The sequence below is a fragment of the Nicotiana tabacum genome, chromosome 3 (genome assembly GCF_000715075.1).
Source record: "Nicotiana tabacum cultivar K326 chromosome 3, ASM71507v2, whole genome shotgun sequence".
NCBI classification, from domain to species: Eukaryota; Viridiplantae; Streptophyta; class Magnoliopsida; order Solanales; family Solanaceae; genus Nicotiana; species Nicotiana tabacum.
In genome coordinates, this window is record NC_134082.1 from 7390806 (window position 1) to 7534984 (window position 144179).

The 144179-nt window shown below is 36.1% G+C and overlaps 10 protein-coding genes across 21 annotated transcripts in view; 4 read left to right on the forward strand and 6 right to left on the reverse strand.

The window, feature by feature from the left end:
• The first annotated feature begins 9469 nt into the window (after positions 1-9469).
• On the forward strand, positions 9470-14728 carry LOC107827757 (uncharacterized). 4 transcript variants are annotated; one of them, XM_075249182.1, is made up of 6 exons: positions 9470-9636; positions 10760-11024; positions 11146-11203; positions 12176-12303; positions 12900-13131; positions 14452-14728. In XM_075249182.1, exons 2-5 carry the CDS (start codon positions 10773-10775, stop codon positions 13122-13124), a joined length of 663 nt encoding a protein of 220 aa, XP_075105283.1. In that variant the 5' UTR covers positions 9470-9636; positions 10760-10772; the 3' UTR covers positions 13125-13131; positions 14452-14728. The 4 variants fall into 4 exon arrangements, with proteins under 4 accessions (XP_075105283.1, XP_075105282.1, XP_075105285.1 ...); XM_075249181.1 differs by having other exon boundaries at positions 9498-9636; positions 10713-11024; XM_075249184.1 differs by having other exon boundaries at positions 9498-9636; positions 10713-11024; positions 12185-12303.
• Positions 14729-19426: 4698 nt separating this feature from the next.
• Positions 19427-23827, forward strand: LOC142175508 (uncharacterized). Its single transcript, XM_075242407.1, has 3 exons — positions 19427-19562; positions 22710-23170; positions 23255-23827. Exons 1-3 carry the CDS (start codon positions 19427-19429, stop codon positions 23825-23827), a joined length of 1170 nt encoding a protein of 389 aa, XP_075098508.1.
• Positions 23828-24157: 330 nt separating this feature from the next.
• LOC107827764 (uncharacterized) lies at positions 24158-28308 on the reverse strand. Of its 2 annotated transcripts, XR_012707383.1 has the most exons (5): positions 28085-28308; positions 27586-27699; positions 25796-25900; positions 24421-24722; positions 24158-24336 (listed from the first exon to the last, which is right to left on the reverse strand). XR_012707383.1 is itself a non-coding variant. In XM_016654965.2 (4 exons), the coding sequence occupies exons 1-4, from the start codon at positions 28179-28181 to the stop codon at positions 24472-24474; spliced, it is 567 nt and encodes a 188-aa protein (XP_016510451.2). In that variant the 5' UTR covers positions 28182-28308; the 3' UTR covers positions 24158-24471. The 2 variants fall into 2 exon arrangements, 1 of the variants encoding a protein (XP_016510451.2); XM_016654965.2 differs by having other exon boundaries at positions 24158-24722.
• A 7811-nt stretch (positions 28309-36119) lies between these two features.
• LOC107762936 (nuclear transport factor 2-like) lies at positions 36120-41349 on the reverse strand. The gene is made up of 10 exons (XM_075249185.1): positions 41196-41349; positions 41004-41058; positions 40724-40861; positions 39304-39592; positions 38990-39213; positions 38632-38803; positions 38163-38284; positions 37975-38040; positions 37019-37085; positions 36120-36761 (listed from the first exon to the last, which is right to left on the reverse strand). The coding sequence occupies exons 2-10, from the start codon at positions 41052-41054 to the stop codon at positions 36469-36471; spliced, it is 1422 nt and encodes a 473-aa protein (XP_075105286.1). The 5' UTR covers positions 41055-41058; positions 41196-41349; the 3' UTR covers positions 36120-36468.
• Positions 41350-43168: 1819 nt separating this feature from the next.
• Positions 43169-47239, reverse strand: LOC107764858 (uncharacterized). Its single transcript, XM_075249186.1, has 6 exons — positions 46961-47239; positions 45716-45915; positions 44365-44502; positions 44106-44186; positions 43631-43758; positions 43169-43435 (listed from the first exon to the last, which is right to left on the reverse strand). The coding sequence occupies exons 1-6, from the start codon at positions 47187-47189 to the stop codon at positions 43396-43398; spliced, it is 816 nt and encodes a 271-aa protein (XP_075105287.1). The 5' UTR covers positions 47190-47239; the 3' UTR covers positions 43169-43395.
• A 5608-nt stretch (positions 47240-52847) lies between these two features.
• Positions 52848-59591, forward strand: LOC107762004 (cytochrome P450 714C2-like). The gene is made up of 6 exons (XM_075242414.1): positions 52848-53142; positions 54218-54444; positions 55362-55492; positions 55940-55944; positions 56514-56953; positions 58924-59591. Exons 1-6 carry the CDS (start codon positions 52848-52850, stop codon positions 59359-59361), a joined length of 1536 nt encoding a protein of 511 aa, XP_075098515.1. The 3' UTR covers positions 59362-59591.
• A 2043-nt stretch (positions 59592-61634) lies between these two features.
• On the reverse strand, positions 61635-65110 carry LOC107818370 (protein YCF54, chloroplastic-like). The gene is made up of 3 exons (XM_016644377.2): positions 64828-65110; positions 62714-62952; positions 61635-62093 (listed from the first exon to the last, which is right to left on the reverse strand). The coding sequence occupies exons 1-3, from the start codon at positions 65038-65040 to the stop codon at positions 61901-61903; spliced, it is 645 nt and encodes a 214-aa protein (XP_016499863.2). The 5' UTR covers positions 65041-65110; the 3' UTR covers positions 61635-61900.
• Positions 65111-72073: 6963 nt separating this feature from the next.
• On the reverse strand, positions 72074-79231 carry LOC107811862 (uncharacterized). Of its 6 annotated transcripts, none has more exons than XM_075249191.1 (4): positions 77282-79231; positions 76269-76338; positions 76062-76121; positions 72074-72383 (listed from the first exon to the last, which is right to left on the reverse strand). In XM_075249191.1, the coding sequence occupies exon 1, from the start codon at positions 79136-79138 to the stop codon at positions 77351-77353; it is 1788 nt and encodes a 595-aa protein (XP_075105292.1). In that variant the 5' UTR covers positions 79139-79231; the 3' UTR covers positions 72074-72383; positions 76062-76121; positions 76269-76338; positions 77282-77350. The 6 variants fall into 6 exon arrangements, with proteins under 6 accessions (XP_075105292.1, XP_075105293.1, XP_075105290.1 ...); XM_075249192.1 differs by having other exon boundaries at positions 76269-76341; XM_075249189.1 differs by having other exon boundaries at positions 76269-76491.
• A 36824-nt stretch (positions 79232-116055) lies between these two features.
• On the forward strand, positions 116056-122650 carry LOC107764460 (protein PSK SIMULATOR 1). 2 transcript variants are annotated; one of them, XM_075249193.1, is made up of 13 exons: positions 116056-116231; positions 117018-117377; positions 118132-118457; positions 118586-118678; positions 118760-118850; positions 119549-119642; positions 120034-120131; positions 120318-120387; positions 121249-121352; positions 121450-121566; positions 121763-121839; positions 121934-121978; positions 122084-122650. In XM_075249193.1, the coding sequence occupies exons 2-13, from the start codon at positions 117063-117065 to the stop codon at positions 122313-122315; spliced, it is 1662 nt and encodes a 553-aa protein (XP_075105294.1). In that variant the 5' UTR covers positions 116056-116231; positions 117018-117062; the 3' UTR covers positions 122316-122650. The 2 variants fall into 2 exon arrangements, with proteins under 2 accessions (XP_075105294.1, XP_075105295.1); XM_075249194.1 differs by lacking the exon at positions 116056-116231 and having other exon boundaries at positions 117034-117377; positions 118115-118457.
• A 17714-nt stretch (positions 122651-140364) lies between these two features.
• LOC107771512 (mitochondrial import receptor subunit TOM40-1-like) overlaps positions 140365-144179 on the reverse strand; it is a 9402-nt gene continuing 5587 nt past the window's right edge. Inside the window, exons 7-12 of one of the 2 annotated variants that reach the window (XM_075249195.1) lie at positions 143208-143309; positions 142494-142562; positions 142337-142420; positions 141228-141323; positions 140621-140686; positions 140510-140582 (exon numbers count right to left, since the gene is read on the reverse strand). In XM_075249195.1, the coding sequence (XP_075105296.1) occupies positions 140630-140686; positions 141228-141323; positions 142337-142420; positions 142494-142562; positions 143208-143309 (408 nt within the window). In that variant the 3' untranslated portion in view covers positions 140510-140582; positions 140621-140629. Of the gene's footprint in view, positions 140687-141227; positions 141324-142336; positions 142421-142493; positions 142563-143207; positions 143310-144179 lie in introns of both variants that reach the window. The other variant, XM_016590890.2, reaches the window with a different exon arrangement.

Sequence of the window (144179 nt, forward strand, 5' to 3'; positions counted from 1 at the left end):
TCTACGTAATCAACTTCTCAAACATTTTGAATCATAATTGAGGATCTTTTACTAACTATGACTGACTGCAATTAAGTAAAGAAAGACTAACTATGATTAAGTTGTAAACAATTAAGAGAAGGATCTAAGGTTGTGATTTCCCTTATTGATGGAATCCCTTCCGGTTATGTTTCACATAGATTTTCCTAATCGCCTCTATCGATCATGAGCACTCTTATTACCGTAAATCTATCCTGAGTAATCATGACAATTTACTAGACGCACTCTCCCGAGTTATGCTAGCTGGCTTTTGATACAACTCATTTTAGATCGCACCCAAGGCTTCGTTATCCCTAATCCCGCCTTTAAACCCTCGGTTATTGATCCCTCATATACTCTTGGAGTGGTGTTATTCAACAATTACCTAAATATACACTCTCTCTCTCTCGAGTAATACATACTAAATAGGCACAGGTAATTGAGGATCCTATCAATTAACTATAACAAGAACGTAGTTGAACAAATAGAGATTAAACCGGGCAAACAATATTAACATAACAAGAAGTTCATCCTTCAATAGGTTCCATCAAAACCTTAGACTAAATATTTAGCTACTCATATCAAAGCAGATAAAATCACAAAAGTATTCATAGTGTGCAAATAAAAATAACAAAGAGAAGATTGAAAAACTCTAATGGTTGATTGCTCTTCTCACACTTGTTCTTGCCTCCAATTCAATCTAAAAACCTTGATAATGTCCCTTTGGGCGAGCTGGACCTCTTATAGGTTAAGTGGAATTACCCCCGAACTTCCAAGTTTACCCCTGAATTATATTTTTCCGAACTGGACTAGCGCGATCGCGCTAGTGGGCGCGCTACTGACCGCGCATATGACATAGTATTCTGCCTCGAACTCCTGGGCTAGCGCGGTCGCGCTAGTGGGCGCACTAGTCTGGGTCATCATTTCAGCCCTTCTTTCTCTCTTCTTTCAACGTACTCAGCTCCGAGGGGCTTCCCTTGCTTCAATTTAGCTCCAAATACATTTCTAAGTCCTCATACGCGTAACTCGCTCCTGCAACACATGAAATTCACAATTAGAGCCAATTTGTAATCATTTAACTATCCTATAACAATGAAACATAGTCAAGCTGGGGCATAAACAGTCGCCAAATTACATGAATCTAGCCTATTATCAACACCCCATACTTAAATAATTGCTAGTCCTCGAGAAATCCACCACACTCTGTAAAGGTTCCTTCACTAAGCTTTTTCCCTAACGTATCACACCAAGAACAAATCACCAAAATTATGTCTAGTAGTGAACAATCTTTGCCTCAAAAGTCGACTCTCACGTGCCGTGAAATATTTGTACTTACTCAAATTACTCTATACAGAAGTCAAAATTTACTTTTCCTTCGTGAATCACATGCCCTCACATCACACAAGAGAGTAGTTCCACAAATAATAATATGAAGAACAATTAGGAACTTAGATAGACAAAATTCGCTCACTCTCAAAAAGAACATTCACATGCCACAAAGATGCACCATAGGCTTGCCCATAGTGTACTACTCTACTAATCGAGCTCATTTAGTCTAAGATCAATTAGGACTTCATTTGGTTGTAATGTAAGCTAAGGGACGGGTATGATATATTTGGATATAGTGACTAACCTCCCTAAGAACTTTTAGTGCAATCACATTAACCTTCAAAACCATACTTATGTCAATCAGACATTCCACCGCATTTTTATTTATGACATCCCACTCCGTTAGGTGCAATTGTATCAAGTCACCACTTATCAACTACTACATTTACTCATTCTCTTTTTTTTCTTTCTTCTTCTCTCCCTTTTTTTTCTTTTTAAGTGGTGCTTATTCTTTTACTTTTTTAAAAACTACACCTTTCCTCTATTTCATCGGTTCCACTCAAAAACCAAACCACTACCCCACACTTTAGCTTTTGCATATTTTAAGACCATTCAAGTGCTCATGGGAGGTAAAGGGGTTTAAACAGCTGGGCCATTCAAATAATTGGGTAACGTAATATGGTTGCCAAAGAAACAGGCTTATAGGCTCAACGGGGTTGACTACAATGTATTACATTTAGGTGGGTCTACTTCATATATCTGGCTTAACAAAGAAATGCCTATATCATTTCTAAGACTGAATAAAGCTACTATTTCGCTTTTCACACACACGGGGCAAGTTCTAGGCATCAAATGTAGAGCATAGAATACAATACAACTCACAAACACATGGCACATTACTCACTCCAGATTGGCTTATCAAGACACTCTCGTTTGAGTATTCAAGTCAGTTACAAACATACAATCTAAGGCACTTTAGCAAGACTCAATCACTAAGACTAAGCGTTACACTCTAGTGTCTACTGTGTTCATGTGTATCAACACCAAGGGTTTCTCTTTCTATTTCAGCTCGTAGCCCATCAATACTAACTAAAAACAAAATAAACAAAAGCTAACTACACCTGGTTCAAGCAAAATCCTTGGAAAAGAACCGTGGCCCAAAGAAAAACCAAGGGGGAGTTACTACATTACCTAAAACAAAAACCATCAAAATCTTTTTGGTATTTTCTTTAGACTTACTTCCCTCAAGAAAACTATCTAAAAGATCCGTCATAAGGAAGAGTCCCCATATTCCTGTTTTTTTTTCTTTAGATTTTTACGTCAACTTAGACCCTCAAGAACCCCGTCGAAAGAGATCCATCGTCGGAACAAGTCAACTTACCTACTTTAAACTTACCTAATTGGACTATTACTCAAAACACCATAAACAATCACGAAAAAAAATGAAGATACATCAAACAGTCAAATTGTTACATATACATACATACATTAAAGTATCCCCCACCCCACACTTAAAAGGAAGACATGTCCTCATGGCATAAAAAATAAAGAACAGTGAGGTAAAGGAACTTCCCTAAAAGATCACTCTTGATCGGAGACCGTGTCTGGGTTCAAGTTGCAAGCACGACCCAGAGCTCTTAGCCAACCCAATATCTCCTTCTCTGATTTCACCTGCTAGGCAGCCACTGCATTAACACGTGTCCCCAAGTCAGTGACCAAAGTACGCAATCCAGCCACCTCCTGCTCCAAAGCTATGAACCGGGTAACCCAAGCTGCTCCAGATGGTGCTGCAGTCCCAGATGGCGCTGCAGCTGCTGCAATTTGCTTATGGGCCAGTGGCTCAGCCCTCACATCCTCCTGCTCAGCCTCCTCTTCCTCAAAGTCATCAGATTCACCACTATCATCACCCCTTGCTGCCACCGGCTCCTTACCCATAGTGACCTTATCTGCTCGGAACTTGTGGTCTTTTGGCACTCTCCCATCAACATCCAGATTTTCCGGCACCCGAGCTGCCCGGCAAAGTAGAGTAACCAAGGAAGGGAAGAAGAACCCATACCTTTTCATCGGACAATGCGTGAACATCTCCTCATGAATCACTTTGACCACGTCAAAGTTGTGACCATTAATAAAGCACAAAATCAGAGCCGCTTGAGGACCATTCACCTCCGTAGTGTTGGAATACAGAATCAGGCAGTTGTTGATAACATACAACCAGCACTTCCCTTCAAAGGTTAGCGCCGAGGAGTGAAACTTCTGACCATACTTCATCCAAACAATTTCCTTTCCGGGTACACAAACTGTTTCAAAGAACCTCTCCCACTGCGTGTGTGATCTGCCATACCCCTCATAATAGTCGTCATATGGATCCACATGAGGGGGTAGCTGGTTCATCCCCCATATAGCCTCAACCGAGGCATTCAACGCCTTTCTGCGCACAGTTACTACGCCATTCACATGTTCTTTTACGTTAGCATAGAACTCACGGACAACCATCACATTCCCCTCGGTCGGCTCATCAATGAAGATTTGTAACCCCCGCCTTACCAGCTCAGTATACAAGTGAGGGCAGCCCGGCTGGACCGACCCTATATCTATGCCTCTTTCCGGTATCGGTTTATTAGTGGCCTTATCCGCAAAGCGGTCCTGAGCCTTGGCAGAGACGAACCTACTACTATTAAAGGTACGAGCAGGAGCTGACCCGCGCGCCCTGGACGATTCAGCTTGACTGCTGGAAGAAACACTTGTGGTGTGTCGTTTCCCTAGATGGAGCCATAGTACCTCGAAAAAGGAAAAACATTAGCACAGTCCAAAAATAATTATGACTCAATGCGATTACTCAGACTTCACGCGCACAATTGGTCACAATTACTCAATTATATTCACTAAGGCATTTAAACAAACACCTTGTGGGCATTATATACTCACACCCCATTTCAAACATGTTACAACCCCAATACCACCACAATGTCCCCAAAATCACATACTAATTCAAGCTACAACTCCACCAACCTTACCACCCATAATCACTACAACATATGCTACAAATTTCGACTAAGAAAAGAAAAGAAAAGGCTACTGCATAAATAAAACAAAGAAAAATGAAAATCTTGAAAAAAAAGAAATATGGCACAAAGAAATCATACATGTAGTGAGAGAATGTAGGGAGAAGTGAAGAAGAGTAGGGGAGAGAATGTAGCTAAAATTTGATCACGCCCAACTATGCCTTATAAAAAGGAGTAAGCGGACGTTGCAAATATAATCTGAGTATTTAGCCTAGAGTCGAACCCACAAGGAATTAACATATCAATTACTTTTGTTAGACTCACTAAATTCTATGTAATCAACTTTCCAAACGTTTTGAATCATAATTGAGGATACTTTTACTAACTATGACTGACTGCAATTAAGTAAAGAAAGACTAACTATGATTAAGTTGTAAACAATTAAGAGAAGGATCTAAGGTTGTGATTTCCCCTATTAATGGAATCCCTTCCGATTATGTTTCACATAGATTTGCCTAATCGTCTCTATCGATCATGAGCACTCTTATTACCGTAAATCTCTCCCGAGTAATCACGACAATTTATTAGACGCACTCTCCCGAGTTACGCTAGCTGCCTTTTAATACAGCTCACTTTAGATCGCACTCAAGGCTTCGTTATCCCTAATACCGCCTTTAAACCCTCGGTTATTGATCCCTCATATACTCTGGGAGTGATGTTGTTCAACAATACCTAAATATGCACTCTCTCCCGAGTAATACATACTAAATAGACACAGCTAATTGAGGATCCTATCAATTAACTACAACAAGAACGTAGTTGAACAAATAGAGATTAAACCGGGCAAACTATATTAACATAACAAGAAGTTCATCCTTCAATAGGTTCCATCAAAACCTTAGACTAAATATTTAGCTACTCATATCAAAGCAATATAAAATCACAAAAGTATTCATAATGTGCAAATAAAAATGACAAAGAGAAGATTGAAAAACTCTAATGGTTGATTGCTCTTCTCACACTTGTTCTTGCCTCCAATTAAATCTAAAAACCTTGATAATGTCTCTTTGGGCGAGCTGGACCTCTTATAGGTTAAGTGGAATTACCCTCGAACTTCCAAGTTTACCCCTGAATTATATTTTTTCGAACTGGACTAGCGCGATCGTGCTAGTGGGCGCGCTACTGCCCGCACATATGGAATAGTATTCTGCCTTGAACTCCTGGGCTAGCGCGGTCGCGCTAGTGGGCGCGCTAGTCTGGGTCATCATTTCAGCCCTTCTTTCTCTCTTCTTTCAACGTACTCAACTCCGAGGGGCTTCCCTTGCTTCAATTTAGCTCCAAATACCGTTCTAAGTCCTCATACGCGCAACTCGCTCCTGCAACACATGAAATTCACAATTAGAGCCAATTTATCATCATTTAACTATCCTATAACAATGAAACATAGTCAAGCTGCGGCATAAACAGTCGCCAAATTACATGAATCTAACCTATTATCAGCTTGTATGCAAGATTTAGGTCAGAATTGTTCGATGATGAAATGATATAAAATGACTAACTAAGAAAGACTTCATAACACCATGCATATGGGAAGAAAGGATCAATTGCATGAGAAGGTGATGCCTTTGATGAATTACCTACGAGGGTAGAATTTTCTGAAGATTATGTTGTAAGTTGTTTTGTGAGGGAGCTTAAACTAGAAATTGGACTAATTGTAAAGATGTTAGGCCCTATATCTTTAGCTAAGGCTGTAAGTATAGCTAGGATCCAAGAACAAACTCTAATAGTTCGAAATCAAATTTTTTCGTATTCTTCCCCTCATAACTCCAGAAATAATAACAGATTCACTCCCACTTTCTCTTATGGATCCATCCAACCTGCTAAACCTACTCAAGATTACCCAAGACCACAAAATACCACCCCTAATAACTCCACTACTAGACCAAATAACAATCCAAATGTTAAACCCAACCTAAAGTATGCTAAGCTACCAACACCTGTTGAGATGGATGAAAGAAGGAACAAAGGGTTATATTTCCATTGTGATGAAAAATATACTTATGGTCATGTCTGTGAGAATAGAAGGCAGTTGTATTATATGAAAGTAGAGGAAGGATGTGAAAAGTTCAAAGAATTAGGGGATGAGGATGTAGTACTATAGACGCTGGTGAGTTTTTAACAATGATTGGACAAGGAGTTAAGACTGATGATGAGGGCTCCAGCTTGCCTCATCTATCAACTCATGCTATGAATGGTTTGGATGACTTTAGGTGCATGAGAGTTACTGTATCTGTAAAAGGAAATGCAATTCATGCGCGCTGATTGATACTGAAAGCACTCACAATTTACTGGACCTCAACACTGCTAAAAGGCTAGGGTATGTTCTGAATGCTATAGCGCCCTTTGATGTATCTGCAACCGATGGAAAAAAATGCAGAGTAACTATGTGCGTAAGAAGCTGAACTGGAAAATGTAAAGGGTTACATTTGATTCTGACATGGTGGTACTGCTTATTGGAGGCTGCAATATAGTTTTAGGGACCAATTGTTGCTCACTTTGGGTGATATCATGTGGACTTTAGAAAACTTAAAATGTAGTTTAGTGTCTTGGGTCATAAGGTGTCCTTAAGGGGAATGCAGCCAGCTGCTGTCAAGATGATCGAACAACATAGCATGAAAAACTACTAGCCAAACCAGCTGAGCTCTGCATAATATTTGTTGGTATTTTTAAAGAAGAACATCAAGGGGGAGTTGGTGCTAGTTTACTGTCCATTCAGTTGATTTCCTATTTTAGTTGCAAATTTTGTATGTAGTTGAGGAATTAATCATTGTAATTAGTTAGTAGTTAATTGGTGGTTAATAGGCCTGTGCAGCACGTGACTGTTACTTGAACTAGGGGTGGACGTCGGTTAGTTCGGGCGGTTATTATGAAAGTACGGTTCGGTTTATCGGTTTTTGATTTTGTAATATTAACAGCCAAATCAAACCAAAGTATTTACAGTTTAGTACGATTTTTTCAAAGTTTCGTTCGGTTATTAACAGTTCATGATTTTTATATCTTGGATTTACATTCAGTGGTCATAAACTTCCAGTCCAGTAAGAGTCTTGACTGCAAACATGAAGCAAGGATCTGCCCATATTTCATCAGAAGGTAAACCCACAGTGGAAGGAGCATTAACCAAAGGCATATTCGGTTTGTCGGTTTAACCGAAAACTGAAACACCAAAACCGTAAACCGCATCGAAAAATCAAAATTTACTAATTTAAAAATCGTGCACCGACCGAATAATCGATTAAATGATAAATCAAAATTCAGGGTTCCGCCTGTTTTTTCGGTTCGACCGGTATTATGCATATCCCTAAGTTGAACCGTCAGAAATTTAGTTATAACTAACTTCTGGACTCTCCCCTCCCTCTCAACTACTCTACATGCATAGCAGAAATCCATAGATCCAGCTGTAAAATGCATTCGAGAATTAAGTCAATAAGCATCTCTTCTCTCTAAGCTCTTCTTCTGTTCTTATTCTTCTTCCTCTTCATCGAGCTCAAATGTTCAAAAACAATTCTGTCCATTTGTTCCTTTTGTTAGGCATGACATCTTTCTAATTCTGTGTAGTATGTATCACAATTAGCAGTATATATAACAACAACAATAGCATATCCCATATAATCTGTACAATATTAAGTGTAAGTTTAATTCTTACTATTATTACACTTCTTTGTTTCTAGTGTAATAGGAAAAAAGTTTGAAATAAATAAATACAAGGAGAGTAGAAAAACTTAACCCAAAGGGCAAATCAGATGATAATATAACACCTTGAAGTTAATCAAATAAATCAATCTATTGACAGTAACAAATATTTGGTGTTCTTTACAATTCACACACAATATACACATACATTCAGTCTGATGAATCATTTATCATGTAGGTCTTATATTGGTGGTTGTAAGCGTTTGAACAATATCTAGTTGAATTTAAAGGCAAAATACATAGTTTACCATTGACCGCAGAGAAATTCCTATTTCGTTCATGGAAAATTTTTTACACACTCAACCTTACAAAAAATGTGTCTAAGACACACCATTTTTGTTCTTGATAAATTTTTCAGATAACGCGAAAGTCATGCCCTAATAAGGCCGTGACATGTGTCATGACTTTAAAAAGGGAAAAATATATTAGAAATTACAATTAAAACCCATGTTCTTCACCTTTCCATTTTCTATCTTAAGCACCATTGTTGCTGCCACCATGGTTGTTTGTGAGAAAGTTTCCAGCAATACCAAAATTCAACCATACTATCTAACAACTAGCCGAAAATAATAGAGCAACAAATTGAGTTCAACAACTCAATAATCAACAAGATTCAATTGAATTTTCAAGCTTTTTTGGATACCCCAACAATGGTGGATTTTAAATTTTTTCACCAAACTTTCAATACTACTGTTAAAGCTTTTAAATCTATCACAAATAAATGATTTTCACAATATTTGAATAATAAAACAACAAAAACAGCTCAATTTTAGATCTAAAATTTTATGTTCTTTCAAAAATTCTATTTGGAAAAGAAGACGATGGGAGGGTCGTCTGAGGAAGAAGATCAAAAGAGAGGGGGAGGGGTTCCTGTTGGGAGGGGAGACAAAAAAATGAGATTTTTTACGAGCTTCAGTCCCTTTTTTTGTGTAAACACACAAGTACTATCTGGTCAAAAGTAGTGTGTCTTAGACACACTTTTAAAAAGTTGAGTGTGTTAAAAAGTTTCCCGTGAAGGAAAGGTGTGTAATATGGATTTCACTGCAAGGTTGATAATTAAAATATGTATTTTGCCAAATTTAAAAGAAAAAAGTATAAGTTGAAGCTGAAAAATAGTTTAAAATTTTAAAATATTTATTTTAGATTTTTCAAAATATTGCACTCAAGGGTGTGACTTAGTGGTCAATAAAGTCAGTGAGAACTATGAGGTCTCAGGTTCAAATCCGAGCGGAAACAAAACACACACTAGGGTGGGAGGTGGCAGGTATCCTGTGCAATAGTTGAGGTGCGCACAAGCTGATCCGGACATCACGGTTATCAAAAAAAATTCCAAAGTATTATTATCTAAATAGATACTATGTGTTTCAAGTATTTGAAATAGAATTTTACGAACCGTTGCTGTGTTTCGTGATCTCATCACAGAGCCCAAAACCCAAACGTCTTCATTCCTCTCTGTCTGTCTCAGTCTCTCTCTCTCTCTCTCTCAAGCCCTAGACACTAAAGACCACTGAATTATCTGATTTTAGCCAAATTCAAGGTTCGATTTTCACTCCGATTTTTTAAATTTTTTTCGTTTTGAAATTATCGCCTTACTTGTCTTGTGTTCTAAGTTTTTCGATTTTAGCCAACAATAGCATATCTCTTGTGATCTGTAAATTTATACTGTCAGTAGAAAATATAAAGGACTTGTAGAACTTCTATTTTTATTCCTTATAGTATAGGCCTGAGATATAGTTTAAATGGAGTAACATGGTCGGTGAAGATTCATATAGCTGATCCCAACTTGATTGGGATTGAGGCATAGTAGTAGTAGTTGTTGTTGTTGTTGTTATGTTTACTGAAACTTTTTTTTTATTAAGTATGAGTTGAAAGCGGACTACTTGTGGCTGTAGTTGTTAGGTGTGTTTTGAGCTTTGTAAATATAGCATGTTTAAGGGTTGCTGTAGGTTTTCAGTATAAAAATAGTCAACTGTGTTGAAACCTCTGAATAGGGACGAATAGAGTGGAACAGATACACTGGATTTATATAGCCAACACACTAGTTTGGGATTGAGGGAGTTGATATTAAGTTGTGGTTTCTGCTAAAATGTTGCCAAATTGCTGAGTTTTTGTTTAAACATTTCGATTTTAAGTGATGATTCTTTGTGTAAGACTCATATAACTTTTTAAACTCAAAGTTCTAAACAAAAAGCTATTTGATTCAGTTGTACTGTGCTCAATATTAAGCTTGAGTGCTTGATTATGGTTGGCAGAAGGAGTTTGAACTGTGAAGGGTTCTAGTGACACTCTCACAATGCGATCAACTTCGATATTTGTGCTTCACTTTCCATCAATTGCAGCTCAAGAATGTAACTTTCAATTTGCTAAAATACTTGAAAGCATACAAACTTGCAAGTCTGCCCATTGCGTGCCTCGGTTTATGTTAAAGGTCCACCTTAAGAGTTTATGCAGAAGTTCATTTAGTAAACTTGAGATACTTGAATTACTACTAGTTCTTGTTGTCCCTTGGGTTTTGTGATAACAGATTATGATGAAAATAAACCCTAGCATAACTTTCAAATTTATCTGTCTTTCCCAGTTCTAGTTATATAATTTCACTTGACATCTTCTTAGGAATCTATACTGTCGAAGCTAACCCCTAGCTAACCCCTGGAGAGCAGAACTGAAAATAGCATGAGCACACGAGATAGAGGGTCACAGCTAATTAGGCGTACGAGGTCCCGATCTCAAAGGAGTACTGTAGTAAATGTTGATCTAAATGTTGCACCCCCATCTGAGAACAGAGATCAGGAAGGAACTTCTGTGCCTGTTGTGTTCGGGGATGCGACGCATGGACAAAGAGGTGCCTCTTTGACACCTGCAGCAATTGATGTTGAGGCTCTTGATGATGATGTGATTATATCATCCCCTAGGGCGTTTGCAGAAGTATGTACTCTCCCTTGCTATTCTAATTGCTTTTCCTTCGTTAAGTTTGTTTAGTGGTGAATTATGGCTGATGTTTCACATCAAGTCTTAATTATGTGAGAGATCTTCTCATTTTTATTAGGCTAAGAACAACTCCAGAAGGAATCGAGGACGGGTTATTGTGGTTGATGTGGATTCTGGTAATTTATTCTTCTCTTAAGCCTCTTACAGCTAGGTAGTGTATTGATTTTTAGCTATGGAACCTTTTTATTTGCTGGAGATAGGAATTATCTAACCAGAATAGCTTAGAGGAACCTCTCTCTTTCTTCTTTTAATGGTTAAGTGGATATGAGGCTGTATATATAGTATTCTCTTTATGGGTGGAGCAAGTTGATCTTTCATCATCTTTTTTTTTCTTTTCAAATTCAGATATTCTGGACTCTGCAAAAATCTCCTATTTCCTTGAGGATACCAGTTCAATGTACCATTTTTTGTTCATTCTAGGAGTATCTGTTCAAATTGATTGGAGAAGTTATTTAATGCTTCTTTCTATCCAAGATAAACGCAAAGCAGGATAATGGTACAAGAAGAATTAGAATTATAATGAACCTTGAAGTGACATAACTTTGCCAGTATCAACAGAATTTTCTTTAGAATGTTTTCTAATCCTTTTGTGGTTGGTGAAAGGAGGAGTTATTTAATTTTCCAATCTGTTCAAATTGATTGGAGAAGTTATTTAATGCTTCTTTCTATCCAAGATAAACGCAAAGCAGGATAATGGTACAAGAAGAATTAGAATTATAATGAACCTTGAAGTGACATAACTTTGCCAGTATCAACAGAATTTTCTTTAGAATGTTTTCTAATCCTTTTGTGGTTGGTGAAAGGAGGAGTTATTTAATTTTCCAATCTGTTCAAACTTAGTTGCATCCTGTGTTTACACCGAACCAAGCAATTTAACATTAGCAGTTAAAAGTTATAGTGAGTAATACATATCACTTAACCATGGTTATATAATAACCTTGTTTATGAGAGGTCTACATAGAGAACTTAAGCTGTGGTTTTTAATTCGCTTTGTACCTGTTGTATGTTTGGGCAGTTCTTTTCAATGGAAAACTTGGTTTACTTATCTCTTCCATGCCCCTTTGTGATTTGATTTGGTTGGTTCATAGCTATTGCAGAGGGCCTTTCATCTAGGGCCTCAAGTAACAGTCGCAACAGGCGTAGAAGAGTCTCTACAGATCAAGCAACAAACAGTGGTGGCATTCGCATAGACCTAGAAGGACATAGCTGTCCAAAGGTAATTACATGCCATGTACTACAGCTGAAATTCTTGTTTCTAATGTGATCTGTAATTTCCTTTGCAAAAGATATATTTCAATGGATCCACCGCCTCGTGTTTTGAAACGTTAGTCTGATTAATTTCGTTATGCAGTGGAAGTTTGGTTGTGACGTTCTGTCTCATATCGTTTGACTTGTATGATCTGCAATTGCGTTGATATATTAAAGTTCCAATTTTAGGTAAGGGACTTGTTGCTTTTGTGACTGCAGCCTTACTACCTCTAAGCGTTCTTTATACAGTATATAAAAGACTTTTTATAAGTCATTGTATCTTTGAGTTCTTTGCTGGCCTTTTGACTAGTTTCTGGCTTTTTGCTGATATTTCAAGTGTACAATACTTGGCTTGCTTAACTTGTGTTATAATGCAGAAGTCTAAATAGCTTATAGTTATGAAGTGGGTTCAAGCTTGGATTTCTCTCTGTCTTTTTCATCTAATTGTCAAAGTCAACTTTCAGAGAATTCAGTTTTATCAGTACACATATGACCTGGTTCAGACTGTTACTTAATCTTTATGCAAAGTAAATATTTTCTTTTTGGTTTTGTTTCCCATGCCAGATTGTCGATGTAAAAAGTGCAATACCACCAAAACCGAAAGAGCCCGCATTCAGCTGTCCAGTGTGCATGGGTCCATTAGTTGAGGAGATGTCGACTAAATGTGGTCACATTTTCTGCAAGGCATGCATAAAAGCGTCGATAGCTGCTCAACATAAATGTCCTACATGTAGGAGAAAAATCACTATGAGAGACACCATAAGAGTGTATCTTCCAACCACAAGTTAAGTCAAAGGTTTGTCTACTGCTCCATCGAAACTTTTTCCTTTTTTTTTTTTGGGTGGGGTGGGGGGTGGGGTGGGGGGTGGGGGGGTTTGCTCTATGACCTTTCTATGCGTTCCAAACATTTTGGCCTGTTTCACAATATTTGCCTAAGCTGGGAGTTAATGTCTGAAATTTGGAAAAGAAGTATCTCAGAATTAATTCCGATCGCCATTAGATAAAAAGTAAATTGGACAATAAAAATAATTGAAGAAGGTTATTGAATTGGTCTGGAACATGTAGTATCTGTGTGCAAAACCCGTGGGATCTTCTACATTGCGTGCACAGAAGAAACATTTTGAAGTGGCTATGTGTGTCACTCCGACTTTTTTTCAGTTTAATTGTTGGTTTTACCTTTTCTTCCTTCTTGCTTGAAGAGATAATAAAGAAGTTCTTGTTCACTCTAAAAAGATGGTTTTATTAGTTGATCTTTTGCACGATATTTGTTTGTGAACCTCCATTCTTTAGTCTAGCAGTAAAGATGATATTCATTGTTTATAAGGAGTTTAGAATTGGGTGATTTCTGTTGCACCAATCTTGATAATAGTTAAGTATAACTGATTATCTAATGGTTTTTAATGGATTTTGTCTCAACAAATTAACTATACGTGACTAGGATGTTTGCTGTGTTTATTGGGTTATTCCATATGAACTTGCTTCTGATCTTTTCCGTTCCTTCAATTTTCAATTATTTACTCTTTGGTTGTTTTTTGTTGGTGTGTGTGTGTGTGGGGGGGGGGGGGGTGAATAAATGGAGTAGGATCGTTTTTGTGTGCTTGTGTTGTAATCTTCTCCTTACACAAGGAAAGTGCTAAGTGGTGATTTGGTTCACGTGCGAGTTATGCTGTAGGGATGGTTTATGCAGTGAACAATAATAAAGGGGTTGTTAGACGGTAAAACATAATGGAGGATTGTTATGCAGTGAATGATGACATCTTGGTCTTTAAGTATTTTTAATCCCTATATTAGTACACGTATTCTTATTCCATATTTTATCTCGCATAACATATTATATAGATTTCTGCATAACTTATGCATGTACCATTTAATATCGCTAGCCAAACGCTGTAGTATTAGTTATGCGGAAATATTTTACTTATACGGTCAACCACAGACTCCATTAGTTATGCATGAACTTATTTTTCTAATTCCACCAACCAAACATTGTATTATTTTTATGCTGGGACTATTTTCCTTGATCCCTCCAGCGAAACCACCTCTTTAAGTTTTGCAACCTTTGCAGATAAGAGCATTTCATGGCTATTATAATATGGCTAACTGCCTTCTTTGACAGGATTAAGCCATCGTTTATATGACCTGTGGAGGAAGTGTATTTGGAGAGTGGAAGGGAAGTATGATTGAAGATACTTTTATTCAGTTAAGTTTGATTGTCACAATCAACGACATACTCTTTCCTGTCTGTGCCTTTAAAAGATGGTTTCATTAGTTATGTTATTTAACTCATGCACTGACATTGTAAAATTCTTTTTACTCTATCAGTGTAATTTACCTCGAAAGAAAGTGTCTGAATTTCTGTTTGTGGCATATAGATCTTATCAATAGTGAGGGTATACTCTACTACTTCAAGTTACTGTCAATGGACCAACTAAAACCAACTCTTCCCTAAACTCTGGTACATTTTTTCTTTTATAGGGCAAAAAAGACAAACTAACACTACTATAACATTGTGCTAATTTGCCTTTTTGTGTGATTTTGAAGTTCTTTCCTTCATTCTACTAATGTAAACTCCTGGGCAGCCTTCACAAACTCATAGGCGGATCTAGGACGAATTTTGTGGGTTCAAATAGACGAGTTCCTTTTGGCTCGAACTATGTATATATATATATATGCGGAAAGAAACTTAAAATGCATACATATAATAAGATCATATTCATGCTCATGCTCATTTTAAACCTACTGACTCTGGATCATAAATTTGACTATCTTTGTCTTGAGTTAGAATCTTGGCAACCAAATTCATTATAGCCACAAAAGGATGCTAACAAATGAGACATTGGCAGCTGCTTCTTCCTTGATTCATACTCAACTGTGCTTTTGGTAATACATGTTTCTTCATATTTATCTGTAACTTCAAGCTTGACCTGATAAAGAGTGAATCCAAGCAGTGGTTAGACTACCAATTTATATGATCATATATTATATTTTGAACACCCGTAAAACAGGTGATTCAAAGTGAGGAGGATTTCATGTGTTTAAAACTTCAAATCCATGTGCTAATATTTTTATCTAATTTTTTTCAGAATGAATATTTTCCAAATTTCCTCAGTTACTTTGTAGTCCTCAATTAAATACATAAATTAAAAGAAGTACCGATTACCAACACCACTAGAGCCAAATAAGTAAAATGAAAACGCAACCTATTATCTGTTGGCACTTGGTTAAGTTGTTCATTTTCAATGAAATGAGTAATTAAATATAGTACTTAATATTTTTATCAATTTCCATCCATCATGCTATGGCATGTAACTTACAATTGCAATGAAGATATCCGAATATTTTGCATTACAATTATGTCTCAATTCCAAACAAGTTAGAATCACATGAATCCTCAATATTCATCTCACTTCCTTAAATGGACTTAGATCAAGTTCATCAAATTCCTCCTCCTAAACCCCCAGATATCATTATCAATCAATCTCTTGATAAATCCAAATTGCCCATTGTCAGTTTCAAAGATAAGTTGGTACAAGGTGAACAAGAAGCTTCAGTCAACATGATTATCGATACAAATACCCATTATCCATCTGAATCACAGGATTATTAATACAAATATCCATTATCCATCTGAATCACATGAGATTGGGAAAGAAGACCTCATGTGCCCCTCAAACATCCAGCAAGTTCAGTTAACTCAAGAGGATATCCATCGAATATATCAACCATGGAAGTTCTCGACTATAGTTAAGCTTCAAGGGAGAAGAATCCTACACCACTTGCTCAAAAGGAAATTACATGAACTGTGGAAAACAAAGGAAAACTTCTCTTTGATTGATTTAGGGTGTGATTACTACATCACTGAATTCAGTAATGAGGAAACTATGCAAAAAGCCCTACATATGGGTCCTTGGTTCATCTTTGGTCATTTTCTATCGGTCCAAAAATGGGAACCAAATTTTCTTGCATCGGAAGCAAGAATATCAAAAACTACAGTGTGGATTCGCCTTCCCCAATTACCTACGAAATTTTATGATGAACTAATCTTAAAAAAGATTGGTAACAAAATTAGCAAACTCTTAAAAATTGATGCATGCACTTCCTCAACTCGTAGAGTAAGATATGCTAGACTATGTGTTGAGTTGCCTTTGGATGTCTCAGTAACATCTTTTATTTTCATTGGATCACACAAACAAGTTATACACTATGAAGATGGGAATATTTTATGTATTAAATGTGGAAGACTTGGCATGTCCAATCCAAATGTCAGTATAAAATAATTGTTAATGCCTCTTCTCCAACAGACTTGGACTCTACTGCTAACCAATCCAAGGACCATAAAGCAACAACACAAGGTGTTAATGAAGATTCACTTCAATCCACTAAGGAAGAAGTGTGGCAAACGGTGAAATTCCCAACAAAAAAGAAGGTCAATCACAAGAACACCCCAGGTAAATCTAATGAGCAAATCAAGCTTTTGTCAGGTACTCTCTCTTCTACCTCATTAAGTGTTAAATCCACTGATAAACTAATGCTTCTTAATTTTCCCAATAGGATTTCTTCTAAGAATTACATTGCAAAAAATCCTAGCCCATCTTTTTCCCCCATGACTGGAAACAAGTTTCAAGCATTGATTAATCCGCCTAAGTTAGATTGCATGGTATTGGACGTGGCCCCATCCCCCACCTCAAATTGCCATGTTGTAAACTCTGCTAAGGACCAACCAAATACTTTACATGACACTAATTATCTGCCTACTCCCCTAACTAATCAAATTAACAATTCTCTCACGCTACAAACACCTCCCAATGATGCCCTAATCCCTAATGGTCTCATTAACCACACTGGTCTCATTAACCACACTCCAGCCTAGCTAATCCTTGCATGAGCAATAAAATACATCTTCAACACCTATCCCAAGACTCTCCCGTTGGCTAACAAATGGTTGAAGAAACCTTACACGTTACAGAGACAAAATCTAAACAAAATCCTACTAATACCATCGGCTCAAGCAGCCCCCCAAAGCATGCAAATAGAGGTAATAAGTATTGACCCCCCTAGAACACTAGAATCCATAGTTACCCCTTCAGAAGACTCTTCTACTTCCCTTAATATAAACCATCCTTGAAGTAGTAAACATGCCCAGAATCCCAGTATCCCAAAGAAGGCGTTATTGTCTAGTCCAAATCCTAAGGCATCAACGAGCCCACACAATGGCCAACCCTCTGATCCCTCAGGCAGCACAAACAAACAACCAAATCTTCTTTGTTCAACCACCCCTCCATCAAGATCATCAACCCCTCTCGTGGATAGAGCAAGCATTAATGGGGCATGCAATATCATTCAACATGATATTGGATGGGCAGGAAACTGTGATAGTCCTCCAAAACTCACACTTCCTAGTCCAACTAATATCGGGAGGGATGCATATGGCAATGAGAAACTACTTCAACCATGTTTGGTTGAACAACATACTTCACCCCTTAGCTTCATCGATGAACTCCAACCTAGCCCAAACCATGAGAAACTAATGGAGTCTACCACCCCACTTCAACCCAATCCAAACTCAGAACATGCAAATGGATCTCCCATTCTTTCCACCGGGGTAGATCTCGAACATGAACCCAATATTCATGTCATGGTCCATGCCAAACACCAATGCAACGAATCAGATGGCCAACTAAATGCAAATTCCTCCACATGAAAACAATCCCCAACCAAATTGTCCTCTAGATCAAAACAATGTTCCACAACAACAAGCTCCTCCCAATCAACCAGAACCAGAAGATCAACCAATAGAGGATGCAAAGGAGTTGAACCTGCTGGGGTCAGACCAAATCCTAGAGTTTTCAAGTCTAAACGATGTAAAGGTATATCTATTCAGGGAAATGCGCAAGAAGAGATACGTTCTCAGTTGTCCCCCATCACTTTACAAATTCTCGATGGATGTCAGGCCTCCACAGGATCCAACTGTGGGAAGCCATGCAATGATCCTGATACCTTCGATCAGGAGGAACCCAACTCCCCCTCCACAAAGAATGAGGGACAATGGTAGCATGCATAACCCTAATCTCCCTAATATGATGCCTAATCCGATTAACTTTATCATTTGGAATATAAGTGGTGGTAATAATGATGCTTTTAGAGTAAACTTTAGAGAAATGATCGATACCCATAAACCCAGTGTTGTCACCTTACTGGAGATTCATATGGAAAACCATGTCTCTCTCCTTAATGACTTTCCCTTCACTCAAATGATCGAAGTCCCAGCTGAGGGACAATCTGGAGGAATGTTCATTCTATAGAAATCAGATGTGGTCACAGTGAAAGACTTTGTGAGAAGGAACCAAGAGATACATGCTAATATTGAGGTACGTCCATTAAATATTTCTTGGCTTTTTTCATCCATTTATGCTAGTACTAAAGTAGCAAGTAGGAACAATCTTTGGAGTAATATTGAAGGAATTTATGAGCATTATAAAGGACCATGGCTTTTGGGAGGTGATTTTAATGATACTTTTTGCATGGATAATAAATTTGGGGGTAGGAAAATTAACAGTAGACGTAGTTCTCGTTTGTAGTCTAGTGTCAATCATTGTAACCTTTTTTATCTTGGTTTTAAAGGTTGTAAATATACATTGTCTAACCACAGTAGAAAGTCTAACAAATTAATCATGGAATGTTTAGATAAAATATTTGTAAACGATAATTGGATGAGTCTGTTCCCAAAAGTTATGGTTGTTTACCTCCCAAAAACCCACTATGATCATAACCCCTTATTACTCCAATTATTTCCTAACAATAGATTTCATAATGGCAAACCATTTAGACTTAAATCTATATGGTGTAGGCATCCTAACTTTGTTAATATAGTTAGGACTAGTTGGCAAACAAATGATCTCCCTAAGGTTCAACAGATTTTCAAAGAAAAAATCATTCCATGGAAAAATGATACCTTTGGTGATATCTTTAAAAAGAAAAAAATACTGTTGGCACGCCTAGATAGGATTCAAAAGTCGCCAAAGTATCAAACTAGTCCTTTTCTAATGAACTTGGAAACTACTCTCCAACAAGAGTATAATGCCTTTTTAAAAATGGAAGAAGACTTTTGGAAGCTTTGTTCAAGAATTAGTTGGTGTAATGAAGGTGATGATACTACTCGTTTCTTCCACAGTATGACTACCAATAGGAAACGTGTCAACTCTATCTTGTACTTTAAAGATGAAAATGGTAAATGGATTACTGATGCTAAATCCATTTTAGAACACACTTTCAACTATTTTGATAATTCCTACAAGACCTCTAAAATAATAGTAAGATGGCTTATTTTAAAAATCAAAATGACTTTTTCAGAACCAATGATTTAATCACCCTTGATAATCCTATTACAAAGGAAGAAATTAGAAAAGCTATTTTTTCGTTCAAGCCTTTTAAAGCCCCGAGTTTGGATGGTATTCACCCTTTCTTTTATCAAGGATACTCGAATATAGTTGGAGATTCAGTCATAAAATTTTGCCAAGATGCTTTTGAATCACAATCTCTCCCTAAGGGTATTAATGATACGTACTTGTGCCTCATTCCGAAAATTGACAATGCCACTGATCTAAAAATTTTTAGACTTATTGGACTTTGTAATACGGTGTACAAAATTATTACAAAAATTATTGTTAATAGACTAAGCACTTTCTTTCCGTCATTATTAGCCCTACTCAATATAGCTTTTTTAAAAATAGGAGGCCTAGCGATAATGCCATTGTTATTCAAGAAATTATCAATAATATGTGCTCTTCAAACAGTTCTAAATATGATATGTTATTAAAAATTGACCTCGAAAAGACTTTTGATAAGTTAGAATGAGATTTTATTCATAAAACTCCGGTTTTCTTTCACTTTCCTCCCAAAATTTCTAAACTCATTATGCACTGTATTTGCACTAGTAAAATTGGTATTCTTGTTAATGGAACCAAGACTAATTACTTTAGCCCAAGTAGAGGAATCTGTCAAGGTGATCCCATGTCACCATACATATTTATTCTATGTATGGAACTTATGTCTAGGTTAATTGATAATCAAATGGATACTTTGAAGTGAGATCCGATAAAAATTACCCCAAGGGGTCCTTATTTTTCACACCTATTTTTTGTTGACGATTTGACCTTAATGGGTAAAGCCAACCATAAGACGGGTAATTGTATTAATCAGTGCCTCAATTTGTTTATGGAAGAAACCGGGCTATCTATTAATTATTCTAAATCTAGGATTGTGTTCTCCAAAAAATGTCCACGGGACATTTCTAACCATTTTGTTAGCTTATTGAACATAACGCCTAGTGTTGAGTTTGAAAAATATCTTGGATTCCTAATTCTAAATCTCAAGCCAAAGCCTAAAGATTTTCAGTTTGTCATTGATAAAATGCGAGCTAAACTCTCTCTTTGAAAAACTAATCTTCTTAATATTGCGGGAAGAACCACTCTGGCATCCTCAACTCTTAATGCTATGACTTCTCATGTTATGCAATACACTATGCTTCCTAAAAAAGCATTAAATCAAATTGATAAGATTCAAAGGGATTTCATATGGAGTACCACTACAACAACAACAACAACAACATCCCAGTATAATCCCACAAGTGGGGTCTGTGGAGGGTAATATGTACGCAGACCTTACCCCTATCCCGAGGGGCAGAGAGGCTATTTCCAGGAGACCTTCGGCTAAAGAGAGCAACAAGAGATGATATATTAGTACTATCAATAGACTCATAATAAAATACATAACATAAAATAACAAAATAACAGCAATATAAGAAATACGAAAAGGATGGAAGGTATACTGATATCCAACAGATAAAGCCCTGCATCAGTAGTTGATCAGTAGCATCCTAAGACTAACTCCTAACTGGCTAGTCTCTCTCTAGTGCGCTGTAGAAATATTCATAATTTCCCTAACCTACAACCTTAATGCTCGACCTCCACAATTCCCTGTCAAGGGTCATGTCCTCAGTAATCCTAAGTCGTGTCATGTCCTGCCTGATCACCTCTCCCCAATACTTCTTAGGTATCCCTCTACCTCTCCTCGTGCCCACCACAGCCAGTCCTCACACCTCCTCACTGGTGCATCAGTGCTCCTCCTCTGAATGTGCCCGAACCATCTCAGCCTTGCTTCACGCATCTTGTCCTCCATGGGGGCCACGCCCACCTTCTCTCGAATATCTTCATTCTAATCTTATCCATCCTTGTATGCCCGCACCACCTCAGCATCCTCATCTCTACTGCTTTCATCTTCTGGATGTGTGAGTTCTTAACCGGCCAACACTCGGTCTCACACAACATAGCAAGCCTAACCACTGCTCTATAAAACTTACCTTTTAGTAACGGTGGCACTTTCTTGTCACACAAGACTCCCGTCGCTAACCTCCACTTCATCCACCCCACCCCTATATGGTGTGTGACATCCTCGTCGATCTCCCCGATCCCCTGAATAACTGACCCAAGGTACTTGAAACTACCCCTCTTAGGGATGAGTTGTGAGTCAAACCTCACTTCCACTCCTGCTTTCGTCAGCTCGGCCCCAAATTTGCACTCGAGGTATTCCGTCTTCGTCCTGCTCAACCTGAAACCTTTAGACTCAAAGGCATGTCTCCAAACCTCTAGCCGCTCGTTGACGCCGCGTCGTGTCTCGTCAATTAGGACTATGTCATCAGCAAATAGCATGCACCATGGCACCCCCCTTGAATATGATGCGTTATGGCATCCATCACCAGGGCAAATAGGAAAGGGCTGAACGCAGACCCTTGGTGCAACCCCGTAACAACCGAAAAATGGTCGGAGCCGCCTCCAACTGTCCTAACCCGAGTCTTAGCTCCATCATATATGGGGTACCACTAATACTAAGAAAAAAATCTATTTAGTAAATTGGAAATTAGTCACTAAGCAAAAATCTGAAGGAGGCCTAGGAATTCAATCAGCCTTCCAAAAAGATTTTGTTCTCCTTACTAGCCTTAGTTGGCGCCTTTTTAATTTTCCTAACAACCCTTGGGCTCAACTAATTGCTAGTAAATATGCCCATAAAAAAACTTCCCCAAATTGTTCCTTTATCTGGGCAGGGCAGCCCTTCTAAAAGGGTACAAAATCCTTATAAAAGGAACCTTGTGGCATCCGGGCAAAAATTCTAATATTGATATTTGGACTTCTAGATGGATTCATAATGCTCCTAGCCTTAGACATTGTATAGAAGGTCCTCTCCATAAATTTGATTACTCAATCTCTTTTAGTCAGCTAATTATTAATGATCAATGGGATATCTCAAAAATTTCTTTTGACCTACCCCCTTATCTAATAAACAAGATCAAGATTACTCCTATGCTGTTATGCTCAATAGGTAAGGATCTAATGTCCTGGGATATGAATAGCAATGGCATGTTTATAACCAAGTCCTGCTACAAACTTTTAGAGGATAATCACTGGGATCTACATTGTCCTACTAAAATCAAGTTCTTTATTTGGCAATGCATGCATAATAAAATTCCTTGCAGAACATACCTTCACTATATTGGTATTAATATTGATCCTATTTGCCCTATATGCAAACAAGGACATGAGGATGCCACTCACATTTTTCTCCTTTGCCCTATAGCTATCCGTTATTGGTCTAGTATTGGTCTAATAATCAATCGGAGTAATGCACAATCCAACTGGTTAGCTATTTTAAGGAATTCTCATCTACAAGATAGTCATCACCATTATGCTTGGAAAAATATTCTCCCTTTTTCGATTTGGAATCTGTGGAAGAATAGAAATAACAACGTAAACAATTTGGACGTGGATATTAATCCTAGCCAGGTTCTCCATCAAATATGGGAATTTCTCTTCTTTACTGAAAAAAATCCCATACAAAAATCTTCAATCAAGATTAAAATTCACTAGGAAAGACCTCTTCCAAACAAGATAAAACTTAACATTGATGGGGCATTCTTGAAAGAAAAGCTTCATGCAGGTATAGAAAGGGTTTTCAGAAACAGCTCTGGTAAATGGATCATGGGTTTTACAAAATATTGCTATATAACATGCTCCTTGCAGGCTGAACTTTTAGCATTGGAGCAAGGATTAAAATTAGCTGTGGAGATGCCATATACTGTTATAGAGATTGAATCAGATTCAACGGATATAATAAAGATGCTTATGGATGAGAATGCCAGTACTAATGCATGTTTACTTAACTACAGATCATTGATGCACCGACTGAAATCTACGGTGATCAGGCACAATTTTAGGGAAGGAAATGTAGTAGCAGATTGCCTAGCTAAGGAAGTAGTCAAGGATTTCAAGCTGGATAAATGCTATCACCTTGCTCGCCCACCTCTTTTTGTTGAAGCTATTTTGGAAAAGGACATGCAAGGCCTTTGTTTTGGAATTAAGCAACTAAGTACCAGTGTTTGTAATAGTCTAGTAACTTTAAACAATAGTAATGTCCTTCGGGACTATGTAACTTCGGTGTAAGTTTTGCTTATTAATATATATGCTTCCTTATCGTTCAAAAAAAAATTATCACAATCTAATGTTGTATAAAATAAATTTAGAAATAAAAATAAAAAGTATTAAAAGTTCTCTATATTTTCTACCAACATGTAAATGTCTCACAATATTAAAAGACACCTAGAAACATTGGACCTAAAGCAACATACTAACATAACAAGAACTTAGTTCAACTAATTGGTATCACTAATATCCTTCTGCATTTTACAAAAGAAATTGTTAAATTGTGAAAAAATGGCAGAACTTGATAACTAGAAGCAAGCAACATTACCACTTGTACTTGGGTTAATTTAAGGTTTCAAGTGCAAAATTATTGCCATTTCCCAGCTAATAAAGTACAATATTTATTCAGAATATGCGTTTTTCTTCAGCGTAAATCTACCTGCAATGGAAGCTCACAAAAATGTAGAACACCCATCATATGTTTTGCAATCTCTGTTTCTACGATCTGTCATAGTAACCACTCAAAGAAACTGCACTCAAACAGAAAAAGATATTTTCTCAAAGATAAAGAACCACGAAACGGAAGTATACTGCTTATATGCTTTGCTTCCCACCTTTCAGTCCATAAATGATGCCTCCTGCAAAGAAAATAACTAAGAAAAACATTATGATTCCTTCTTCAGATTGTGGACACTTCTGTATAGCTCCTCCTCCCGAGCACGCTTTGCAGCAAGAGCCTCCTCATCAAGCACTTTGATTGGCGACCATTCAGGAAGTTTTAACCAATCATCTCTCTTATTGACTATAGAGTCGTAGTAGCTTCTCAACACTGGTTTTGCTCTTGTAGTAGCATAATCAACTGTTGTTCCCACAACTGCAAACATGACAGAATAACGCACAGCACCAAGTTGACCTCCTGATATATCATCCAACAGAACAAGCAAACCATTTATCAGGTTCTTAAATATCGAGCACAATCAATAGTACATTTAAGAGACAAGCACATAGGAAATCTCAGATGTGAAAAGCATAGATGAAATGCTTCATGAAAAATTTCCACTCAAACTGCATCCAAACTGATGGACAACACAGCATTTTCCAGATTGCGCAGTGCAAGCTTCAAGCTTAAGGATGCTTTGCACAAAATAATTGTCCAATATGGAAATCTTAAGTTTGGGCAAACTACTAACTACTTCAGTAGTTATGAGAATGAGATTGTTTCGACAAGCTTCTACATCATGACTCATGAGCATATAAACTTCGCATTGAACTGATAAAAGGTATCAACCCCATACAACTATACAAGACCTTTTTGATACGTATCAAACCCATAGCTAATATCACAAAAATGTTAGTGTCGACCCCAACTAATTTGGGATTGAGGGAAGTTATTTGTGTTGTATAACCAGTATGATAAAGTACTAAGTGCATATAGTAACTGTTGTTCACTATATGACAAATCATTGGAACACAAACTGAAGAGAAAGGGGAAAAAGAAGCATAATTAGCTCAATTTTTAAGCTGAATCTAACAAAACATGTTCAGCATCCGACATCCTACGACTCTCCATACAATCATTTTGCAAGGAATGCAAAATGGGGACGAACCTATTGATGTTTTTCTATGAACCTATTGTCAACAGTCTCCTCGATTTTTGGATCTCCTCGCAAATGGGGACGTTAAAGAATTTTTGCCGGTTAAAGATGAAAAAAGGGCAGTATTTAAAAAATCTAGCTGCCGTAATGTGACTTCAACAAGCAGCAAGCATGACCATGCAAAATCAAAGAAGAGGCTCGGTCACTGAAACTGTTTGTACCATGATTAATTATAGACATACCATTTTTTTTAAATAACTAAACACATGATGTCATTTAAAGTAAGACCACATGATCAGCTAATGTTCAAATTATCCTGTCCCTACTGGAGCTTTTGACGTGTTGGCAAGCACACACAAACAGATTGAGGAGGAGAGAGAATTGCAAATTTAACCTTGCAGGCGTCCAAGTACAGCACCACTACCAAAGCCTCCAATTGCTGAGTTCCACAGATCATCAGGCTTTCCTGTTCTACTTACTCTTACAAACTCACGTGCACCTGCCGAGCAAATACAAAGAAGCATATATTAACCTCAGTCTTCAGTGATAATGGAGAGAAGCAGCAGCAAACTTGTAATAGGTCTATCTTCACTCTTTTTACTACCATTGACCCATAGACTTGTAAGTAACAGATAAATCTTAAGTGCAATCAATGTCCCAAGTTCAGAGCCAGGTGTTTCGACATTGTTACGGGGTCAGTCCATCTTGCAAAGAAGAAATCTAAAAGCATAAATGATAGGGATCAACTTGTTGTGGGATCAGTGTTGTCAAAAGCGAAAAGCTCTAAAAGGCGCTCCAAGTTGATTTGGGCTTTAAGCGCAAGTAAAGTGCGGGCTTTATTAAAAAAGGCGCAACTAAGGGGAAAAATTAAAAATACATATGTAGTTCAAGAAAAAATAAACAAATTCACTCCAGTTGTTTCCCTCAGCAACTAATACACTTATTTGCTGATAATATTTGTTGTTCACTACCGCCCAGTTCAAGATAGAACTCATGGGCATTGAGGCACACGCCTTAGTGCCTTGCCTAACCTGAAGAGCAACTTAAGCGAGGCAAAGTGTCCTCCTTGAGCTTTTCTAAGCTTCAGGGCTTAAGCGTGCCTTAGATGAGCCTTTGATAACAGTGTGGGATAAAGCTGTTATTCACATTTTGAAGAAGAATGGTTTGCAAAAAGAAGAGTTTATTCATGACATGAACTGCTAGACTAGATGACCACTAAATTTTTTGATAAAGCCGTCATCAACATCACGACAAAAGCAGTGTTCCAGCATTAACTATCTGCAGAAATGCAGATAAGATGAAACAAAAGACTGTCAAAATTACACATGGAATCTGAAAGATGCAAGCAGATGAAGCAGAAATCTGAACAGAAAACCAACTTATCAGCCTTTCCAAATTATAAACGGCACGGACCGATATTTAATTGTAAAATCATTCAATCAATCAATCGAGCTACTTCAATACCATAATTGTAAAATCAATCAATCAATTAAGTAACTTCAATACCATAATTATACAATCAATCAAGTAACTTCAATTCCAAACTTAGTTGGAGTTGGCTTGAATCCTCCGTATCCATTCTGCTCCATTCAAGTACATCCATTCTAATGCTAACTAGTTTATCTTTTAATACAAACAAGGGGTTCTCTCTTCTCGAAATCGGTAAATCTCTGCATGGTCATTCAAATCTAACCAAAATTAATGGACTCCTAACAGACACAAGACCTAATAGAAGTGCAATAAAACAACAACTAAGTCTTTAACCCAGTCTATTAATTTAATTATAATATTAACAAAAAGGCAGCCCGGTGTACTATTCTCAATGAGCGGGGTCCGGGGAAGAGTCGGACCACATTTTCTCTATTGTACACAACATTACCTTTCATTTTTGGATGAGGTTGTTTCCACGGCATGATTTAATTCCAATACTACTTTGTAACAATAGAACAAGCTGGACTTATCAACCAAAACCAAAGGTGATAATAATACAAATAATAGAAGCCCAGTTGATGGAATCTTCAATTATTTGAGAACAAAATGCCACAATTCGCCATCACCATTTTCGAATCAAATTCGACTCGACTTGAATCTACATTTCATGCTCAAGGGATATAGACATTTTAGTAATAAAGTTGATAAGGAGAGATTATAAACATTTTAAAACAAGTAAAATAGTGAGATTACCGCAGTAACATGCAGTAACAATAGCAAAATTAGTCGCATAAGTTGTACAAATGTTTGCTAAGCCGTGAACCTTCCGATGCTTTGATATCAAACCAGCTCCTCCACCAGCCGCACCTAAGTTCAAACGGAAGAAAAACAAAACAAAAGAAAAAAGTTAGACAAACACTCATCTCAATCAATCAATTCGATCAACTACGCCTCAATCCTAAACAAGTAAAATCGACTATACAAATCCTTTTTATGCATCTCCCTCTATTCAGACCATTTAATTTAATACTTCCTCTGTCCCAATTTATGTAAACGATACATTTCCATATTTAAAAATAATTTAGTTAATAACCGGTCAAATACTGCCACATAAATTGGGACAGATGATACTGTATAAAAGCTAAAATTTTGGAAAAGAAAAAGTTGGTAAAAACTTCAAATAAAGGAGCTACACAGTCGAAAAAAAATGTAAATAGAATGAAAATTAGGGTTTAGGGAGAGCAAAAAATACCAGCTAATAGAGTAGGAAGAAGAATCCGTTCTTTCCAATTCACTGATGAAGAAGGAGAAACTTCTTCTTGTGTGTTATTCTTACTAATGGAAGCCATTGGATTCAGTGGATTTCTCTTTCCAAATTTGATGATTTCAATCTTCTATGGAAGTGAAGGCAGTGATCGGAATCGGAGCTGGTCGAGGACCCGGAAGCCCATATGGGATTTTCGACGAGGAAAGTTTGACTGAACTTTGGGCTAAAAGTAGTTAAAGCTGGACCAAATAAAGCCCAAATTTGTAAAACATGTTGGGCTTTACAAGCCCAAATAAAGACTTGTATGATTTAAACTATTAGAATTTCTGAAATGAGGTATGTGAGGGAGAAATTCAAAAATAGCCAGATTTACAAGTGGTCATTCAAAAATAGCCACAGTTTCAAAAGTAATCGAAATTTAGCCATTTTTTATGTAAAGATAAATCTGAACGAAAACACTGTTCAAAATCCAGAAAAATACTCCAGCATAATATATTGGAGTTCCAGTATATTGTATTGGAACTCCAGTCTAATATACTGGAGTTTCAGTATAATATACCGGTCCAGCATAATATATTGGAGTTTGGAGTACCGGTGCTTCAGTCTCCAATATATTATACTGGAGCCAACAAAGTATATCAATCCAGCATAATATGCTGGAAGTTCATACACAGGTGCACCGAACTCCAGTATATTATACTGGACCGGTCCTTGTTGCAGCAAAATAGTGGCTATTTTTCAATGACTTAGCAAATACTGGCTATTTTTGAATGACCAGTTCGAAAACTGGCTAGACCGTGCTATTTTTACGGTATGTGATACCCCAGGCGAATTCTATGTAAATTAAATACGCGTGAGATACTGGATACATAAGTAAGCAAACCTTAGATTATAGTAACATGTGTTTAAATCGGTGCAGGATTATACCCGAAGCGGACAATATCACTAGTGAGTTGTATTGGAACTCCAATCTAATATACTGGAGTTCCAGTATAATATACCGATCCAGCATAATATACTGGAGTTTGGAGCACCGGTGCTCCAGTCTCCAGTATATTATATTGGAGCCAGCAAACGGAGGTGTACACTCTAGGTAAATTTCATATCGACAAAGTACAAAAGAGATGTTGGGTATATAAATAAATAAACATTAGACTCTAGTGACACGTTTTAAAATCGTGGGAACCTATCTGAAACGGACAATGTCACTAGCATGCTGCGATATTTTAAGTTCAATGATATCCATTTTTTGTCAGGTTTTCTTAGAGGGCATCACAATATTTGACAGCATCTCTGCCATATTATGTATAATTTTTTTCTTTAACTATTAATGGGTAACTTTATTCGAAAAGTAAACTAATTATTTTGCATTTTACTTACTAAAACCACCTAAGCTTTATTTATTTTCTTTTTTAGTTCATTTTTATCGAGGTGGAGCTGGTCGAAAATAGTATAGGAAGTGCTAAAGGTTGAATTGATTCGGTCGTCCAATAATGTAGGGGTGGGCGGGCGGGCATTCGATACTCCGGTATTCGATAGAGTATTTTAGTATTCGGTTTATCAATTGTGCATGTTAAATACCGTACTAAAATAGATCGATATGAATCGGTATTTTTTGTCTGTTTCGATAAGGTTTCGATATCGTACCAAGTCTTTGTGAAAAAATTATATTGAATTAATACCGAAGAAACGATCGATACCGAAATACTAAATTAATTTGGTTCGATTCGGTTTGGTCTGATTTTTTTATTTTTCGGATTTTATGCTCTATCCTTACGATAATGTATGATAAGAAATCATCTAAATTAAATCTATTGATGTTTGATGTGTACATCTTAACTAGTAGTAGCAATAATAAGCTAAGTAATGTGAACTTTATATTTTTAGAGTTACTTTATTACCATTATTGGAAAGATAAGTAGGGAAAAGAAGATGTAATTATTATCTACACGTTTAACGTAATTGACTAAATGCCTCATAGGGGACAAAGATTGAAAAGCTAGTGAAGGAAGGTCCTTTTTTCCTAGATAGGTCCCTTTGGTGATTTGAACGTGAAACATGGACAGAGTTAGAGAATAGTTTTTGAATGGGGTGTACACGAGTCGGATCGGTTCGATTTTTAATTACCAAATCAAATTAATGGTATCGTATTTTTTATATTTATAAATCAAACAAAACCAATAAATTTGAATTTTTCAATCTCGATTTTCTCAAACTTTTCCATTTTTTGGGGGTGGGGGTGGGGGGTCCGAATAAAATCTTCATAGCACAAATATATAGTTTTTACTCCAAATATTTCTTTAATTCTAATAGAATATCACTATATAATATATTTTTCAAAAAATAACACCAAATAATATGAGATGAGTAGCATTGTACTAAAATATTCAATAATAAAGATAACAAAATTGAATAAAATAAATATTGCGAATTAATATACCATAATGAAATGAACATAATTAAAAAGTACTACTGCTAAAATAAGTAGAATAAATAGGTGCTATTAATTACATGATTAATACTAAAGTAAAAAATAAACTAAGTTGTGCACTTTCACTGTAAACTAATGCAAAACAAAAAAATAGATATCCAACAATATTCTCATCTATAGTGAATTTATTTTGTTAGCATTAATATTGATTTAAACTTTTCTTTGAGTTACTATATTTATGGGCTATGAAACTTATTGGACCATTTAAGTTTTTAAGTCCAAGTTTGAAACAATACGTTAAAAGATAAAAATATAAAAATATTTAAGAAATATTTATAAATTATATTACAATAAATATAATTATGTATAAAATATTTTTAAATATTGTAAAAATATAATATCGGGTTAGTTTGGTTTTGATTTGACTTTTTCTTTAGTTAAAATCAAACTAAATCAATTATGGTCGGATTTTTTTTCTAATACCAAATCAAATCAAACTGCACCATAGTTGGATTTTTTTTCGATTTGACTCGATTATCATTTGGTGCGGTTTGTCGATTTTTTTTTGTACACCCTGTCACCATGATCGACGTTGTATTTCATTGGCACCATCACTAATATGATTTTCTTAATATATATATATATATATATATCCAGTAAATAAAACAAATTATGAATTCGATGACAAATTAATAACTCATAAACTTTAGATCCGGCTCCGTGTCCATCGTGAAATCATCCGTTAGATAGTAACATGGGGACAAATATCACCTACTATTAGTTGTAGGTGCGATTTAGACACAGATTATTTACAGTTTTTGAGTTAATAATTTACATGTAAACAATTTTCTATAACTAATAAAAACTCAAACAAGTTGTAATAATAGAAAATTATTTAACGTTCATTTAATTATCATTAGATACCCTTTAGAGAGTCAAAGTAAATAATTAAAATGGTAACAACAGACATTGTGGGACATCCATTTTTTGACATGAAAAATAGCTACCAATAGCATGCAATTGAGTGGTATATTGGTATCCCATGTGAAAGTTCATCAAACCTCCATAATCACACTTTCTATTAACCTCACTTCACTTTTTTGTTTCCACTCGGTGTCCGGTATCCGCATTAAAGCCCAATTATATCCAGATTCGCGGCGTGTAGGGCCTCATTCGAGGAAAGCGCTAACATGTGAACTCTGATTAAGGGAAGAGCAGTCACATATCCACTGCTTTGGGAAAAATTCAAATATATCTCTAACGTCTACGATTTGTCTTGCATTTATTCTTTATTTACTTTTTGGTTCTTGAAAAGTTTCATCGTTATCTTTCATCACAAATACGCCCCTTTCAGGGGCGGACCTAGTGCATAGATTACGGGTTCCCGGGAACCCAGTAACTCTTGCGTAGATCATGTATTTATATTAAGAAATTCACCAAATATTAGTAAATATCTGATTGTGAACCCAGTTATTATTGCATATTAATTTGAAATTATGGTAGAAACTCATAAGACTCAAGTCCTGAATCCGCCTCGAGCCCCTTTCACTAATGATTTTAATAGTAAAAAAGTTGGTCTGATGAGTCATGTACTGCTATATTTGAACTTTTTACATCGTTCAGGAGCATATTTAGATTTTTTTAATTGTTTAAATGTGCTTCAAATTATTGTAGAGGATGAGGCAAATATGAGACAAAATTAACAGTGTCTTCATGGACCAAAATGTAAACACGACAATTATAAGACAAATCGCATACTTCAAGGATAAATTTGAATCTTTTTCTTATTTTTTTGTTAATTTTTTTTTAAAAAAAAAATGAATTTCTTAATAGTAGGTATAGGCAAGTGAATAATGGGGAATTATCTATGACTAAGTTTTTTGCTTTTCTACTATGCAGATGAGTTATTTATTACTCCCTCCGTTTCAATTTATGTGAACCTGTTTGACTGGGCACGGAGTTTAAAAAAAAAGAAGATTTTTGAAACTTGTGGTCCTAAATAAGTCAAAAAGGGACCCAGGGTATTTGTGTGGGTATAAAAGCTTCTCGTTAAGGATAAAATTGTAAGTTTAAGCTAAATTGTTTCCAAATTTAGAAATGGATCATTCTTTTTTGAACGAACCAAAAAGGAAATAGGTTCACATAAACTGGAACGGAGGGAGTAAGTAGCTAAACTAGAAACCTTTTGTATGTTCCATTCCTTATTCTTTTTTTTTTCCTATGAAGCTTATATGTTCGGATCTAGTTTTTAAGTTAATGAATTCTAAATTAATATTTTTATATATTTAATAACTTTTTAAAGAAAAATACAAAACTTAAACTAAAACTATTGGGTATGGCCGAACCCTAAACTACACTCTATCTGCCATTCTTCGGGGTTAAGACCTAAACTTAGGTCTCATTTGTTTGCACTTAATAAAATTCTGAATCTTAATCATTTAGATTTCAAACATTAAGTGTGTTTGTTTTTAAAGTTTAAATCTTAATTGTTCATCTTAATTATTAAGTATTTTTTTTATTTCACAACCACTTAATGGGTCTAAATATGTCTATATGATTAAGATCTATAACATAGACTTAATTTCATGAGTATGCTATCACCTATATTCATTATTAGCTGCTGCCACAAGCTACCATTATCAACTACCACCACACCACACACAACTACCATACCCAACCACCACCACCATCATCTAGGCGCCACCATTATCGACTACCACCACCCACCACTCCCACCACCATCATTCTCAATCACAACTAACACTAATCCACCTCAACAACCACAACTAACTACCTCATCACCATCAATAACCATAGCTGGCACTGCCCATCATTATAAACTACCACCACCCACTACCACCTTCCTCAATTACAACTACCACCACCACCTGCTATTATTAATTATCACCATCCACCACCACCATCCTCAATAATAATTGCCACCACTACCAATCACCATTAGCTACTACCCTGAACCACCATCATCAACCAAAATTATCATCAACCACCCTCTAGTCGGCATTCACAAGTACTATCGTTAGCCATCACCACTAATAACTACCATATTTTAAAAAATTATATATTTCATTTGATAGAATATTAGATTAATTAGTATTTCATTTGAATTTTATGTTTATTATTTTTCAAATAAAGATATTTTTATATATTCAGATGTTAAAAATCAAACAATTTTAATAATTTATTATTCATATCTTCATACACATCTTAATATTTAAATATATATTCAAATTTAGATATCTTAATCTTACACACATTTTGACACTTAGATGTGTATTCGGACGTCTTAATCTTAAAAAAAAATGAGGCCTTAGCGTAGAAACTTGCAATTGATTTTAAATGATCTAATTGTATTAATACTTTTTACACTATTGGTGGATAAAACTTGAACTAATTATAAACTATCTAATCCGCTTATTTTTAGCAATAGGAGTACTAAAAGGGAGGGGGGTGGGGGGGGGGGGTTAGTACGATTTCAATCAGGGTGGTTAGCTAATTTTCAAGAGAAAAAGGCAAATTATTTGGTGGTTAAAGAAGAAGAAAAGTTTCCAAAAGAAATGATGTTTCTCCTTCCATTGTTAGTTTAGGCAAATTTCAAAGAGAAAAAGGTAAAATTATATGGTAGTTAAAGAAGAAAAGTTTCCAAAGGAAATGATGTTTCTCTCCCTCTATTATTACTTTCCTTTTTAGATTCTCACACAACCAAATAGAGGTTTATAGAGAGACATAACACATTCTATTCATTTCATTCACACCACATTTACTATAACAATCACAACAACATTTCTCTACTCAAACAAAATAGAACACCAAAATCCTCCTTTTCCATTTCTTCTCCATCTTCCAATTTTCAATCCCCTCTTCTTCTCCCTTCCACTAATTTTCACATACTTATTAAATGTTGTTGTTGTTGTTTTCAGGGTATGTGACACGTTATAAATTGACCAGTAGTTAAGCCAGGAGAATTTCTTTGGATTATTACAATTTTCTAGAACAAAAGAAGAGTGTTCGCAATCAAGTTCTTTTTCAACCTCTTATAATTTAAGGACAAATGGATGGTGAATCAACAGAATCTAGTCGTTAATTCTCAAAACGACAAGTACGCAAACAACAACATCAACGAATACTGAACTACTAATATTAAGAAAAATGTCTAAGTTGTGCTTGCCAAGAAGTTGTACTACTTCAACTAGGCCTCAAATTTTGAGTCTTCTCATGTCATACTTTTTCCACTTCTTTTCTTTCATTTTCTCTCACCCTCTCTACTTCTTATACTTCATTTTCTTCTCACCTTACCTTATTAAACTCCTCTCTTTCCTCTCTCCTCTCTTCATTACAACTACCCTTTTGCTTCTTGCCCTTCTTACTATCTCTCCAACTCTCATCCTTCACAACAACTCTACTTCCACAAAGTTCTTTGAATCAAGATTAAAATCACAAAGAGATGATGAAACTGACAAGTTGGAGGAATGTGAAGCTTACAAGATCGTGTTTGGCACGTCGACAATTGATGTTAAAGAAAACTCTGTTGAATTTTTGGACTATATATCAGCTGAGGAAAGTGAAACCACCCCTTTTCTTGATTCTTCATGTCATGACAAAGATGAGTCTTTAGAAGAAAATTCAGCTGAAATGGAGAGTACTAAGCATGTCATAGAGGAGAAGACATTGGAAAATTTCTTCGGAGAAGTAGATGAGTTTGAAAACACAACTTGGAGTCAGAATGTGGAAGTGAAAAAAGTTGAAAAAAATATTGAAAAACAAAAGGAGGAGGTACTAGTGAAAAATGTCCATTCTAAGGGACTTAGTGAAAATCTTGATAATGTGGGAATTAGTTATGGATCAATGAGGAAAGAAAAAGAGTGGAAAAGGACATTAGCATGCAAACTTTTTGAGGAAAGACACAATGCTAGTTATAGCAATAGTGAAGGAATGGATTTATTGTGGGAATCACATGAAATGGACACCAAAAAGAACAAGGGAAAAAGGGAAAATAGTTTGAAAAAGAAAGGAGAATTGAAGGGATATAAAAAAGAATATGATGAGGTTGAAGAAGAAATGGATGAACAGTTGTGTTGTTTACAGGCATTAAAGTTTTCAGCTGGAAAGATGAATTTGGGCATGGGAAAGCCTAATTTTGTCAAGATTTCTAAGGCATTTAGAGGATTTGGATGGCTACATCATGTAAACAAGAACAAGAAGGTGCACTGTGGAGATGGCTTGTAATGAAATTGGCTTTCTATGAATTAAATTAGCTACAACAACAATTATGTATTGTGTGGGATTTATTATAAATTAACTAGTTTTACGCTGGTTGTCAATCTGTCGCAACCTCCTTTATCCGTGAGAAAACTTACACAGGAGAGTTTATGAATTGAATTAGCAACAAGGAGAACATGAAGAAATTTACACTACTTATCAAGTAAATAGTTTTGTTCTCATTTAATGTATCATACTCTAGCATAGTGCAACAATTAATCTAATTATGTAGCATTCTACTTTTGTATAGGCTGATAATCTTATTCCGTCGGGTACCTGTTACCTGCCACCGATAATAGAATCCATGAGAGATTTACAGCTAATATAAACTCATTTCCACAATTGCTATAATATAGCCTCCAAATAAAAACAATTCAACTGATATAGAGAGGCCTATAAAAATGACTGAATAATCTCTTCCTAGGGACTTAGATACTCTATATACTACTTAACCAAAGCTACTTGAAGTTAAATTCCTACCTTCAATTCCTACCCCACCTATACCAATTAAAGGGGAAATTAGGGAACTGAAAATTAGCAAAAAGAGCTCTTGCAAAAATATCGTTGCTCCTGACAAAACTTCTCCTACCCGGGACGTCAACTGTTAGAAAATGCCAATTTCAGAACTACTATAATCAGTTGAAATTTTGCTTTTAAGCTACTATATTTCAGGTGCAGTAGAAACCCATGCTGTTGTGTGTTTGGCTGTTCCGTTAGGCATCCCTCCACCACGATTCGGTCGCCCAGCATTGCCACCTGTGTTATCAGTTCGCTGGTATCCATCGCCCCCACCACGGTTTGATGACCAGCTGCGGTTGCCACCCTTGTACTCAGTTCTTCCTTCGAAATCACCTCGACCGTAACCCCTGCCACCTCCATAGTTTCCTCGACCTCTTACTCCATCATTCCTGTAACCAAAACCCCTTCCGGACTGAAATCTAGCCCTGTTGTTACCTGAAAGGTGGAGGATAATTAATACAAAAAAAAAATCGATAAATGAAAGAGAGTATGTCCCTGTGCTATAGAGAACAGAACTGATAAGATAACCGAAAACTGAAATACAAAGAACAGCTCCTGGTGCTAAAAGTTGGTTCAATTTCTTGTTCTCAAGAACTCTACCACATGTCATTTGTGCATTTTTTTCAAAATTTTCCAGCAATTAACTGTACACTCATTCTTTAATTACTTCAGAAGGATAATATTAAACTTGCCTCGAGAATTTGTGGACTTTTTTTCCTCAACAACAGCTTGGCGTCCACCAATTGAAATTGGAGATGCCTGAAATATAGAGGAAAAAACTTATCAAGAAAAATGGTAGGTTGATACCAGCATAAAAATACTCAAATTGTTATGATATCACTAAAAGATTAATACTCTTGACTATGTAAAATTAATTTCTTCATTTTATAAGACACGTTTAAAAAGTGATTTATCAACTAAACTGGGTCTGGAAATAGTTGGGGTCTTCTATAGTTGGGGCCTTACATTGAAGAAACAATGTAAGGCCAGTGGTTAAACTTTACTACACTTGAAGATCAGAAGGGTAATTGCATCATACAAAACTTGCAAAGAAGAAACAATAGATTCCCAAAATAGTAAAGTAAGACTAATGATGAAACCTACCTAGATAGAAGTTCACGAGACATAAAAAAACATACATGAGTTGGAATACACCGTATAAAAGTATACATAATATAAGGACTATGTAAGTTATCTTAAGCACTTCCGGTATTAACTCTAATACATGATGGAGATACTATTTTTCTAAGAAGAATTGAACACATAAAGACTTTCACAAGGCTCATAACCAGTACATTCTACATGAAATTTAGCCATTCTATTTGATGGACCACTAAAGAGTTAACAAGGATAATTTGGTCTCTCCGAAGAATCCCAAACATTTCATCTTCTACAAGGATTCATCACAGCAATTGAAATTGTAGGGAAATCTGACAAAGTTTTATCGAAATACAGTGCAGATTAAGTATACCAATTCGCAATTTGCCTAGACCTGGCATTTCAGATAGCTATGAATAAATTAGCTAAGACAGTAAGCCACAATAATCTTAATCGGCATAAAAACAAATTTTATCAATGATTCTCGAAGCAATACAATTGTTAGACTAATAAACTAGACATGATATATAGAGAACGAAATTGAAGATACCTCAATAGCTTTTTGCACAGCACTAGCCACCTCAAATTCCACAAAACCGAACGAAAATCCCTGATGCTGTCATCCGCCAATTACAATTGTTTACAGAATCAGCAAGCGCCCAAAAAAAGAAACCCATTAACCAACAAATTACTCTGTTTTTTCCTTAATTAGTTAGAATGTTAGGACAAACCACATACTCTGTTTCTGACTTGAATGCCTCCAGTCTTGATAGGCCCAAACTTCTTGAACTCATCTGCAAGTAATGCCACAGTTGCACTCATAGGCAAGCCTTTTATGTAGATTGAGTAGCCTTCAGTTGCTGGAAGCAGTTAAAAGCGAACATATGAATAAGATATCAAATATATTAGCAGCAAGACAAAATTAAAAAGAGATACACCCTCCGTCCTAATTTTATGTGGCGGTGTTTGACTCGACATGAAGTTTAATAAAGGAAGGAAGACTTCTGAAACTTGTGGTCTAAAACAGACCTTAGATATTTGTGATATTAAATTAATTCATTAAGGGTAAAGAAGGAATTTTAAAGATAAATTGTTTCTAAATAAGGAAAATTGACATTCTTTTTGGGACTGACTAAAAAGGAAAGAGTGTCACATAAATTAGGACGAAGGGAGTACAAAATGGGAGCACAATAGCATAGTTGCATGCCTTCTCCCTCTTGGTTATTCGCGTCATTAACAGAATCTATGCTGGAAGCTGGGCCATCAGTCGCTGTTATAGGAGGTTGATTCGCTTGCTCAACGCTCTTTGCCATAGGCTTCCGATGAGCAGGTGCGGGAGGAGGGGAGAAACTAGCAGCACTTTCCTTGAGATGCATGACCTGAAAAAATATTGCAAATTGTTTTAACTTAATAAAGGTCCATCATACCCCTCCCCCCTCCAAAAATCTCTTATGTATAAACGGTAAACCTTCAAAATCTTGTTCAACCCTTCACAAATAAACATGCGGAAGCCATAGGATTCAGTGTTTTTTTTGGGGGGAGGTGGGGGGGGGGGGGGAACTTACAATTGAAGCATATGACTTCTTAGGAGCATCTTCACTTTTGATGTTAGATTCAATTGCTATTTGAGAGTCGTCTTGCATTTCATCAACAACCTCAGCAACAGGATCTTCCTCTTTGACAGGCATGTCACCATTCTCAGGTGGGTTGTAAACTTCTCCCTCATTAGCTTCCTCCACTGATGGTGAGCTCTGCTCAGACATGTGATTCTGCTGCACCGGAGGGGGATCTGCAACAAATACAAAACACTTACTTCAATGCTCAGTTCCAATTTAAGGTCACGATCAAACAAAAAAAATAACCTATCAGCTTATATTACCTTGTTCAGGAGTCACAGGAGCCACCACATTAGTTGCCGGGACCTCGGCAGTAACATGTTGATTGACACTGTCTCCATATCGAAACATGTCATTCAGAACAAAGTATCCTCGGTCTTGTGGTGCTAGGAAGAAAGTTTGAGAGAAATTCCGGACCACGTTGTCGTTCCCAGACAATAATCCAGTCACAAGGACGTGCACTCCCCCATTGTAGGATTCTTGCGCATCCACAGATATAATCTCCGCTCTGAAGTCCCCATAGTTTAGTGAGAGTATCTTATCATTGATTGCCTGTGTGTTTGACATCAAACAAAAGAAAATGACGGGCTTTAGAATCTTAAACTCAAAACTTACCACAGAGAACAAGCACAGTGGCAAAGTAAACTGTCAACTCCATCTCGTCCGTATAATGAAACGTGAGTAGATCAAGGTTTGACAATTTTCAAAGTCTTGGAATAGATAATAATTCTATATTCCCAAAACCCTGAACCAGCAATCTTCGCATGCCTCCACGTCACAGCATTTAACAGATCCATGACTAACCGCTTAAGTGCAGAACGTAAAATCAATTCAACAACTATTAAAATTTGAAGCCCATACATCGCCTTTATTGTAAAAAAATTGCAACTAGACAAATAGAAACAAAGACACAGTGCTATAATCATAAACAGCACGTAGTTTGGACACAATGGAAGAAAGTTTCACAAACTACGTTAAGATCCCGGAGAAGGACACAAGAAAGAACGCAACTGCAAAACCCTATTTCTCAATTCCAAACTAGTTGTGGTCGATTATATGACTCATCATTATATACTTTGTTCCATTTGGACATGTTTCATTCCAATACTTAATAATTTATCTTTTAAGACAAAGTAAGGGCTCTTTATCACTAGAAGTTCTTCCCGGCACTTAATAAATTTATCTTTAAAAACAAATTAGGGACTCTTAACTTAAGACTAGAAAGTCTTTACTTTTTTTCTACCTAACATACAAAATCTCTAAACAAACTAAGGGTCGTTTTGTTTGTCACCAGTTCATAATAGATTTATAATGTGGGGATTATAATACAACGATTAAATAATGACAGAGATTATTACTGGATATACTTTTATTGGTATATAAAAGCGCATAATATAAAACATGTGTTAGGTTTTCCACCAGATAAACATTGATAAACTTTAAGTTTAAATTGGGGGAGAAAAGTGTTATCTCAGATAGAGTGTGGTATAAAAATAATATCACAATTTCGGTATAAACAATCCCGGGATAGCTTACACTGGAATCTAAGTTCAACCAAAAGTATTTGAATAATATAATCACACATTTTATCCCGGGATCATTATCCCACATCCTCATAACCAAACGACCACTAAAAAAGCCTAGACAAGGAAAATACAGGTTAGTTCCAATTCAGTAGCTTACTTGCATTGTAGTTGTAACGCTCATCGACCCATCGTCTTCAGGTCGTCCAAGCTTGCTTATCTCTTGGTAAAACCTAAAAACTAGTCCAGGAGAATGGTGCAGTATATGATAATACTGCTGCACAAAAGCATTTGCAACCTATATCCAAAAAACAAAAACAAAAAATCAACCCATATTCAATATCCAACTAACCTCCCCAACCCCATAAGAAGAGAATACCCAAAAAAAAACAGAACTGAGCTCAGAAAATGAAAAAAATCTCAAAAAAGGGTATACGCACAACTTGAGCAGAGACGGGTTGTTGTGCTACTGCCGCCGCTGCAGTCTCCATATGCCTTAAATGAAAAGGCAACAAAATTATACGATCAAAAATCAAAACCCTAAGTAAGTGATAGAACAGAATTATAGCGCGTAAAAAATAAAAAAAAAAATAAAAAAAAAAATAGAAAACAAAAGAATGAGGTGCTTGTACCTAGATATATGTGGTGTTATAGGCCCTGAAGTTCTCTGTTTGATTGTTTCTCTCTGTTTCTCTGCTATGGCAGTGGAAGGGGTTGTATTTCTAGGGTTTTGCAGAGGAAGGAGTGTGAATCTTCGGAAAAGGGTTTATTTGCTTGGCATTTTTTTCAATTTTTTTTTTTTTTAACTCTTGTATTTTATTTTATTTTATTTTTTATTTTTGCTACATGGTTATGTAATTATTACTACTAGAATGTGTAACTACACAAATTAGTAAATTAAAGGAAAATGATTTAAGTTTGCTTTGTCCTGGAAACAGCCTCTCTGCCCCTCGGGTAGAGGTAAGGTCTGCGTACATATTACCCTCCCCAAACCCCACTTATGGAATTACACTGGGTTGTTGTTGTTGTTGTTGTTATTGTTGTTTGCTTTGTACTATTGAAAATTGAACAATTTTGTACTTTCTTATATTTTTTGTTTAATAATCATACTGTTATTATGATCAAATTAATATGATATTTAATTTCATTAATAACGGAGCAAATTCTCAATGCCCATTGTTTGCTTGATTTTCATTTTTTCTAAGCCAAAGAAAGAGTAAATAATCATGAAAAAGGTCTTTGGATATTGGAATTTGGAAGTTACTTTTCTTCCACGCAACATTTTTTTTATGAAATAATTAAAGGATGGTAAATGTTTCTTTTATCATATATAGAGGTTTGATGTTCGAGTCATGCGTATGAAATCACCTTGGTTGAGAACATTTTACCTTTTAATGTGGGATTTTTCGGCACAAATCTAAATTTAGTCCGGTCCCAATACGAACCTAATTTCTTAGTATGATGTCGCATTTGTTAATGCGCTTTATTCATCCTTACTTAAAAGTTTGAGGTTCGATGAGCATGAAATTTCTTTTGTTGATTTTTCGTATATATATACGAGATTTTAAACTTTTTTATATGGTTTGTCTAAGTTTTCATATTTACAAAAATGTACAAATTCAGTCATAATCTACAATTTATCTACAACTTAAATACAAGTTCTGTGTACAGAATTAGGTCAAAAACTATAATTTAAATATGATTTATTTACAACTTGTATACAATTATGTAAGTTGTAGATATTTTGTAACCGTTTCTACACTCGACATACAAAATATATAAAATGTGTTTATGTTTTTTTTTTGAGTTTCAATATGAAATTCCAACCAAAACCACCTCGAAACTTCACCAACACCCAATCCAAACAAAAAATAATTTTGCAAATTTCAATTTTCGAATTCAAAGCTTCTAAGCTTTCTAATAGCTATCAATGGAGCATGTTTATCTGCAAAAGTCGAATCGAAGAGGAGCAAAGAGAGAAATATCTATACGGATAAGAAAATAGATAAGAATGAAGCCTAAAATGGGTAAGATTGGAGTCTAATATATTATTTTGTATAAAAATAATAAATTGTATATGCTAATGTAATTAAGTAATAACCTTTCTATGGAGGGTAAATAAGTTTATAATATAGCATAGATAGATAAAAATCCCTTTTACCTCCCAATATGGGAGTTTTGGTGCAACTCTAGATTTAGTCAAGCCCCAATGCGAACCTAATTCCTTGGTATGATGTCGCCTTCGTTAGAGAACGCTTTATTCATTCTTAATTAAAGATCTGAGGTTCAAGCCATGAGTATTAAATAGCCTTTGTTGAGGAGTGTTTGGTGCAACTCTAGATTTAGTCAAGCCCCAATGCGAACCTAATTCCTTGGTATGATGTCGCCTTTGTTAGACAGCGCTTTGTTCATTCTTAATTAAAGGTCTGGGGTTCGAGCCTTGAGTATGAAATCGCCTTTGTCGAGGAGCATTTTACCTCCCACCGTGGGACTTTTCGGCGCAAATCTGAATTTAATCAAGCCCCAATGCTAACCTAATTCATTGGTATGATCGTTGCATTTGTTAGAGAGCGCTTTACCCCAATGTTGGACTTTGCGCAGATTGAAAACCACAAAAAAATTATATTAATATAATATCCTTATTACTATATGATTTTGAAAGCAATTCTTGTTCAGTTTCAACCACATTTAAGACTTTGCATCTCCGATATCCTTATTCAGTGCACAATTCATCAGCACTTCAGCCAAAGTAGCTTAAATGCAACAATGCCATAATGTTTATTTATTCACAAGAAGAACTTGATCTAAAATGCAGTCATTGGAGATTTACACCTATGCTGGCAGGCGAACCATCATTTGACCTTGTATGACACTGCAAATCAAAGAAAAAAAACATCTGTCAGATGAATAACATGTAACCGTCCATAAAAATAAGATTAGTAACTTAAACAAAAGGGCAAACTAGTATCAAATACTTTTATACTGTCAGTGTATACAAGTTAAATAATCGTCCTCAAATACATCAAAGTGTATGGACTCAAAGAAATAGTTGAATTACAAGGCTCACCTCTTCACATAATAATAACAGAAATCGGCCAAAACGAATGTTTGAACGACTTCGGCTAAAATGATCATTGGTATCCACAAGAAACCCCCTCCAGTCAAAGACAAATATGAACCTGCTGTATCATAGACCTGCATATGCATACACACCGAGACTTGAGACGAATTCAGAATTTTGAGTCACGAAATGTGATCGAAGGTGCCAACAAAGTATTAAGTTACATTTTTTTTCCACACACACACAGAGACATGTGAAAGCAATGAGTGCAGTTGCATCCGACTCAGGTTATAAGCTTTCGACTAACTCAGAACATGGGAAAATGAATAGACTGCAAGCTGTTTATGCAATACTTGTTTCCCGCAATATGTTTGAAATCCATTCTCAAGGGAAGAAAGGTTTTGTGAGAGTTAAAATTTGAACAGATTGCTGTGTTTAGTTCAAAAGTCATAATCTACAAGGTAAATCTTCCAAAACTAACCTTAATGATCCAATGAGCGCAACTGAAGAATCTTGAAACGCCCAATGCGAACACATAATGAGCTGTGAATGGCTCAATAATCTGAAATACAGCAATAGGAAATACTATTGGTACTTTATCGGGGGAAGAACACATGAACGAAGAGTATGTTTGGTCTGACGGAAGTTAAGTTTTATGGAAAATATTCTCTTTCTGATGTTTGGTTGGTGAGTGGAAAATATAATTCAGAAAAAATATTGGAGTAATGACAGATATGTACCTTGACGTTCTGCATCAAGCGAAGCTGAGGCAACACCGAAACGCCTTCTATATATGTAGCAAAAGCCCAAAGTATACTGATAATAAGATTATTTGTCCGCGGATGGATAAAGAAGGCTATCACGAAACAAGGTACTATCTGTGGAGAAATAGGCAATGATCCAAAAAGCAATGTCATGACTCTATGAAGGAATTTAACTTGCACATAAATCACTTCCAACGGATACTTCACATTTCACAACTATCTTGCATAAAAGCAGCTAGAGTAAAGTTATCGTGATCAAGGCAGTCGGGATCAGGGGCGAAGCTACGTGTAATGTTAAGTTAGCAATGTTAAGTTCATAGCCTGAACAAAGAACTGATGGAACTCTTATAGTGTTGTGTGCTACATCCTTGTCGACTACTGATCGACCAAAAATCTGTAACAAACTTCCATCCTGTCCTCGCTCACTACGCGACTGAATATTTTTTTATCACAATACTTTAGTCGACCACGCATAAATTCACCCTATATGATCAGAAGTGGCAACTTTGATAAATCCTGTAATTTTCAAGTTTGAATAGCCATAATATTTCCCAAATAGCTTAGCAGTTTTTGCTCTAATCATGAAGAGAAGACCTTATACTACAAGGGTTAGTTTGTGGATCAGATAATAATTGGGAAGACATCTCTCCCAAGCAGTGGCAGAGCCAAGAATTCTAACAAGGGGACTCAAAATAATCAAGATTGTCAAAGTGATTCAACAACTTACACATCTATAAAATTCCTTGTCCTTACCCTATTCACATAGTATAATTTTTCAACAAACGGATCCAAATGAAATGAAATTCATTCGGACTATGTAGTTTCGCCCCTGCTCCCAAGTTTAATATGTGTGGTGTTACACAAGGACATAATCCTACTTCTATTAGAAGCATATGTGCTAATAAGTACACGCGAAGCCAGAATTTGAAGTTTATGGTTCTAAACTATGTTACTCGGACTCTCCGAAAATGTCGCTGCGTGCGTGTCGGATCCTCCAAAAATAGTACATTTTTGGAAGATCCGACACAAGTGAGGTAGTATTTTGGAAAGTCAGCACAACATAGGTTCTGAACTTGCCACATAACTTACAAATCATTTTAGTACTGGGTTCGCAACTAAATATTTATACATATTTAATGATTTTTTCTAATAAAAATACAAAATCTAAGCAAATGTTACTAAGTTTGTCCTAACTCGCAGCTAATGCTCTAGCTTCGCTCCTGCTAATAAGTTTAGAAGCAATAAAGGGATTAACAGACAACCTGAGTTTTATTTCAACAACAAATATAAGAGAAAAAAGCCAAAGGGGGAGGTATTAACTACTTACCACAACATATTTCTTCATATTATCCAAATCAGCCATGTAGGATGACTTCAACTTGTACTTCATCATATACATAAGCCAGAATGTAGCCACAAGAGTGACAAGGTCTAGTAAAGTATGAATATCTCCTTCAACTTGAAGGCTGCAATATAATCTTACAAATAAAAATGTTGCTGTAAGCTGTTGAGTCTTCAATGAAAGGCCTAACCAAAGCAGCAGCACAAAAATGTTAGAAAAAGAAAATTAAACCTTCACCAATCAAACACCAGAAATTATTTCCAAGGAAAATCACTTCCATCGCACCAAACACAACCTTAAAAAAAGGACAGTCTGTTGCACTAATCTCCTATTATGCACAGGGACCGGAAAAGGACCGTGCCACGTCACTACTACAAAATCTAGTTTTAGCGATGGACAAATTCTATAGCTAAATAGAAAAATCCGTTTAGCGACAGATTATCAAGAAATTCTGCTAGCTACAGACAATTTAGGGACAGATTAGCGACGGCGTTAGTAGCTAATTCTAAATTTTTTTTGTAGTGCACAAAAGTCTGTTGTAGCACCAAACACAACCTTAAGGGAAGGAAATTCATGAGAAACTTTGTCTCATTATCTAACACTCTCTAAATTTAGAAACTATGTCAAATGGACTAAAAGAAAGGAAAAAAAAACATAAGCAAAGAAAGTCTTTTCCTATTTTTCCAGAAAAATATTTTTTGGTATTAGATAATAAGGCTGTAATGTGATCTCAGACTTTTATATCTAGACTGGAACTAGACTTAGAGCCCATTTGAATTGGCTTATTTTAAGTAGCTTTTAAGTCAAAATAGCTTTTAAGCCATAAGTTAGGATTTTTAACTTTTGACTTCTGGCTTGTTTTTGTCATTTTAGCTTAAAAACAAGTGCTTAAAAGCACTTTTTTTAACTTTATCCAAACACTACAAAATGACTTAAAAGCTATTTTGGCTTAAGAGCATTTAAATAAGCGAATCCAAACGGGCTCTTAAACGTATTTGGATCTTGCTTAAGTATTTGCACTTGCAATACCGAATTTGACTTTTCGGAATCCTTGCTCCTGGCTTATATTCACATAGGTCACTCATAAGAATCAAACCCTAAAACACGTGTAATTAAGAGAGCCATCATATCAGTGCCTCGGGGAAATGCCTACCATATGGGGGGGGGGGGGATGCTAGAGAAGAAAAGTTAAAAAAAAGGGACAAATTATAAGTATGTAGAAGTCTATACCAGAGCAAGTCTTGAGTGTGGACAACTTGTAAATCAAAACCAAGATACCAATGAAATGAGCAAATTCAGCTAAAACAAAGAAGTGGTTGTGTTCATGTATAAGGAGTTTGAGAGTAACAAGCAGTGTTAGCACTGTGAATACACCCAAGAATGTCTTCACTTTGTTCGACTGCTTTCGTACCCTTGAAAAAAGCTTCTGCAATGGCTTTTGGACTCCCTTCTGACCCATATTTCTCTGCTTTTCCTTCTCCTTCTCTAGTCAATATACACACACACACACACACACACACACACATATATATATATATATATATATATATATACATACATACATACATATTTGATTGGGCACGGAATTTAAGAAAAAAATTAGACTTTTGTAATTTGTGGTCCTAAACAAGTCCAAATGGGACCCAGAGTATTTGTGTGGTTATAAAAGCTTCTCATTAAGGGTAAAGTTGTAACTTTAAGCTAAATTGTTACCAAATTTAGAAATGGTTCATTCTTTTTGGAACGAACCAAAAAGGAAATAGGTTCACATAAACTGAAACAGAGCAACTATATATTATTAGTGTCAGTTTTAGATTGGGGTTGGGGGTAGTGTTAATGACCATAGTGAAAATCTAATGAGATTAAATTAGTACTCCCTCCGTTTCAATTTACATAGACACATTTAAAAGATTGACAGTTAAATTGTGTTAAGTTTGACCAATATTTTAAAATATTATAATTTTATCATATTGATATAAGAAAAATTGCAACGTATAATATTTTTTCTGTAATTTTTGAATATTTTAATTTTAATTTTAAAATACTAAATTGAACTAATCCAATTTAGCTTTAAATTTTAGTCAAATTGACTCTTGATAAGCAGAATATGTCATTTAAATTGAAACGGACGGAGTAATAGTTAAGAAATGACGAAGGGGAGACTTGGAGCAACGATAAAGTTGTCTCTGTGTGACCTATATGTTACAAGTTCGAATTGCCGAATCAATCACTAGCAATGGTGGAGCTAGAATTTTCGTTAAGCAGAATATGTCATTTAAATTGAAACGGATGGAGTAATAGTTAAGAAATGATGAAGGAGGAGACTTGGAGCAACGGTAAAGTTGTCTCTGTGTGACCTATATGTGACAAGTTTGAACCGTCGAACCAATCACTAACAGTGGTGGAGCCAGAAATTTCGTTAAGGAGTTTCAAAATATATAAAAGTAAACACACTAGGAAATTAAGGGGTGTTAATACATTATATAAATACCGAACCAATCACTAATAGTGGTGGAGCCAAAATTTTCGTTAAGAAGTGTCAAAATATATAAAAATAAACATACTAGGAAATTAAAGGGAGTTTAATACATTATATATATATATATATATATATATATATATATATACACACACACACACACACACACCTACCTAAGCTGTATATTTCCCTCGAAGGGGGTGTCATTTGACACCCGTTCCTGTAAGGTGACTCTGTCACTGATCACTGATACTGGCATCATGATAGGCTGCCTGCATTACACCCCTTAAAGTGTAACTTTTTCAATTCTTACGTAAATACGAGATGCTTTAATAAATATTAAACTTTAAACTTATTATTTTGGAAATATAAGTTTAAATCAATAAAATTTAAATCAATAAAATTTAAATCTTTAATCTACATCACCACATAAAAGACACCATTGTATTAAAAAACTAGAGTTGATAGTAGGGTCGCTGGTTGACGTAGCAACACCAAAGAGGAAGAGACACGTTGGAATTTGTTCATCACTTCCTTGAATTTGCCCTACATGCATAATTAACTTTGGTCCACTAGCTTATGCTCTCGTTCAGTGGCGGAGGCAAGATCTCCACGAAGGGGTTCAAAAAAGCTTATGCTCTCATTCAATGGCGGAGGCAGAATCTCCACGAAGGGAATTCAAAAAAAAATTGTATCTAATGGAAATTGAACTCATGACCCTACGGAGATTTTGAACCCCCTTGACCACTAAACTACTCTTTTGGATTGTATTAAGGGGGTTCAAAACTTAATATATAAAGGTAAAAAATAAATTTTGCCTTATATATACAGTATATTTTTTCGGCGAAGGGGGTTCGGATGAACCCCTTGCGCCCCTAAATCCGCCCATGCTCTCATTGCTTCTTCAATTATTGGCTACTAATATATATTTTTTCTCTTTCTTCCAAAGTCCTTTTCTCCAATAAATAGTGGATAAAGTTTGGATTTGGTAGTTGTGGTTACTTTCTCTTTTTTTAAAAATGGGAGTTTTCTTTATGTAAAAACTAGTCGTTCACCCGCGAGAATTATGTATTTTTAAGCTTTTATTTTCAATAATTATGTGAAAAATAAGAAAGTAAAAACTTATTCGCACTTAATATTTATACCAAACAATAAAAAGATACATAACACATATCTTAATTTATATTTTATAACTAACTCATAATTAATATATATATATATATATATATATATATATATATATATATATATATTATGCAAAGAGTAAATATAAGAATTGTTTATTTATAGGCCTCGTTCAACACGAGAACACCACTTTTTTTTTAGGAGAAAGTCAATTGGACCTGGAATTTTTTAATTTTAAAAATGGATATATTTAAATTAATTTTTATTTCTTGGCGAAAGTAAATCGGATCTGGTTGGTTTTCTTTAATAATGCGATCTGAATCTTCACATAGTCCAAAATATTCTTTTTCAGAAATCTTTTGTTAATGATCTTAAACAATTGTATTCCTCAAGTTAATTAAGTTGACAAAGTAATAATATTATAAACTAATACTACATCAAATAAAAAAGGCACATTGACAGAGAGGAGAAATATAAAATTTCTACTATCTTTTTAGTGGCATTAGTACTGTAATTTATTTTACTTGGATCAGTTGACTGGATTCTTTTCTTTCATACGATTTTATTTTTTTTCATTAAAATTATACTTTAGGAATGCGGTTTTTTTTTTCAAATTTTATGTGAATATAAAATACTTTATATATCGGACTGTCAATCTTATTTATTCATTAAAAAGCCGATTAAAATTATAGGCATTTCATGTAAAAGCCAAAAATTAAGGTTTAAAGTCCAGCATCGGAAAAAGATCATTTCGGAGTCTTCCTTAATTTTATAGTTGACCCGTTTTGGTTGGATCTCCGGGCCATGGGACGACTTAATTCAATGGGTTTGGACATTAATATAAAAGACCCTTGTGGTCCGACTCGACTCTTTTCCGAACCCCGTGCATAGCAGGAACTTTCGGGCACTGGACTGCCCTTTTTTGAGTTGCGAAATGAGGTCTTTATACAAATAGTCGGTTAGATTTAATATTTATTTTTTTAGTTAAGATTATAAATTATATATTGATTATATGAATTATACACATATTTTATATGAAATGTAAATAAATTTTATATTCGCCGGTTATTTTTCTCGATTATCTTATCCCTTGATTTTATATTACTACTTGTTGTTTCTTTTGTTTCGGGTTTCTTATTGCTTTGTTAGTTCATTGTTGTTATTGTTTTTGTTTTCATTATTCTCAACATGACTTCTTCACTGCTGGTTTCTTTCCAAATTTGCTTTGGAAATGCTTTTTTAAGTCGAAGGTCTATTGCAAACAACCTTTTTACCTTCATAAGGTATGTGTAAATTTTGCGTATACATTACTCATTCCAGGTCCCACATGAAGAAATACACGAGGTATATTATTGTTGTATTGTATACATTAACTATACACAATTATATACATATTACGTATGAATTATACATAAATGTACACCCAACAACTATTTTTAATTTAAGTAATTGAATAGACAACTGTTGAGGTTAATTTTTTTGGGGAATTAAGATCAACATATATTTTAAGATATATATATATATATATATATATATATATATATATATACATAGTGGACGGCGTGCTGAGAGAAAGGTAAATTTTCGGGAAGAGTTAATTTTCTGGATAAATATGACATTGTGATTGTATTGTAAGTTTGTAACAAAATGATACAAAAGTGACTTATTGCGTTTTTTTAATAATTTGAATAATCATTTAAGTAATTAACTCAATTATAACGTGAAATAACATTTTGATTAGGCGCATTTTTACTTGGTTATTAATTAATATTTATCATAAAAAATTATGTACAAGTATCTTATGACATAATTGTATAAATATTTATTATACTATCCACGAATAAAACGTAAACTCTTTCAATAATCGTCAATGTATAATACTTGTACGAACTTCATCTTAAAGAGCATTATTCTTGGATCAACAATATAACTATCCCATATCACTCCAACATATGATATTAATAACTAAAGGGACAATGCATAAAAAAAACTAAAATTATACCCGAAGTTGTTACGACACACCTTACTTTTGCGGGTCCTATTAACCCCTAATTTTTTTCGTAATTCTTTGCATTTTTATTGCTGATGTGGAGTATTGAGTGAGGACAACTTCTTCAAGTGCGTGAGAAAATTTTTTTTAAAAAAAAGGCTCTAACCTTATACGAAATGGCCACGTGTCAATTCAAAAGCTCTTCATCCCCCATTTTATCATCTATTTTCAAGAGCTCCAAATCTAATTTTTGGTATCAAAATCCAACAGAAAATCGGCTAAATCCGCACCAATCAAGCTCAAATATCAACTATAACTTTACAATAACATCATCATCATACCCCAGTGATCAATTTGGCCAACAATCAAGATTTTTGACAAACCCATTTTTTTGTTCTTTAAGCTTTTTCAAGGTTCAACAATGGTGGGTTCGAAATTCTTTTTTTCATTTTCGAATCTTATCTACAACTATGAATTTAGAATGAATTTAGCACTTGAATCTCAACTTTAAAACTTCAACGACGTCCGTATATGCTCAACACCTCTAATAATTTTTCAAGTTCATACAAAAATAATTGTCCTTTTTATTTTTTTAAATACAAAATAATATTTTCGTTACATTTCGAATTAAAAAGAAAAGAAAAAGGAAGAAAATGAAATAGATTTTTAAAAAATACGAAATTATATGTGGCAGCGCGTGTATTTCACTCACTTGCCAAATGTTTGGTTCTCTATGCCACGTCAGCACTTAGAATGACATTTATTCCACTTTAAAAAAGTTTAGGGTAATAGGACCCCCACAAAGATAAGACGTGTCGTAGCAACTTCGAATATAGTTCAGGGAGAATTTTATGCATTATCCTATAACTAAACTTTACTTACTATAATAATTATAAAGTTACTAAGCATTTTTATCACTCCATCAGCTTTTAAAGTATGCTGACTTTTCGCTTGGAAATAATACAATTACCGAACCATTCTTTTCATGATTTTCGAATAATTTCAAAGTTTATAGGGAATTTTTTTAAGTAGATTAAATTTATTAAAATGGTTTGACCACTTATTCATATTTTGGATGAAATGATGTAACTCTTTTTTTGGTTGACACATATGATAAGTATACCTATTTGTTGGTTTAAATAATATGGAACCTTTTGTAAATCAAACTTACCATATTGTTTTATCACTTAACAAATTCATCAAATGCAATTTGATTACACTAATCCACTAATTTATTATATGAATCTTATAATATGCTCCTAAAAATACTATATTCTACCGGACTCGCAAACTCATGATTGGATCTGCCATTGCACCTATTCAACATGGAATAATTATTTATCCAAATTAATTTTAACTCATACAAAAATATATATATTTTTTAAAAAAACATATCCCTCTAACTAACTTTATTCCAATAATCTAGTTTGAAATTTTCCACATTTGGTGACTCTCCAACACTATAAAATCCTACACAAACATATCAATTGAAACAAGAGAAAAGAGGTGAAAAAACTCTAAGAATGGGAATCTATCAAGTCATGAAAATTGTTGCCTCTTTGCTTTTGGTTTGGTTTTTGGGACTAGTGTTGTATGCATATAATGCACTAGTGACAAAACCAGAAAAACTTAGGTCTATTATGAGAAAACAAGGCATAAATGGCCCTTCACCTACCATTCTTTTTGGGAATACTTTGCAAATTATGAAATACAGAAAAAATGCAAAAAAGAAACCATATATGTATGGTCAAGTTCCTGCAAATCATAATTGTATCAATTCTGTCTTGCCTTTCATTGAGGAATGGCAGAAAAAATATGGTATGCATCAACCACCTTCCTTCTCTTTGCTTTTATTTTTTCTTTTCGCTTTGCGACTTAAATCATCGTGTTTGTACACTACTAGAAATTCGATCAAAACCGACCGATCGACTTCGGTCGGTTAAAAAAAGGGCCGAAAATCCGACCGAAAAACCTTTGCGCAAAAATACAGGAAACTATTTTTGCATCCAGCAAAATTATTTTTCAAGAAACCGACCAACTTTTGTCGGTTTTTATTCAAAATAAATAAAAATTAATATTCAAAAAATCGACCGACATCTGTCGGTTATTTTCGCGCGAAAATGCAATTAAAGAGTATAAACGAAATAAAAGACAGTCTTAAAACAAAATGCAGCAATAGTCTAGTGGTAGAATAGTATCCTGCCACAGTACATACCTCAGTTCGTTTTTCAGATGGTGCATTTTTTAATTACATAACTAAAAATACCGGCCGACTTCGGTCGATTTTTTCGGTAATTTTTTCTTCTTTTTTTTTTGAAATTTAATTGACCGACCGAAATCAGTCGGAAAATACCTAATGAAGTCGGTCGGTTGGCTCTACCGACCATATGATTATCGACCGCCATGAATCGATCGATTTTCAGTCGGTTTTTGCTGACGGTTTTGGCAATCGATTTCCCCCTTAAAGTAGCGACACACATATGATAGATACATGACATTTGTCTTTACAAACATAGTTATTATTAAATCATAGAAGTAGTTAATTAATACATATTTTTACCTTATTTTGTCACTTAACTATAATAAATTATTATGAGTTGGTATAAACAATCGGTGTGAATAAGTTTAATTGTATCCCTTTGTCGGAAAATTGCCAAGGGTCTATTGGAAACAATCTTTGTATTAGGGTAGGGGTAAGACAACGGACACACTAACCTCCTCAGACTCCACTTGTGGGATTACACTGAGTGTGTGATTTGTCGTTGTTGTCGAAAAATTATACTGTATAAATAGTGGGAAAGGTGGCCAAAACATTGATTTAGGTTGCTAGTATAAATATGTGGCATTCTTAGTATATTTTTTTTTTCTTTCTAAATTTGTGGAGTGTGTGCAGGAAAAGTATTCATGTTTTCTCTGGGAAATACACAAATATTAAATGTGACACAAGTGGACTTGATCAAAGAAACAACAATGTGCACATCACTAGATTGGGGGAAGCCAACTTATCAAGTGAAAGAGCGTGGTTCTTTACTTGGTACTGGCATTATCACAGCAAATGGAAATCATTGGGCATATCAAAGGAAAGTCATTGCACCTGAATTTTATATGGACAAGGTTAAGGTACAATATGTCCACTTTTTTCCTCTTTTTTGTTATTGTTTGGTTGGGGTGTGGGGTACCATATTTATTGTTGGGCCGATGGTTTATCGGAAATAGTTTTTCTATCTCTATGAGGTAAGAGTAAGATCTGCATACATATTATCCTCCCCAGACTATATTTATGGGATCAAACTGGGTTTGTTGTTGTTGTTGTTGGTTGGTTGGTTGGGGGAGGGGGGGTGGGGGGAGAATATTTATTAGGAACTTTACGTCAATAGTCAATCGGATTCATGGTCTATTTTTCTAGCAGGTATACATAAATTTTAATTTGACTATACACTATTATACATATATTAATATATGAATTATACATCTCCTATTCTAAATTTAAATGGTTAGGTGAGCAGCTATGTAGGTTAATACTTCTTAATTATTAGTTTTATAATTACATATTTATACATATTTAATAAATTTTCTAATATAATATTGAGACTAAGCAAAAATTATTGGATTAATCTAAACTCGTAGCTAATACTCTAACTCTCCCCCTGGTTGTATGGGGAACCGTCTTTGTTACGAGTGAAAATTATAATTATCAATGTAATTTAACCGATTATAACAGCTTGTTACTCTATGTATAAATTGTCATAATCAATAGTCGCGTGAATGAGTTTTGCATAAACTATAGAAGGTTATGTACTTATCTTAAATTTCATGTTACCAATTATATTGATTATGGATAATTTCCTTTACAATTTAATTTATGTACACTGATGACGTAATTTTTTTTATACATAATTACAGTATTTTAACCTGTTGTATCCTGCAACCTTGCTATAACAATTAATTTAACTTGATTATACAAAAAAAATTATACATTGTCAGTGCACATATATTAAACTCGTTGTTTACTACAATTACTCAAAAATCTGCTGCAGGGAATGACAAATTTAATTCAAGAATCTGCATTATCCCTCGTGAAATCATGGAAAAAGAAAATTGAAGCTGAAGGAGAAATTATTGACATCAAAATTGATCCATATTTAAGAAATTTCTCTGGTGATGTGATGTGAATATTTATTCTATTTATGTGTCATGTCCATCTTCAAGAACAATTACTACTAAGGACAAAATGAGAAAAAAATAATTAATTTTATCTTGAATTTCTAAAATAACAAATAATTTAAGATAACATTTTTAGAAATCACGACAAATAATTTGAGATAGAGGGAGTATTAAAGTTCTTGCTATTATTATTAGTAAGTCAGTCAGTAAATGCTAGTACTATTTTCTTGGAAAAATATTTTGTACTCTCCAACCAAAGACCGAAATGCATTTTCCAAAACATAAGTCATATTTCAAAAATATTTGAAAATAACGTCCATTATACCAAACACTCCCTTAATTATATACCGTGAGTAAAATTAAAATACTTTTTAATCCTATCAACATTACTTAAGTTGTGATAACAAGTTAGGTAACATTTTTACTAGTTTTGACCAGGGCAGATGTAGAGTAGTGGTGCCGAATTCATCTGAATCCATAATTTTCAATGTATACATAATTTATATGTAAAAAATTATTAAAATTGCAATAACTGATAGGTTTAAACCCATAATTTTAAAAGAATGATGGGTTTAACGCTAAGAGTCTTAAATGTTGAATCCATAAGTTTAAATCTTAGATCCTTCTATAATGAGTTTAGCGTTAACAGAGGCAGAGTTATGATTTCAAGTTTATGAGTTCGGAATTCTAGTCGTTTTAAGCTACTAGGTTCTAAATTAATAATTTATATATATTCATGAATTTTTTAAGACAAAGACAGGGTTCGAACCAAAGCTACTGGGTTCGGCTGAACCCGCTCGGGATACTCTAGCTCCGCCCCTGAGCTTTAAGAGTCTTAAATGTTAAACCCATAAAGTTTAAATCCTGAATCTGCTTCTGTTTATGACTTGATACTTATTGTATATCTGTATTACCTTGTATGTAACTTGATTGTATTTTTTATACCGTTTATAAAATTTGAATTGTCGGAAACAACATCTCTACCTTCACAAAGGTAAGGTCTGCATACACACTACCCTCCTCAGACCTCACTTGTGGGATTACACTGAATATATCGTTATTGTTGTTCATAAACTTGAACTCTTCTCAATACACTCTTGAAACTCATAGGTATTTACCAACAAAAAGCAATAGAGAAATGTGGGGATTAGAAAAGGAAACTCGCAAATTAATCTTGAAATTAGTGAAAGAAAGAAAGAAAACTGGATATGAGAAGGATCTGTTACAAACAATTCTTGAAGGGGCAGAAAATAGCAATTTAAATTCAGACGAAATTGATCAATTCATTGTGGATAATTGCAAGAATATTTATTTGGCTGGATTTGAGACAACTGCTGTTTCTGCAACTTGGTGTCTCATGTTATTAGCTGCATATCCCAATTGGCAAGAAAAAGTACGTGCTGAAGTTCAAGAAATTTGCAATGGTCAAATCCCAGATTCTGATATGATTCGACAGATGAAACTGGTAAATTTTACTCTCTCCGGTTCATATTATCTGTCTTTTAATTAATTACTATCCACATCCCAGAGTTAATTTCACGGGTAGTCGTCTAAATTTCAGTTTATTTCATTAGTCATACAACTATCTTTTTTTGTAATAAAAAAATAACTTAGTTATGCTTATATATATGTCACAGAAAATAAGAAAATGTCGGTAAATGCTACATTTGATGTTGGATGATTACATCAATCTCAGCATTCACATTTCTGCAACACTCATTTTGTGGATATGTTGAATTTTAGCCGCATATCCACTACCACATAATGTAGCTGAGCTTATAGCTATTCTTTAGAACTTATCTTTCGCTTTTGTCGGCATCCTTCTATTACATAATACCCTGTTAGCATTTTTTCATTTCACGCATCCGGTTTTAATCATTTGAGTAACATCTTCATTTATCATTCCAGCTCTTGAAGTAATATAATGAGCCTAAATATCTGAACTATTTGTATTTTGGCACCACAATTCCGTCAAGTCGCACCTTAATTTTACTCTTCTCATGCTAACTAAATTTGCGGTGCATGTACTCAGTCTTAATTCTACTTATCTTAAATACCTTACTCTCTAAAGTTTTTCTCCATCACTCAAGCTTTTGGTTGAAATCTTCTCTAGTTTCATCAATTAGCAAAAGATCATCAACAAATAGCGTACACCTCGTCTTGTACTTTATTGGTTAGCTCAAATATAACTAAAGTAAATAAGTAGGGGCTCAATGCAAAACCCTACTGTAGCCCCACTATTATGGGAAACTCCTTTATATATTCTACTATTGTTTTCACGCTAGTGACAACTCCTTCATATATGTTCTTTATGATATTTGTATATTTAATATGAATTTCTTTCTTCACTATCACCCGCCAAAGGACCCTCTGTGGTACTCTATTATATGCTTTCTCTATGTCAATAAATACCATGTGTAGATCTTTCTTCCTTTTACAATAAATTTTTATTAATCTACTTAGCAAGAATATAACTTCCGTTTTGGATCTACAGAGCATAAGCGCAATCTGATTATATGTCACTCTTGTCGTGTTCCTTACGCTCTATTGCTCTTTTTAAGAGTTTTATCGTATCATTCATGAGTTTAATGTCGTGATAGTTCATACAACTTAGAATATCTCCTTTGTTCTTAAAGATTAAAATCAAGGTACTCTTCCTCCATTCTTCGGGCATCCTACCACTTCTTAGTATGGCATTAAATAACTTGGTCAACCATTCTACTCCAACCTTTCCAAGACACTTCTAAACCTCTATAGAGACACCATCTGGACCATAAACCTTTCTAACCTTCATATTTTTCATGGTATCTTTTACTTTTATAGCCTAATTCTACGGGTATAGCTAAAGTTTCTACCATACATAGACGTCTGGAGGTCTAAAATGCTATCCTCTTGGTTTGAGTAGAACAATTGATCAAAATATCCTTTCCATCTCTCTTTGATCTTGTTATCTCCTGTCAACACTTGTTGCCTCTCTTCTTTATTGGTCGTGCTAGTTTAAACAATTGTTTTTCCCTTCTTTTTCTTCTTCTAGATTTTGGTACAAGCCATCTAGAGCTTTCCCTCGGGCTTTACTAATCGTCTTCTTAGCTTCTTTTTTAGCTCTCTTATATTCTTCAAAGGCTTCTCCATCTTTTGCTTTTCGCAACTCCCTATAATATTTTCTTTTAGCATTAATAATTCTTTGTACCTCCTCATTCCACCATCAAGAATCCTGTGGCCGAGGTCCTGGACCTCAAGCACTTTCTTTGCAACTTCTTTAACGCAACCTGGCATTTTCTAGTCGGTATAATAATTATACATTAATTATAGGCAGTTATATACATATTACACATACTATACATCCGCAAGCTATTTTTAGTTTAAGCGGTTGCGTGAGCGACTATTTAGGTTAATTCTTTGAGTTTTAACATTATTTTTTATTTTGATTTGCAGTTGACGATGGTGATTAATGAATCATTAAGGCTTTACTCAACTGTGCCAATACTAGCTAGGGAGGCATTTAAGGATATGAAATTTGGAAATGTGAAAATTCCAAAGGGTATGAATGTTTGGACAATGGTAGTGGCATTACACACTGATCCAGAAATTTGGGGACAAGATAGCTATGAATTTAATCCAGAAAGATTTGCAAATGGAATATCAAATTCTTGCAAAGTTCCACATGTTTTTATGCCTTTTGGAATTGGTCCTAGAGTTTGTGCTGGACAACCTTTGGCTTTGGCTGAGTTGAAAATATTGATCTCCCTTATTGTGTCTAACTTCACATTTAGGCTTTCACCAAGTTATGTTCACTCCCCTAAACTTGGTATTGTCATTGAGCCTCAATATGGAGTTGATATTTCACTCAAGAAGTTAGAAACAACGCGTTAATCGCTACAGAAATATCATGACATGGTCAAGAAGGAACGGTAGAACCTCGTATATAGTGAAATAAGAGGGAACTTGATTTACTTTTGGGAGATAGTGCATCAAGCTGTTCACAAGCCGTTTTCTTTTATTCTCTATATATCTCTCTATCTTGATTGAGATCTTTGAATCCTAAAACTGCTATTTATAGAATGCTTATATGAAGGATAATTGATATGGATAAATTTTTAGATTCTCCCATAGCAATATTTGAAAAATCTTGTTATTAATACTTTGCAAAATTGATGTATGCTCTCCATCTACAAAGCAATTAAGAGGTACTATTACTTTTGAACACATAAATATTTACTTGCTTTATAGAGTATCGACAATGATCTTCCAGAAGAAGCTTCTCTACCTGTACAAGGTATGAGTAGGGTGTGCATATACACTACCTACCCGGACCTCAGTAATGGAAATATACTAGGTATGATGTTGTTGTTGACAAGGATATAATGCCATTCAATAAAATAAGAGATGAAAAATCTATGTGCATTTATACACCGAAGGGTGCGGTCTACCTGTCACTTAAAATGGGTGAAACCATAGTTCAAATCCTAAAAGGACAAAAAATATTAGGTGATTTTTTTCTATCTGCCTAAGTCTCGGGTGCAGAGTTGCTCGATACCTGTATTGGCGAGACATTGAAGATATCCGGCTTACCAAAGTCTTGCACTTTGCCATACCCCATATGATCGAGCATAAACTAGTGTGAGTCTCTGTTTAGGAGGAAGAGATCATCTCTGCAACTGTAAATAAGAGGAGACTAAGAATTTTAAGGAAGGTAAGCATCCAAGTGTCCCAAGTATCTGTCAATGGTTATTCACCAAGAAAAGTACAATATGCAGGAGAGTCGGTTTAAAAACAAAAAGGCTTCGAGCCTAACTCAACCTCAAAAGCTAGCTCGTGTGGATTGCTAAGATTATGTAACGCTTCTCCTCTCCTCACACGCCTAAAATTGGATATCTACATTAGGTAAACCAAGAATAGGAATGAGTCTGACTCTCATACCATGTAAAGACAATGAACATTGAAACTAACTCAACCTAAAAAACTCGCTCATGAGGTGATGATTGTCTAAGACCGTATAAAAAGACAATAACCCATTCTCTCAACCAATATAAGACACTTAATAGGCTCTTCGGACTTCGATTTTCTTTTTGTTTTACATGGGCAAGTTAACTCTTTAAAAGTAAGTCCGTGAGGTGATGCCAAGATTATCTAAAGAAACTCATTCTTTCAACCAATGTGGGACACTTAACGCCTGCCCTCTCCTCGCACGACCAAGACTGGATATCTACATTAGGTAAACCAAGAACAGATACGAGTTTGACTCTCATATCATGTAAAGAAAATGGACATTGAGACTAACTCAACCTCAAAAGCTCGCTCATGAGGTGATGATTGTCTAAATCCATATAAGAAGGTAACAACTCGTTCCCTCAATCAATGTAACACACTTAACAGGATAAGATTGGTTAAGCTTTAACATTTCTTTATCACATCCTTCCTTCTTTCTTTCTTTTTGTTGGTCAGTTGTATTACAGGTCTGATTCTCTACTTTCACCAAGTCAATCTTTTACATGGAATTCTGAGAGTTCCACTAGATGAACTTGGATAGCTCAACACAGTGGCATTGTATTACATGCTATTGCTTATTTTTCTTCAGGAAAGTCGCAAATATCGACTCAAATTCAACCAAGTTTCCCTGTCTTAGGAACTTTTCTGGGTTGGTGAGAGATAAAAACCAACAACAATTCTTAAGTAAAATCAACAGACTCCAGATTTTTCAACTTTTTCTCCTCAGTTCAGAAGCAGTTTTTCTCCTAAACAGACAGCCATTTGATTTTAACATCTAGTACAGTATAAGAACAGAAGGGGAGCCTTGGCGTAACTGGTAAAGTTGCTGCCATGTGACTAGGAGGTCACGGGTTTAAGTTGTGAAAACAGTCTCTTGCAGAAATGCAGGGTAAGACTGCGTACAATAGACCCTTGTGGTCCGGCCCTTCCCCGAACCCCGCACATAGCGGGAGCTTAGTGCACCGGGCTGCCCTTTTTACAATATAAGAACAATATAAAACCATAAAAATAACTGAGGAACCAAGAAAAGGATTCTTACTTCACATCAAAAACTATCAGGAAAACCCAATACTGGAAATACCTTAATATAGACATAAATGTAAATCAAGGATAATGCTAGGTCATTACCGATTTTTTACATTTATGTTCACAATGAATTTTCACGCTAAGTAACAATGCTCAATATTCTTCATTTATTTCCTGAATCTTGTAAGGCGGGGTTCAAAAGCTACAGAAATTAGGCATTTATCGTACAATTCTTCAGATGAGCTACAAACATCTTCACCTACAGCCTACATTTGTGTTTCCCCCACCGTCTCTTTACATAACTTCTCAAACTAATGAACAACTTCTCAAACTAACTGTTCATCGCCAGACCAACAAACACTACTGCCGAGTTTAATTTGTGGATGACATCCGACAATCATACCTTTGATGTTTGAGATCCGGGGGGCAAGAAAGGCTCCCACCAACCCGATTCATACTTCGGGTATGGTGCTGTCCATTTTTCTGGCTTTTCAAACTCAAGATTTACAGGAGTACATGCCAAAGCTTCTTCTGTACTGTCAGCCTCAAAGCTCTCTTGTAAAACTCTATCTAACCTCAATTTCATGAATCTGCAAGTTCCAAAAAAACAAATCAGGAGAAATATAGAAAAGCAGCAAATTTTGTCCTCCTACCGATGTTGCGCGGATTTTCCAAAATGATGTCGCACCCGTATCGGATCCTCCAAAAATACAAACTTTTGAAGGGTCCGATACGCATCTGGCGACATTTTCGGAGAGTCCAAGCAATATGGCCGTCTACTATACAAAATATCTTAATTTTACTATCTGTTATACTTTGGGGTTATTCATACCCTTGACGTCTGCAAATAATCTCGTATGCCCTTGATTTTAATAACGCTCCAGCATGGATTGGGTGGATTCTACGTGTCAAGATGTTTCCGTTAGGATCAAGGGCAAATATGAGACAAATTGCTAACTACAAGGATATGAACAACCTCAAAGTATAATGGAGCGTAAAATTAAGATACGATATACTCCCTCTGTCACAATTTATGTGGACCAGGTATAAATTGGGATGGAGGGTATAGCAGAGAATTATTTTTTGACCCCTTCCTGTGATTATAACTTGCTTATTAAAGACAGATTTTCTGCAATCTTTTGATGATCCAGACGGACTGGAAAATGGAGTCATTAGTGTCTCAAAATATTTAAAGATGAGTGCCCCTTACGTGATCCACGGGCCATTTGTTGAAACAAGAGCTACAGCGGGTCTCTTCAGTCTCTTGGTAATGTTAGGGAATTTATCCAAGAACTTGGGCTCAATCACAAGCCAAAAATCCTGTTCTTTGTCGCGCTCTCCGAAAAGGCGAAGACGCTCAAACAATTGCTCCTGGAAATGCTCCTCTTCGTCCAGCATAAATTTGGCATTTGCAACAAGAAAATAGTACTTCTTCCTTTCTGTCTCTTGCTGTATATGCAACAGAAACCAGCATTAAAATTCCGGACACTAAAACTAAAGGAAATGGCCTAAGGAAACTCAACCTATCATTGTATAACTGAAATATGCAAAGGCAAATGTAGACATAAAATGGAGGATATTTTTGCTAGAAGTCTTGGTCAAATAGGGAGTTATCTAAATTTTTGTCTTTTCCTTTTCACAGGAATAACCCGTGCTAGATTACCAAGCACAAATACTCATCAGCAAAAGCGAGCAGGACTAGAAAAGAACAAACACTGCTCGTCTTTTTATCAGTACAGTGTCTTCAGGGAACCAGTGGCGGAGCCACATTGACTTAAGCGGGATCCATTGAATCCTCTTTGCCAGAAAGATACATTGTGCAAAGGAGAACTCTTTTTCTGATTGTACATATATTGATTGTTGAATCCCATTAACACAAGGGAAGTTTCTATTGTAGTGACAAAGAGGGTTCAAAAATGTTTTAGGTCATCGGCTCAACTCTCCACTGTGACATTTTATCATTTGAATCCCCTTGTCTACAGTCCTGTCTCCACCCCCGGGGCACCATTATCCATATTGTCGAACTAAGAAAGCTCAGTTTTAATCAGAAAGGGGGAGCTAATGAAAAGGGTAAAAACATCAGTGCAACTGAGCAATTGTACATGAGGCCAAAATAATCCTAAAATTCATTGAATTCCTACATGTATAGAAAGGATACTTTTTGATCTTTCCTTTTGGCAGCCATTTGTGCATACCAAAGTATCTTCTTTGGTGCTTATTAATCTATAAATTTGCATTACCTTCTCAAAAATATCAGTACAAGCGAGCAATTGACAGCTTTACAAAGTGGCCAAAAGAAAAAGGTCAATGTAGAATTTCCTTCATTTACTGTATACTATATAAGAATTGATTCGGACATAATTTAACTACAATATTTTTTTTCCAACTATATAGCTCGAGCCAGAGGCAGTAGGTACGCGCATCCCCTGCCTCAACTATACAAGCTGGCTCGAACCAATGGTGGAACCAGGAATTTATAGAAGGGGATTCCAAAAAATACTACAATGTCTAAGCACTTGTGATCTAAAACAATTTTTGAACCCCCTTTGTTACTACACAAGATGTTTTTCCTTATGTCAAGGGAATTCAACAATTTCTATATAACCAAAAAAATTCGCTTTCTTTCTCTATTTGCATAGTATAATTTTTTGACGAAGGGACTTCAATTGAATCCCCTTATTCCTAGCTAACTCAGCTTGTCGCCGCAACACCAATGTTATAAAAAAAATTATTGACTTCTACATTCATGTAAATAAAGACTGTACACTCCATCTTTTCATAAAAATATTGGACATGAATGGCATTCTAAAGAAACCATTTTTGTAACAAACTAACAACAGAGAGCATGTCAACCAATTTCCTATTTTCCCCACAATTCCAAAGTTAAAGCTTACATTACGGTCAATAAAGTGGGTTGAGAACAATAAAGTCCCGGGTTCAAATCACAACGAAGGCAAAAACACTAGGCGATCTTTTTCAAGAAGTCCAAACCTTGGTGGAAAAATTTACCTGGTACCTATGCTAGTGGGAGTTAGCTGGTACAGAGCCAAAGCTATGTATGGCCAAAGATGGCCAACTGAATACCCTCCGCCAAAAAATTATACTACTATCTATAGGATAAAATATTACTTGTTAGCATAGCCCCCGGGCAAAGGGGGTTCAAAATTCAAACACTTATTAAATTTTCTGGCTTCACCACTGAGCAGTTACCCTGTGGAATTAGCCGAGTGTGCACAAGTTGGCCCGAACAATACAGGCATCTAAAGAAAAAGTTAAAACTTAAATTCTTGAAAATACAAAAAAAAAAAAAGGAAAAAGCAAAACCTTTTCAGCAGGATCAGAGGAATCAACAGCAGCAACAGCACTCTTCATATTTCTGCTTCCACTGAAGCCCTTGAGAACAGTATTGGGTAATGTCAAGAATTGCTGGGACTGAGTACCATGTAAAAGCAGAGAAGGTTTATGAGAATAATGGGTCGGCAAATTCACTACCGAACTGCATAATGAACCAAGATTCAGTGCTGTTGAAGCTGACATTGTTAACCAAGAATCACTATGTTAAGGTTTTGCTCTCTGTGTAATGGAAAGTGCCAGGTGGGAAAATACACCAACATTATCTAACCCCCTTATCTTACTTATTTTTTAAAATCAAATTAAACCCCTCCAATTTACATATTTTATAACATTTAGCCCTTAGCTTACAATTGGTTACCACTTTGTATTTTATTTTTACTTCAAATGATACTTTATATACCGTTAAAAACATAATTAAGTAAATAAAAGTTTGCTCCCTCTAACAGTTTAAGCTTTTAGAAGAGATGATCGCACTCTTCAATATGGTATCGGAGCAGGCAGAGGTCCTGGATTCGAGTCTCGCCCTACCCAATATTAAAAAGAATTTCCACGTGCTTGACTCATCAAAAAAGATCAAGCTCGCACGTGAGGGGACGTGTTGAAGACATAATTAAGTAAATTAAAGTGTGCTCTCTCTAATAGATTAAGTTTTTAGATGATATGGCCATAGACGTCAACATATACACTGTGATAATTGAACTTTTGTTCAATCATTATTGGTAAATTTTGATTTTGATCTTTGTAATAACATATTTAATCCTCAAGTAACTAAAACGTGTATTTTTTGGTGCCTTTATATGAGAAATATATAGTTATATACTATTATTTAAAATATGTTACTATTAGATAAAAAGTAATAATAGAACTTTAACACAATATATTGGTAAAGTGGTATAGCGCTTGATAATTCGTTATGTTTGCGAAGATAGTAAAATGATCAAAAGCACACATATTAATTTGTTGACAGGAAAATGTGTTTAATTATCAATTACAATGATCAAAATCAGAATTTATCGATATTTAAGGGACTAAAAGTGTAAAGTTTTGTTATATATAATCATTTTTAGTCCTGAGTATTCTACTATACTTCACCCAATTTTTCGGTAAATACTTACCCGCATCGGGTATTTACGTCTAACCAAACAATTAATAGAATCAACAATTAAGGTGAAAATGCATACCACTGAACTATGGTTAAGCATTTTTTTTCCGTAATAACTATTAAGATTACCATTGCCAATAATAAAACAGTAAACTAAGAACAAGTTGGGTGCTTAGGTCTCCAACAAAAAACTAATTACATAATCTCTGAATTAAAAAAAAACTACACCCATGAGCTTTCTTGGATGACTCCTTCTTGAATTGTCTCCAATATCTGATTTCCATCCATTTTAAGCTCTGCATCACTCCAAGGGGTGACTTCGAGCAACGGTAAAGTTATTTTCGTACGACCTATATATCATGGGTTCGAGCCATGGAATCAGCCATAAGAATAGGTTACCTACACAGGAATGCGGACCTTTTCGGACCCTGCGTAAATGCCTCCTGATAGACAAACCAATCCAGTAATGTGAAAACAACATGAATGTATTTCTTAGTTCCCTATCAAAACTTTAAAGCCCACTAAATTTTACGAGCTTATGCAATGGTGACAGGAATTTCACCGAGGATGTTCACGATTTAATATATGTGTAAAAAGTATTATTTGATTTATATGCAGTCTAATTTTTCGGCAAAAGTTTTTGACTGACCACCCTTGAGCCTATGTGGTTCCGCGCGCCATTGAGCTGATGATGCAGTAGGCATTTCATCATTGGTAGAAGAAGAAACGTTAAGTCTAGACTAGCATTTTATAAAATAAAAAAAAAAGATATGAGTTATTAAGTGGGCGTTTGGACATAAGAATTGTAAATTTTCAACAACAAAAAAGTGAGAATTTTTTTTAAGTGAAAATGACATTTGAAAATTAAAGTGTGTGTTTGGACATGAATATAATTTTGGGTTGTTTTTGAAGTTTTATGAGATATCTGAGTGAAAATTTTGAAAAACAGCTTTTTGGAGTTTTTCAAATTTTCGAAAAATTTCAAAATTCATCTTCAAGTGAAAATTGAAAATTTTATGGCCAAGCACTGATTTCGAAAAAAAAAAAAGTGATTTTTTTCCGAAAATAAATGAAAAAATTCTTATGTCCAACACTTATTTTTGTACACTGTCACTCATTCTAGATAAAAACTGAATAATAATCTCAAATAACCACACATCTCACAGAAGTTCACACTAGAGTTTCTGTCACCTGTACAAAATACAGAGACAAGAGATTGAAGAAAGAAGAAAATACCCAGTACAGTAGCAGGAGTTTGTATGCCAAGAAATGGGACAATATATACTAAACAACTAAGACTAGAGATGGGAAACGGTGCGGGGCGCAGGTTCTACCTTAACCCGCAAAATTTCAACCCGCCTTGCCCCGTATTGCATTTTCACTCACATCCGCCCCCTCGTTACTCGCCCCGCCCCGCAAAATTTTCCTCTTTTTTTTTTCTTTCTAATTTGTCTTATTTTTATTTTTGTTTTTTCGATTATGTTTATATGTTATTGCTAATGTAAAAGTTTCCATCAGTGGCAAACCAAGGAAGTCATATTTTGAATAGCCATAACTAGGGAATAACTATAAATCCTACTGAATGCTATTAGTATGTCATTCTAATATATAATTCACATTGTACAATGTAATGAGATCATATACCTGAACATAGCTTAAAACAAATTAACTATTTAGTTAAAAGTGAGACTTTGGAGCAGTAAATAAAATATAAAACAAGCTCTTCTTCCAAGTGATGCAATTAGCAGAAGCATTCATATATATATTTACAATCAACTGAATAGACGTCTATTGGGGAGGTGATCAGGCAGGACATGGCACGACTTAGGATTTCTGAGGACATGGCCCTTGACAGGGAATTGTGGAGGTCAAGCATTAACGTTGTAGGGTAGAGGGTAGTTTGTGAATATTACTACAACGCACTAGAGTGAGATTAGCCATTTAGGAGTTAGTCTTAGGATGGTACTGATCAGCTACTGATGTAGGGCTGTATCTGTTGGATATTAGTATACCTTACATTCTTTTCTCCATCCTTTTCGCATTTCCTATATTTCTTATATTGTTGTTATTTTTTTTTATTTTATGTTATTTATTATGAGTCTATTGATAGTACTAATATATTGTTTCTTGTTGCTCTCTTGAGCCGAGGGTCTCCTGGAAACAGCCTCTCTGCCCCTCGGGGTAGGGGTAAGGTCTGCATACATATTACCCTCCCCAGACCCCACTTATGGGATTACACTGGGATGTTGTTGTTGTTGTTGAATAGACGTCTACTATGAATCAATTTAAAAAACTAAATGAGACTACAATGATCCAATTCGTACAAGAACGGAATTATAAGTCCAAACCTGGAAAACAAATATTTCTTGGTTGAATATTAGTGATCGATAGCTGAAAAGTTGTACTTACTTGAAAATTTTAAATCTTAACCCGCACCCACAAAAACAGAATTTGTTTTTAAGTCCAAAGTTCAGGAGAATATTAATTTTTTCATCCTCAAAGACACCAAAGAGAACGAACATCAAAAGCATCAGATACGAACTTAGTATCACTGTATCAGAAAAGTCTTCTTCACAATTGATACTTAAACATGAACCAAGAGGTTTCGGGTTAGAGTCCTGGGAATGGAGAAACCCCTGGTAAAGAACAAAACCCCTTAAATGGGCCATATACGCGTGCGAATCTGAATTAGTCGAGTCTTTAAATTGCGAATACCAAATGGTTATTTCTCCAATTAAGAGTGCAATAACATTTGATTTCTACAATAAAGAAGACGGGGAAATAATCAACGTAATAACAACAACAACAACAACCCAGTGTAATCCCACAAGTGGGGTCTGGGGAGGGTAATATGTACGCAGACCTTACCTCTACCCCGAGGGGCAGAGAGGCTGTTTCCAGGAGACCCTCGGCTCAAAGAGGCAACAAGAGACACTATATTAGTACTATCAATAGACTCATAATAAAACAACATAAAGTACCATAAAATCCATAACATAACATAAATACCATAAAAAACAAAGTAACAGCAATATAAGAGATATAGGAAATACGAGAAAGATGTAAGGTATTAATACACAGAAGATAAAGCCCATCATCAGTAGTTGATCAATAGCATCCTAAGACTAATTCCTAACTGGCTAGTCTCACTCTAGTGCGCTGTAAAAAAGACATCACAATTTCCCTAACCTACAACCTTAATGCTCGATCTCCACAATTCCATGTTTAGGGTCATGTCCTCAGTAACCCTAAGTCGCGCCATATCCTGCCTGATCACCTCTCCCCAATACTTCTTAGGTCTCCCCTACCTCTCCTCGTACCCACCACCGCCAGTCGCTCATACATTCTCACCGGTGCATCAGTGTTCCTCCTCTGAATGTGCCTGAACCATCTGAGTCTTGCTTCCCGCATCTTGTCCTCCATGGGGGCCACACCCACCTTCTCTCGAATATCTTCATTTCTAATCTTATCCTTCCTTGTATGCCCGCACATCCACCTCAACATCCTCATCTCTGCAACTTTCATCCTCTGGATGTGTGAGATCTTCACCGGCCAACACTCGGTCCCATACAACATAGCAGGCCTAACCACTGCCCTATAAAATTTACCTTTCAGTAACAGTGACACTTTCTTGTCACACAGGACTCCCGTCGCTAACCTCCATTTCATCCACCCCACCCCTATACGGTGTGTGACATCCTCGTCGATATCCCCGGACCCCTGAATAAACGACCACAGGTACTTGAAACTACCCCTCTTAGGGATGACAATATCAGGCTTTGATCCCTTTTGGGAAATTTCATGAAACAATTGCATAGCCTCGTCCAACTTCTTTTTTTTTTTTGCAGTATCCATTTATTAGTGTGGTATAGCTAATAATGTCAGGCTCAATGCACTTATTTATCATGAAATCAAAAATTCTCCTCGCTCTATCCATTTGACCACGCAAACAATATCCATCCATTATCACATTGTAAGTTAATATATTAGGCTCTAGACCTTTTTCATTTATATGTCTCATTACTTCTTCGGCGTCTTCAACTTTCCCTTCTTTGCATAGTCCATCAGTCGCTATGTTGAAGGTGTGCACATCTGGATAAATATTATGATTTACCATCTCAGAGAACAAAATCCTAACCTTTTCCCACTGACCAAACTTACACAAAACATCAATTAATGAATTGTATGTGATTATGTTTGGACGAATGCCTTTCTTATTTATAACAGTGAAAGTTATGTCCATCTCGCTATGCCCTAATTTTGCTGAGTGCCTCCATTAGATATCCAGTATTATTTATTATTTACATGATGATTCAAATATCTCAAAATACAATCATTTAGTACAAATTAAAAATGTGCTTCATTAATCATATACTCCGTCCATTTCAATTTATGTGAACTCACTTGACTGAGCACAGAATTTCAGAAAAGAGAGAAGACTTTTGAAGTTATGGTGTAAGATGGGGCACATTTATTTTGTGCGGTTATAAGTAATTGCATAAAGGTAAATTGTTTTCAAATAGGGAAAGGGGTCTTTTTTTGGCAGAACTAAAAAGGAAATATGTTTGCATAATTTGAAACGAATGGAGTATAAAAGCAGAGATCTATTTATATTATAGAGACCATTTCAAAGAAGAATAGAATAAGGAGAATAAAAATATGATGGAAATAAATAAAAAAATTTAAAAGGGATGGTAGAAACAAATGAAAAAACAAAAAGTTAAATTAATGAAAGACAATTTGGAAATATAAATTTAGTAAGGAGACTTTTGTTTTAAAAATTATTTTTCTGCTTCTTCTCCTTGGAAGAAACTAGAATTTTAGCTCCAAAGCAAAAACCACTTTCTTCAAAAAAAAAAAAGAATTTATCAAAGTTGAAGTGTTTGGCCAAGTGTTTAGAAGAAAAAAAAAAAGTATTTTTAAGTAGAAGCAGAAGCATTTTTGGAGAAGCATAAAAAAATAGCTTCTCCACTTTTTCAAAAGCACTTTTGAGAAAATATACTTAAAAGTACTTTTTAAAAGCTTGGTCAAACACTAATCGCTGCTTAGAAATGCTTTTCAAACTAATTAGTTAAACACAAACTGCTTCTTATCAAAGTACTTTTGAGAAAAGCATTTTTGAGAAAAAACACTTCTCAAAACAAGCTAATTTTTGAAGCTTGGCCAATTTGTAACGTCTTTCCCAAAATAGAAAAGTTGTTTCTACTACTGCTCAAAAGCACTTTCAAATCTTGGCCAAACACATCTAAATTCTAAAAAAAATATTATTTTTTTTCTGACAAAAAAAATTACTTATGGTTTCCCAAAGCTTGGCCAAACATGCTCTTAAATGCTTTGATGTTAAAATTTGGGTATGTCATGGTTTCCGTTACACTGTAGTATCTTATTTTTCTTTTCTTTTTTTTTTTCTAAATTTAATAATATATTTCTTGGGTAAAAAAGCATCAAAACAATGCAAGACAATCACAATCAATAAACACATATCATGATTAAAAAAAGCTGATAGATATAAGAATTTATTAAAAAAGTTATTTAATCCAATTTTTGTTGCTTGTGTCCTAAAACGATAGAGTAAAGACACATGAAAGATACATTTATTCAACTGAATTATTTGTAAATATTTTACACCATATGATAAATTGTTTCTCTATTTTTAACCAACTTATGACCTATGTTGTGCCAACTTCAGACATTTGAAGTCTTCATACTAAGACGAAAGAATGATAAAACTAAGATGAAAAATGAGTTGCAATGGCCTATTTCCAGCGCATGAAAACTTCAGACATTGAACAAGACCTAAACTTGGTGCCCTGTCCACCTAAGCAATAATAGCTACTACCCTTGATAACAAATATAATAACAATTAATGGTAGTTTTTATGCCGTTTGATAACAAATAATACACCTCTTTTGTCAAATACTAAAAATTGAAAGATAGTACCAAAACTCTTCAAGGGGATTTTCAAAGATATATAGAGGGAACCCAATTATTTTTTGTTCAAAAAGGAAAACTTACTAGTTAATATAACTAGAAACCTTAACAAGATCATTTCCGACTATGTTGGAACCTGTCTTGTAAGATCTGTCAAACAAGTAAAAGAACCACAAAATGCTCTTGATAACAAGTCAATATTAATCACTAAAAAAACAGACGAAACACCGTTTGTTTAGTTTCAAGGAATTGTTGTCTTAAAAACAGGCTGATATAAACATAGGTAACCAGAAAAGTAGTGCAGTAGACCACATCAAGAGCCTAAAACAAATACTAGAAGGACCAAGCATGCAAATAGATTAAGCCCTTGATTCATTTATTATTATCATCATCTAGTAATATCCTCATATGTAAGCATTTACACGGTTCAGCGCGTTCCTATGCTCACTTGCAACAACACGAACAACATCTCCAGAGGACAGCTCATACCAGCCTGATCAACAAAATAGAGGGAACCCAATTATTTTTGTTCAAAAAGGAAACCTTACTAGTTAATGTAACTAGGAACCTTAACAAGATCATTTCTGACTATGTTGGAACTTGTCTTATAAGATCATTCAAACAAGTGAAAGAACCACAAAATGCTCTTGAGTATATCACTAAAAACAAACGAAACACCATTTGTTTTGTTTCAAGGAATTGCCGTCTTAAAAACAGCTTGTTATAAGCACATGTAACCAGGAAAGTAGTGGGGTAGACCACATCAAGAGCCATAAACAAATACTAGAAGAACCAAGCATGCAAATATATACGAGATTAATCCCTTCAAGGGGATTTTGAACTAATTAGAGGGAACCCAATTATTTTTGTTCAAAAAAGAAACCTTACTAGTTAATATAACTAGGAATCTTAAGTATATCATTTCCTACTATGTTGGAACCTGTCTTATAAGATCTTTCAAACAAGTAAACAGCTAACAAAATGCTCTTAAGTATATCTCAATATTAATCCCTAAAAAATAGATGAAACACCTATTGTATGGATTCAAGGAATTGCCGTCTTAAAATCAGCCTGTTATAAACACAGTAACCAGAAAAGTAGTCCACATCAAGAGGCGCAAACAAATACTAGAAGAACCAAGCATGCAAATATATACAAGATCAAGTGTTTGATCCAGTTATTTATTATCATCATCATCTAGTAACCTCCTCATATGTAAGCATTTACACGGTTCAACTCGTTCTTATGCTCACATGCTACAGCACTGAAAACATCTCCAGTGGACACCTCATACCACTCTGATCAACAACAGGAATGTGCCTGATGCGGTTATCAACAACTTATTGTTCCCTTGTTCCATTAAACAGAGTTTTTTTTTGAGTATTGCTGAACCCATTCATGGTGATTGCATACATGACTTCATCGGGCTCACAATTTTTCTCCCTCACCAACTTTTTAAACAATTCAACTGCATCGTTGACCTTATTTTCAGCAAAAAAATCCCCTTATTAGGGTGTTAAAGATGACAACATTAAATGATGCCATTCTTAAGTAAATGGGTTAACACTAAAAATCAAGAATAACACGATGCATCAGGCAATATCTGTTAATCACGATATTCAGGATGACTCGTTTAATTGGGATACCCAATTTCTGCATTTCTCCAACAAAAGAAACGACAACAGAGTAATGCTTCATATTTATCATTAGCTCACAGATATTCTCCCTCACCAACTTTTTAAACAATTCAACTGCCTCTTTGACCTTATTTTCACCAAAGATTCCCACAACAGGGTGCTAAACGTTACAACATCAAATGCGATGTTATTCTTCAATTAAATTGGTAACATCGAATATTCACAATCAGCATGATGCATCAGACAATATCTGTTAATTATGATATTCAAGATGACTCAATCAAATGGGATACCCAATTTCTGCATTTTTCCAAAAAGAAAACGACAGCAGAGTAATGCTTTATATTTAGCATACAACAACAACAACCCAGTATAATCCCACTTAGTGGGTTCTGGGGAGGGTAGTGTGTACGCAGACCTTACCCCTACCCTGGGGTAGAGAAGTTGTTTCCAATAGACTCTCGGCATCCTTCCCTCCAAGAACTTCCCACCTTGCTCTTGGGGAGAGTTGAACTCACAACCTTTTGGTTGGAAGTGGAGGTTGCTTACCACAGAGCAACCCCTCTTGTCTTTTATATTTACCAGTCTTAAATAATTTAGAGAAGTCGACAACAGAAGGAAGAGGTTGTGTTTAACCATTTTATAAAGAGAGTCACAGCATCATCCAAACACTTGGCATTCTAAGACTTACTACTACTATGGCATGAAGAATAAGCACTGATTGCAAATGCCAAACCAGTATAGAAAGTAGCAAAGAAAGAGATCAACTGAATATCATTGCAAGATTAACGCAAAGAAATTTTCTTCATCTTCGATGGCCTAATTTCTGTGGATGTGAGCTCGGTGTGCCCTAATTTTGCACAATTTTTATTTGGTATGCAGGAGTTGAGGGAGCAAATAGTGGGTTATCAGTTAGAGCCCTTTGGCTTAGCTGATTTAAGTGTTGAAGCTGATTTAATAACTAAACAGTTACATGTTTGGATAAAAGTGCTGAAACTGATAATAACCGTTGATAAACACCTTTTTCGGTTAAAATAACACAACTGCCCTTAAAGTTGTTGACACTAATAAAGACGCAATTTTTACAAGGTTTTAAATTCTAAGTTGACTCAAATGCAAAATAATTTACGTCTCATTTATTTTTAATACAAATTGATTAGAAAAAATTATTTTTGATAAATATCAATTAATTTATGATAAGCTAAAATATAATCATAAGCTATACTATAAAAGTTAATAATTTGATTAAAGTTTGGTAGAAAAACATATACTTAAATAATATAGAAAATGATGGAATAATACATACGAAACAAACACTTAATAGAATTTTCTTTGTTGCTGATTAAATAAAAAAAAATTAACTATCTAAACTGGAATCCAAATAAATAAAAGAAACATCGCTGATGTGTTGGATCCAAAAAGATGGGCCTTGATACCTAGTAATTCAAAGAAATCTATCACATTGTCAGAACGTTCCAAGGAGTCATTTTATGCTCTTAGCTAAGAAAGTTAGAATTGTGTCAAAATAAGTTGGCTGCCCCAAAATCTAAAATCGATAAAGATGAAGACTGAGATATTCTTAATGGTGGTGGCCGATGATGTTGCTGCGTTTTGGAAAAAAAAAGTGTAACGAGTGAGGGAGCGAAGTCATGGAGAGGGTTGGGGGTTTTATTTCAATAAGGGTATTTAGAGAATTGTGAAATACTTGTTCACTCATTATGGTGCAAACATATACCCGGATCAGCCTGGTTCTTCCCATGTTCCGGTTCGGGGCCTGCTCCCCGCCCCCACCATTCTCTTGTCGTAGAAGAACAGCAGAAGGACAATAAAGATGCTGATGCCAAATTGGAAATATTTAAGAAACTTATGGGGTAAATTCTCAGAGCAATTTCACATTGAACTCGGAGATGGTAGACAGATGGATAGGGAACAGACCACTCAAGGAGAAATTTCCCAACATTTTCATCTTTGCAACTAATCATCATGCAACAGAAGAAGTGCACTAGTCTCCACAAGGATGGAACATACCTTTGAAAAGAAGGTGTAATGACTGTGAAATGGAGGAAATGACCCAATTTTTGCAAGTGAGTGAAGGATGTCAAGGGCTGTAAGCAGAACCAGATATATAACTCTTTTACTTTTTTGGTGTAAGAACAAAAATGTACAGGAAGTTCAGATGATGATAGATTTTCTAAGTTCATCTCAAGTGCAACAAATGAATTGAATTTTATATTTTGTAACTGCAAGTCCTAAGCACCCTTTTGGGTGCTACAACAACAACAACCCGGTAAAATCCCATAAGTGGAGTCTGGGAGGGTAGTGTGTACGCAGACCTTACCCCTACCCGGCGGAGTAGAGAGGTTGTTTGCTTGGGTGCTACAAATAATAAAATTCTTATATAAGGCCACTTGGTGGACTGCCACATTTAAATAATTCTTAACATGTTGCAAAGTATTTAAACTTATCTTATTGTGTCCGAAGCAAATACACTAAAAAAAGGCTAGAGGTTTTAAAAATGAAGCAGAAAATAGCACCTTTTATCAGTTGCATCGCTTTCAGAACTTCAATTTTTGGCATGACGGGATATGCTTGTTCTGCAAAGCACACGTATAAAAATTTGATATCATGTAATAATATGTCTCGCAATCTAACTACAAATCTAGCTTCTAGAATAGCTTTGACAGGAAGCACATTTCCGTGCTGCAAATTTCTTTTATGACGAGAAGAGCCTTGAAGTTTACCTTTTCTGTCATAATATCCCCGACTTTCGTTGCATGGATGATCTTCCCCGTGATATGGTTTTCCAGGGATCTTCTGGTTCAAGAGGGTTAATGAGAGAGGAGGCAAAAAAGAAAGAGAACAAAGTACCAAGACCAACCATTTGTGTTGGCATCTAGTAAATCATCTTCCAAATACTAGACAGTAGAAAATGGAGATTCAAAACTTTTAAGCCTGGCAAATTGCCTGTATTGTCAGAAGAAAATTCATAAGCTTTTAAGTGTACTGTAATATGTTAATCTGACAATTGACATTCAAATTGAAGATTCATGATCACATTGAAACAAAAAACATAGAAGATAATAGATATATGTTACTATCCAATAGTGTCCACAGGATTCAATATTCCATAAAGAACTAAATATGAATTCTTAAAATATAAAGCAGAGTACAAACTAAAAAGCTAAAATCCATATCTAAAATAAAGAAACAAACATTTACAGTAGAGAATTGCAGACAGATTTCTATGCCTTCAAAAGAAATCCCTTCCCTCCATCTTCTAAGTTAGTTGACAATTACGATATGGAGTACGGGGTTAACGGTCAATTTCTGAACAAGTTCTATTTCAGTTTCAGGAATGTCACAAATATTCCTACTATTATGAGGCACGGTTGATCTTGTCAGCTGTGTGCTCCAATTAGTTGATATTACCAAGACTCTAGAAACTACAGAAAAAATTGTAACTATAGCAAGTTCTAAGTTGCAGGCAGTTATTTATATTCAAATAGTAGAAAATGATAATACATGAAAATAACACTGAAAATGATATTTCTAGACTTATAATGTGTACATATAAGGGAAACTCACATTATTTATTAAATAAGCAGAGCAGTAATCTGATTTCCAACATAAAGAAGAGTGGAAAACAAAAAAAAAATATCAAAATTGATGTAGCTCATCAATACGCCTGCTGGAAAGCCCAAGCAACGTTCTAATTGCCTTTTATCAGCTTCTGCAATTGCATTGGATGGCATACCTTTGCAGGGATAAATGGAAGCTGTATCATAATGATACTATAGGCGAATAAAACAAGCTAAATAATTATTCACTTCTTATTTTCCAAGTGAAAATCTGGTATCATGTCAAGGACGGATGGATTCTCCCTTATAACGTTTATCAATAACTCGGTTGTAGTTGCATCAAATGAGAAGCCCCTTCCATCCATTTCCTTCATAAGAATTGTCATTTCACTAATTCTATTGCACCTGAGAAATCCTTGAACAATAACATTGTAAGTGATACCATTTGGCAAACAACCGTTGTCCTCCATTTTTCTTAGCATATCTTTAGCTTCATCTAACAACCCTTCTAGACAGAATTTATTTATCATTGTAGTGTATGTTCTCACATTCGGAAGTAGTCCAATTAAAGAAAGCGCCCCAAAAACAGCAAGAGCTTTGTCAAGTTTACCATTTTTGCACAATCCATTAATGACAACATTATAAAATTCAATATCAACATTTTCTCTCTTTCTTTCCAACTCATTAAAGAGTGACATAGCTTCTTCAACAAGTCCATACTTAAAATAACCCTTGAGTAAAGTGCAATGAATGCCTAAATCAGGTACAAGCCCCGTAGATAGCATCTCATCAAAGAACTTTTTTGCAGAGCCAACCCGTCCAACTTCAAACAGACCTTGCGAGATGGTATTGTAGTTAACAATATTAGGCTGTGATCCCCTTCGAGAAATTTCACGAAACAACTGTGTGGCCTCATCCAACTTCTTTTTCTTACAATATCCATTTATTAGTATGTTATAGCTAATAATGTTAGGCTCAATGCACTTATCTATCATGAAATCCAAAATTCTCCTCGCTTTATCCATTTGACCACGCAAACAATATCCATCCATTATCACATTGTAAGTGAATATATCAGGCTCTACACCTTTTTCGTTCATAATGCTCATTACTTCCTCGGCATCTTCAACTTTCCCTTCTTTGCACAGTCCATCAATCACCATATTGAAGGTGTAGACATCTGGATAAATATTAAGGTTTAACATCTCAGAGAACAAAGTCCTAACCTTTTCCCACTGACCAAACTTACACAAACCATCAATCAATGAATTAAATGTGAATATGTCTGGACATATGCCTTTCTTTTTCATCTCATTCAAAAGGCTGATAGCCGCATCTAAATTTCTATCTTTGCAAAGGGAATCTATTACAATGCTGTAGTTAAATATGTCGGGCTTAGTGCTCCCTTGTTCCATTAACCGGAGCAAACTAACAGTTTTTTCAGTATGACCCCTTTTGCTGAGCCCATTCATGACTGTTCCATACATGACTTCATTAGGCTCACAAATCTTCTCTCTCACCAACTTTTTGAACAAGTCAACTGCATCTTTGACCTTATTTTCAGCAAAGATTCCCCTAATTAGGGTGGTAAAGGTGACAACATCAAATGGAATGCCTTTCTTCAAGTAAATGGCTAACACCGAAAATGCACAATCAACACGATGCATCAAGCAATAACTGTTAATCACGATACTCAAGATGAAATCATTAATTGGGATACCCAATTTCTGCATTTCTCGAAAAAGAGAAACAACAGCAGAGTAATGCTTCATATTTAGCATAGTCTTAAATAATTTCGAGAAGTCGAAAACAGACGGAAGAGGCTGCTTTCTGACCATTTGACGGAAGAGAGTCACAGCGTCATCTAAACACCTAACATTCTCAAACTTGCCATTTACCCCAAATTTACCATTTGACGAAATGGACATACTACTATGATTTGAAGAGTAAATTCTAACAGTAGTTGCCGAACAAGAACGGGAAATAGCAAAGAAAGAGAGAAAGGGAATACCATTGCTAGAAATTCTCCTCATCTTCAGCTAAGAAATCTCTAACAGTGAACTTCCCACAATGAAATTTCCAGAGAAAGTGAAAGTTATGTCTATTTCCTATGCCCTAATTTTGCTGAGTGGCTCCAAATTTTTGCTTATTTCAAAAAGTACTTTTCGAAAATTAAAATTAGTGTTTCATCAATTAATTTGTTAAGTACCTTTTGAAATATTTGATAAGTAAATTATATTTGACTAATTTTTTTCAAAAAATACTTTTAAGTGTCAAATAAGTGTTTAGTTTACAATTAGTATATTTAAAAAGAGAAATAAAATTTTAATAGTAATTGTAAAAAGTTTCCATTAATTTGTTATTTTTATTTAATTAGAATATCAAATATCAAGTAAAAGTATATATTAAAGATTTTAATCAATATAAAATATAATTATCTAAATCAATAATGTTGAGTATTCGATATTGCTTATTGTTTACATAATGATTCAAATATATTAAACCACTATCATTCAGTATATATTAAAAATTTGCTTCATAAATCCTATATAAATGAAGAAATCTATTTATATTGCAGAAACTATTTCAAAGAAGAGTAGAAGAAGGAGAATAAAAATACGATGAAAATAAAATAAATAAAAAAGAAAAAAAAGGATGGTAGAAACAGAAAAGGAAAAAAATTAATGAAAGATAATTAAAATAATAAATGATCACGCCCAACTATGCCTTATAAAAAGAACTAAGCGGTTGTTGCAAATATAATCCGATTTACAAGTCCGAAGTCGGATCTCAGAGAGAACTAAGGTTTAGTTACAGTTATTCAATATTGCTAAAAATACAAGCTTGAACAATTCCTATGTTATAAATATTAAGATTCTTGTATCTGATTAACTAACAAATCAAATTGGTAGATTAACAACTAGGGATACTAAGGGTTGGAGAAACGATTAAGGAGGTCTAGAGTTATGATTTCTTCAATTGTCGGAATCCTTCCCGCTACGTCTTCTATAATTCCGCCTAAGTATTCTCTACCGATTATGAGCGCTTTGAGTGTCGTAATTCTCTTCCGAATAACTATCACAATTTACTAGACATATTCTTCCGAACTACGCTAGCTGACACTAAGTTACGGCTCATTCGGATAGCAACTAGGTTTCGTTTTTCCTAATCTCACTTTTAAACTCTCCATATTGATCTCTCATATACGTTAGGAGTGATGTTGTTCAACAACTACCTAAATATGCATTCTATTCCGAGTAACACACACTAAATAGGCACAGTCGATTGAAAGCTCTTCAATCAACCACAATATAAACGTAGTTGAACAAATAGAGAAATCCAACGACTCAATTATATAAAAACATAACAAGAATTTATCCTACAAAAGGTTCTATCAAAACTCTAGATAATAAATTAGCTATTCATAATAATATGCATAACTACAATACTAGAATTCATAACCAATAATGGAGATAGGAAGAAGGAAGTGAAAAACTCAATAGAAAAATTCTCCGTCTTGCTCCTAATGTGTTATTGCCTCCTTAGGCCGAATCTTCTCTCAATTCTGTGTAATCTCGGTCTCTCCCCCTTAAGAATGGTGTTTAATGACTATTTATATGTGCAGGAAAGTGACCCAAACAAAATAAACAAATCCAAAATCAAATAGGAGACAAAATAGGCTTTAAAACATGAAACGCCCTCGCTACCTACGGTGCCTTGCGACCTGTGTAGCGCACTCCACCTCACTTTAACCCGTGCGTCGCCAGCTCCATCGCGAGCTAAATTGCTCGCGTCGCATGCTCTGTAGCGAGCTAGATTGCTCGCGTCGCCCAGAATTGAGTTCGACTTCTTGCTGCCTAACTTTTCAAACTCATTTCTCATTCTTGTTTCTGTTTCTCTTTTCAAATTCCCTTGCATTCTTTCTTTTTGTCTCTTCAATCATTCTTTTGTCTTTTTATTTTATTTTATAATACTAACCTTCAATCATTGTCCAATAATTAAATACTCATGAACAATTCTTATAGTATATAAAATAGATATAAAATCTCTACTTTGCTCTCAATTTCGTCTTCAGCGTACCTACACATAAAATAGACTCAATTAAACACAAATATAGTATAGTTTAGCATTAAAGTACCTAAATATAAAGTAAGTAATGCACTAAAAATATATAGTTATAGCCAAACATCAATAAATTTATATTAATGATATTTTTATCTTAAAAAAATGTTTGCTTCTTAGAAGAAAATAGAATTTGTAGCTTTGAAAAACTGCTTCTGCTCTAAATCATTTTCACGTTTTGGCCAAACACATTAAATTTCTGAAAATGTACTTTTTATCACAAAGAAAGAGGTATTGTTAGCCTCCAAAAAGCTTGGTCAAACATGCTCTTAGATGCTTTGAGTTAAAATCTGTGTATGTCGTGATTTCCATTACACTGTAGTATCTTCTTTTTTCTTTTTTCAAAATTTAACCGTATACTTCTTGGGTAAAAAAGCATCAAAATAATGCAAGACAATCACTGTGATGACCCAAAAGGTCATCACTTGTTTTAAAACGAACCTCCGTGTTTTAAGGCCTTGAAAACCTCATTTAGAGTCACCTTGATTTGCGTGCGCAGTCCGAACGCGTAGCCGGAAAGTTTAAATATGATAATTTGTGAAAAACGATAAGTTTTTATTATAAAATGAGCTAATTTGACGTCGGTCAACATTTTGGGTAAACGGACCCGGGTCCGTGATTTGACGATCCCGGAGGGTCCGTAGGAAAATATGGGACTCGGGCGTATGCCCGGAATCGAATTCTGGGGTCCCAAGTAGGGTTGTGCACGGATCGGATCGGATTTAGCATATTTCGGATTCGAATTTCGAATTTCGGATTATAGAAAATGCAATCTGAATCCGATCCGAATTATATCGGATCAGATCGGATTTTAAAGCTTGGATCGATCGGATATCAGATCGTATTATTATGTCTCAAAGTTAAACTAATATGTATATTTTCTTTGTAAAAGAGGCAATACATTAAGAAAAATTCATGTTTATGCAAATATGAGAGTACTATGATGCCAATATAGCTAAATCTAGCAATTGTAAAGGTAATAACTTGGAGGTTGATGTAAATTAAAGTGTAGTATTTATACATGTCCTAATAATTTCGGATTGGATTGGATTAAAATATACCAATCCGAAATCCGATCCGAAATCCGAAATTTTAATAAACATAATCCGAAATCTGAAATTCAAAATTGAATGGATCGGTTCGGATTTCGGATATCCGATCCGAATGAACAGCCCTAGTCCCAAGCCCGAGAAATGAATTTTCAAAGGAAATTATTTTCTGGAATTGTTTAAAGAAATTTGAAATGAAATTTGATTAGAACATGATGGTATCGGGCCCGTATTTTGGTTCCGGCGCCCGGTACAGGTCTTATATATAATTTAAGACATTTCTGTGCAATTTGGTAAAAAATGGATGTCATATGACGTGATTTGGACTTAAATTGCAAAATTGATGTTTAAAGAAGTTTTGAGAAATTTCATTGATCTCGAGGTTTAATTTGATGTTCATGATGTTATTTTGGTGGTTTGATTACACGAATAAGTCCGTAGGATGTTCTTGAGGTTTTGTGTGCACTTGGTTTGGAGTTCCGAGGGCTCGGGTGAGTTTCGGGTAGGTTCGTGATGTTTTAGACTTAAAACCAGAAGTTGCAGGTCTCTGAACCCACCAGTGTGGTCCGCACAAAATCGTGTGCGACCGCGGAAGGGAGAGCCAGTGCAGTCCGCGGTCGATTTCGTGCGGTGTGCGGTGGAGACCTGTGCGGTCCGCGGTCGATTTCGTGCGGTGCGCGGTGGAGACCTGTGCGGCCGCGGTCCATTTCGTGCGGTCCGCACAGGGCACTGGACCGCAGTACCTCAGGAAGGCCTATGCGGCTGTAGTCCATTTTGTGCGGTCCGCACAGGGGATCTGAGAGGGGTATAAATAGATGAGATTTTCAGTTATTTTGCATTTTTCAAAAACCCCAAAAATATAAGAGGCGATTTTTCAAACAACCTTTCTTCTCCAAATCAATTGTAAGTCATTTTTAACTAGTTTTCTTCAATCATTAACATCTTTTAACATGATTTCAACTTCAAATCAACTATTTTCACGGGGAAAATTGGGTGTTTTGGGTAGAACCTAGGTTTTTCAAAAATTGGGGATTTGGGCCTCGATTTGAGGCCCGATTTCAAAACAAATTACATATTTTAGCTCGTGGGAGAATGGGTAATCGGGTTTTGGTTCGAACCTCGGGTTTTGGCCACGTGGGCCCGGGGGCGATTTTGACCTTTTGGGTAAAACTTTGGAAAACTCATTTTCATGCATTCAAATTGATTCATTTAGCGTTTATTGATGTAATTAAGTAACTTGTGGCTAGATACGAGCGAATTGGCGGAGGAATCGAGGGGTAAATCTATAATTGAAACTTGAGTTGTATTTGAGGCATCGAGGTAAGTGTTTGGTTTAACCTTAGCTTGAGGGATTAGGAGTTGAGTCTTATTTGCTACGTGATAATTGTTGAGTACGACATATAGGCATGGTGACGAGTATCTATACGTTGGTGTCTAACATGACTGTGAGTCTTTATATTGTGAATATCATAATTTCGTTGTATCTTTCATGCCTTGGTGATGATTTCTAATTGTCGTGGAAAGTTTGTGGAAGGAATTGTAACTTTTGAACATCGAGGAACATTGGCTCAAGTTATATTATGAATTGTGAAAGTATATGAGATGATTGAACCCTTTGGAGCATTGACTCAAGTTATATTATGAATTGTGAAAGTATATGAGATGATTGAACCCTTTGGAGCATTGGCTCCAGTGGTAAAGTGAGTTATGAACTAAAAGTGAAAGAAAGAGAAAGAGTTATTAAATTGTCCCCTTGCCGGGATATTATTTCTTTGTTGATTTTCTCCTTTGCCAGGATGTTGAGATTATTGATGTTGTTCCCTTGCCGGGATTTAATTGTTTAACTGTTGTTCCCTTGCCGGGATCTCTATTACTAATTTGTTTATTCCCTTGCCCTTTTGCTTGTGATTATTATTTGGGTGAGGAAGAGTGTTAAAGCACGAAGGGTGATGTCGTGCATTGTTTGCTATTGTGAGGAAAGAGTGTAAAGCACGAAGGGTGATGCCGTGCACATCTTTATTATTTGATTGATTTGGTTAGGACGAAAGTAAAAGCAAGAAGGGTGATGTCGTGCACACTTTTATTATAAAATTGCTTTGGAGAGGACGAGAGTAAAAGCACGAAGGGTGATACCGTGCAAATTATTGATTTCTGATTCTTTGTTAATATTCGAGTTATGTGATTTCTTTCCGTACTCGATGCTTTCTATTCGGAACTGTTATCTCCCCACAACATGTTTCCCCCTCCCACATTGACTGGTTATTTTCTGTATTTCTTTTCCGCTGTATATACCTTTGAACTACACAGGTTTATTTGGTAGTCTGGTCCTAGCCTCGTCACTACTTCGCCGAGGTTAGGCTAGACACTTACTAACACATGGGGTCGGTTGTGCTGATACTACACTCTGCACTGTGTGCAGATCCAGGAGCAACTTTCGGACAATAGTTGGAGGACTTCCTTCAGTCCACTCGGAGACCCAAGGTAGACTTGCAGGCGTCCGCAGGCCCTGGCGTCTCCCTCTATCTCTATTTTCTGTTTCATTTCCTTTTGTTCAGAAACAGTGCATTATATTTCTTCAGACCTTGTATGTAGTAACGCTTAGACAGTCTGTGACACTGTGACACCAGGTTTTGGAGTATTTGAGGTTTTAAAAGTTGTAATAGACGTAGCCTTAAGATATATAATTGTTGACTTCCGCTTATTTATTTAAAATTCCGCTTTTATCATATTATCGACTTGTGTTTGTTAAAAGGAAGCAAAAATGAAAGAAAAAGTGTAGCAAGTAGTTAAGGTTTGGCTTGCCTAACTCCCATTAGTAGGCGCTATCACGACTCCCGAGGGTGGAAAAATCCGGGTCGTGACAATCACGATGGATAAACACCTATCAAGATTTTTTTTTTAAAAGAAGAAGAAATTTTCAGAAGCCACTATAGTTTAGTGGCTATTAACTTCATATAGCTACCATATATATATTTACTTCCCATAGCTAATATTTCGTTGTTACCATATTGTATTCGCTGTATTCGCGCTACTGTATTCATGAATACTGTCGCGAACTTCGACCAATAAGTAGAAAGTCCAGCTATTTAATAATGGATCTTAATTTAACTCAACAAAATTAATTCTACGACAATTAAAACTAAAAATGGAGATGAACAAAAACTCGACCCTCAAATCTTCTCCAGCTACTCTGCTTTAGATTTCCAAAAGCTCAATCCGTAGCATGGACAGATCTGTTCGCTTACTCTCTCTTGGCTTCAGATCTATTTTCTTCGCTTCAGAAAGTCCACCATCGCCACCAAAAATGGCTGCTACGACGGTTGCGTTGATGGAAAAGGGAGAGAGATTTGTCGTTGTGCGCGTTGGTAATTGTAGCTATTGATAGGAGAGAGAGAGAGAGAGAGAGAGAGAGAGAGAGAGAGAGAGAGAGAGAGAGAGAGAGAACATAACTGGCTTATTTCACGCCTCAATGGTAGGGTATAAAATAAATACCTATTTTGCTATAAATTAGAAAAGGTAGTTATAACTAATAATATGTTAAAATTATTTTGGTTTATAATAAATAAGATGTTTGATACAGAAGGTAAAATTTCCTTTAAAAAAGGATAGGTATACCAATTTATTAAGAAAGAGTTATTAAATCCAGTTTTTGTGGCCTGTGTCCTAAAACGATAGAGTATAGACACATGAAAGATACATTTATTCAATTAGATTATTACTTACTACTATACATAAAGGAAAGCAAAGCACCTCATGGTCGTCGTGTGTGCCTCCTTGAATTAACATCTGTTCTAAGGGTATTTTTGAAATTTTGAGTTCTTTTTGGTGAATTAACATTATACAAAAAAGGAAGCTCATTTTTCTGACTTAATTTGATACTTATTTCGTTTATTGATTGTATATTAAAATTAATCTAATCTCCTACTTTGACTATGTGATACTTTTTTATAACTTATGATTTTAGATATATCATAATAAATTTATAACTATAAAATTATATCAGTAAGAGTAAATTAAGACGTTGAAGATTAAAATTATTTATATATATATATATAAATTAGAGTAACTATAATATATCATTCTTTTTACAATATATTCAAAATAAAAATAGTGATACTAAAATGATTGGAGTAATAATTTGTACTTCTATTGAGTGGTGTAATATATTTGCAGATACAAAAGTAGTAATTTTGCTGCTAGCAATCTAAACCAAATTGCATCGATTATCTAATATTTATTTCCAAGGCAAATTATCAGTATCTCAAGTTAATATCACGTGTTCACAGAACAAGCAAGATAATATTTTGCTCTATTTGTCTCATATTACCAGTCGTGGTTACTAATACCAATGAACAAAGATTAAATATTAAGACATGAATAAGGGTAAATCAGTCGAAATTCCATTCTAATTAATTTTTTTAAGGTGCGTGTACAAGACAATCATGATCGATAATATGAGACAGAGGAAATACTTATCGAGAATCAATAAATAAATTTTCACATAGCCATTGGGCCCGAGCTACATCACTAGTTTTTAAATAAAGATAACAGTATATTCATCAGCACAAAGCTTGTGTTGGAAATCATAATCACTAAAAAGGAAGATACCTATTTACATCTGTCCAAGATTCTTCTTACAAGGACTATAACAACTCTAATAGAGTCACAGTTTCATCTAAGCAAAATTCTTTCCACCAAAAATGAAAGGACAAAATACAGTTGAGCTTAGTTTTAGTTTTCTGTAAATAACTCCTCCTATCTTCAAAACACCTATCATTTCTTTCCTTCCATACATTCCACCAAATGCCTGCTGGTATAGCCCTCCACTTCCTTTCCAACTTAATATATAGGGGATATAGTTAAAAGGGGTTTTGGGGGACACCGGATAGTTTAAGTATGTAACCGACAAAAACGTAATAGTTTATGGGGTTTTTAGGGTATTTACTCTAAAATTCATGCATGACAAATCAATATTCTCGATAGCTTATATAAAGTCTTAAGAATGGAATGTGAAGTTTTTTATGACTTGGAACTCTGCATGGCAGTAATTAGCATAAATGTAAACATGCTGCTCAAACCATGATATGTGTTATTCCTTTTCGCAAAAATGTTTATCTTTTAACCGTATTCTAAGGGTGTGTGTCCATAGGAAAAAAAATTCCCTTTGGACAAGATAGAATATATCTGAGGCCAAGTTATGCACCACTAGTAGCTACATCTTGAATGGTGTTTTGCAACTTTTTCAAAGCTTAAACTAGAAAGGAATTGCGATCTTAAACAACTTCCAGTTATAAGCACACCAAACTGGAAAGTAGTGTAGTAGGTCACATCAAGAGGCACAAACAAATACTAGAAGAACCAAGCATGCATTTATATACAAGATTAAGCGCTTGATTAATTTATTTATTGTCATCATCATCTAGTTCTTTAACCAAAAAGTGGAATTTCAGTCAAAACTTTAATTTAGAAGAATACGGGTTACTGATAATCAAAACTGAATAAAGGAAAGTGATTTTGCTAACAATAAGATAGACGGAAGAAAACAAAGTGAACCAATGTATTCATATAGTCTTTCGTATCTTTACAAATGATCCATTCTCTTCCTTTTATAGCTATCTCCAAGTTATATGTTATGCCTTTGTCATAATATGTCTGGACATATGCCTTTTTTTTTCATCTCGTTCAAAAGGCTGATAGCTGCATCTAAATTTCTATCTTTGCAAAGGGAATCTATGACAATGTTGTAGTTAAATATGTCGGGCTTAGTGCTCCCTTGTTCCATTAACCGGAGCAAACTAACAGTTTTTTCAGTATGATCCCTTTTGCTGAGCCTATTCATGACGGTTGCATACATGACTTCATTAGGTTCACAAATCTTCTCTCTCACCAACTTTTTGAACAAGTCAACTACATCTTTGACCTTATTTTCAGCAAAGATTCCCCTAATTAGGGTGGTAAAGGTGACAACATCAAACGGAATGCCTTTCTTCAAGTAAATGGCTAACACCGAAAATGCACAATCAACACGATGCATCAAGTAATAACTGTTAATCACGATACTCAAGATGAAATCACTAATTGGGATACCCAATTTTTGCATTTCTCGAAAAAGAGAAACAACAGCAGAGTAATACTTCATATTTAGGATAGTCTTAAATAATTTAGAGAAATCGAAAACAGAAGGAAGAGGTTGCATCCTAACCATTTGATGGAGGAAACTAACAGCATCATCTAAACATTTGACGTTCTCAAAGTTGTTATTTACCCCAAATTTAGCCTTTGCCGAAATGGACATATTACTATGATTTGAAGAATAAACTGTAATAGTAGTTGCCGAATAAGAACGGGAAATAGCAAAGAAAGAGATAAAGGGAATACCATGGGGAGAGTAACGCACAGTAATGGTGTGCCCTAATTTTGCAGGTAACTTATACCCTTCGTTAAAATCTGGTATCTGTTATGATAAAAATCAAAATATGGTGGATGTCTACTCTTCCTCCATGATCTTTCTCACAAATGGTTAATGACATATTCAATGACATATTTTCTATGTTCAATGACATATTCCATGACATATTTTCTTCACTTTTCATGCCTATATAAAGGCTTTGTAATAGATAAGAAAATACACACAATTGAAGAAGAAAATCTCTTCCTTTCTCTCTATCTTTATTTCTTGTTCATGTTGCTACTTTGAATTATATTTCATAACACGTTATCAGCACGAGTCTCTAACCAATTGTATATATATATCTACAAAAAATTTCCTACATTCGGAAAGATTACAATTAGAAGCCATACATATCATCACATGGTTAAATGTAAAGAGAAACTACATATGGTAAGTAATGAAATGTAAGAAAGTATGATTATCTTATACTTGTCATTCCTTTAAAATCTCATATGCACACAACTTCGTACTACACCTGTATTGCATAAGCACATATTAATATTACATCTTTTATATCACATGAATGGAATAAAATTTTCGAAGTTCTATATGTGAAAATCATAGTAGCAGTTAATTGTTGATATGATGCATGTCATGGTAACCAATGATATTTTATATAAATTGTCTTATGTGTTAACTATCTTCAATCTGTCTTGCCGCTTTAAACATTTTTTTTACTTGGATGAATATTTTTTTCCTTTTGGATTTTTACACTTGCATATAGTACCAAAAAAAAGGAATAAAAAATAAAATAAAATTGGTCATACTGATTAAAAGCATAAATCATCTTGAAGAAAACAAGAAATACTTCACATCTTTATCTAAGTTGATTAATTGCTTCTTTGAAGTTTGGAAAACAAACCAGCTATTGAGAAAGTATACTTCATAATTTATGGTCGTATCATTTGAAAGCAAACAATAATTAGTATGACTATTAGAAGAGGTATTTTTGAGTATCCATGACCTACTTGATGTTTGCTACTGACTTACCATTTTTAAGTATTTTATATGAATGATGCACAAGCTACAACTGGTAAGTTGTTACCTATAATGTCACTTTTCAGGTAATATAAATGCTGAATTTATGTATTAGTACTATATTTGTGTTACTACCTATATGGTGTACTTTTGATAAATTTATTCACTAATTGCTTGGTTGAATTGAGTGAAGGAAAGTCATGGCGTTAAATCAAATCCAATAGGTAGGGTATACCCCGAAAACAACAATATTTTTGAGAGAGACTCAATAAATATTATGACAATGATTTTATGATCCTTTTAAACTCTAATAGAATTTAGAAGAAATATTCTGACTACAAACAATTGTATTTCATATAGATGCTACAAATAATTAATAAACCTTTACGCTGATTTGAGATTTGTACACTTATTTAAGAAAGCAAATTTGAATTGCTAAGTTGCAAATTAGTTGTGTATAACTTTCTTGGCATGTGATTGAAATTAAGGCTTGAGAATGAATCTCAATATTGTTTAGCCTATTATGTCATTAATTGATGATAAGACATCGGGATCAAGTCCTGATGCTCCATAATGATAAGAGTTGGGCTTGAATCCTAATTTATTATGGCCTAACATGCCTTTATATTGGTAAGACATTGGGTTTGAGTCCCAATGTACCATATTGATGATATAATGATGACTAAAGAAAAATAATATATTTTTAATGAAAAGGCATAAAAATTGTCCCACTTGATTTGCTCCATTCTTGAAGTGAATGTGATAATAGTGCATAATAAGTTTCAATGAAGACAAGTAGTTGAACAATGAACGTGGGCGTTCCAAATATCAAAATAATAATAATAATCATCACTATGATTATAAAAGGAGAACAATAAGGGTTCTCAAAATAGTCCTTCAAAATGTGAAGGCAATGCTTACCATCAAATTGGTATGAAAATAATAAAGCACGTCGCTGATTATGATCCATTCCTTGAAGAGAATGTGACTTGTGATAAGCATTAAGAATGCAAACTCATTCCTAAAGTTGAATGTGACAATATGTGATAAAAGCAATGAATAAAGACATGCAATTCATGATTATATGAATACCACACAACTCACCTCTAAGGGAGGTTTGAGTAAAATAAAGAGCATAAATATTATTGTGTGGTTACATGAATATGTCATTGGTCGCGTACATGTGATATGCCAAATATTATTTTGTCATGCTTTATAAAAGTTATTAAAGGCAAAATTAAAGCAAGAAATGATTTTGCTTGTGATGATTTTGACCATGATAATTTATTATGATATAATTTTCTCCGTGAAGGAGACATTTACCATATGAATGGTATGATAAAAGATCTTGTTGTACAAAAGTTGTTAAGAACTTCGGAAAAACTAATTTGTTACTACCCGGATGAATAAACTTATTCATGACATTGATATTGTAAAGTCTCAAAAGAAACTTTTTGAGTTTCAAATATATAAGTCAAAGTGATTGGCATATTAGACTATAAATGAAAGGAAGATTGAATATCTTCATATTTCTATAATCATACCGGGTAAATATGAAAGGCTACACGATCTTCTTTCTATTTGTACTACACAAATATAAGCATGATGCTGGAATCATATGCCACAAGTAAACTAGAGGTTTACTAAAACAAATATTAATTGGCATGACCGGTTGACCATCTCGGTTCAATTATGATGCGAAAAATTAATTAAGAATTACATTGACATATATTGAAGAATAGAAGATTCTTCAAGAATTCTCTTGTGCTGCTTATTCTCATGATATACCAGTTAAAGGTTGGGATTGAATCCTTTGATTTCTGGAAGGAATAAAAGGTGATATATATATGGGCCCAGTCACCTGCCATGTGGACCGTTTACTATTATATGATTTTAATAGATGCATCTATTTTATGGTCACATGTGCATTTATTATCAACTTGCAGTTTGGTTTTTGCAAGATTGCTTGCTCAAATTATTAGAGCACAATTCCAGAATATAAATTATGATGATTTATCTTAATAATACTGGTTTAAATCCAAGTTGGTTTAGCAGAAATTGTATGCCTCCAATTATAGCTAAATCATTGGTTATGAGAACAAAACTCCCAAAAATGAAATTTGGTATGAGATTTATTATTTCATATGCAGCAGCACTTGTACGCATCTAGCCAAGTTATAAAAATTTCTCCCTATCACAATCGGTTCAGGGTCAGGAACCAAATAATTTCTATATAGAAATATGGATGTGCTATATGATTTAATTATGCCACCAAAATGCACAAAGATGAGTTCCCAAAGATGGTTGGAAAATGTGTTGGTGATTCCAACATTAGGGGGAGAAAATGGGCAGCTGAGAAAGTGATACGTGAAATGAATTATTATGAATACATATAGATCCTCGCACAAAAAAATATAAACTTGAAGTTCAAGTGATAATTCATTTACAAATTATTGCCAGACGCATTTGCTGACTCAAAGCTAAATGTCATATTTCAGCTGCTAATGCTCCAAATAGAATAAAGTCCATGAGGAACAGAGTCTATGACACGCATGAAGTACAGACCAATCGGTTCCAAAGATAAAACTCCTTGAAGAAGGAGAGGGGCAAATATTCAAAATGGTCATAATAAGGAGGCAAGTGCCCTAGAAGAGCATCACGACATAACACTTCATAAGACTTCATGGGAGAGGCTCAGGTACCTGAAAATAATGAAATAAAGAGATCTCAATAAGTTATGTCGTTATTGGGTAATAATGGAACCGACATAAAATGATTATCGACAATATTGTTAATATAATGTAGCGCTCAATATGATTAATATTGACGAGGATCTTGAGATCAAATCTGTCATGAAATTTGGACGGATAAAAGATTGGCCAAATAAAAAATACGCAATGAAATTGACTTCACTTGAAAAATGTGAAGTTGGACGGATAGTCCAACACCTGAAAGTATAAAATCAATTGAGGTATAAATGTGTTATTGTGCGAAAGGTTTAAGTCAATAGACATAAAGACGACTTGTGGCACAAGAAAATTAGTAAATATCCTCACATTGAATATATGGAGACATGTTCTCTTATAGTGGATATAGTCACTTCAGGTTTTAATCTGGCAATATATGAAAAACTTGATATGCGTATAGTGGATATCATTGAAAGATTTAAATTGTCTTGGAGCATATTAAGGTTTCCAAGAAATTTATTAAATAAAGCTTCAAAATCCTTATACGGATTGAAACAATCAGGGCGTGGTATAATCGCCCGAGAGAGTACTTGTTGAAAGAAGGCTATAAGAATAATTCAATTTGTCCTTGTGTCCTTATAAAAGGATATAGATTTGAATTTGTTATAATCGCCATGTAAGTTGATGATTCAAATATCATTAGAACTCCCGGGGAGCTTCCTAAAGCAGTAGACTGTTTAAATAAAGAATTTGAAATGAAAGATCTTGGAAAGACAAAATTTTGTCTTGGTCTACAAATTGAATATATGAAAGATAGAATTTTTGTCCTTCAATCAGCATACACTAAAAAGATTTTAAAGAGCTTCTATGTGGATAAAGCACATCCATTAAGTACCCCGATGGTTGTGAGATTACTCTATATAAATAAAGATCCACTCCGACCTCATGAAAATAATGAAGAGCTTCTTGGTCCTAAAGTACCATATCTTAATGCAATTGGTGCGCTAATATATCTTGCTAACACTACAAGGCATGACATAACTTTTTCAGTTAATGTCTTAGCAAGATATAGCTCCGTTCAAGGAGAAATTGGAATAAAATCAAGCACATATTGCGTTATCTAAGGGGGATTACCGATGTGGGCTTATTTTATGGCAATGATTGCAATACCGATCTTGTTGGTTATGTCGATGTGGAGTATTTATCTGACAAACACAAGGCTTGATCTCAAACATGTTTTGTGTTTACATGTGTGGCACTGTCATATCTTGGCGATCGACTAAGCAATCAATTGTGGGTACTTCTTCTAATCATGCTGAGATAATTGCTATTCATGAAGCAAGTCGAGAATGTGTATGGTTGAGGTCTACTATACATCTTATTCGAGACAAATGTGGTTTGAAGTGTGATAAACTACCCACAGTTTTGTATGAAGAAAATACAACATGCATAGCCCAATTAAAGGGAGGATTCATAAAGGAGTTAGGACAAAGCACATTTCACCTAAATTATTGTTCACACATGATCTTCAAAAGAATGGTGATATTAATGTGCAACAGATCTGTTCAAGTGATAATATGGCTGATTTGTTCACCAAATATCTACCGGCGTCAACCTTCAAGAAACTAGTGTACAAGATTGGGATACGAAGGCTCAACGATGTGAACTGATGATCTCATCAGGGGGAGTTAATACGCGTTGTACTCTTTTTCCCTTACAAGGTTTTGTCCCATTGGGTTTTCCTTGCAAGGTTTTTAACGAGGCAACCAAAAGGCATATTTCTAAATATGTGTACTCTTTTTCCTTCATTAGGATTTTTTCCCATAGGGTTTTTTCCTAATAAGGTTTTAACGAGGCACATTATTTATGGACATCCAAGGGGGAGTGTTATGATAAAAATCAAAATATGGTGGATGTCTACTCTTCCTCCATGATCTTTCTCTCAAATGGTTAATGACATATTCAATGACATATTTTCTATGTTCAATGACATATTTTCTTCACTTTTCATGCCTATATAAAGGCTTTGTAATAGATAAGAAAATACACACAATTGAAGAAGAAAATCTCTTCCTTTCTCTCTATCTTTATTTCTTGTTCATGTTTTACTAAATTGCTTTTATTTCATAACAGTATCAATTTTGTCTTTGTCGTCTTAGTATAACTACTTATATCCTTATTAGCTAACAGAAATCCACATCAGCTGCCACATTTGGAAAATAATCCCACATATTATAAACCCGACCCAACCTCCTTTAACCCGACCCGAACCAGATAGACCCACGTTTAAAGTTAAAACGAATTTGACCCCTGATTTTTTACCGGATTTACTGGTTCCGGGCTTCCCCTGTGCTAAATTTAATTGGAATAGTTCTGGTCCTAATCGGCCGGGCCGGGCATTTTATTTAAATTATTTGTAAAAATAGCATGGTATAGCCAATTTTCGGACTGGTCATTCAAAAATAGCCAGCGTTTACGAAGTCAATGAAAAATAGCCACTATTTTGCTGCAATAGAGACCGGTCCAACATAATATACTGGAGTTCGGTGCACTTGTGTATGAACTCCAATATATTATGCAGGACCGGTATACTTTGCTGACTCCAGTATAATATACTGGAGACTGGAGCACCGGTGCTTCAAACTCCAGTATATTATACTGGACAATTATACTTGTTGGAACTCCAGTATATTATGCTGGAGTTCTAGTATACTTATGCTGGAACTCCAGTATAATATACTGGCGTATTTTCCGAGTTTTGAACAATATTTTCGCTTAGATTTATCTGGCTATTTATTTAATTTCTCTCAATTTTTTTTGATGTATTTTGAATAACAATATGTTAAGATAAAGTAAAAATATAAAACACTAAAAACTAACGTATAAAAAGAATGTTTGAATAAACTTCAAAGGCTTTCATTTCATATTTTCATTGCATAATAATACTTCAAATTAACCTGTCTAACAAACTAAACATTAAGCTTAAATAAGTCTAATAATTTTAAAATAACACAAATTGTCCCAAATCAACTTACAATCTTGAATAAGATTTTCTGGAGGACGCTCAAGATAACTCTTCATATGCCTCCTTAAACAGCCCGTGGCCTCCCACTTTCAACGAACATTTAAGACTCGATCATAGTTCTTGCACTCTACTTTGCGAACTTCTTTATTTTCTCCTATCACCACAAAGCGTTCCCAAACGTATAAGCACTCTAGAAGTACATGACATGATTTAACTTGAATTGAGAATTTGGGTTTGAGAATTGAGAGATGGGTGAATAAATAAAGAAGAGGGGGGGGAGGGGGGTCTATTTATAGTTTTTCAAAGGGCTAATTAGTAAATAATAAAAGTGTTATTTTGAAAGCCCAAAAAGGGATATTCTTACAAATTAACCATTGGGCAACGGTCAAAATGGCAGCTGACTATTGCCAACGGTCAACATTATAAAGTAAAAGAAATTAAAAAAATTAACTTAGTCGTCGAACCGTATGGGCCGGTCCGATTAACCGATTAAAAATGACATGACATTACCAGGTGGTACCGGTCTGGTTAACCTGTATCAAACCCGGCACAAGCCGATTCCTATCCCAACCCAGCCCTGCCCGGCCCGCTTACTACCAACCTGGAACCGGGCCAACCTGACCCGTTTGACACCTTTACTTCGAACCAAGCGTCCGATTCAAGCCTAACCAATCTAGAATGAACCTAAATTTTGCATACAAGTTCCAAATGACATATCGAACCTATTCCAACTCCCAAAACAACAATCCGAATCTGATAACATCGAAGTCAACTCTCGGTCAAACTTATGAACATTCCAAACCTTCAAATTTCCAACTTTCACCAATGAGTGCTGAAACCTTCTAGAAATATCCAAATGCAAATTTGGGCATATGCCTAAGTCCAAAATCACCATCCAGACTTAATGGAACCATAAAAACTCCGATCTGAAGTCAAATACTCAAAACTCAAACTTGGTCAACTCTTCAACTTAAAGCTTCCTAGTTGAGAATCATTCTTCCAAACTAATTTGGAATTACTCGAAAATCGAAACCGACGATACACACAAGTCATACTACATCATACGGAGCTACTCATGCCCTCAATCCACCGAGCGAAGTACAAATGCTCAAAACGACTGGTCGGGTCATTGCATCCTCCCACACTTAAACATATGTTCAACCTCGAACATGCCAAGAGTCGTTCCAAAGCCATCGAATCGCCGTGTATCTTACCATGTATGTACCCGAGGGTGATCCTATGCCACCCCTATTCATAATAGCCTAACAACACAAAATAACTGAAGATCCTTAATTCAACCTTAGTTCATAAGCCTTAGAACCCAATTTCCAATATCTGCAATCTTTACAAGACCGAATCTCGTACTTACACACTGTATAAATCTGAACAAGCTATATCAAGCCATAACCATGGCCCAAGATAAAATCGCATGATATACCACACATTTCACATACTCATAGCAATAACTTCCGATCATAGTAATTGCTCAATATAAACTCTCGTCCTAAAACCTTCGGTTACTGCCGATGATGAAAGAAACACGTTAAAACTCATAACCACTTATCATATCAACAAGTCATGGATCCCCCTCTTGTCCGACAAGAACCAAGGTCAAATCCTAAACTGATTTCTGATATTATTCCTCCATACATACCATAATCAAGTCTGATAGTACCCATTCTAGGTCCAATGACCTTATCTCATCAAACACAACCATTCTATCGACATCCTTATAGTCTACGCACATGCGGAATTTATTCTTTTTCTTTGGAACTACTACTACGTTAGCTAGCCAGTCAGGATACTTTACCTCTCATATTGAATCGATATCAAGAAAAAATTACATCTTCTTTGACGAATTTGTTTCTGACCTCGGTAATAGGGCATTTTTTCCTGCCTCACCAGAGGGATGTTAGGATCTAGACTTGGTTTGTGCACGGCCACTCCTAGCGGGATACCTGTCATATCTACATGCGACCACGCAAAATAGTTAACGTTAAATTTAAGAAATTCTATAAATCTTGACCTAAGCTCGGGGTTTAGTCCTGTACCCACATGGAACTTCCTTTCCAAGAACTTTTCGAACAATGCGACTTGCTCAAGTTCTTCCGATGTGGACTTTGTTGCGACCGTTTCTTCTGGTACCTGGAAATATCTTGGTACTTAATAGGATTCCGACGACTCCTCCCCCTGTTTGACTTTGTTCGGCTTGGGAGCAGGCGTCAGTTCCTGTAATTGCTATGCTACGTGTGCCTTCCTTTTGCTACTGGAAACTAAGATTGCGTTCATCTCCCTTGCCGCTGATTGGTCTCCTCTTATTTGTTTAATTCCCTTGAGAGTCGGGAATTTTAGTAATTGATGATATGTTGAAGGCACAACCTTTATCTCATGCAACCATTGTTTCTCCATGATAATATTATAGTCCATATCGTTGTCTACTACTTCAAAAAGGGTAGTCTTCACTATCCCTCGGTATTCGTGGGCCACAAGATCTCTCTTCCGGTTGTCATACTTGCCAGATTGAACTCGGCCAGGAGTTTTGTGGCCGAAATAATACTTCCGATCAGCTTGGCTTGTTCAGGCACTCTCCACTGGATAATATTGGTCGAACTTCCTGGGTCCACCAAAACACGTTTAATTTTAAAATCTAAAACATTAAGAGAGATTACCAAGGCATCGTTATGCGGTAGCAGTAGTCCATATGCAGCTTCCTTTGTGAAAGTAATATCGTCTTAAGCGAATTCCCGAAGTTTCTTTTTATGGGTTATTGATACCTTCATCTTTTTTGCTACCGAAAATGTCATTCCATTAATCTCGTTCCCACCAAAAATCATGTTGATCTTCTCATGCTTTCGGAGGTTCCACGTTATCACGATTGCGGCCGCAGTTTTTTTGAGCCAGTCGCTTAATAATTCTCTAAGATGGCCATTTTTCAGCAATGTCGCCACCTCCTCGCGCAAATGTCGGCATTCCCATGTCTGGTGGCCATTGGTCCTACGGTATTCATACCATAATTTAGGATCCTTCAGATTGGGATCAGATCTCACTGGTTTCGAGAATCGTGCCTCCTTAATATTCCTCATAGCCAACACTAGTTCCTCTACGCTGACATTGAAGTTGTATTTGGATAGTATGGGGTAGGAGGAATCTTGGGGACTTTATATCTCCCTGTCATGCAATGATCTGTTATTGCGGTCGCGATCAACTCTCATATCGATAGCGAATCTATCTGCTGACCGAAAACCTCTCCCGCATCCTTCGGCCCTTTCATAGGGCAAAAATCGACCTCTTGAAGACCGTCAATCTGTGTCGAAATCATCCTTTGATTTATCCTTATTCTTTTCTCGGTCCCAACTCTTGGTTGATGCCGAAAAACCGAGTCGATCATCCTTAATCCTTATCTTTGACTCATATCAGTTGTGAGCATCTGCCCATGTTGTTTCCTAGAACTCGAGTGGACTTTCTTTCAATTTTCGGGAAGCATTGGAACTTCTCGGATTCAGCCCTATAGTAAGTGCTTCAGCTGTCCATTCGTCCGGTACAACCAGTAGTAGCATCATTTCTTTCTAAAATCTGGTCACGAGCTCCCACAGTAATTCAGACTCTCCTTGTGCAATCCTAAATATGTCGGACTTTTGGGCTTGTACCTTTCTGGCCCCATATGGGCTTTGATAAGAGAATCCACGAGCATCTCGAAGGAATCTATTAAGTGCTCGGGTAAGAGCAAATACCATGTCAGGGCCCCCTTCGTGAGGGTATCCCCATATCTTTTCAATAAGATTGACTCAATCTCGTGCGGAGCTAAATCGTTCCCCTTCACCACCGTTGTATAGGTGGTGATGTGTTCTTGAGGATCCGAAGTCCCATCATACTTCGGCACGTCTGGCATCTTGAACTGCTTCGGATCAATTCTGGTGCTGCATTTGGTTTGAACGACAACTAGGTGATCATTTTTGAGTCTGGCCCTTTCAATACTGGTGGTGCAACTGGAATTTGATCCATTCAGGCGTTTATTTACCTTATAAACCTTATGAACTCGGTTTTAAAGTGATCATTCTCATTGTGGTTACCGGATTCACTACCGTCTCCCCGGCCCTATCGAAATCGACTTCGCCCTTCGGGGTGTTGTTGTCGACCCTCTGCGTTGTTTGGTTTGTGGGAGCACCAGGAAGAACTGGACCTCGTCCATTCGCGATATTGGAATCACCCGACAACGCCTCGCGAGAGATGGCCCATAATAACCTTTTGTTGCTCCCTTAGGATCCTTACTGTTTCAGCGACGTGCTCGTCTTTAGCATCATCAGGAGTTATCTCTCGAACATGTCATGGATATTGCCGCCATGGATTAGTGTGGCCTCATCCCCCTCGTTACGTGTATCACTGATCGAATCTTCGTGCTGAGGTTGATTTCCTTGGGCCTCAACGTTGTGTACGATATTGACATCGTTATCTCCTATTTTCTATGATTTTTGTTAAAAACAAAAAATCAAACGATTAGTGATATATGCAAGGATCAACTCAATTAAACAATTATCTCTAAGGCTCACGGTGGGCGCCAAAATTGTTTAGCCGTAAAACGGTACAGTTAAATCTATACGTGGTTTATAGACAAGTGAATAATTTGATCACAACACAATAAATAAATTAAATAAGAATGTAATATTTAGTGTTGAAATTGAGATAAGACAATAAAAATCCTGGTTCCGGGAGCAGAGCTTCTGGAGGGAGTAGTAACGATATTAATGAGCAAGAAGATAAAATGTTATTGAGCTTTGAATTGTATGTAGCATAAGCTTGTCATAAAATTCCCTCCCTTATAATGGTTGTTGAGCTCACTATTTATAATTGTTCCTAGAGAACAAGGTTTTAGGATTAAGTCTCTCTTAAATGACAATTATGGGGGACATTGAAGAATATGTAACGGTAGGCAATGAATGTCATATTCCCTATAACGAGCTGCGTACTTAATGCTATAAAATATTCTCGATTAAATGCTACCAGGTGTAAGCACGTGATTTTTGCCCTATATGAGAATTACTCCCAAAAAATTCAAAATAACATGATTTTCCTTGGTGTGCAATTTTGAGAATTTTGTGACATTTTTGGATAATTATTTGTATTTGTCTGTGCATGTTTATTTGTTAAATTAATAAAAAATATAAAAATATGTCGCATTTTGCATGTAAGATTTAATTCTACAATTGTTAGTAATTAAATTTGTTTTACAAAAATTAAAAATTACAAAAATAGGCATCTTTTGCATTTTTAGCATTTAATGTCCAAATATACAATTTTATGCTTAATTATTACTTAATTGTGTGTTAATTGTTATTGGTAGTTAATTTGCGCTTTTATAACTTAATTTAGTTCTTAATAATAATTTAAGTATTTTTATAATTTAGTTTTAGAAAAATAAAAGAAAAAAAGAGAACAAAAATACAAAGAAAAATCGGATTGGGCCACTTCTTCAAATTTCAACCCCAGGCCCAAAATATTGTCCAACCTTCCCCATGACCCGGTCCATTCTAAATCGGGTCGACCCGGTCCGCCCCATAACTAAACCATCCACCCAACCCCCTCCCATTTTTTCATTTTTCTTGTTGAAACCCAAAAACAAACCCTAAAACTAAAAACATCCGCCCCCTCTCTTCATCCTCTCCAAACACCAACCTCCCCATCAATGGCTACCTTCACCTCTGCAAGACCAGCTCCCATGGCTGCCCTCGCTACTGCCCTTCTCCCTCACGCCTCACTCACGCACACACACCACCAAGAAGCCCATCTTCTCCACGTCGAGCTCAAAAGCTCGTCCATGGCTGCGTCTTCGTCGTCGACCCGTTGCCATGGCCATAACGCCATGTTTGCTGCTTCTTCTGCTGCCCGCTACGTCCAGCTCAGAACAACCAATGACCACCCCATTGATGACCCATGCGAACAAGTCGCCGCTGCTTCGTTTTCGACCATGAACAGCCCATGCGACCACGCGACTGTGGTTGCTTCATCTTCTTCGTTCTTCGTCAAGCTCGAGCTTGAGCTCGACATCCATGGCTGCCCAGCTCCACCAAGCAGTCCGCCATTGCTACTGCTTCAACCTTTTCTACGGCTTCATCGCTGCTTTCAGCTTTTTCGCGCAAACAAACCAAACGCACCCTCCAGCTGCTTCTGTTTTGTTCGCTGCTGCCCGCGCCATTGCTACTGCTTCGGCGTTGCTTCTTAGGTTCATCTTCATCGTCGTTTGTTCGAGCTTTGGTCAAGGTTTGTCGAAACAGTCCATAAATATTTCGTTTCGATCCGGTTAGTAGATTTTGAGTTTTATTTTGTCCGTATTTCGTTTTGATATTCTCGAATCTAAAATCGGCAAATGTTTGTTTTGTTCATTATTTTGATGAATTTTTCAGTTTGTTTCATGTTTGTTTTATTGTTCTTGTTTATTGTTTAGGTAAAGATTTGTTAGTTTAATGTTTGTTAGATTCAAATTGAAATTTAATTGATTATTTCTTCAATTTGTTTCATGTTGTTATGTATTTTCCAGAAATTACTAATGTTGTTTGAATCATTTAATCCGTCATGTTTGTTGTTTAAAATAGATTCTAATGCATGTTTATTCATTTTTTGAAGTTCGTCCAGTAATTTAATTTGAGTTTGTTTTTGGTTTTTGATTTGTTGATTTAGTTTGAATCATGTATTTGTGTTGTTAATATTGTTGTTTCCTTGCTCATCCATTTTTGGTCTAAGTCAACCAGGATTGGTTCCCGATATGGTTAATTTATTTCCATTAATTTGGAGTTGTGTTGTTCATCGTGTTCATGTGATTTGTTGTTCGAATTTGTGTAGAAATTGGTCATATTGGCTATGTTTTGGTTAAGTTTGATTAATTGTTTGTTTAGAGCTGATGGGGGTAGTTTGGTAAATTGCAGTACGTTCAGGGTTAAAATGGTAATTGCAATAAGGTCGGAGGGGTAGTTTGGTAATTGAACATTTTGAATAATTCTTTATGTTAAGCATGGGAGACAAAATGTAATGGGGTGTGGGTGATATAATTGTTTAACATAATGGGGGACAAGACATAATGTAGTGGGGGGGGAATATTGTAATTATTTATGTTAGGCATGGGAGACAAGATATAATGGGTTGAGGTTGATGTATTTATTTAATGTAGTGGGGGACAAAGCATGCCATGAGGGAATATTTGGGGTTGGGGATTCAAGACTAGGGTCTTGTTATAAATAGAGTCATTTGACACATTCTTAAAGGACTTGAACATTCAAAAGAGACAAGACTTGAGAGAAAAAACTTAGACTAAAACTTGAAAGATTTTTGAGGATTATTTTGAGAGAGGAACACATTCTGAAAATCTGAAGAGAGTGTGATAGAGTTTAAAAAGAGAAAACAAAAACAAAGTGAGAAACGAGTTTAGTTTCGGGTTTTAATAAACGCGTGGTTTGTTGCTGTTTAGTTGGTTTACAAACTTTGGGTTTGTTCTATTTGAGTTGTTCGGTTTTTCTTCAAAGTTTTCTGGGCCTTGAATCTGATTCGAATTGCTGCTGTTGGGTTGCTGTTGTTGCTGTGTATTTACACTACTGCTGCTTCTACTGATCTTCATCTTCTTTCCTTACTTTCCAAATACCAGGTACACAAACTGATACACTGGTTCATCTTGTAAGCCACTCGAAGCATGAATGCAAAAAAATGAGAAAGATTTGAAGTTGTAATTTAATGTAGCCTTTTCTTTCTTTTCTGTCTGTATGTAGAATATTCTATGAGTTGCCATGCAAACTCCTTAAACAACTCACTTTTGGAACTTAACCATAATAACTCGAAAGTATGTAAATAAAGTAGGACCTTATCTTCATTTATTTTAGAAAACAAAAAATAGAAAATGTAGTCGTGCTAAGATTATCCTTTTAAAAAATAATGAGACGAGCCTCGCCAAATAAAAATACAAATTGCGGGGCCCTCAATAATTGATCATAATAAATACTTAGAATTTGGGATGGACTGTTTAGTGAATTTCACTGCCTTCCCCAAAGATAATAACGCGTTAGACTTTTTAGGCGCAACTTAATTAAATTACATTCTTAAATTCGGGTGCGCATTTATGTGACCCAAATTCAAATCTCAACAGAGTCGAAATGTGTTAACAACTACGGGTGCATTGATTGTGACGTGGTTCGAGATGCATTTTCACGACGTTGCAATTCTATAAAAATAAATGATAATAATAAAAGCGGTTTAAACTTAATAAAAGCACATAAGTCACAACATGTATTTAAATCAGATATTTAGCCATTATAACAATTTAAGCGACCGTGCTAGAACCACGGGATTCGAGGGTGCCTAACACCTTCCCTCGGGTCAACAAAATTCCTTACTTAGAATTTCTGGTTCGCAGACTTCATTTGGAAAAGTCGAATATTTTCCTCGATTCGGGATTCAAGATAAACCGGTGACTTGGGACACCAAAAGCCAAACCTTTCCCAAGTGGCGACTCTGAATTAAATAAATAATCCCATTTCGAATATTGTCACTTAAATTGGAAAAACTCCCTCGCGCATTTAACCCTTCGGGGCGGGTGCGCAAAAAGGAGGTGTGACAGCTCTGGCGACTCTGCTGGGGAATACCCAGAACCACTGGTTCAGGGTTAGAATTCGAGCTTAGATAAATACCTGAAATAAGAAAGAGGCCGGACAAGTTACGAAGCCGGATGGCCTTTTGGTTCCCGGTAAGTTGCCCCCTCCTCGACTCGAATTGTCCGCTCGGGTACACAGTCTAGAACATACACTCAGGTTATAAACCTAGTATAACGAAACCTCATGCCGGATCCCTAGTAGGAACGCTTATTTGCATCATGTTGCATTTGACATAGGGGACTCAACACAGGGGTTGGGTCCGTTTAGGACAGGCAACCTGAAATGAAAAGACCATCCTGCTGCATCCCGTTTGTTTGCCGCATTTATTTGCTTCAGATCTGCATGCTGACCGGTTTCTAAAAAAAAAGGAAAAAATAGCAGCATAGGGAGATAATTACTTATTTTTTGGAAAAATAAAACCAATGTCCAAGTAGTATCAAAACCTCGCCGGAATTTTCTTTAAAAAAAAAAAAAAAAATGAAAACAGAATTTGTCTTCTAGTTTGATTTATTAAAAAAAACATATAAAAATAATTCCTTTTAATCACTTTCAAAATCAAAAAAGGGGTATTTATTTAAAAGTAAAAAAAAAGGGAGAAAATTCAAAATTCAAAAAACATTGTTTCATTTGTAGTATCTCTTTAAAAGATTTTCGAAATTTCAAAAAAAAAAAAGAGTGAAAAGAAGTTTAAAATTCATAAATATTTCCTTAGTCTCTTTTCAAAAAATACAAAAAAAAAATATAAAAATCCAGAAAAATATTTTTTTCTCCTTTTCTTTAAAAGATTGTAGTCAGAATGAGTTTAGTTTATTTACTCTACGCCTGATCGGACCGAACTACGCGGGTCTGATTCTCACCGGATGTGAGATACGTATGCAAACTTCATCGGTTCCGGCCCCAATTTTCAAAAAATCCAAAAAATATTTTTTAGTTCCTTCTTTAGAAATCTTTACTTAGAAAATTATAAAAAAAGAAGTTTTTAAAACTCAAAAAAAAAGGGTAGTTTCCTTCTTTTGAAGTATTTCATACGGAAAAAGAAATAAAAGAAAAAATAATAATAATAAAAGAAATCCAAAATACGGGTTTCCTTTATTTTGAAGTATTTTTCCAAAAAATCAAAAAAAAAAATCAAAAAAAAAGAGAATATATATATAAATTTAAAAGTCACAGAATTAAAATATATATATATTTTTCCTTCTTTAAAAGTCTTTCTTTCGTAAATGTCATAGAATTAAAAAATTAAAGTCCAAAAATATTTTCCTTTTTCTTTAGAAGTACTTTTGTAAATTTAAAAAAAAAAAACTCGAAAATCCAAAATATTTTCTTAGAAGTGCCTCTTTCGAAAATTAAGAGACGACAGCCAAAATCCAAAGAAAATATTTTCTTTCTTATTTAGAAAAAGAGAGAACAAATGAAAATTCAAACAAAAATATTTTCTTTTTTTCTTACTTCTAAAATTCTCGAAGTTCCAATCAAAAGAAAAGGAATTTTTAGAAGTCTATCTTTCAAAAATAAAAATAGAGTCAAATTCAAAAATCCAAAAAATAAATATCCTTTTAAAGCATTTTTTTTTTTAAAATCCAAAAGAAAAAAAAATCCAAAAAAATACTCTTTTCTTTTTTAGTCTTTCTTTTGTAAATGTCCAAGAACTACGCCGGTTTGATTCTCATAGGGTGTGAGATACGTAGGCAACCCTCATCGGGTCCAACCTCCCCTTTTTCAGAAATGGCCAAAAATGTCAGAATTTTAATTTATGAGTCAGGTGATGCCGTTTTGTCAAGAATAGCCGAATGTTCCCGAAAGGGACGCCGGAAGGCTGACTTTGCATAAACAGCCATCTTTGGTCATTTTTTAAAATTTTGACCGAATTGCCCAATGGCCTTAGGATCCTCGTCCCCGAGGATCTTCGAGTCACCATTCTGAAGTGATGTTGTTTTTGTCAAAAACAGCCAAATGTTCCCGAAAGGGACGACGGAAGGCTGATTTTGCATAAACGGCCACTTTCGATCATCTTTTAGAGTTTTTCGGTTGACCCTCACAGCCTTAAAATCTTCATCCCCGAAGTGCTGAAAGGCTGTGTTCGAAAATCGGATCTTTCTTTCTAAAATATAGTCAAATCATTTTTGCTTAAATCACCTTAATAAATGTGCAGGATGAGCACAATGCAAAATAAACACTTGTTTCTTTATTTTTGCACTTGTTAGTCCCGAACTACGCAAGATCTGATTCATGCGGGGTCATGATACGTAGGCAATCTCCATCAGATTCGATCATAACTATAAAATAAATTGAGTGAAAAAATAAACTGAAAGAAAATGAAAAAGAAAATTGAGTGAAAAAGAAAAAAGAAAAAATAGTGAAAAAGGAAAAAGAGTGACAAAATAAAAAATAAATAAACAAAAAAATAAAAAGAAAAAATAGTGCAAAAAATGAAAGAGCGGCAAAAACAAGATCAAGAGTAGTTAAAGAGAGGCAGCTATAAAAGAAAAGAGGTACATAGTGAAGAGGGCTAGTTAAAGGCCGGGATGAAACATGCAACCCGTTCAAACACATGGTAGAAGCGTTTAACTGTTTAGGTGCATTGCATCCCAACGTGCGATTTTCTATATGTCAAATGCCTCAAAACTAACAAAGTTGTGTGTGTGAGTAAATCAGTCAGGTTCTGTTCAGGTGATTGGTTTTGTTGGTATGCGGTGATGAACATGCAACCTTGCACGCGACCACAACATTATACACAAAACTGAGCTCCACCTCCCAGAAATGCCCATCCTTACCAAGCTCCATATAGTCCCCAATCAAATGTTCCTCAATACAATCCTCACCCAAGAGAGTCTTTCAAAAGGAATCAGTTCACCCCTATTGGTGAATCATACGAAAGTTTGTTCCAAAAGCTAGTCAGGTGAAGTCTGCTGCAGCCAGTGGCCCCAAATCGGCAAACACCGAGTCCCCCCTCCCCGTATCGAGCTGATACTAGATGTGAATACTACTCTGGAGCAGTGGGACACGGTACAAAGGACTGTTGGTCATTTGGACCCTCAAAATGGCAGTTGAAGACTTGATTGAAGATGAAAGAATCGTTCTCTGGGACGAAAAGTTTCCTAATATGATGAACATTCCCCTGCCAACTCTCACAAACGGGCCAATAGACGGAATGATCTGTGAAGCTGAGGAATTTGATCCGGCACTGAAGGCTATTGCAGCCATTGCCGAGACAGAAGAAAAGCAAAAAAAAAAAATGATTGCCAAGCCTGAAAGTTCCCCATCAGACGGGAGTCTCGGTAGCCAGTCTTGCTATCTTTTCTACATCTGGATTGTCTCAGGGTGTGATCCAGTTGTTTTACTTTATTGTCTTACTTTCCGATGTAAACCCTTCTATCTTCAAAAAATTTTTAAAAAAAAACAAAAAAAAACAAAAAATCAAATGAAATTGATATTTCATTTTCCCGGAATGTCTCTTTTCTTAAATCTTGTCAATTTTATCATTCTCTTTTAGTTCTGTTAAATGCAGATTTCAATAATATGACATGCTTGCGGACTTCATGCCCGGATCTTAAAACTCTGTCAGACCTCGAAATAATGAATCAAGAATTGGGTCGCAATGAAGAATAGCTTAAGGAAACAAGACAAAGAGTTGGAACAATTGAAGGAAAATTGATTCCCGAAATTGGAAAGGTCCATACATTACAACAAGAGTACTGCCAAAAAGAGTGCGTTGTACTTGGGACACATCGAAGGAAATGTCCTTGAATTAACTGTCAATGCAAATGCAGTCAAAAGGTACTATGTTGGATCCTTTATATAATAAAATCTTTTCCGGTTGAGATAACGAAGGCTTTCATTCTCGCTACCCAAACACTATCAACCCTTTGCAAACCCATTTGAGCTGGTTACTCTTCTTTGATTACCCTCTTTGGAACTTGAAAATATTATTGAAAATAAAATGAAAAAAAAAGAAGAAATTGAAATGAAAAAGAAAAATGAAAAAAAGAAGAAGAAAGAATTGGAAAAATAAGAAAATATATAGACAAAAAAAAAGACAATGAAAATGAAAAAGGGAAGGGAAGTGAAAAACAAAGCAAATCAGAAAAACAAAAAAAATCCAAAAACAAAGTTCCCTGAACTACGTTTGACTTGATTCCGAAAGGATACGTAGGCAACCTCTCCTTGGGGTTCAGTCACACCAAAACAAAAATCCAAGAAGTCCCCCAAAAGTGAAACTAGGGCAGAAGTTATAACGGTTCAGCAATGATCCCGTCCAAAAGGTTCCAAAGTTGTAGTTCAATCCAAATTCTTTTCCCCCCAAACCTTATTCAAGTCCTTCTAATCAACCGGCAAAGTGGTTCAAAATGGGAGGATGGAGTTATTTGGATCTGATACAACAAAATGAGAGAAATAAAATGAGAGAGTCTTATTGGTGAAAACCCACACGGGCACCGTAAGGCGACGACCAGAAATAAAATAAAAAATGTCAGCTTGTGAAACCCACTAAGGGTGCCCATGATCGAAAATAAGATCCTCACAGCTATCGGCATCAACAGAGTCCTAGCGAGGTTCCTCGGTATTCAAGGCAAGTTGTGATGAATTTTGAGAGTTAGACGGTTTACACAGATCAGGCATCCAGTCCAAAAGGCATGTCATGTTCATTGAAGTCCGCATGTACTCCGGATAAGTCTTTCTCTCCTTTCCCCGAAAGGGACACTTCTAGTTTTAAACTTATTCTCCATTTAATTATTTGTTTCTCTTTGAATCCCTTTTGGTCTAACACTGTTCCAAAACCAAGACAAAGAAAGGATGGCAAGACTGATTTGCAGGGCTTTCGTTTGATACACGCTAATGTACAAAAGGCACCCAGCCTCAACAGGGGCATCAAGACGACCTCGACTGGCCATGGCAGCCTATAAAGGCAATTGAAGTTGAAAGGGTTGAGTTTCACATGGTTAATCGCCTCAGCGAAGTTGAAGAAACCAAGGTACCCCCAAATGCTCTAAAATTGAAGTTGGAAGAAAGAAGACAGAAAAGAAAGGCCTACAAAGGTAAAATAAAGTTGGAAAGGTTAAGTCCCACGCGATTAGCCACTGCAGTATAGGTTTGAGGATCAAAAAATCCCTGACACACAAAACTTTGTACAAATCCCCACAGGGTCTCCCTTTGTAAAAATCCCCACAGAGTCTCCCCTTGTACAATCCCCCAAAGAGTCTGCCCCAGCAAATCCCCAACGAGTCTGCCTTGTACAAATCCCCACAGAGTCTCCCCAATAAAAATCCCCACTGAGTTGGCCTCGTAAAGAATCCCCAAGCAGAATGGGATGAAAGAACCAAAGCCTTACACGGGCAAATCATCACAAAATCCGGAAATGCGAGTCTGATCAGTTTAAAAGGGGTCGCCTGTGAATCCAATCAATGGCAGAGTTTCTCAATAGGAATTAGTCCAAGACCAAGCAATTGGAACGATCAAGGCCACCGAATCAACCACCGTTTTCAAACTGACAATTTTTCTTTGTTTAGGAAAATTGAGACAGGTGCAATCCAAAGCAACCATGCAAGAAGCAGGTGTAGCCCAAAAGAAATGAAACGCGCGAGCGTTGAAACAGCTTTGCAGCGGGAAAACGACCAAAAGTAAGTTTCCCCAGAATTCTTTCATGCATTTTTGATAAATAAAAAAAAACAAAGAAAAGAAAGAAAAAAATATATATATATATATAAAGGAAAACCAAAGAAAAGAAAGAAGACAAGAAAGAAAAATGAAAATCCCCAAAAGAAAACAAATCATGGTAACAAAGGACCTCATTCCTCAATCTTCCCGGCATAACCCGTGGACCTTTTCCGGCATAACCCGATGAATCTTCCCGGCACAACCTGAGGACTCTTACCTTTTCCGGCATAACCCGATGAATCTTCCCGGCATAACCCGTGGACCTTTCCCGGCATGATCCGATGAATCTTCCGGCATAACCCGATGAATCTTCCGGCATAACCCGATGAATCTTACGGCATAACCCGATGACTTCCCCGGCATAACCCGTGGGACCTTTTCCGACATAACCCGATGAATCTTCCCGGCATAACCCGTGGACCTTTTCCGGCATAACCCGATGAATCTTTCCGGCATAACCCGATGAATCTTCCCGGCATAACCCGTGGACCCTTTCCGGCATAACCCGATGAATCTTCCCGGCATAACCCGTGGACCTTTTCCGGCATAACCCGTGAATCTTCCTGACCATTTTTCTGTTAGCCAGCATTAGGGCTCCAACCCTGAACTGAGCATTTTCCATTTAGCCAACATTAGGGCTCCAACCCTGAACTGAGCATTTGTTCTGTTAGCCAGCATTAGGGCTCCGACCCTGAACTGAACATTTTTCTTTTAGCCAGCATTAGGGCTCAAACCCTGAACTGAGCATTGTCTGTTAGCCAGCATTAGGGCTCCAACCCTGAACTGAGCATTGTCTGTTAGCCAGCATTAGGGCTCCAACCCTAAACTGAGCTTTTTCCATTTAGCCAGCATTAGGGCTCCAACCCTGAACTGAGCATTTTTCTGTTAGCCAGCATTAGGGCTCCAACCCTGAACTGAGCATTTGTCTGTTTAGCCAGCATTAGGGCTCCAACCCTGAACTGAGCACTTTCAATTTAGCCAGCATTAGGGCTCCAACCCTGAACTGAGCATTTTCCTATTAGCCAGCATTATGGCTCCAACCCTGAACTGAGCATTGTTCTGTTAGCCAGCATTAGGGCTCCAACCCTGAACTGAGCACTTTTCCGTTAGCCAGCATTAGAGCTCCAACCCTGAACTGAGCATTTCCCATTTAGCCAGCATTAGGGCTCCAACCCTGAACTGAGCATTTCCCATTTAGCCAGCATTAGGGCTCCGACCCTGAACTGAGCATTTTTCTTTTAGCCAGCATTAGGGCTCCAACCCTGAACTGAGTATTTTTCTGTTAGCCAGCATTAGGGCTCCAACCCTGAACTGAGCGTTTATTTTCTGTTTCAGCCAGTATTAGGGCTCCAATCCCTGAACTGATCATTTTTACCTTTGGCGACATTAGGGCTTCAATCCCTGAGTTGCGTTTTGTAGACTAGGGTTTTTCCAATCCCCTCATCAGTGCTGTTAATTTTCATGACAATTAACTCACGAAATTTTCCTAGTGAAACTGGGGCAGAAAATTTCGTTCGTTTGTTTTGTTGTTCAGCAGGTCTGACCCTGAGGCGCATTGATCGAGACGACCTACGGGATGAGTCTCAATCCAGAATAAAGAAAAGAAGAAAAGAAAAAAAGAAAATGTTCCCACATATTGGAACAAACAAAGGGCAGGTCGCTCAAAAATTGGATCAAATTCCCGAGCTCCGTCAATCTCGTTTCATTCAATACTGCAGAAATAAACAAGCGCCTACAACTTGCAAGCATCAAGATTCGGATCGAAGTCTATAAGCAGAATCAACTAAGACCCAAGATCAAGTTGCAAAAGAATTATAGATAGGAATTTTGTATCTAGCGGTTGACAAGCATAAATAGTTAGTTCAGTTTCAATTTCCTTTAGTTGTAATAAGGAGGTCAGTAAAGCGGTAGTAGCAACAACAACAACAGTAACATCAAGCATCGCAATCCCAGGGTAGTCCCAGCTACCAAAGTTTCCCGAACTACATTAACCTGATTCCCCTTTAGCCAGGGATATGTAGGAAACCTTTGAAGCAAAGGTTCAGTTAAATCTTTTTCAAAAAATGCTTCACACGGAGTACTCGGATGGGTAAAAATCGCTCGCTTTATCTTTGCACGAAAACCCTTCGTGTCTTCGGGCAAAGAGGGCAGCTGTAAGCACGTGATTTTTGCCCTATATGAGAATTACTCCCAAAAAATTCAAAATAACATGATTTTCCTTGGTGTGCAATTTTGAGAATTTTGTGACATTTTTGGATAATTATTTGTATTTGTCTGTGCATGTTTATTTGTTAAATTAATAAAAAATATAAAAATATGTCGCATTTTGCATGTAAGATTTAATTCTACAATTGTTAGTAATTAAATTTGTTTTACAAAAATTAAAAATTACAAAAATAGGCATCTTTTGCATTTTTAGCGTTTAATGTCCAAATATACAATTTATGCTTAATTATTACTTAATTGTGTGTTAATTGTTATTGGTAGTTAATTTGCGCTTTTTATAACTTAATTTAGTTCTTAATAATAATTTAAGTATTTTTATAATTTAGTTTTAGAAAAATAAAAGAAGAAAAGAGAACAAAAATACAAAGAAAAATCGGATTGGGCCACTTCTTCAAATTTCAACCCCAGGCCCAAAAAATTGTCCAACCTTCCCCATGATCCAGTCCATTCTAAACCGGGTCGACCCGGTCCTCCCCATAACTAAACCATCCGCCCAACCCCCTCCATTTTTTCATTTTTCTTGTTGAAACCCAAAAACAAACCCTAAAACTAAAAACATCTGCCCCCTCTCTTCATCCTCTCCAAACACCAACCTCCCCATCAATGGCTACCTTCACCTCTGCAAGACCAGCTCCCATGGCTGCCCTCGCTACTTCCCTTCTCCCTCACGCCTCACTCACGCACACACACCACCAAGAAGCCCATCTTCTCCACGTCGAGCTCAAAAGCTCGTCCATGGCTGCGTCTTCGTCGTCGACCCGTCGCCATGGCCATAACGCCATGTTTGCTGCTTCTTCTTCTGCCCGCTACGTCCAGCTCAGAACAACCAACGACCACCCCATCGATGACCCATGCGAACAGGTCGCCGCTGCTTCGTTTTCGACCATGAACAGCCCAGGCGACCACGCGACTGTGGTTGCTTCATCTTCTTCGTTCTTCGTCAAGCTCGAGCTTGAGCTCGACATCCATGGCTACCCAGCTCCACCAAGCAGTCCGCCATTGCTACTGCTTCAACCTTTTCTACGGCTTCATCGCTGCTTTCAGCTTCTTCGCGCAAACAAACCAAACGCACCCTCCAGCTGCTTCTGTTTTGTTCGCTGCTGCCCGCGCCATTGCTACTGCTTCGGCGTTGCTTCAGTTGCTTCTTAGGTTCGTATTCATCGTCGTTTGTTCGAGCTTTGGTCAAGGTTTGTTGAAACAGTCCATACATATTTCGTTTCGATCCGGTTAGTAGATTTTGAGTTTTATTTTGTCCGTATTTCGTTTTGATATTCTCGAATCTAAAATCGGCAAATGTTTGTTTTGTTCATTATTTTGATGAATTTTTCAGTTTGTTTCATGTTTGTTTTATTGTTCTTGTTTATTGTTTAGGTAAAGATTTGTTAGTTTAATGTTTGTTAGATTCAAATTGAAATTTAATTGATTATTTCTTCAATTTGTTTCATGTTGTTATATATTTTCCAGAAATTACTAATGTTGTTTGAATCATTTAATCCGTCATGTTTGTTGTTTAAAATAGATTCTAATGCATGTTTATTCATTGTTTGAAGTTCGTCCAGTAATTTAATTTGAGTTTGGTTTTGGTTTTTGATTTGTTGATTTAGTTTGAATCATGTATTTGTGTTGTTAATATTGTTGTTTCCTTGCTCATCCATTTTTGGTCTGAGTCAACCAGGATTGGTTTCCGATATGGTAATTTATTTCCATTAATTTGGAGTTGTGTTGTTCATCGTGTTCATGTGATTTGTTGTTCGAATTTGTGTAGAAATTGGTCATATTGGCTATGTTTTGGTTAAGTTTGATTAATTGTTTGTTTAGAGCTGATGGGGGTAGTTTGGTAAATTGCAGTACGTTCAGGGTTAAAATGGTAATTGCAATAAGGTCGGAGGGGTAGTTTGGTAATTGAACATTTTGAATAATTCTTTATGTTAAGCATGGGAGACAAAATGTAATGGGGTGTGGGTGATATAATTGTTTAACATAATGGGGGACAAGACATAATGTAGTGGAGGGGGGAATATTGTAATTATTTATGTTAGGCATGGGAGACAAGATATAATGGGTTGAGGTTGATGTATTTATTTAATGTAGTGGGGGACAAAGCATGCCATGAGGGAATATTTGAGGTTGGGGATTCAAGACTAGGGTCTTGTTATAAATAGAGTCATTTGACACATTCTTAAAGGACTTGAACATTCAAAAGAGACAAGACTTGAGAGAAAAAACTTAGACTAAAACTTGAAAGATTTTTGAGGATTATTTTGAGAGAGGAACACATTCTGAAAATCTGAAGAGAGTGTGATAGAGTTTAAAAAGAGAAAACAAAAACAAAGTGAGAAACGAGTTTAGTTTCGGGTTTTAATAAACGCGTGGTTTGTTGCTGTTTAGTTGGTTTACAAACTTTGGGTTTGTTCTATTTGAGTTGTTCGGTTTTTCTTCAAAGTTTTCTGGGCCTTGAATCTGATTCGAATTGCTGCTGTTGGGTTGCTGTTGTTGCTGTGTATTTACACTACTGCTGCTTCTACTGATCTTCATCTTCTTTCCTTACTTTCCAAATACCAGGTACACAAACTGATACACTGGTTCATCTTGTAAGCCACTCGAAGCATGAATGCAAAAAAAATGAGAAAGATTTGAAGTTGTAATTTAATGTAGCCTTTTCTTTCTTTTCTGTCTGTATGTAGAATATTCTATGAGTTGCCATGCAAACTCCTTAAACAACTCACTTTTGGAACTTAACCATAATAACTCGAAAGTATGTAAATAAAGTAGGACCTTATCTTCATTTATTTTAGAAAACAAAAAATAGAAAATGTAGTCGTGCTAAGATTATCCTTTTAAAAAATAATGAGACGAGCCTCGCCAAATAAAAATACAAATTGCGGGGCCCTCAATAATTGATCATAATAAATACTTAGAATTTGGGATGGACTGTTTAGTGAATTTCACTGCCTTCCCCAAAGATAATAACGCGTTAGACTTTTTAGGCGCAACTTAATTAAATTACATTCTTAAATTCGGGTGCGCATTTATGTGACCCAAATTCAAATCTCAACAGAGTCGAAATGTGTTAACAACTACGGGTGCATTGATTGTGACGTGGTTCGAGATGCATTTTCACGACGTTGCAATTCTATAAAAATAAATGATAATAATAAAAGCGGTTTAAACTTAATAAAAGCACATAAGTCACAACATGTATTTAAATCAGATATTTAGCCATTATAACAATTTAAGCGACCGTGCTAGAACCACGGGATTCGAGGGTGCCTAACACCTTCCCTCGGGTCAACAAAATTCCTTACTTAGAATTTCTGGTTCGCAGACTTCATTTGGAAAAGTCGAATATTTTCCTCGATTCGGGATTCAAGATAAACCGGTGACTTGGGACACCAAAAGCCAAACCTTTCCCAAGTGGCGACTCTGAATTAAATAAATAATCTCATTTCGAATATTGTCACTTAAATTGGAAAAACTCCCTCGCGCATTTAACCCTTCGGGGCGGGCGCGCAAAAAGGAGGTGTGACACCAGGCGACATACATTTCTTTTGTCTTTATGCATTTCCTTCGGGAACAAACGAAATTATTGCCTTCGGACCTGATTACCATTTTCCTCGCTTGCCTCCGGCTCCTTGTATCACTTTATTATGCGAACATTTAATATGAGCATATTTTACCTTATATATTTTTCAATTATAACAAAATAAAAAGAGAATAGAAGAATCTCGATCGAAACTAGGAATCGTTCCTAGATTTTACGCGGGTAAAGGGTTGTTTTGATGGTAAACAACCTCCACTTCCAACCAAGAGGTTGTGAGTTCGAGTCTATCTAAGAGCAAGGTGGGAAGTTCTTGGAGGGAAGGATGCCGAGAGTCTATTTGGAAACAGCCTCTCTACCCTAGGGTAGGGGTAAGGTCTGCGTACACACTACCCTTCCTAGACCCCACTAAGTGAGATTATATTGGGTTGTTGTTGTTGTTGTTGTTGTATTTTATGAAGGTAAAGGCTCAAGATTCACGAATCGTTTATGTTTCTTATTTTAGTTAGGGGCAAAAGCGTCAATTCAGTCGGACCATAAAGAAACGTTTTAAAACTCTTTGAAATTTGACTATTTCAAAGTCAAAGCCGGTTTGGTATGAGATAACAGAGCAGTCGTTGGCTTCTCAACTCTGGCGACTTTTGTTCCCTTGGCTGGCACATTCACAAAAATATGTTCTCCTACATAATTATTGTTATTTTTTTGTTCTACTCCTACCTGATTATTGGAATTATTTCACTTCTATTTTGTCAAAAACATCATCTCTGTGTGAGTTTTCCTTTACTTTTATTCTCAAGTTTTGATTTTTATGATTTTTGCTGAAATGGGGGTTTAGCTTCGCTAGAAATAGTCAAAACGGTCTTGAATTCTTGGTCTGTTATTTCCCAACTTTTAGTATTTCCTGTTAAAGCGCAAAACTCAGTAACCTCTCTGTTTCTTCAGCTTATGCTACTTTCCATTTTTGTTTAAATATTCAAGTTTTGATATTTTATATGAATTTGAACTGGGGTTTTGTTTATGGGTAGCATAATTCAAAGGGGTGTAAGAGTGTTGAGGAAAGTTGATATTTTTATCAATTTTTGCGGTGAATCCAGGATTTAAGCTCAGTGGGTTCAACCTATAGGTTCTTACCATTGAATCCGTTATAGTTTTAAATTATGGATTCATATCTAATATTTATTGCAGTTTTAGTGGATCTTTGCCTATAAATTTATACTCTGCATCAAAAATATGAACCCGGTAACTCAAAGCCCCATCCACCTCTGTTGCTGCCTAAGTACCTACCCTTGCATAATTCTTGGTATTTTTGCTCAATCACTATTTTAATTCTTTTATTTCGAATACTTTAAACCCAAAACATTTTTGTTCTTCTGCTTTTGATAAGTTTCTCTTTTCCTCTGGTCTCAAAAATTTTTAGACCTTTTTTGGCAGTTGGGTGTTTTTGTTTGTACTTTGAAATGGGGTTATTCGTAGGGACAAGGAACCGTATATTTCCCAAAATGCTTTCTGTGTTTTGATTGAACTATGACGTTTTTTCAATTTGTTTATGTTCAGCTATTGCATAGCTTGTGGGGGTAAGAGTTTGTTGTTTTCATCACAATGGGAGGAAGTTCTTCTAAGAATCAAAGCGCCAAAAGTAAGTTAGTGAATCCTTACTCCCAGAGTGGCGTGAAAGGATATCCCTATGAGAGGCAACACCAACAACAGCAACATGAGTTGCAGAAGCAGAGTAAGATGCTAACTCCACCACAATCACAGGAGAGCAAGGACAAAGAGAATCAGGAGCCTGGCACACAACAGAGGATGCAGTCTAGGTTCGGTGGCTATTCGAGCAGTGAGGAAGAGTTTTATGATGGTATCCCGAGGTTTCACGGGAGCTCTTCACGAAAACCTAAACCAAGGAGGGTTGCAAAGGTTGATAAAGATCTATAACTATGCTTCAGTAGATTTTCTCTCACTATTATACGTAAAAGGAAGTTGTCTCGAAAGACCTTCAAATCCTTTGAATCATTGCTAGGGCACAATGGAAGAGGAAAATCCATATAGGTGATACCTAGTAGTTGGGAATAGGTTTTAAACTTGGTAGAGAACTTCTAGCATTGTTATTATTATTAATACTATCACTATTATTTGTATATATTTATCTTTTCTTACTTGCACTTTTATTCTATTTTGGTAATGATGATGATATGAGTTGAGCTTAATGAAAGGAATGTCATATCGCCTACCCCAACTTGTTTGGGACTGAGGCGTAGTTGTTGTAGTTGTATTATATGTAAAAGCAAAATATTGTTACTCAACTAGAAATTTGTGGAGGTCTTGTTTGTTTGGTGAAAAGGGGGGATTCAGTTGAACTTTGGTTAGCCGAGATGTTGTGAGGATAGTCTGTGGAGAACTAGAGAACCAGTTAAATGTTGGAAACTAGATCTGGATAATTCCCATTGTTCTCATTTACTAGGATCTTTATCTAACCGTTCCACAAAAAACTTGTTTAGACAAGTATTTGAATGGTAATTACTAGTTATCAGCTTATTAAAGGAGAACTTGACTGTTTACAAGAAGTAAAAGCAGAGGTGGATTCCTAATTGATAAATGTGTTCCTGAAAATTTATGTTTGCCAACTGTTTTGTAATGCTCGATATAACATGCAGGCTCCTAAATGTTGTAGGTTGCAGAAGTAAGTTCTCGTCTAGGTAGAGCTGGAAGTGCTGGACTCGTGAGGACTGTGGAAGCATTGGACATAATTGGGAGCAGCATGACTAATTTGAATTTAAGCAGTGGATTTGTTTATGGTGCGACAAGCAAAGGGAATGAACTATCTATATTGTCATTTGAGGTTGCAAACACAATCGTTAAAGGTTCTACTCTTATGCATTCACTTTCAAGAAGAAGCATTCGACAATTGAACGACGTGGTGCTACCTTCAGAAGGTGTGCAGCTGTTAGTATCAACTGACATGGATGAACTTCTTAGTATAGTTGCTGATGATAAGAGGTTAGTAATGGAGAGAGTAGCTTTACTGTAATTTTATTATTGGTGAGCCTTCTTTGAATCTTTGAAGGAGTTGCTTATCATGTTCATTTTTCCAAGTAAAAGAATTACTAATATGGCGTGCATCTCAGGAAAGAGCTACAGATTTTTACTGGAGAAGTAGTTCGGTTTGGAAATCAATGTAAAGATCCACAGTGGCACAACTTGGACCGCTTTTTTGAGAAGTAATATGCAGGATTCTTACCTTTCCTGATAAATTACAATATATTGAAGATTTTACTGACGCTACACTTTAATATTTTCAGATATAGGAGAGAACCTACCCCCCAGAAACAATTGAGGGAAGAAGCTGAACTGATGATGCAGCAACTGATAACCCTGGTTCAGTATACAGCTGTTAGTATTATCGCGCTGCCATAAAGTCAGAATTATAAAGTTCTAGTATCATTAGAGCTTTGTAATTTTAAAATTATTTACTAAGATTTATTTTAATAAAAAGTTAAATTAAAAAGCAATCGGCAAGAGACAAATTTTACACGTTATCGTGTAAATTGAGTTGTCTTTAATTTTATGATTTCCTTTTTTTCACAAAGCGCGCGCACACACACAAACACACCCCGTTGTTGACTTTGGATTAGTGTGACTAGTTTGTGGTAAACTACTCTCAACCTTAGTCATCATCAACATGGAGGATTAGGTCCAAGAAGCAATGTTGACTTTGGTTTGCAGTTGAGAATATATTTGAGATCAGGCAGTAAACAACAAATTTAGTTACTAATAATTCTGAACATGGTTTATTGTACATGAATTTCCTTAAAGATCACAAACGAAAAAAGGGAGAATGGTTGAGGAAGTAGTTGATCTGCCAAAGTTATGTTTCTTCACCTGATCATTATGCATAATGCTGTTATCAATTGGTCTCAACCATGTAAAAGTGGGTTATTGGCTATATCCTTGTGTTGGCATGCCTTTTCAAGTACCAAAGTTAACATCATAAGATTTTTTAACCGAGCTAGAAAAAGAAAGTCTTACAAGTGGTAAACCTATTTTGTGATCTGAAGATTAAAGTAGGAACTCACTCTCTCTGATGACAGGAGTTATACCATGAGTTGCATACTCTGGATAAAATTGAGCAAGATTATCAGCACAAGCGTCTAGAAGATGGTAAATCAAATGCCAGTCAAAAAGGTGCCCAACCAATCATATTCATCTCTTCAGTTCGGCATTTCTATTCTATTCTTATCAAGCTCTCAGCACTACTTTTGTTGATATTCATTGCTTCCTAGGCATATTAGGTGCTTTTGAATTTCTTAAATTGCAGTGTTGTTTGCTTCTGAAGTGATGAATCACCAGAAATAGAACAGTTTAAGAAATTATGCTTTTATGGTTTATTCTTGCTGTCGAGTTGCATGCTAATAGTACATTTTAAAGCTTTAGTCTCTATGTAAAAACGAAATTGAAGAAAACCATCTTAAATAATTTGGCTGCTCATTCAAGTGTTAGAAAAAGGGATATGTTGATGATAATAATAATATTTTGGATCATTTTATTTCTTTTGCTCTTTTGCATTTTTCCGCAGGTAATGGTCTTACAATTTTAGCTGCTGAGTTGAAAATCCAGAAGAAAATAGTAAAAAACTTAAAGAAAAAGTCACTGTGGTCCAGATGTTTGGATGAGGTACCATTTCAGCCTTTATTTTTCAGCTTAATCATTTGAGACCATCCAAATTAATAACATATGGAGTATCATTTATTTGATTTTGCTGACAAACTGTTGGGATCAAGTTTTAGTGTTTTAATCTCTTCAATTTTGAACATATTGTACTTTGAGGATGTATTAAGACCCTTTTGATTATGGAAACAGGTCATGGATAAGCTAGTGGATATTGCCCTCTTTCTCAACAGGGAGATAGATAATATTTTTGGCAACCCGGGTATGTACTGGCTCATTCTCGATAGCTGTTACATCTGAAATTTTTTCCCAATTTTTTTCTTTTGATATCGTAAATTGCACAAGTGAAAGATTATTGCTTTGGTCCATGTCAGTCTGGTTGCATTTCTCTTTCCTTCAACGCTGCTGTCCTTTCAGTGTTCCAAGAAAAGATTAGGTTAAAAAATTAAGAAAATACCCCATTTCTACTCTAATAACCATCATTCAAGCACTTTATCATCTACATATCGTACAGTTATGAATCACTCTTTCACCTCTAGGTGCATTCCGTCGTGCAGTTATCCCTCGTTTCTGAACCTTTCTGCTGTCACTATGCCTCCCATCTTGGGTTAAGTCCTATGACTCCTAATTTAAAGTTTCGTTCAAGGTAAATGACGTAATAATTAAAGAACTTATAACTGAATTAGAGAGACAAGGAAGATCGTTTTCAAAATCCTCAAGGCCAGAATTCATTTGAATATCTCTAGTTTAAATATTACCAGTCCGCTGGAATGTTTTGGGACTTTTGTGCCCTGAGTAATTGAGCATGTATCTGTATATAGAGGAGGCTGGAATCAGAATAATATCTTCTTGCTCTAATATTATCTTCTGCCACATCTTTCTTGCCTGTGGATTCTTCCAATAAACTGAAACACGTATAAAAGTAGAATAAACCAGAGACATTATCTTCCGCTGTATTTGTCCTTTTCCATTTCTATCTTATTATTCAAAACAATTGGACACTTTTGTTTGCCCCATAGATAAATGAAAAGTTAAAACAAAAAAGTGCCAAAAATGTAAGTAAACAAAATAAATAATAATCCTCTACTTAATAATTTCTGATTGAGATAACTGTGACATGCAGATCCAGATAGTGAGAAAAAGCAATTTCTGGGTAGTAAGCCAAGATTAGGGCCTGCTGGTCTTGATCTACATTATGCTAATGTCATTCTCCAGATTGATTCAATTGTAAGAACATTCTTCCATTTTTCGTCAATCATAAGCAAGAAAAGTGTTCCGATTTGTGATCTTTGCATCTTGTTGACTCAATAATTATTGTGATCAGGTAGCCCGGTCAAGCTCTATGCCTCTAAATGCGCGAGATATGCTATATCAGAATCTTCCGCCCAATATAAAATTTTCTTTGCGATCCAAAATACAATCTTTTCATGTCAAAGAGCAGGTGCCCTCTCATTTCTTATTACCAAGAAGCATCAGTTTGGTACTAGTAACGGGCAAGATTAATTTAATCTTAACAAGCGGATTTTAAGCGTGTTTCATCGTCTAGTGAAATTCTGCACGATTTATATTTTCCTACTTTAGATCATCATCATGTCTCTTCTTTTTGCTCGTGTTTTTCTTTCCTCTACTATCTGCAGCTCACTGTTACTGAAATTAAAGCTGAAATGGAGAAAACACTACAGTGGCTAGTTCCTGTTGCAACGATTACTGCCAAGTATGGACTCGAAACAGCTCAACTGATTACTGATGTCTAATTTCTTTGCAATTTTTGATAGTTCATCATCTTGTTTTTTAATAATCTGAAACAGAGCTCACCATGGTTTTGGTTGGGTTGGAGAATGGGCTAATGCCGGGTAAGTTTCCCCTAATGGCCTCTATGCCATTGTTTTATTCACCTTAAACAAATATGAGCACTACACTATACTATGATTCAGAGAAAAGACATTTCATGCGTTCAGGTCTGAATCAAATCGTAAGTCGATTGTATCAGCGGATGTCATCCAAATTGAGACACTACACCATGCTGACAAGCAGAAATCAGAGGCTTATATCCTTGAGCTTGTTCTATGGCTCAATTACCTAGTAGCTCAGTCCAAAGCAACTTCCAACGGTGGGCGCTTGAGGTCACTTTTGAAATCCCCAGATTGTTCAACTCTTGATTCCGTAGACCGGGTGGATATTTCAATATGAGTTGCTTACAACAATGACAACAACATACCCAGTGTATTCTCAGTTTCTCACAGTGTGGGGTGTGGGGAGGGTAGTGTGTACGCAGACCTTACCCCGCCTTGTGAAGGTAGAGAGGCTGTTTCCGTGAAGACTTCAATATGAGTTGCTTGTTGTGGGGATTAGCAGATGTACAGATGACAACGTGTTGTTTAGCAAATGAAATCAGAATTAGGGTGATAGAGAAAATAGAAAATGAAGTTGGTTTTGGATGATTGGGTCACTATTTATTGATTTGTTATGTTTCTTAACACAAATTAGATTTTGTTTCATATTTAATCACCACTTTTCATGCCAAATAGCCACACATTTTGCATAAGTTCATACTAAAGTTTGTGTTCTCAAAGAAAAAATAATTTTTTTTTAAAAAACTTGATCTTGTGACTCGGGATGAACCTTTACCGGTAGAGGAAAAGAATAGCGATGAATTCCTATAGAGGATTCAAGATTAACGGATCATCGCGCCAGCAACCAACCCACCAAAAATTGTTGTCACACAACTTCTGTCTCTTAAAGAGTTGATTTTGAGTCACCTTTCTCATAAACAGACAATCTGGTTCTAATAATTATTAAGCACAAACTTTAATTCAGAAGGTATTTTGCATTTATCAGAATAAGATATTAATACATAATATATCATTAATACAAATGGATTCTAAGGGCGTGTTTGGTATGAAGGAAAGTATTTTTCGAAAAATGTTTTCAATTTTCTCATGTTTGGTTGGCTTAAATATTTTGGAGAACATTTTTCTTATGAACTTATTTTCCTCCAATTGGAGGAAAATGTTTTCCTTATCAAGAGAAGGGAAAACATTTTCTAAAACTCCTTCTCAACCTTCCTCACCCCTTTTCTTCAAAAGGCTTTTTTTTTTCAAATGTCAGTTTTTCCGTTACCACCCACCCTACTATCCCTCCACCCCACCCCTACCCCCGCAAAAAATATTTATTTTTTTTACCTTAATTTTTTTTTCAATTTAAAATTTCTATATTTTCGTTTTTCTGCACCATCCACCAACCCCTCCCCCCCCCCCCCACACACACACAAAAAACTTTTTTTTTTGTAATTTAAATTTTTGTTTTTTTCGTTTTACTGTCCCCCCTCCCCCCCCCTCCCCCCTCCCGGAAAAAAATATTTTTTCAATATATTTTTCAGTTTTAATTTTTTTATTTATTGGTTTAAAGGTCCAAAATTATGAGTTCAGAGGTTTATGTGTTTGGAAGTTTACGGGTTTAAAAATTATAAAGTTTACGGGTTTGAAATTCCGCGATTTTGAAAGTTTAGCGATTCGAAAGTTTATGAAATATGTGAGTTCGGAAGGTTGTTGGTTTGAAAGTTTATGGCTTCGAGTATTTTTTAATTGGAGAATATTTGCTTGTACATGGTTCGCTTTATTTGCTTGTACATGGTTCGCTTTTGAAATTGGTCACAAAGATTACAGCTTACAATTACGTTCCTCGTGCCATAGTGTTATATTCACCAAAAAGTCTTAAATACAATTTCTTAAGTTATTTTTCTCTCCTCATGCTTCAAGCCCATGCAGGGCGGATCCACTGTTATAGATATCTGAATTCAATACGTGGTGCAAAGTATAAATTTATGAATAAAAATTTATTATAATTGTAATAAATAGTAGATATGAGCCTATTATTTTAACAATATAATCACTTTAACACTAAAAATATTAAATGTTGAACCCATAAAATTTAAATTTTGAATTTGCTCTTGTATCTCAAATTTGCTTCAATCCATTCTTTTATTTAGTAACATTAAATCTTGGCTTGCAACCGACTTTTACCAAAACTATGGGCAGGGATATCAATGATAAGAGACAAATAGCACGGGTTAGTCAGTTTTTGGATTAGTTATTCAAAAATAGTCAGTATTTGAAAAGTTATTGAAAAATAGTGTCTACGGAAAGTTGCAGCATAATATACTGGAGATCGGTGCACCTGTGTATGAACTTTCAGCATATTATGCTGGACCATTATACTAGAGTTCCAGTATACTTATGCTGGAACTCCAGTATATTATACTGGAGATCCAGTATATTATACTGGAGTATTTTCCGGATTTTGAATAGTGTTTTCGTTCAGATTTATTTCTACATAAAAAGTGGCTAAATTTCGATTACTTTTGAAACTGTGGCTATTTTTTGATTGACCACTTGTAAATCTAGCTATTTTTTAATTTTTCCCGTGATATGGCCTCTCTTGTCTATATGAAGTTAACCAATTTGCCTCATTATCATTATCCAACAAAATTGGATCAATATAGTACCACGCGTTTCATACCGACACTTTAATGTTCTTGATACCGACACTATAATGTTCTATTGTATTTAATGTACACTAGATCATTAAAACGTAATAGCTCAAGCCTATTTCTCTTTTTGGGATGAATTTGTGCATAAGTTATAGAGAGTAATTAAGAGATACTAATAATAATGTAATATAGAATATTTAAATACGTTCTAGTTTTTCTCATATCCTGATGAGCTAGAAGTTAAACTTAGTAATTTGACAGTAATTTTTTGCAAGTTTGAAGTTTGATGATCAAATTGCAACCACCATTTAACTATAGAAAAAAAATATTATAAAATTTAATAAGTATAAACACATCCATAATCCATGGTATATCCTGGACACTTATGCATCTAAAGTGTCATTGGCATTATTTGTATAAAACAATTCCGGGTTTAAAATATATCCCGCTACGTGCAAAAGTTGATGAAGTTGATCCGACCATCTTCTATCAATGATCTTGAAAACATGATTTATTTTTTTGCAACCATTTTTCTTAGCATAAGATTAGATTCACCTAACAACCCTTCGAGACAAAACCCATTTATCATTGCCTGATATGCATGGGCGAAGCTACATGTTGTAAAGGGTGGGCTTCGTCGGAAAATTACACTTGCGTATATAGGTAAAATATTAGATTTTAGAGGTATATAATATATATTGAACACTCTTTCTCGGAGATTTTTTTCACTTTTTTCAAGTTTGAACACCCTTGAGTAAATTCCTGGCTTCGCCACTGCTGATATGTTCTCGCATTCGTAAGTAGTCCAATTAAAGAAAGCGACTCAAAAATAGTATAAGCTCTGTCGAGTTAAATATTTCTGCACAATCCATTAATGGCAACATTATAAAATTCAATACATGTATCTTCTCTCTTTCTTTCCAACTTACAAAAGAATGACACGGCTTTTTCAACTAGTCCATATTTAAAATAGGGATTTTTACATACCTATACCATATACCAAATCTTATTACCTTCATTGTTTAAGGATTGTGTTAATTACATTTAAGCATACCAAATTATCATTTATATACCATAATTCAAATTAAGGGTATAATTATTCCTTCATTTATTGTAGGCGTGATTTTAGGACCGTATTTTCACTTTATTTCGTTTACCCGCCTCTCTCTCCTCCCACCCCCCCACACCCCTCCCCATTCTCGTACAATCTCTTCTCACCCACAATTACCATCACTTTCTTCTCCACTTAATTACCTTCAGTTGTATCCCCCACAATTTGCATTGGTTGAAGGTTACTGGTTAACCCAGTCGATTGAAACTCGAAGAAGAAGAAGAAGAAGACATATTTTCAGAATTTGTAGATATTTTGTAGTCAAATTAGAAAAATTATAGATAAATTGTAGACTGTTTTTTGCATAAGATTTTGTAGAAGCTTTAGTCGTTTTGGATTTGTGAAAACAGAAAATAATGCATCTACAATCAGAATACAAATAATCTACAATTTATCTACAAAATAGATACATTGAATTTTAATATCCAAATTCTCATTTCATTGTAGCATAATTGGCATTTTCGACATAATTGTAGAAGATTTGTAGAAGTTTTAGTTTTCCCAATCTACAATTCATCTACAATTTATCTACAATATATCTACAATTCTACAATTTATCTAAAATTTCTGGAAATACGTCTTCTTCTTCTTCTTCTTCTTCTTCGAGTTTCAATCTAAAATTCAGTCAAAACCAAGTCTAATCTTCACCAAAACCCCTAAAAATTGAGATATAAACTCCTAAACATATTCCGAATTATTTACAACAACACCCAATCCAAACAAATAATGATTTTTGAAAACCCAAATTTGAATTCAAAGCTTTCAAGCTTCTTAATGGCTATCAATGGTGGAAAATATATGGAAGAACAGATTTTTTCAACTTTGAGTTGTTGAAACTCGAAAATTTGAATTGTTCGTTCTTTTTTTTTTCGAGAATTTGAATTGTAGTTCTAGAGAAAAATACGCAGATGAGAAATCTCCTTTCCCTTTTTAAAAATTGAATTTAATGTAGAATCAATTAACACCAAGATTCTCTCCTTAATTGTAGCCCGTTTTTTAGGGAATATTCTGCCCTTTTAGTGCCTAATAGTCGAATGGTACAAAATTTGTAGGTAAAACGTGGACTGAGCGGGTAATTAACAAACTATACACATTTAGGGTAATAAGGTTTCATATATGGTATAGGAGGTAAAAATCCCTTTAAAATAACCCTTTAATAAATAGAATTGAGTGTACAAATTAGATATGGGCCCCGTAGATAGCATCTCGGCGTAAACTTTCTTTTTTTGGCAGAGCCAATTCTTCCCACTTTAAATAGACCATGAAAAAATAGTATTGTAGGTAACAATATCAGTCTTATCTCTTTTGATAAATTTCATGAAACAATTGCATGGCCTGGACCAAATTTTTTTCTTATATTATCCATTTATTAGTATGTTATATGATCACGCATAACTATGCCTTATAAAAAGGATTAAGCTGTCGTTGCAAATATAATCTTGTTTACAAGTTTGAAGTCGAATCCCACAGAGAACTAAGACTTAGCTACAGTTGTTCAATATCGCTAAGAAACACAAGTCCAAATAATTTTCTAATTATAAATATTATAATATTTATTTTTATCTAATTAACTAACAAATACTAGAAAGCAATAAAACTATCAATTAACAAGGATAAGGATTGGAGACAAGATTAAGGTGGTCTAGAGTTGTGATTTCCCATATTGTCGGAATCCTTTCCACTACGTTTCCTATAAATTTGCCAAAGTCTTCTCTACCGATCATGAGCACTCTGACTATTGTAACTCTCTCCCGAATAATTACCACAATTTACTAGACATATTCTCCCGAATTACACTAGCTGGCATTAAGTACGGCTCACTCGGATCTCACCAAGGTTTGATTATCCCTAATCCCACCTTTAAACCCTCCGTATTGATCCCTCATATACATTAGGAGTGATGTTATTCAACAACTACCTAAATATGCACTCTCTATCACGACCCTAAACCTGGACTGGGTCGTGATGGCACCTATCGTGAAACAAGGCCAACCGACACAAACCCCCAATAGCAATTAACCGTTATTTAATTCATAATTAAGCCGTTAATAAGTGATAAGTACCAAAATAAAGCGAAATAGAACAAGTGCGGAAATAAACACAGCCCGACATCGGGGTGTCACCAGTCATGAGCATCTAAACATCCGTTTAAGAGTAGAAAGAGACTACAAAGTCCACTACAAATCCAATACAAATAGGAAGGAGAAGCACTAGGCTCCGAACATCGAGCAGCTACCTAGTGAACTCCTAACAGCCTGCTGGAAGAAATCAGCCCTCGCTAGCGGGACCCGAAGCTCCTGAATTTGCACACAAGGTGCAAGGAGTAATGTGAGTACATCAACTTAGTGAGTAATAAAAGTAAAGGCAGCTGAGAGATAAGAAAACACGTAAAACACAGCAAAATGCTACAAATAGGCAGTGTAAAATCAATACAATGCAATAAAACAGTGAAAACTTATAAAAACAACTTAGTTCAGTATAAGCTTCTTCAAAACATCTTTTTATAGTGAAACGAGCGAAGGAAAAGCAGTGAGAAAAGATAAACACATAAAACCAGCCCCTCGAGCAAAGTACCAATAGAATCAGCCCCTCGGGCTATCTCACAATCACTCGTATCAGCCTTTCGGGCAATAGCATGAAACAACATCAGCCCCTCAGGCCATAACACATCTCACATTGGGTACCCGCGCTCACTGGGGGTATACAGACTCCGAGAGAGGCCCCTTACGGCCCAAGCGCAATAACAAGACATCTCGTGGCATAATCAACAGGCTATCGGCCTCACATCAAGCCACCTTGTGGCGTACAACTCAGGCCCTCGACCTCATAATCATAAATCAGTTCAATACCGCTACGGCGCGCAACCTGATCCCACAATAACTTCACAACACAGGCCATCGGCCCTACTCAGGCAGAAATCTCTAAAAGCCACTCGGGCACAGTCAAATATGATACTCAGCTCAAAATGTCATTTAAGATGTCAAAACAGAGTAAACATGGCTGAGTTATGAAAACAGTAGAATATAACATGACTGAGTACAAGTATTAAGTCAAAACAATGAGGCATAGTAGTAAAAATCCCCTAAGGGTCCAAACAGTTGACATGAGGCCCAAATATGGCATTCAGCCCAAAACATGATGATAGCAAATAGTTTTCAATCAAATACGCAGTAAAACAGTCATTCGGGACGGACTAAGTCACAATTTCCAATAGTGCACGACCCCACGCTCGTCATCTAGAGTGTGCATCACCTCGAATTAGCACAACGATGTGAAATTCAGGGTTTCATACCCTCAGGACAACATTTACAATCATAACTCACCTCTATCCGGTCCAAACTCTAGCCCGTGATGACTTTGCCCCTCAAATCGGCCTTAACTCGCGTCGAATCTATCCAAAAATCAGAATCATGACGTCAAAATATGCTAAGAAAACGAAGCGCATGCAAATATAATCGAATTACAACATAAATCCCAAAATTAACCAAAACCCGACCCTCGGGCCCACGTCTCGTAATCCGATAAAAATTACATCAATACACTCCTTATCCTCCCATGAGTTCATCCATGTCAAAAGTATCAAAATCCAACCACAAATGACACATCAAACCCTTACTCAAAGATTTCCAATCTCAAGCCCTAATTCCCAATTTTTAACCCTTAATTTCCATTAATTTCAAGCCAAATCGGTGAAATAATACCATAGAAACGAGTTTAGGGACCAAAAACCTTACCTCTATGAAATCCTCTTGAAATCCCTCTTCAAATAGCTCCCCCAAGCTCAAACCCGCATGAAAATGGTAAAGAATAACTCAAAAATTGCGAAGAAAATCTTTTATACCTTCTGACCCAAGCTTTTCGCACCTGCGGCCCTTCCTCCGCTTCTGCGATCAAATGCACCGCATCTGCGGTTCTCACTAATGTGCCCATCTCCGCATCTGCGATCAAGAAGCCGTACCTGCGCCACCGCAGGTGTGATCGAGCAGTTGCTTTTGCAGTCCCAGCCCCACATGGCCAATTCTACATCTGCGAACATCTTGGCGCTTCTGCGAGCCCGCACCTGCGGTCCCCTAGCCGCAGGTGCGGGTATGACAGCAATGGGAAATCTTCAGCTGCCAAACCCAACTCAAAATCTTCCGTCAACTATCCAAAATCACCCCAAGGCCTCCGGGACCTCAATCAAGAGCACCAACAAGTCATATACCACTATCCAAACTTATAACAATCTTCAAACACCTCAAAAAACATCGAATCAACCAAATCACATTGAATTGAAACCTAAGGTTCCAAAATCTTCTGAATTCCGCTTTCGATCAAAAAGTCTATTAAACCACGTCCGAATGACTTGAATTTTTGCACACACACCCCAATTGACACAACGGACCTACTGCAACTCTCGAAATTGCATTCTGACCCCTATATCAAAATCTCACCTATCATCTGGGAAACGCCAAAATACCAACTTCGCCAATTCAAGCCTAAACCTGATACGGACTTCCAAAACACGTTTCGATCACATTCCTAAGTCCCAAATCATCTCCCGAAGCTATTCGAACCATTGGAATTCACATCCGATCCCTTTTTTCACATAAGTCAACATCCGGTTGACTTTTCCAACTTAAGCTTATCTAAAAGAGACTAAGTGTCTCAAACTTTACCAGAACCTTTCCGAACCCGAGCCAGCCAACCCGACAATACGTAATACAGCTGAACAATGCGATAAGAAGCATAAATGAGAAAAAACGGAGCGATAACAATTGAAACAACCGGCCAGGTCGTTACACTCTCTCCCAGGTAATACACACTAAATAGGCACAGTTTCAACCAACCACAATATAAATGTCGTTGAATAATTAGAGAAAAAGCTACAACAAATCTATATTAATGTAACAGGAAAATCATCTTCCAATAGGTTCCATCAAAATCTTAGATAACAAATTAGCTATTCATAATAGTATGCAAAACTACAATACTAGAATTCATAACCAATAATGAAAATAGGAAGAAGGAAGTGAAAAACTCGTAGAAGAATTTCCCGCCTTGCTCCTAGTGTGTTCTTGCCTCCTAAGGTCGAATCTCCGGTCTCCTTAGCCTCCTTAGGTCTAAATTATGTTCAAACTCGATGTCTCTCCACCATCTGTCTAAAAGTGGCGTTTTTAGGTCTATATTTATGTGTAGGAAAATACCTAAACGTATAGGTCAAGTCCTAGCCAAATCAGGAGACGAAATAAATCTACAAAACTCGGACTGGACTTGGCCCCAGGCCTGGCATCACCAGCCTAACTCCAGGTTCAGCCTGGCCTTTGGCTGGCCTCGCCAAGCTAAAGCCTGGTTCAGTCTGGCCTTTGGCTGGCCTCGCCAAGCTAAAGCCTGGTTGAGCTGGTATTTGCCTGGCCTCTCCTTTTCATTGTTCTCGAGCACATTTTCAACGTTTAAGTATCCCTTTTGCTCTACTTTCATCTCCAATTCACCTACACATAAAATAGAATTCATTACGTGCAAATAAAGTATAATTTATCATTAAAGCATGTAAAATGCAAGGCACATAATACACGAAACTATGGAATTATAGTCACACATCATTATAACAAAAATGTTAGGTTCAACGCTCTTTATCTATCATATTGAAGTCATCATGTAATTAGATGTGGGTATAATTGAGTATAATTACACAATTTGACTTGTTTATTTGGCCAAGTAATTATTCAATTCGTGTGGAATTAAGTATAATTGAGAGAGAGTAATTACACTCTCAAATTTTTAACGAGGGGTGAGAATTGGTAGTAATTACACCATGTAATTACCAAATGACTTTTATGTATCTATTAAGATCTCTTTTGTTTCTCTCATCCTCTCAAATTTGTGTTTCAACGTGAAGCCATATTCTCACTCCATTATAGATAATGGTATTCTAACTTCATAATTCCTGACACTTTTCTTCTTCCATTTTAAATCTCTTATTTTATTGATGTAATCGTATTATACTAATACTAATTGGAGTACTTTGTAGGTTGATATCGATCTTGATCATAGTAATGAACTCAATGACCTACTATACTGTTATTTCCATTATTTTTTATGTTGTTGAAATAATTATTTAATCAGAAAATTTTTGATTGATGATTATTGATAATTTGAAATTCTATTAGCTTTATAATAACAAGTTTCTGTATATATTATGTTGTAGCTAGATTGATAAGTAGTGTTCGTAATTTTTTAATAATTATTTTATTTTCTACTGTATTAATTAGTATAAATTTTTATTATGAAAAAGTAATTTATAAATTCATATTTATGTATTTTTTTAAATTTAAAAAGTGCAACACATCATGAATTACATATTATATTCATACATATAGTTGGTAAAATATTCAAGTTTTATTGGGTTTTTAATTTATTCATATTAAAATAGTAACATTTAAATAAAAGATACCGATTATTCTTCACAATATTAGTTACCAATTTATAATTATATATGCATATATTTGTTACATGTTAAAATTTACTTATATGTTCATCTAAAAAAAATTAACTTTTATTTTTGTCACGACCCGGAATTCCCACCCTTAGGAGTCGTGATGGCGCATACTCGTAGAAGCTAGGCAAGCCACGGACTTAGAAATCTTTAACTCTTTTGTTTTAATCCTTTTTACAACTTATATTAACAAGTGATAAACATTTAAATAACAGCGGAATGTGAGATTTAAGCTGAAGTCTTAAGTAAATATAAAATCAAAATGTTTCGAAAGTCAACACATGCCTCTACCCAAAAACTGGTGTCACAATATCCACGGACTACTAAGAGTGCTACATACAACAGTTTGAAGGAAAAAAAATAATACTATTTGTCTCGGATACATGAGATAACATAACATAATAGAAGATAGAGGAGACGCCGAGCCTGCGGACACCTGCAAGGCTACCTCGGTGTCTCGGTGGACTGAAGGCTGGCTACCCTACTACTGCTGATCAAGTGCCGCTCTGGTATCTGCACAGAGTGCAGAATGTAGTATCAGCACAACCGACCCCATGTGCTGGTAAGTGTCTGGCCTAACCCCGGCGAGGTAGTGACAAGGTTAGGACCAGACTCCAGATAAACCTGTACAGTTATATAATATATGGCGGAAAATAAACAGGAATAAGCAGTCTAAAATGGGATGGGGTACATGCTTCGGGGAAACATATCAAGACAAACAGAAACTTAATAAAATATGAAAGGACAGCTCAATATCTACAACAATACAATAGCAATACTGTTACGGCGAGCAACCCGATCCCTCATCATGTAACTATTACGGCGTGCAACCCAATCCAATATAATATCTGTTGCGGCGTGCAACCCGATCCAATATAATATATGTTGCGGCATGCAACCCGATCCAATATAATATATGTTGCGGCATGCAACCCGATCCAATATAATACATGTTGCGGCATGCAACCCGATCCAATATAATACCTGTTGCGGCGTGCAACCCGATCAATATATATATAATAATATTGTGGCGCACAATCCGTTCCAACTATACAGTCAACAATAATCATAATTAACCGTCCCGGCAAGGGATCAACAATAGACTACACTGTCCCGGCAAGGGAACTCAACAGTACAAGTTTAGACGTCCCGACAAGGGAGAATCAATTATAACCAATCTTAATTCAACTCCTGCTCGTCTCAATTACCACCATTTCTCAATCATAAGTGGATTCCACGATAAACAAACTAAGTCTTTGCTCAAATCAAGGAATTACTCACTATTTCAACCATAGTAACATTCAAGAATACAACAAGTATCAATTTAAGACTCACGGTCATGCTCGACACCAACGTATAGATACTCGTCAACATGCTAATACGTCGTACTCAACAAGAAGCAAATAGAAAATAGGACTCAATTCCTAATCCCTCAAGCTAAGGTTAGACCGAACACTTACCTCGATGCCACGAACGCAATTCAAGCCTCAACTATCGCTTTACCGCTTGATTCCACCACCAACTCGCTCATATCTAGCCACAAGTTACTTAATTATATTAATAAATGCTAAATGAATAAATTTGAATGCATGAAAATGGATTTTCCAAAGTTTTACCCAAAAAGTCAAAATCGCCCCCGGGCCCACGTGGTCAAAACCCGAGGTTCGAACCAAAACCTGATTACACATTCCCCCACAAACTCAAATATATAATTTATTTTGAAATCGGACCTCAAATTGAGGTCCAAATCCCTAATTTTTGAAAAACCCAGGTTCTACCCAAAACACTCAATTTTCCCCATGAAAATCATTGATTTGAATCATGTTAAAAGATGTTAATGGTTGAAGAAAACTAGTTAAAAACGACTTACAATCGATTTGGAGAAGAAAAGTTGTTTGAAAAATCGCCTCGGGTCTTAAAAATTAAAAAATAACTGAAAATCCTGTCTAAATATACTACCCTCAGATGCCCTGTGCGGACCGCACAAAATCAACCGCGACCGCACAGGCTTCCTGTGTTCTACAGTGACCGGTCTTAGTATTTTGGCCATAACTTTCTCTACAAATGTCCAAATACCTATTATAATATGTTTCTAAATACTAGACACGAAGGGCTACAACTTTCGTTTTTGAATCATCTCAAAATTCCTTATGGATCAAAAGATATATGCTTCCGAAGTCGGACCAGTGAAGTGTTCTTCACCGCGGACCGCACCAAAACGAGTGCGGCTGCACAAGCCTCTCCGCGGCAGCAGTCCATATCGTGCGGACCGCACTGCCCTGTTCAGAGGTCCTCCACCTCTCTGAGCCTGCAACAACTCTGATTTTAAGCCTAAGACACCCCGTAACCTACCCGAAACTCACCCGAGCCCTCGGAACTCCAAACCAAGTGTACACAAAACATCAAAAACATCCTACGGACTTATTCGAGTAATCAAATCATCAAAATAACATCATGAACATCATATTAAATCTCAAGATCAATGAAATTTTCTCAAAACTTTTTTAAACATCAATTTTGCAATTTAAGTCTGAATCACGTCAAATGACATCCGTTTTTCACCAAATTCCACAGAAACATTTTAAATCATATATAAGACCTGTATCGGGCACCGGAACCAAAATACGGGCATGATACCATCATGTTCTAAGCAAATTTCAATTCAAATTTCTTTAAAAAATTTTAGAAAATAATTTTCTTAAAAAATTCATTTCTGGGGCTTGGGACCTCGGAATCTGATTTCGGGCATACGCCCAAGTCCCATATTTTCCTACGGACCCTCCGAGACAGTCAAATCACGGGTCCGGGTCTGTTTACCTAAAACATTGACCGAAGTCAAATTAGCTCATTTTATAGTCAAAATTTATTATTTTTCACAGAATTTCATATTTAAGCTTTCCGGCTACGTGCCCGGACTGCGCATGCAAATCGAGGTGAATCTAAATGAGATTTTCAAGGCCTCAAAACACAGAATTTTATTTTAGTCCTCGAACGGACAGAAGAAGGAAGTACTTGAGTCAGGGAAAAGATGGGGATAACGACTCTGCATATCGGACTCGGACTCCCAGGTTGATGCCTTAGGAGGCTGACCTCTCCACTGAACACGAACAAAAGGAAAACTCTTCGACCTCAACTGGCGAACATGCCGGTCTAGAATAGCCACCGGCTCCTCCTCGTAAGATAAGTCATTGTCCAACTGGACAGTGCTGAAATCTAACACGTGGGATGAATCGACGTGATATTTCCGAAGCATGGACACATGATATACTGGATGCACGACTGATAAGCTCGGCGGCAATGAAAGTCTATAAGCCACCTCTCTCACTCGATCCAGAATCTCAAACGAGCCAATGAATCTAGGGCTAAGCTTGCCCTTCTTCCCAAATCTCATCACGCCCTTCATAGGCGACACTCGGAGCAATACCTGCCCACCGACCATAAAAGACACATCTTGAACCTTGCGGTCTGCATAACTCTTTTGCCTGGACTGAGCTGTAAAAAGCCTATACTGAATAATCCTGACCTTATCCAAGGCCTCCTGAACCAGATCCGTACCCAACAACCGAGCCTCTCCCGGCTCAAACCATCCAACCAGAGACCGACACCGTCTATCATATAAAGCCTCATAAGGAGCCATCTGGATACTCGACTGGTAGTTGTTATTGTAGGCAAACTCTGCTAAAGGCAAAAACTGATCCCACGAGCCTCCAAAGTCAATGACACAAGCTCGAAGCATATCTTCCAAAATCTGAATAGTCCGCTCGGACTGCCCGTCCGTCTAAGGATGAAATGTTGTGCTCAACTCAACCCGCGTGCCCAACTCTCGCTGAACTGCTCTCCAAAAATGCGAGGTAAACTGCGTACCTCGGTCCAAAATGATAAACACAGGTACACCATAAAGACGAACAATCTCCCGGATATAGATCTCAACTAACCTCTCGGATGAATAGGAGACTACCACAGGAATAAAATGCGTTGACTTGGTCAGCCTATCAACAATGACCCATACTGCGTCGAACTTCTTCTGAGTCTGCGGGAGTCCAGTAATGAAGTCCATAGTGATCCGCTCCCACTTCCACTCAGGAAGCTCAATCCTCTGAAATAACCCACCACACCTCTGATGATCGTACTTGACCTGCTGACAATTCAAATAACGAGCCATATATGCTACGATATCTTTCTTTATTCTCCGCCACCAATATTGCTACCGCAAATCGTGATACATCTTTGCGGCGCCGGGATGAATAGAGTACCGGGAGCTATGAGCCTCCTCTAAGATCAACTCTCGAAGCCCATCCACATTAGGCACACAAACTCGACCCTGCAACCTCAAAACTCCATCATCATCTAAGGTAATCTGCATGGCACCTCAGCGCTGCACCGTGTCTCTAAGGACACACAAATGGGATCATCATACTGCCGATCACGGATACGCTCCAATAAAGAAGAATGAGTTACCGTTCAAACTAATACATGACTAGGCTCAGAAATATCCAACCTCACAAACCGATTAGCCAAAGCCTGAACATCCCAAACAAGTGGTGTCTCACCGACCTGAATATAAGCAAGACTGCCCATACTGGCTGACTTCCTACTCAAAGCATCGGCCACCACATTGGCCTTCCCCAGATGATATAAGATAGTGATATCATAATCCTTCAACAACTCCAACCACCTCCTCTGCCTCAAATTCAACTCCTTTTTCTTGAACAAATACTAAAGACTCTTGTGATCCGTGAACACCTCACATGCCATGTCATACAGATAATGCCTCCAAATCTTCAATGTGTGAACAATGGCTGTCAACTCCAAATAATGATCCAGATAGTTCTTCTCATGAATCTTCAACTACCGCGAAGCATAAGCAATGACCTTGCCATCCTGCATCAACACTACACCAAACCCAATACGAGATACATCATAATAAACTGTATAAGGCCCTGAACCTTTGGGCAAAACCAACACCGGTGTCGTAGTCAAAGCTGTCTTAAGCTTCTGAAAGCTCGCCTCACACTCGTCCGACCACCTGAACTGGGCACGCTTCTGGGTCAACCTGGTCATCGGGGCTGCAATAGATGAAAACCCCTCTACGAACCAACGATAGTAGCCTGCCAATCCCAAGAAACTCCGAATCTCTGTAGCTGATGCTGGTTTAGGCCAGCTCTTGACTGCCTCAATCTTCTTCGGATCAACCTGAATACCCTCTTGCTTTGTGGAGGCTGGATAGGTTCACCAAGCTCTTCACTTCCACTTTCAACGGTGCATTTACTAAGGATCCCCAGGATTATCGAGACAGTTGCCACGAGGTTCTCAGGAACATAGGTATTGTTGAAACCAATGGGGTTGATTTTGCTACATTTCGCTTGTCTAGATCCACCAAGACTTGGAGGAGGGATTATTGCTTAGCTAGACCAGTTGGATCGCCAGCCTTGACTTGGGAGCAGTTCACACAGCTATTTCTGGAGAAGTTTCTCCCCATTATTCAGCGAGAGGCTTATCAAAAGCAGTTTGAGCGCCTCCAGCAGGGTTCCATGATAGTTACCCAGTATGAGACCAGGTTCATCGACTTAGCTCGTCATGCTCTTGTCATACTTCCTACCGAGAGAGATAGAGAGAGAGGGTGAGGAGGTTTATTGATGGTCTTATTCAGCTGATTCATCTTCAGATGGCTAGGGAGGCTGGGAGTGAGATTACTTTTCAGGAGGCGGCCAATGTGGCCCGAAGAGTGGAGATGGTCCTGTCGCAGGGAGGTGGTCATGGGTCGGATAAGAGGCCCCGTCATTCAGGTAGATTCAGTGGTGCCTCGTCTGGAGGCAAAGATTCATATGGTAGAGGCCATCCTCCTAGGCCCTTTTAGTCAGCTCTTCAGATCTCTCACGGTGCTTCAGGTAGCCGTGGTTCGCAGATGCAGTATTCTGATCAACAGTCTTAGAGTGCACCACCAACTCCTATCAGTGCACCGCCGCTCCAGAGTTTTCAAGGTGGTCATCCAGGTCGCCACGGCTAGTCTCAGTTTCCTCAGCCACATCACTCAGGTGGATGTTTTGAGTGTAGTGAGTATGGTCATTTCAGGAGGACTTGTCCGAGGTTGGTGGGTACTCAGTCGCAGCAGCAGGGTTCCCAAACTATGGTCCAAGCACCAGGTGTTCCACAGACCGCCCAGTCAGCTAGAGGCGGGCGGTAGAGGTGCTAGAGGTAGAGGTAGAGGATTTAGAGGTGGAGCTCAAACCGCTAGAGGTGGAGGCCAGCCAGCAGCAGGTCGTCCCAGAGATGTGATTCAGGGTGGTGGGGCCCAGCCCTGATGTTATGCTCTCCCAGCCAGGCCTGAGGCTGAGGCTTCAGATGCAGTTATTTAGTGTTGTTTGTTCCGGAGTCTACGTACTCGTATGTGTCATCTTATTTTGTATCGTACCTGATTATGCCTAGTGACTCATTGAGTGTTCCCGTTTATATGTCTATCCCGGTAGGTGATTCTATGGTGGTAGATCGAGTTCATCATTCTTGTATGGTGGTGATTGGGGGTCTTGAGACTTGCGTAGATTTGTTGCTTTTAGACATGGTTGATTTTGATGTTATATTAGGGATGGACTGGTTATCACCTTACCATGCTATCTTGGACTGGCATGCCAAAACTGTGACCTTGGCTTTACCGGGTATGCCTCGTTTAAAGTGGAGAGGGACTCCTAGTCATTTTACCCGTAGTGTTATCTCGTATGTGAAGGCTCGGCGTATGGTCGAGAAGGGGTGTTTGGCCTATTTGACATATGTTTGTGATTCTAGTGGTGAGGTTCCCTCTATTGATTCTGTGCCCGTTGTTCGTGAGTTTCCTGAGGTTTTCCCTTCAGACCTGTCGGGTATGCCACCTGACAGGGATATTGACTTCTGCATTGATTTGGCTCCGGGCACCCAGCCCATTTCTATCCCGCCGTGTCGTATGGCCCCGCCTGAGTTGAAAGAGTTGAATGAACAGTTGCAAGACTTGCTTGAGAAGGGTTTCATTAGACCCGGTGTTTCGCCTTGAGGTGCGCCGGTGTTGTTTGTTAAGAAAAAGGATGGTTCGATGAGAATGTGTATTAATTACCGGCAGTTGAATAATGTTACAATCAAGAATAAGTATCCATTGCCAAGGATTGATGATTTGTTTGATCAGCTTCAGGGTGCCACGGTATTTTCAAAGATTGATTTGAGATCTGGCTATCATCAGTTGAGGATTAGGGCATTTGATGTCCCTAAGACAGCTTTCCACACTCGGTACGAGCATTATGAGTTCCTGGTTATGTCATTCGAGTTGACAAATGCCTCGACAACTTTTATGGATTTGATGAACCGAGTGTTCGGGCCTTATTTAGACTCGTTCGTGATAGTCTTCATTGACGATATTTTGATATATTCCCGCAGCCGGGAGGAGCACGAGCAGCATCTCAGAGTGGTTCTTCAGACTCTGAGGGATAGTCAGTTATATGCTAAGTTTTCAAAGTGTGAGTTCTCGTTAAGTCCAGTTGCATTCCAGGTCGTGACAATTTTAAATAAAAAATATTTTACTATGCAGTTACACTCGTGCAACCAAACATAACACAAATAATTACATTGTAATTGCGAGATGACAAACAAACATGACTTTGTAATTACTATTCAATGTAATTATTAAGGTACTAATTACACAACCTATGAGTAATTACATGGTGATTTTCAAACACTATTAAAAGAATCCTTTTGTGAAGATTTGAAGTATTTGATCAAAAACAAAAAGTGCTTTTGTACAACAACAAAAATAATTTTTCCGCTTATGGGGAAAAAACTGCAAACAAAAGAAGCAAAAAATTAATAGCTTCAAAGAAAATATCCTTACAAAAAACAAATATATTTATCAAACTATCTCATTAATTAAAAACATATCTCTCAAATACAAATACAATCCTCTTTCTTCTTTCCTTTTTTTAACCCTATTGTTTGTGTCTCACAGCTGAGGTTGTATCTGTATGATTTACACCCTTTAAAACATTAGAAAATTTCAAATTGGCTACAGAAAATCTATATAGCCGACTCTAACTAGCTTGAAGCGAACATAGATAATTGATATTCATATGCCTCCAAAATCTGAGTTGAATTATATGATTTAAAACCTTGGAATTATTAACCACAGAGTAGGCAATGAATCACACAGTAAAATCAGAATGGTAGATCTCTCTAGCTGAATAAAGTCGCCTCTACAATTCTAAACTATCTAAAGAATGTCTCAAATTGCAAAATCAACTACTAGTGACTAGTTGCACCAGTTGATATGCTCTAAAAACAATGTCGCTCAATAAAGATACAAAACTGGTGTTTTGCTTCTGATCACTGAGAAAAAGAATCATTTGTTAAAGATGCTTTCAATTTAATCTTGCGCTCAAATTATAAAACATAATCCCCTGTTAAAGCTGCCTCCTCTATTCTCCAACGGTGAGTCCAAAGCCAAACTTGTAGTCTTTCTTTTTATGATCGACCTGAACAAGCAATAAGGGACATATTTAGGATACTACTGAAAGTTATACAGCCAAACTGTGCGAGATTAGGTTCCAACTAGTAAAAACAAGACGGAAAAGAATAGATAAAGGGGTGTGCCCCTTATCAACCGAGTTTCAAGCCATGCACTAGCTGGCCCTCAGATTTCTTAGCGGAAAAAAAATAGGTGAAACTTATAAGCAAACGTGGCTTTTTTACACAGTATAGCCGTCCTTCAAAATAATAGCTGGTGCATGTATATTTTCTGTACATTAATGCATACTATACATATACTCAACAAATTTTGTACAGAATTAATGTATAAATTTATATACTTGGCTAGCGGCTGTAATTATTTTTGACTGACCGGTCGAATGTGTTAAAATACCAAAAAGGTTGGCAAAAATCAAGAAGCTTTTCGTATTTCATTGTCATGGAGAGAGGGAGAGACCTCAACCCAGAAGGAAAAGGAGACGGGGATGGAAGAACATGTATTTTGGAAAGGAGCTACGACAAGATAAAAAAGTCAAAATACCACCCTACCTCAGCTGAAAGAACGAAATTAAGACCCATGTTCAAGCGCTCTTCCAGGAAAGCAGCAACACATCCATTGGAATCAATCTTCCCTCTGAGACGACACTGTAACGCATGCATACAATATTGAATCACTAAACATTGAAGTCATGATGAGCAAGGTTGATTAGATGTCCCAACTTTGCCACAATGCAGTCACGAAAATAAGATCAACTTAATGAGCTTTCAGAACCCTTCACAAAAAGCATAATAGCAGCCCACAAAAAGTTTGTAATGTCTATGTTGAAAGTGGAGAGAATTGATTTAGTTAGATGCTAGAACATACTAGATTCTATAACTTTAGGTTAACAGCACAGTATTTACTATTTCCCTAGTTCTATCATAATTAAGAGTCCCAGTATTTAGGAAATTTTCCTTGTATACCACTTGTCAGAGAACACCCCGTACACAGGTGGTATCCAAAAAAGTAGAAAATCTACACAAAGATATGTCTCAACAAAAGATACCCCCAATTATCTACCTTACCACGCTTAGGTAGCACAAAATAAGATGTCACATAGCACAAAGAAATGAAATGCCACATAGCAGAAAGATAAAAAATAAAAATAAAAAACAGATAAAAACAAGGTAGTACCTATATCTTAAATGATGAAGAGAAAGGTAGGTAATTAGGAATCAAGAAAGGATGCAGACTCACAGGCACAAACCAAATCTGTCCATGAAATATACAGGGAAGAGGCGGTAGTCAGTCTTTAACTTAAACTGGATTATAATGTTAGCATCGTTCTACCATCAAGGTGTCAAAAACCTAAGGGCAAGAAATGATCTATTGGAGTCGCATGCAATTGTTTCGAAAACAATAATGACAATTTTGGGCATTAAATTTGGAGCTTTCATTTTCCGCTAGACTCTGCAGAGTAGCAGCAAATAGTACAATTCACAACATCGATCACCAGGTTAAAAACTAGAGCGGAAAAACTATAGACGTCTTACAGAGAGGCTTTTCAAAGCCAACAGGAAACTGCAAAATTGCTGGAAATGCACAGGAGTGTTATACCAAAACTAGCCTGCAGGAAATAATTAAAATTTTCGGAAAAAACTTTACCACAAAAAATTACCTGCCGAAGGATGTAATCATAACCAAAGCTTGCTGTAACATCTCTAGACATGTAGTTGTACATAAAGTCTGATGCTAGAGACACCTGCATGGAAGAAAAGCGTTTAAGAAAAGCAAGTCACAAATGCAGTCGTTAAGATACTGGTGACTCTTAAAACCTTTTCAGAAATTTTCTGAACATAACTCAGTGCCACCATCCCAGTGCTAGCAACTTGCCCTGAAGCAACCTGCAGATAAGTTAACAAACACTGAATAATGCGAAAAACATTAATAGAGAACCTAGAAAGATAAGGACACCTACAAAAAGACAACTGCAAGTAGTAAATACTGGTGAAATCGGCCAAATTTTTCTCTTTGAGGGATTTACTCAGAAACATGAATATTTTGATGTTCCTGTCCCACTGTATATATCATTGGAAGTATTTGGACAAAATGACAGAATATAAACCCTTTTGCATCCGGAAGACCTGCAGTTTAATTTTATTCTAAAGCTATTCATACTACAGAGGAAAGAGAAAAATCACCATGGCCTTGAAAATATAGCTTTTGAAAGAACACCTCAGATAAAGCATTCAATCAAATGCCTCACTACTTCACTAGCATGATATACGTGTTAGTTTTCTGGAAGGACAATAACAGGAAAAATAAACAGAAGGCCTCTCAATTAACAGAATAGTTAGCAGGCAACTAGAAAAAACTAACTGTCCAACAGAAATGAAACTTAAGCTGCTATCATGTATCCAACACAATAAAAAGTACGCCTCAGTCTAAAACAAATCATCCATCTTTCAAACAATATTAAAATACCTCGAGTCCAGATAAAAAATGATTGGATGAAAAAATGTTCTATCATCTAGTAATAGGCAGAATACCATTTTATCTGTGTTGTAGCGAGCAGCATAACCAATGCCAGATTTCCGATGCTGACCAGCCCAGAATACCTCCCCACCCAGAGACAAATGTGGACTGACACTCTGCAAGACCATGTAAAGGTTCAGTTAAAAAGCTAAAAGCATAATACCACACAATTCATCTGCATACGATATTGGCCCTCAATCAGGACGACATCTTTACTCATTCTCTGGTATTTCATAAGAACCATAAGGAATCCATGATTTGACCAATAGGTGGTAGATATATGATATCATCCCAATTTATCAGATTATCCCCAGAGGAACAAAAGTGGAAGATAATATTGTTATAGTATTTGCAATCTCCACTCTCACTTTTCAATAAGTCCATTACAGTCTCTACTCTCCAATTTAAGAAGGATGATGATAAGTTTGTATTAGAGTGACCATTAAGGAACACAACCAAAAGAAGAAAAGTACTAATCACAATCTTTTATAATAAAAACTTTGATAAGTGCCAATCGCAACCTTTATATTATTAATGCGATCGAAGCAACTATAAAGAAGAGCATATCTAAGCAATAGTACCTCCGGAAGCACAACCATACACACAGCCTAATTTGGTAATCTTTTTAGATAATTCATCTTTTAATTCCAAAAGAATCTTCAAGCAAAATGGGCCAAAAGAGGCCCAAAGTGAGGAGTAGGGACATTTAAATTGGACTTATACAAGTCCCCTGCCATTAAAGACACTGCGGAGGCTCAATCCTCTTAAAAAGGGCTTGCATCTGCATTATCCTTACCATATTTCCTTCTCCTTTCAAATCATGCCTCCAACCATTACAAATAGACCGTGCAGTGTCAGCCATCAAGACAATTAATCTGATAACTATTCACTAGGAATCTCCACTTTGAAGTCTTTCGCCGTGGGATGACCTCTTCAAAACAAACTCTAAATTACACAAATGCAAACCACGTCTATGCCTAACAACC

What these genes read in the sequence shown, in the direction of transcription:
- LOC107811862 (XM_075249191.1), bottom strand. Translation starts at nt 79,138, where the DNA reads ATGAGGAGAATTTCTAGCAATGGTATTCCCTTTCTCTCTTTCTTTGCT.
- LOC107764858 (XM_075249186.1), bottom strand. Translation starts at nt 47,189, where the DNA reads ATGGGTCAGAAGGGAGTCCAAAAGCCATTGCAGAAGCTTTTTTCAAGG. An exon ending in CACACTCAAGACTTGCTCTG is followed by an intron (nt 45,916 to 46,960) that starts GTATAGACTTCT and finishes TGCTTTGGTTAG; the next exon opens with GCCTTTCATTGAAGACTCAA. An exon ending in GCTTGATGCAGAACGTCAAG is followed by an intron (nt 44,187 to 44,364) that starts GTACATATCTGT and finishes GCTGTATTTCAG; the next exon opens with ATTATTGAGCCATTCACAGC.
- LOC107818370 (XM_016644377.2), bottom strand. Translation starts at nt 65,040, where the DNA reads ATGTCAGCTTCAACAGCACTGAATCTTGGTTCATTATGCAGTTCGGTA. An exon ending in CCTCTGATCCTGCTGAAAAG is followed by an intron (nt 62,953 to 64,827) that starts GTTTTGCTTTTT and finishes TTGCATATACAG; the next exon opens with CAAGAGACAGAAAGGAAGAA. An exon ending in ACAAATGGCCCGTGGATCAC is followed by an intron (nt 62,094 to 62,713) that starts GTAAGGGGCACT and finishes TGGAACTTGCAG; the next exon opens with ATTCATGAAATTGAGGTTAG.
- LOC107762004 (XM_075242414.1), top strand. Translation starts at nt 52,848, where the DNA reads ATGGGAATCTATCAAGTCATGAAAATTGTTGCCTCTTTGCTTTTGGTT. An exon ending in GGAATGGCAGAAAAAATATG is followed by an intron (nt 53,143 to 54,217) that starts GTATGCATCAAC and finishes GAGTGTGTGCAG; the next exon opens with GAAAAGTATTCATGTTTTCT. An exon ending in TTTATATGGACAAGGTTAAG is followed by an intron (nt 54,445 to 55,361) that starts GTACAATATGTC and finishes AATCTGCTGCAG; the next exon opens with GGAATGACAAATTTAATTCA.
- LOC107764460 (XM_075249193.1), top strand. Translation starts at nt 117,063, where the DNA reads ATGGGAGGAAGTTCTTCTAAGAATCAAAGCGCCAAAAGTAAGTTAGTG. An exon ending in GGTCCAGATGTTTGGATGAG is followed by an intron (nt 120,132 to 120,317) that starts GTACCATTTCAG and finishes TTATGGAAACAG; the next exon opens with GTCATGGATAAGCTAGTGGA. An exon ending in TTCTCCAGATTGATTCAATT is followed by an intron (nt 121,353 to 121,449) that starts GTAAGAACATTC and finishes TATTGTGATCAG; the next exon opens with GTAGCCCGGTCAAGCTCTAT.
- LOC107827764 (XM_016654965.2), bottom strand. Translation starts at nt 28,181, where the DNA reads ATGGCTTCCATTAGTAAGAATAACACACAAGAAGAAGTTTCTCCTTCT. An exon ending in TCTTCCTACTCTATTAGCTG is followed by an intron (nt 27,700 to 28,084) that starts GTATTTTTTGCT and finishes GTTTGAACTTAG; the next exon opens with GTGCGGCTGGTGGAGGAGCT. An exon ending in TGTTACTGCATGTTACTGCG is followed by an intron (nt 25,901 to 27,585) that starts GTAATCTCACTA and finishes TTTGCTCGGCAG; the next exon opens with GTGCACGTGAGTTTGTAAGA.
- LOC107827757 (XM_075249182.1), top strand. Translation starts at nt 10,773, where the DNA reads ATGAGCACACGAGATAGAGGGTCACAGCTAATTAGGCGTACGAGGTCC. An exon ending in CCCCTAGGGCGTTTGCAGAA is followed by an intron (nt 11,025 to 11,145) that starts GTATGTACTCTC and finishes CATTTTTATTAG; the next exon opens with GCTAAGAACAACTCCAGAAG. An exon ending in AAGGACATAGCTGTCCAAAG is followed by an intron (nt 12,304 to 12,899) that starts GTAATTACATGC and finishes TTCCCATGCCAG; the next exon opens with ATTGTCGATGTAAAAAGTGC.
- LOC107762936 (XM_075249185.1), bottom strand. Translation starts at nt 41,054, where the DNA reads ATGGAGACTGCAGCGGCGGCAGTAGCACAACAACCCGTCTCTGCTCAA. An exon ending in TCCTGTGACTCCTGAACAAG is followed by an intron (nt 39,214 to 39,303) that starts GTAATATAAGCT and finishes TATTTGTTGCAG; the next exon opens with ATCCCCCTCCGGTGCAGCAG. An exon ending in AAAGTCCACAAATTCTCGAG is followed by an intron (nt 36,762 to 37,018) that starts GCAAGTTTAATA and finishes TCCACCTTTCAG; the next exon opens with GTAACAACAGGGCTAGATTT.
- LOC142175508 (XM_075242407.1), top strand. Translation starts at nt 19,427, where the DNA reads ATGGAAGAAGACTTTTGGAAGCTTTGTTCAAGAATTAGTTGGTGTAAT. An exon ending in GTACTTTAAAGATGAAAATG is followed by an intron (nt 19,563 to 22,709) that starts GTAAATGGATTA and finishes TATGCTCAATAG; the next exon opens with GTAAGGATCTAATGTCCTGG. An exon ending in TGGATATTAATCCTAGCCAG is followed by an intron (nt 23,171 to 23,254) that starts GTTCTCCATCAA and finishes AAAATTCACTAG; the next exon opens with GAAAGACCTCTTCCAAACAA.